Below are 117,654 nucleotides of genomic sequence, written 5' to 3'. Positions count from 1 at the left end.
GCAAAGAAATGTGCATCAGCAATGGAGGGGTGAAGAGTAAAGAGAGAATAAGACTACAGCCATTCAAATGGACAGGAACAGAGAATTAAAGGGATGGGGATGAACAACAACACTTTTATGGATCTGTTTTTTCTTCTGCCTTCTGTAAGTGCACACAAGACACCAAAACACTTGGGAGGTATCCAAGCTCAGGCTCTTCTAAGGTTTTCCAAGCATATTTTGGATTTAATATTGTTCTGCAGTGTAATGGGCAGAGACATGGAACCACACTCTTCATGGTGTGCAGGCACTAAATTTCAGTTTGTGAGAGCACACACGTATTTGACCATCCATGAATGAAGCAATGCCCACAGCCTGTTTGCTGGCTCAGAATTTGGATATTTTTCTCCAAACAATCCTTAGGAGAAAAGAAGAAGGTATTGCAAATTATGTTGCAGGATGTGCTGGGTAGTGGCAAGAAGGGATTGATACAGATCTTTCAATCCTACCTTTAAAATTATAGCAGGAGGATGAGTGAGAGATTGTCCTGAGTGTGTCCACAGGATGTGAGAGGCTGATGATAGAAATAAGAAGCTCTATCAGTTGTTACATGCAGTCAGATGAAGAAACCTTTCAGAGCCTTTCACGTGCCCTGGAGAAAAGAAAGAGGAATGGCATGGTGTTCAAGAACAGTTTGGAAAGAATGGGAGATTGCTGAAACAAGGGCATGATCAGCTGCACGGTTTTGATTGTTTGGATGGTGGGTTCAGCAGCTGCCTTAACCAGGGAGAAGGGACAGCTAGAAAATGAGGAAGGTGGTGAGGAACCAACAGATGAAGGGGGTTGGGGAGCTGGGAATTTTTGAAGGGTTACAGTAGTTAGGAAAAATTAGGTAGAAAGGCTCATACAAGATCTCAGGAGAGTCAGTCAGTCAGGAAATAATCAGTGGCACCCAGGAAAGTAGCTGTGGCTCTCAGATGGTGATGGGAGAGCTGCTGCAGCTCTTCTAGCAGGGGGCTGAGAGCACTCACCTGCAGCACTGCGAGGGTTAAAAGCAGAGACAAGTCCATGTGGTTTCTGTCCATGTGCACCAGCCCAAGGACAAGCACATTTGAAACTTGCCACTTGGAATGAGCACTCCCAGTTTAGATTTCAACCAGTGGCAAAGCCCAGCCAGAGCAGTGAGATGCCCAACGCAAATTTCGGCAAAGCTGCGCTGCCATACGCTCCTGAAAGCTGCAGGACCAGGAGTCAATAGAGCATAACTGACCTCATTTCTTATTTTGATTTCATAACTAAAAACAACTCCAGGGAACCCTGAGCACAGAGTCTTGCTCAACCCACACCATAATTGGACTGGCTGATTGAACTAGCTGTTTTGCTAAAATTGTGTTCTGATTAAATTGTAAGACCTTTTCTCCAAATGGCAAAGCTCTCCTCCCTGTAATTCCTGAGAGATCCATCTGAGAATTACAATCTAAAGAAGAGAGTGCACGGTGTCAGGCAGCCTCTGTTGTTCCCCTCAGCAAGTTATAAATAAATATAGAATACTTACAGTGCTCTGTACTAGAGAAAGCCAAGATCAAGGCCAAGTGTTACAGTCCTCCCTGAAAATAATTGCAGCATGCAATATAATCCCACATGCTCTAGCAATATGTAGTCTAAATAGAAGTGAACAGCATAGAACTGGATTGTGGGCGGTGGAGTTGTACCAGACCTTGGGAATTTTATGTTAATTAAAAAATGCTGATTAATACAGAATGGTGAGTTTTAATAAGCCAGTAATAAAAGAGAAATTGTGTTTAAATAACAGGTGTGTCTTGATTCCTTGAAACAAATCTTCTGATTTTTAATTGGGGGAATTCACCTAGTAGAAAATTTTGGCTTAAGAGAGCAGTTTTCTGTTGGTGTTTCATTCCCCATGCCAGAGGTCTGCCTGGGTAACTGAGCCATTGGGAAAGAAGGCTTAGAAGCAGAAGAAGTTAATGGTCTTGACACCAAAATTATGGGGTGAAGTTGTGTCACACTAGAGGAGAGAACAGAGGATCACAAGACTTCTGGGGTTAAAGTGTTGAAGACCCAGCAGCACAAAATAGCTCAGCTTAAATTCCTGTAAGTGCTCAGAAGGCAAATTACAGGTTTGCTGAGAAATATTCTAATGAAGGTGCTGGGATTGTTGTGCCCAGCAAGATCCATCCTCTTTGTCACTTCAGGGTACAAATGATTCTTCCCCCTTCTAGTGGCACAAGTAAACATTCCTTGAGTACAAAGTGAAGGAGGGCCCTGGATCTTTTCCATTTCTGAGCACACACGGTAACAGGAACATCCCAAGGTTTGATGCAGATTTCCTTGTACAAATATCCCCAAAGGAGGGAGAGGTGACTCTGAGAAATTTGTCCATTACTATCAAATCATCACATCATTCTCTGCACCCTGGTGCAGATCTATAATGCTTTATAGATTATATGAAGGAGCTTTGTCCAATAGAGGGACATTACTGTAAGCACGAAAAGGGAATCTAGACAGGTTTGGTATATCCAACCTCAACCAATGATGGCATAAGAAATCCACTGCAGCAAAAGAAAAATGAAAAGCAAGGTCTAGTTATAAGCAATGGAATTTCAGAAGTTAATGCTCAAAACTTCCAGCTGAGGAATACACACATCCCTGACATGCAGCATAACTGTTTACAATATCAATAGATAAATCTGTGCCCTAACTCTGCCTCCTACCACCTGGGTAACTTTCTGCAGTGATTGGGAAGTGCAGAATGCAACAATTCACTGCCACACCACCTTGCCTGGCACAGGAGGACAGTGCTCCCTCCAAGACAGAAAAATCTCTGGGTCTGGACATGGAGCTCTGGCTAAATGAAGCTGAGTCTGCCATGTGCCTTTAATTTCCTTGCCTTGATGAAAGCCTTAATGTCCCCACTTAGGCAAGGAGAATGTGAGTTAGGGCTTTATCAGGACTAACTGGCAGCAGGCAGAGCTGAGGGCAGATCTCCATTAAGTGCTCTAAGCCACTGGAATTAAACTGTGGCACTGCAGTCTGGGATGTAGTGGTCCACATGCAAGTTTTCATTTCAGAGCACCTCAAACTCAGCCTCTTCTAAAACCTAACCTTTTCCCTCCAGCTCTCCTCTTCATGCCCAGGAAACCTGGGCCCTGCCAAAGCACAAACCCAACTTGTATTCACCAGACAGCTGGTGGCACACAGAACCCAATCCTGATTAATTGATCACTGTGGGTTAGCTTGTGTCCAGCTGGCCCACCCTCCTGTGTTACATGAGCATGCTGCAAACTATGAAGTGATCACAGGAAGACACATTCCTCTCTCTTCTCCCTTCAGCCTCTCTGCTTTTATTCTGTGCCTGTTTCTTTAGATACCCGGTGCAGCCATCCCACCCCACCACAATCTCTGAGTGCTTGCTTCCCATCTGCAGTCAGAATCCCTAAAGTGCCATGAGGAAAGTTTAGTGATAAATAAGATTCAAGCTTTGATTTCTGTCAGGATTAGAGAGAAGTGGTTTTGTTTCCTTGGTTTTATTTTGATTCTTTTGAACTTGTGTAAATATAATTAGTATCACTTCTGTTTTGACAGCACTCTAAGTAGTAGCTCAGATGACCCACCCTGCAATTTAAATTTGAGGAGTTTATTTGATTTTAATATTGATTTATAAAGACAAGGCACAATGACCAAATTAGAAATACTGATAAGTATACTGACCAAATCTTTACATTTTGTCTTAAAAAAGAAAGAAAGGAAAAAATCTCAGGCAGCAAAATTAGGAAAATCACATTGAGAAGTGCCACCTTAAGACTGTACTTCTATTGAAACTCTAACCACTACAAATTTGTTTTCCATTTATCTGAATCAAGACTGGAAATATTTTCCCAATGCACTAGAATTCTGAGTATTTTTTTTTTTCCGTTCTTACAGTTTGCAAAGCAAACAATCCAACTAGATTAATTCTGATACTTTAACAGTCTGTCAAATACAGCAGTTCTGTCACTTACCTTTCAGGCTACTGCATCCATAGGAATCTTTTTTTTTTTTTTTTTTTTTGGGTAGCATTATCTCGCAAAAATACACACGTAAGTTTAGCACAAACCATAAAAATGTGTTGTACACTTCAGCTAATCTAGTATCTTTCATTTCTAAGGAGGATTTGGGTGGAGGCCAAGTTAATTAAAACCAGAATAGAAATGGGTTCTATTCACATGAGTCATATACCTCTGACTCACAATAGAGCCTGTGCAGCTAATGGGTTAATTTGAACTGATAACAGAAAAAAATAAGCTGGAGGTTATGACTGTTGGAGTGAGTGCTGGTTTCAGACAGTAGATCTACAAGGTTTTTATGCCATTGAGAACACAGAACTGCTCTAATGATGTCCTTTCTGTCTATTCGAGTGCTGTAACAAACAGTTCAGAAAGATCTGGAGGTACAGAAGGCTCAGAAACGCAGGACTGACGCCTTCAAAGCTCTATTATTGTAACAACACGCACATGGAAGTGTTTAAGTGACTGTCACAGAGAGGGAAGTCTCAGCCACATGCAAGCAGCTTGTAATGCTGGCAAGAGGCTGATGGCCCTGCAGCACTTCAAGGGGAAGGATTCCTCCCCCAGTCACCTTGGAAATCCACACACTTACTCACCTCTCCACCACTGAAATGTGGAAATCTTCTAAGCTAACAGCCTTCCTATCTCCTCTGGTCCCTGTGCCCCCAGGGACTGGCACCCACCCCAGCCTCACTGGTCCCTTTTTAGCTCTTTGTTTTACACCACAATTTAAAGGCAGAAAGGTCACTGGGTCCCTAATCCACACCGATTGTTCCTATCATGAGATGGAGAAGTTCACAGCTCTTCTCCTCCTGCATTCCTGCAGGATTGTGAGCCTTTCAAGACGAGTACTTCATCACCATTCCTGTATTCAGGGTATCATTACATATCTACCACGTAGTGTCCTGGCAGGGAGGACTGAAAGCAGAAGCACAGCAGGAACTTTGCACTGACACAGAGGCAAGACAGAGGTCAGTCTGTTTTCTCGTCGAAATTATGTTTGGGAATTTTAACACCTTTTGATTGACTGAAATACAGAAGCAGGCCTTACAGGAGGCCCAGAAGACAGGTTCATCCCCCAAATCCTTTTCCACGTTTTCAACAGCTTAATCACCAGCTACACTCCCTCTTCTGCTCTCCTACTGTCCCAGGTAATGTGGAGTTACTCTACACACTGACTACAGCTCAGGCATCAACAGTGCCCCTCCAACAATGGTAAAAACACTGTTTCACCTTCATTTCATACTGCAGGATTCTAAAAAGGAGGAGAAGTAACTCCCATGGCTGCAGAAGGGAATTAAAGCCAGATCTTTTGCTTTCTGTGCGAACAGCAATGAGAAGATTGAGGCAGCCAGACCGTGACCTTTGTGTCCTACTGCAATGTTTGAAGAAGAGCAAGCCTACTTGTTCTTCAGGACAAAACCCACAAATTCAGGACAAAAGATCCAAGTGCCCATGGTGGGGGTTGAGAATGTGGATCCTAAGCAAGCAGAATTGCTTCTATCCAGCCCTGAGTAACAGACTAGGATTGAAGACTGGCATTAAAACTCACCCTGTCTTTAGTGCTCCCTGTTGATTAGGCAGCTCTGCTTGGTGGTTTCAGCTTTACAAACGGACCTAAAGATCAAACACCTGCTTCTGGACTCCAGCCAGTAATTCAGTGGCTATAAATGTCGATCTGGAGCACTTTAGATGCCTATATTTTGGACTGGTTCCAAACTCCTGCATTAAAGGGTCGCAACAAAAACAAGTTTATAAAAAAAATAGATCTCAAAATCTTCCTAAATGCAATTATTTTCTGACACAGACAATATAATTTCAATGTTCTGCTAACATTTTGTTAGATTCAAAATTAACAAAATCGCTCTGCAGAGAATTGCATTTTATCCAGCTGGGATATCCCCACTGAAGTGCTCAGCACCACAAAGTTAAAAGTAAAGGTGTTCTTTGCTACTTTGAGTCAGAGACAGCATTTTCCTGACCTGCTGCTGTTAATCATTTCAAACATATGTTTACATGATTGCTTTTGCCAACCCACGTTCAGCTGTCACCAGCCCCCACAGAATATAATAATAAACACCTTGCACACCCACAAAGGGGTTACTGGAAAAGGGCTGGGTGCATGGAGAGGTCTGGAAGTTTTGAGAACACAAAACACACAGCTCTCCTCATTTTTTGTCAGACAACTCATCCTTCGACCCAACAACAACATGCAGTGTTGATTTTCAGGTGCAGATTTTATTGTGGATCATAACAAAAGGTTTCAGGAAAAGCACAGAAAAAAAAATTCAGCAAGAGTGTGTCTTTGTAATTACAGAGTACATATATTCTGTGAAAGCTACTAACTCTGCAGTTGAAGGCAATGCAGCTTAACTTTAACTAATAATTATTAATTTTGGATACATGTTCATCAAATTTTGAAAATATTCTTTTTTCTCAGTTAGTTTGATACTGAAATTGAGGATCAAATGTTCCAATGACTCTATTATTGTTACAGCAGGCATGGTATTAAATTGTTAGACAGAAAAGAAAATCTCATTCTTGCAGAAACAATGTCAGACAAAATATTTTTAGAATACATTAAATTAGCCCTTGTAAATGTTGAATGACTCAAAACCTCTTTGGAAAAATCCATGGATACTGAGGTATGCCTAATTTTAAAATTTTGGTGGTGCTATGTCAATTTTTCATGTGACAAATCAAAATAAAATATCTTCAGGCAAGCTAATTGTAACTTTTTACAAAGGATTTCTTCAGTCTGTAATTGTACTTTGACTGTGAAGAGAAAGCCCACACTAATTCTTACAATAAAATGACAGAAGCCTACTACAGGTAACAGTGTAAAAATCTTGTAATTGGTCTTCAAGGCACTGTTTTCTCTTTGGATGCTTGGTCATTAATGAAGGTTGTTTTGAGAGGAAAACAAGAATAACAAAAACTAGACCTAAGGCTGGCATCTAGTATATTAAATATCACATACATCTTTATCTAATGAAATAAACTTCTAAAAGCCATTCTGCGTTGCAACACTGTGGCTTGCAGTAAGGTGTTTGCTAAAATAATCTGAAACATGAATTTAAAACCATACTTCCAGAATAAAAAGTACAAAAGAACAAGAATAAAATAAAAAGAACAAAAGCCAACCAAGTACCCCAACCATCATGGTCTGCTTGAATGCAACCATTCCCCAGCACTGCAATGCCCTGTAGGAGAGGCTCTGGTGATTTCCTGCCACTTGTACAATTCACTGCAGTAGATTAGAACCTTATCTAGCCTTATCCTGCTGGTCCACTTGAATTCCTGAGCCATGGAGCTGCAAGGGCTGCTACCCTCTGTAACATGGAGCTACTCCTGACTAGGAAATGTAAAGAACTGCATATTCTGCAGTTTTCAGCACATTTAATAGGGAACTTGGTTCGTCTGGACTCCATCAGAAATACAGAGCGATTCAATTCGTGGCTTTATGAGTGTGTCTTGGGTAAAATTATGCAAAGGTTCCTTTTTACAGGACTTGTTCTTTATGACAAATAACAGCCAGTCAGCTGAGAAAGAAATCTGAAAGGAGCTGACCTCAAGGTATTAGGATTTTAGGTAATTATTTTCACAACACCTTATTGACACACTACGAAAAATCTGTAGTTCCTCTTTAAAAAAAACCCAAACAGAAATTTCTGTGTGGTTGAAAGAGCACACCAGGATCCATCAAGAGGGAAAAGATGCCCATCTCCAGCCACAGAAGAAACCTAAATACCATATTGCTGGATGCACACGAATCAGAAGCCACAGAAAATGATTCTTTTGGGGGTCTCACAATGCCCCAGCAGCAGCAAAGTTCACTGCTTGATTGCTACTCAAGGCAGGCCAAGAATTGGCCACTTTTTGGTGGGCTCAGCTGCCTGTGGGCCTTTGTGTGCCCACACAAAGCACAAGACAGGCACATTGGTCTGGTGGGTGAGATCCCAAAACCACCACGAGATCCTCAGGCAGGGCCTTGGATTTTCCCTACCTGGCTTTAGGATCCAAAGTGCTGAGACAGCAGCCTTGAGACCGCAGGCTCCCTCTGGGACCAGGAGAGGAACTGGCCTCTCCAGGCGGCTGCTCATGTCTCACGTGAGCTAAATCAATCGATTTGGGTCCATTTAATCATTTTAGGTAATTATAAATAAACCTGGGTTTGGCTAAAATTTAAACAACTTCTATCTCTTTATATAGAGTGGGGAGAGTTCTACTCTCAGCACTGTGTCAGGGGCACTGCTGTGTATCAAGAATAAAAGAAACGTAGGTGTGGCAGAATTTGGCCTAGATAACTTTTCTTTTCCCTGGAGGAAAGGGCTGGCCTACACCAACTGCTGAAAAGCAAGCTGTCTACAGTAGTATCCTATATTTCTCTTATATTCTGAATCAAAGCAATAAATATTAGATATAATCTCTATATTAGATTTTGTATTTATCTGATAGCTATTTAAATCTACACTGTCAAAAATATAAGCAGTGACCCACTCCTACATGGCAGCATATACTATTTGTGTGTAAGTGTTAAAACTATCACATGGATCTATATTTACATAGGACACTGTTTTTTATATAGCAGATTTTAATTTACATAAATTCTTACCAGAGGATAGATAATTGTGGAAAGGTTGGCTATTGTTTAAATGCTTCTATGGTTCTGCATAATTGCATTTCAGCATGAGGATTTAATAATTCTGTCTCAGTTTTATAAGGATGGAAATGGAGCCTGACAGATAAATCTCCAATAATGTTATACCAATATAGCACAAGCAATACTTATTTGCAAGCCCAGGCAAAGAAAACTCCTTCAGTGTTCACTTTACCCATATAAATCTCCTCTTTAAAGAATGCACTCCTGAAAACAAAGGCTGTCAAAATCTTTCATCACTGTTGAAATGTAAAAGTGTTGCAGCTGAGCATGGTCTGCATAAAAAACCTCATTTGTTTTTTAGTTAGCTATTACAATTACTACTAGGTGTGCAAAGGAAGAACTTGCATGTTAAACATTAAAATAAGCTGAAATTGCTCCTGATATATACGTGAGAAGTTCTGCCTCAGTTTGCTCAAAAAAATGTTTGGTTAATTTCATTGAGGTCAAAATGTCCAGCTATTTCTCCCTGTAAAGGGGAAATAACTGCTGTTTTCTGTACCTCTAATTTCACAACCTCCATTAAAAACACACAGGTAAGAAAATATTTTAATAAAGATATTTAGTGTGCTTCTCACAATCAGATAATTTCTGAGATGGAAAACACCTAGGTATTGTCCTTTGAATTGAATAGTGACTTTCCCTTTGAAAAGTTCATATTATTTCTCAGGAAAATAATTTTGTAGCCCCCCAACAGAAGTCAGTATCACCTCATCACTAAACATCAGCTGGCGTTTAGCAAAGACAGAAAATAATTGCTGGAGTTCCCTCTATGCTGATGTTGTACTGGAAAGCTCTACATAAAAGAAAAATTAAAACCCCTGGAAAATGGAAAGATGTAGTGCTTTACATCATGAGTAACACCCAGCTGTTTCTGAGTGACCTTGCCAGCTCTGCCTTTCTCCTGGTGACGAGTCAAGCACTGACAGATCACTTTTCCTTTGACCTAAGCCAGCTCTGTGTAATTGGATGGCTGTTAACAAGTCTCCTTCCTGCACTAAGCACTCCCAAGATTTCTGAAGAGTTATCAAGGAATTTCAGCCTGAGGAATTTTTTTCCTGACTGTGTAAACCAGGATCCCAAGAATTTGTGGTTGCAATGGAACACTTTGTTTCAGAAGTGATCCAGGCAGCTTCCACCAGCCTCCTCTGGAAGCATAACTGGTGCTTGGTACAGTCTAAGGGAAGAATCAACTCCCATTTCCCTTTTGTGTCTTTGTTAAAGCTAAAATCAAACAGATAATGGCTCAATTGGTGGAAATTAAATTTTAGAAAAAATCTTTGTAGCCATGTAAAATCACCAAAGAACTTTACACTCTAATAGAATCTTTGCAGATGGAAGTAGTTTTGACCATTTCTAGAAAATGAATCTTAATTTTTGTGTTGAACATTATGCAGCAACATACATTCATCACAAAGTCAACCAAAGGGACAATTCTAAATTCTATTTAGCAATCAATCTAAACTTGCAATCTGATAATCCTGTGGTTAAACTGCCAAAATAAAAACAAGCCATTCTTCTACTTTCTAAAATGAAGTAATAATACAAATATTATAGAAAATATGTATTATACAGGTGTGTCTTCCTGAAAAGTGTTCTTTGCAAAAAAGATGCCTTCCTTCAACAAAAACAAGTGACAAGCTGCAAAGTGTGGTTCTGTGGAATGCTCAATAGCACATATTGAAGCAGAGTATCACATCACAGTAAGTCTGAAGGAATGAGTAGCCACTTCAATTTGTACCCATAAAATTAAAGCCTAATAATAGCACTGGAACTATATATTCAGCAGGTTGTTTCTTCTTCTTAGCTGTCATGTGAACAAGTGTATTTAACTCTTTCTCCCCATGCACATTCCTCACAATTGGAATGGAACTGTCTTATCACGGATAGAAAATACTCTTCCCCTTCCCAGATTAAAAAAAGTTATATGTAAAAAATAATTAAGTACTCAGTAGAGAATATTCCTATGATTGGCCCCAAAGGCTGATTTGAATCAAACTTACTACTTTTTTTTTTCATTGTTGCTTCACCTATTAAAAACAATGTGAAGACAACCAATACATGAATTCTCCCAGAAAATACCCAGATACTTTCCCCCAAACCTTTTTTCTTTATAAGTGACATTAGTTTTAAATCTACTGTGAAAATAGCAGTGCCAGAATAATCAACTAATAACCAAAAATTCTTCAGGTAAATGGTTTTGTTCCTTTTAGGATAGAGATGCAGAGGAATACAAACGGAAGATATGCAAGGTATGATGTTTTCTTTGTTAACACTCCTTTGTAACTCAAATAAATTCTTCACTCCACATTCCTGTATTTGGAAAACAGATTGTACAGTACTCTCAGCGTGGACTTCAAGTCACAATTTACAATATCTAGAAAAAAGACAAGGGAAGACAAATTAGTAACTTCATTAGCTCCGACTGTTTTCCAGAGGAAAAGTCCCATTCTCTACTCCTTTCCCTTGCTCACATAATAACCATGAACATTAGATCACAAGGATAGCAAAAAAAGAGTAGAAATATCAGTAAAACACAATTTTCAAACTGGCAACTCAAAACTTGGTGTTTTAACCACTTCTAGTAAGGCATATAAATAGCTATTGCTGCTGCTGATGAAATGTAGCCAAGCTCAGATGCTCCTGAGTCGAAGTGTGGCCAGGATTACACATACTTATATGACTTCATCTTCAGACAGTTGTGACTGGAAAGTAATGACTTTGAAAAGAAGGCATCAGGCAGTAACCAATGGAACCTTCCTCTTATGTAAAAATTGTAGGACTTGGCACATTCTGGGCTGCAACAACCTTCACTAGGCCTAATTTCAGCAAGATAGCTAGAGGCAAGTTTAATTTTCCAGAGGATCTAAAGAAGCTAGGTATACAAGCGCTCCTTGAACCAACATCTGAAAATTCCTTGAGTTAGCTGACATTCATGGCTGAATCAGTCCTCAGAAACTCAACATCTAAAGTAAAGGATTTATATGAAACAAAAAGCTAATGAATACCTTCTGTTTCAAAGAGCAGTTCTTGAGAAAGTCAATATTATTTCACAAGAAATCTATAAAACAAACTGACAAGTACTACTGCAGCAGTCTACACTAGTGCTTTAGTCAATCTCAAACAGGGATTCAGAACTGCCCTCAGAAAGAGCAGAGTGGAATCAGAATTGTCCTATCTCTTTCTGCTGAATGCGTAGGAACTCAAATTCCTAACTGTGGTTCTTGGAATTGGCCAAAACCTCCAAGTAAGCCCAGTCATCAGAGTTTAGCCATTACATTTATCTACATTAAAGTTTCTCACAGATTGTGTGAAGGGGTCACATTTAAATAATTAATCCAATAAAACCTGTGCATGGTGTCCTAAAGTGGACCAACTAAAGATATTGAATTTACATCCATGGACAAAGGGTGGAAACACTCAAGGCTAGATTTTATTGTGGGTGTGTGCATGGTCATATAACCAGAGGCAGCATTGATTTGTGGCTCTTTATAAATCCGATGAAATGCTTGGTATAAAATGAAGAGGAAATGCCAAAAGCTGCAGGAAGGGTGCATTGCCACCACAACATCCCACTGCAATATGTAATACTGTTTGCATGCAACATTAGAAGTTTCCTCTTTCAGGCCAGCAGCAAGGTGCAGAATTACTTTTTTTCCAAATACAGAACTTCTATTATTAAAGAAGTAACTTTGTTAGGTCTTTGCAAAGACACGACCAAAAAAAAAAAAAAAAAGATACCACCACCACAACAAGATCCCACAGAAGGCCTCAAAGTAAAATAAGCACACTCCCAGAGAAAGATGGGTTATTTCCATTGCTACATGGGTTTGACCAACACATGTAACATTCCACTGGTTTTCTAAAAGAGAAACTTGAGTTTGGCTTTGATGCACCCATTGCAAGGAGTTCTGAAAAAGCTCGAACTGCGAACGAATTCGTTATAGATTCAGCAGATTAATGTTCCAGCCATTTTTAAAGTAAAAGGTCACAGAGAGCTTTTTAAGACCTTTTAGATTATATTGCAAATAACCCAAATAAACTGTTGACCCCATAAAAATCATTGGTTTTCATACTCATTTATTTAACTGCATTATTTTTTTTCCACTAAATATGTTTTTCATATTCTAAAGCACTTTTCAGCATATTTTTTCCTCAAGAACCTCAAAGAAACAGTGCAGGAATTCAAAGAGTATTTAGTGTACACATTTAGGTTAAGATCCTTTTCAATACTCTTGCTCACTGGAAATTTTAAGTATGGGCATTGTGCCCAATGTAACAACACATAAAACAGATGTGTTTTTCCATTCACTTTGGGCAGGAAGTTTCATATTAAGCATTTCAATAATTGCACAAGAAATGTCTTATATATGCTGAAATATCCTTATGGCTTGATTTATACTGGAAAAATTAGCTGTCCCCTAGAGCAATAAATACCTGAAAAATTAAATGCCATAAGAATTTTAAACCATCCATGGGGAGTAAGGGATCACAGATACTCTGTGTTTTACTTGGATCCCTCCATTTCACTGTTTCCCCATTCTCACTTTGACTATTTCAGACATAAAGGCTTGTGACACACCAGTGGTACAGTTAAGCATGACTGTGGATAAGAGTTCAAGCAGTCAAAAGAAGTAAAAAAACCAGGTTAGGTAGGTCCAGATTTAATGCTCAGGCTCAATCCTGAGATACATTATTTTGTGTGTGTGTGTGTCTCTGTGGCTGTTCTAACCTGGAAGTTGGAAGGGATGGAAAAAACCCTGAATGGAACAGAAACTGATTCAGCAACGAGTGCCTGAATCTCCCAAGAGTTCTGACTGTTAGAAGCAACACCCTGACGTGAGCTTATGTCAACTCCTCAGGGAATGACAATCCAATATTGCGGCAGGAAAAGACTGTGAGCACCACAGAATGTAAGCTTGAAATTGGTCTTGAAAAGACACAGCTAGGTTGATTATTGTGGCAGGTAACCAGCAGGAACCCAGATACCATTCCTGGTGGGAAGAGGGGAGGAGAAGCTGCACACCCAGCTCCTGCAGGGTAAGAAGTGGTAACTCCTCACAGGAGGAGCTACAAGAAATACCCATTACCCTAGTGAATAAAGGGCTCTGTCTCCAGCCTGAAAAGCTGGATTTAAACACTGTATGTGTATGAACAAAGAGGAGTGGAATCCCAATGCTCCTAAAGTCAGCAGCAAAACCTTTACCCTCCCTGAAGCACATTCTACTGTCTGTCCCCACCTCTATATCTAATTTAAATATGCATTATTAGGTCCTGCATTCAAAGGCATTCACGGGAACATTTGAAGTTCTTCTTCCACAACATCTCCTTCATTTGTAAAAATCTTATAAATTACTGGAATACTCAAGGTTTAGTGTGAAAATGTGAGATGGAGGAAAATGGAGCAATTGGAGCAATTGAAATCTGCCAGTGACACCAATCACAACTGTGTTCTCCTTCTTTCAGGGAATATTGGAGTATTACTGCATATGTTTGGCCAATGAAGAAAGAAAGCACTGCAACCTTTGAAAAAGTGCATTTAAAATACAGAGTTCCTTGAGCACTACAAAATGTACCTTGCCTTTTGCTGCTGGATTAACTGTACCTTCATTTAGCCACACTGAAACCTTGTAAGATCTGGAGCCAACACAAATTTTTAAGGAGATACAAAAAAGGTAGAATAGGTACCTTCTGGTCTTGGCTTTGGTTTTTCCAATCCACCATCCTGCATTAGCTCAAATGCAAAGGATACATTGACAACCTGGCAATACAACAAACGCAGTCACTCCTGTGAACTCTGTCCCGTGCAAATGGTCAAGACAAGATGTATTTAAAGTTGCAGATCCAGATATTCAGAAGGAAAAAATAGTCAGGGCTCTCTATATCTGGTCTTTGGAATTCAGACAATTCATTGTTTTGCTGTTTCTGGGTGATGGTGGTTGCAGAAAAATAAAGGTAATTGAAAGCTAACATGAACTAACACAACCCTCAATAAAATTACTTACAAGTAAGCACAGCCCACTTCCTACAAGTTCAAAAATTGGAACACGATGGCCCCTGAAGTGCTCTAGTCTTGAACAGACAGATGAATTGCCTGGATAGCTGCAGACACTGATGTAATGTTGGTCTTAAATTGACACATTGTACATATATGCCTTTATGCTTCCAAAACCCATGAAACCTTTCCAATGTTAAATTCTTGGATTTTGGACACACAAAAAAAATCAATTCCGTCATCAGTGCCTGTGTGTAATCCTATATATGTTAATGAACAGTAGGTCTCATACAATGACAGCACCACACTATGGCTGCCAAAATCTGTTAATACTTGCTAACCACCCCATCATTAATATAATTTTCTGGTTTATTCCAGCTAAGTATTAATACTGATTTTTTACAATACTTGGAAATGGTTAGCAGTACGGTCCTTTCTTGATTTCAGCTATTAGCATCAAACTTATGCACAAAAGTTTGTGTTATCCTTCTACAACTAGAACTATTTATATGTTTGTTTTTAACAGAAAAATGAAATCTAGTTACCTTTTGCTCAAAACTATCAGGAGTCAAGAAAAAGCTGTGCAGAGGCACAAAATAGCCTTCCAGGAGACCCATTAGCAGGACTAAGTACACTCCATCTGCAAACTGTGAAAAAAAAACGTTTCTCAGTACATTTTCTGAAAAATAGCTCACTGCTTTTCCTACTGAACAATGGAGTCCTGGAACAGGATTGGCCAGGGAAGTGGATGCCCCACCTCTGGAATTGACCAAGGTTGGATGGGGCTCTGAGCAACCTGGTCTGATGTGTCCCTGCAGGAGGGGTGGAACTGGATGATATTTAAGGTCCCCTCTAACCCAAACCATTCCATGTTTCTGTGGTTTTGTCACAGGTCTCTCACTCCTACCCCAGTGGCATCAGGTCTATAGCAACCCATCAGCTTCCTAAGGCAGGTGATTTTCTTTCAACTGATGGAAATACCACCTCTCATTTCAGGGAATGCTGTTTCAGATAAATGCTTAAGGAGTTTCTAAGTACATTTGAATGTTTCCCCGCAAGGTAAACAGTGCAATGAGCAGAAATAGGGAATGCCCTTTTGAAAGCCTTTACACACAAGTTCCATCTAAATCTTAATTTTACCTTTGAAAAATCTCTATCAGCTGGTAGGTGTGTAAATAAAGCAGAGATTCTTAATAACATGAATCAAGACATAAAATAAAGCCTGACCTGAAGACACCTGGGGTTTTTTGATAGTGCAGATCCCATCCCTCCTGCCTGACCCCCTAATTTTCTTATGATAACTGCTGCAATTGTTCACATGGGGAGGTATTAATACAGCAGGATTAAGCTTTTCTTTTAGCTTCTTTTCAGCCAATTTAGCAGCTGAGAACAAGACCGAAGAGCATGCAGCACATTATTTCTGTGGTGCAATCAAGCCTGCAGCCCAGCTGTACAGCTGCCTGTACACTTGAGCAGCTTTGCTCTCGAGAATCCCTGAATTCCCCCTGAATAGAGGCATTGTGATCCCATGTGGTTGCGTGCTTGGGCAAAGGTAGGCAGGAAACAACTGCTCAGCCTGGCACTGGAGAAAACCAAGTGCACACAATTCATTCCTGACCAAAACAAGCAGGCCCTCCTTACAGCGCTTGGCAGCACCCATTTGGTAATTAATTTTTATGCTAATGGAAGTAAAAAACTGTTTTAGATGCTTAATTGGTGAGGGTCTTCTTTGTAAATATTTAGAAATGAAGGGTTTCCTGCTGAAATAACACCTTAGAGCTCATTCAATAATAATTCAGTGAAATTTCTGTATAAAGCTGAGGGCATAGTGCATAACATGGTGCAATTACCCCTCCCCTTTAAGAATGGCTATCAAATCCTACCTGTGTGTCCAGTTCAGTCACCTCTAAATTCAATTTATTCAGATGCTTGTTCACAAAGGTGATGAGAGTCTGAAATATGAAAACAGTGCAGTGAAGGCCTACTCAGCAGGGCAGCATTTCAACACCAGCAGTATGAACTCCACTCAGAAGAGAATCTACGTGAGTGAAGAGACTCCAACACAATCTCCAAGTTTTGAAATTGAAAAGTGACATTAAAAATTGTTTTTAAATTATTTTTTACAAGAATGAAGAACAGAAATAAAATTAATGTTATTTATATATATATATATAAATACACTGTTAAAACATAGAAAACCCCTAAATTTTTAGCAGACTAGGGAGAAGTGGGTAATTGGACTCCACCCAAATCTGACAGCAGCCAAAATACTCTAGGATCAGACCTCTGGCAGCTGTAAACTGGATATCTCGTTGGCATCAGTACAGTCAATGTACCAGCTGGGTTCTACTCAACACACACTTTGTGAGAACTTTTCTGATGGAAACTTTGAAACTATATGTTGTTCCATGTCCCAAAGTTAAGTTTGTGCTGCTAAACATTAAATAAAAAGTAACATTATAATCATGATTTTGTGTATTTAAGCATAAAGCTTAATTGTATTTAATGTATGCAAAGCATGCCAGTTATACATTATATCCACACACACCACATCCACACCACATCTGATACACGCAAGCATGCACATGAACACATTATGTATTTCAAAAATAAAAAACCTTCCAACCTTTTTCACTACATTGAGCTTGTCTGGGGCATGGTCAAATAAAGTGTCGAATGCATCTCTTTCTGAAAAACATTCAGGGCCATTAATATACTGAGCAGCAGTTGTTCCAGTGCAGAATAAACACTTCCTGAGACACACATTCATTTGAGACAACACAGTCAGCAAAACAGTTCAATATAGTCTCTGTATTCCAAGTACCAAGTAGTTTGCATACTTCTCTCTTGCTGCGAGCTGCTATTGACTTATTCTCTATTGTTCACAAAAAAGCATCATCTTCAGGTGGGATGTGGATCACCTAAAGACCCTGTTTCTCAAAAATGAGTGAAGAACAGCATCTTTATGCATGAGATCTTAAACAGCCAGATAGAGAGAGCCAAGTAACCAAATCATTTTCTGCAGAAGAACACGACTTAATATTAGTCACTATATCTACAGAGGAAGAATTCCCCCAAGGGCCACTGACTGCATTATTAAGCATCTCAAGCAGGTTTATGATTACCCATCTGCAATACAATCCTTTGTACAGATGTTTTTGGCCATTCTCAGATGCAATTTAAGGGCACTACCAGCAGGACCGCCAACCTAAGGTAGCATGACTAGAGTGCTACTGCAGTCACCTTCTGAAGAAAACAGAAAAATATATAAAAAGGCACCAGAGCCTTTTCTGAGCGATTTGTGTTTCAACAGCCACCTGAATAACAGCAAATGACTCAACAAACATTCATATTCCTCAATTTAAGAAAAACTCCAAAAGCTAGAGTAGATCCAAAGGCATTTGTAGAAGGCAGACTTTACACCAAGCCAGACTCAGGGGAGTGTTTTCTACTGGCCAGCTTCAATCCTGGCAGTGACACACATGAGGCACAGGACCTTGCATGGCGTGCAGGCCTGCTGAATAATGACTCAACATCTTTAAAGTATAAGTAGGTAATGGATGTAGAATATCAACATTCACCAGCTGGTTCATGATAAGACACCATTTCACATTATGCTGGAAACTCAGGACCATTAATACCACAGCAGTAATGTTCTGGAGGTTAAACCACAAAGCATATGCAAATTAACAGGTGCTGAAAAGCAATTAAATGTATTTTAAAGATGGTCAGAGTGATTTTAATGGTTTTTTCCCCCTTTTGTTAACTGCCACAACAGCCTGTGGTGCATATTTGGCAGGGCAACTTGAAATCCTTTACTTTCTTGCCAGTTGATCAAAATGACCACTGAAGAACTCATGTACCCTCTGGCTGCCTCAAGAAAAGACACAATAATTAAATGAACTTACCATGCCTTCCTGATAATGCCCTGTGGAAAAAAAAAAAAAAAAAAAAGGAAAAGAACAAAACAGTTACATATAATTCACCTGCAGATATTGTGCTGCAACAAAACTCAGCACACATGGCAAGATCTTGAGCTTGGTGAATAATGGAGTAGAACCACAGAATTAGAAGAATTTTGTGAATAACTTCACCAAGCTAGTCCAGGGTTAGTCTGGAGTCTATCAGTATAATATCTCTTGTCTCCACCAAAGTCTCACAAGAGGCCAGATTTCATATTCCCTACTTTGAACCAAATCAGCACACCTTGCCTGAGTAAAGAAGGCTTTTTCATGTTGATTTTGTGAAAACTTTTCCCTCTGCTTTGAAGATGCATCTACCACACCAACATCAATAGAAATCCAGCCCAAACAAGGTTTGGGCTGGGCTGTTAAGGACTGCAGGATTTTGCTCCAGTTGATCTTTCATTTAACTGTCACACGTAAATCCATACAGATTAATAATAAGTCAGTAGTGCAGCCTCTCTCCATTCAATTAGAGACCTGGATATTCTACTACTGTTCCCTTTTAGTTTGGAATAGCTTTTCTGTTATGAAATGTTCAGTGAGATGGCACATACAAGGCTTACTGCCATCATTTTACACACCTAAAGTCCTGCTTTTAGTTCCCCACCTCTCTATTTCCTCCCCCTTTTGTATTTTTAGATGCTTGTTTGCAGCTCTTGAAAAGGAGAAAATACAGTCACTGGCTGATGCATCATCTTCCCTGGAACCCCAATACTGAAAGCTAAATGTCAGCAAATGTTTGAATTTCTGAGACACATCTGTGTTCAATTACTGAACTGCTGGCGAATGTGGTGTTGACATACTCAGTGTTACCAGTTATTTCCTCTTGGATTTGTCGAGACTGGAGGATTCCTTCTCGTTTCTGGAAAAAGGAAAAAAACGACATTTTTCTCACTAAAGTTTAATGCTTAGGGTACAGTAAAAATTTGTGATCCACAAACATAACTAGATAAGAAACCTGCAAAATAAGAACTTCTCTTACACCAATTTTCAGTAATATATTATTTTACCTTGCAAATATTTCAGAGAACTCTTTTATACATTAGCAAGAAACCTGAAACTCCACCTGTAGAAGGAAGTATTTATTTTCCTTTCTCCATTGTTCTTAATTCACTTTTCTTTTAAAGATCCCAATTCAGCAAGACATTTGAAACACCCAAACACATATGTAAGTATTTTAGTGGAGATAGGTCTAGGTGAGCTGAATTAAGCCCTGTATTTCAATGAACAGCTTGGCAGATGGTGCCCATGCTTCTCTTTTGCAAAAATCTTGCTCCCAGGCTATTTTTTTTTTTTTTTTATTCTCAGTATTTCCTTTCTGTGCAGACAAAGAGCTCTATTGGCTTCTGACAGAAACCAAAATGGAGCTTCCATTCATACTCCCATGCTGGTCCAGCGGTGACTCTGATGTCTGTCAGATGGCAGAAGCCCTTCGTGGCTTTGTCCAGAGGCTGTGCCCAATGTGGCAGAAGCCAACTCCAATCACTGCTGTTTGAGTCAGCTGCAAAATGCAGCACTTGAAGACTTTGACATTGTTTCAGTTTGCTGATCACACTCATCTGGGGCTGCTGTAAATACCACACATATGTTTTGCCTCTCTTTGTGCTCTCTCTGTCAATCCTGTTTGCTGGTATTACCAAAAATTTGCAGTACACAGAGAAAAGTCAGGCAAATGCTGACAACTGCATTTCAAGTCTAGACATCAGGCAATTACTCATAATTCTTCACTCCCTGTCAAACAAGGAAATGAGAAAAATAGATTTATGCTGGTCCTAGACTCATCTTCTATGTGGAAAAGAGAAAAGGAGAATAACCTTTTAGAAAAGTCCTTCATGGCATCTGAATTGGGGCTGCTGCTTTTCCCTTCCTTGGAGAAGTTAGCACATCCCTACCTGAAGCAGTCCTCAGTGTGTGATGGGCTGAGGACTGAGCCAGGCTTGTCTGTTCCTTCCACACTGCATTACTAAAATACATTTCTTGATATATTTTTTCCTTCTACACTGTATTTCTAAAAAATATAAAGAAATATATTTATTTCTGCAACAAATAAGTGGGTCACTCCAGACTGGCACTTGGAGTAATGTGAACTGTCCTTGCAGCAAGATGACAGTTTCAGGGGGTTTCTGTGATATTTTTTAAAGTCCAGTTTCTAAATATCTTGCACATGGTGAAAAATGCATTCAGGGAGGACCTTGGAGCACTCAAAAGACAGAGGGGAGGCCAGGGTGCTCCATTGTGGAAGAGGGGGCACAGACCAGCTGCAGAGGCATTGCCTCTCACACATCTTCAAAGTCTGCAGCACAATGACATAATTTAGGGCTACCTCCACTTGCAGCTTGTGCAGACAGCAGTGAGTGCTGTCTCCAGTCCTAACTGAAGCAACTCCAAGTTCTACCTAGTTCATGCTAGCACAACTTGGAATTCCACTCCGTTTGGTATTTTTGTTTATTTTTCCCTTTGCTGCAGGGTGAAAGGAAACCTTTATTTCCTTCTCATGATGACTCTGACGTGGCATTGATGCCTTATGCAGCAAGAACCCTGCTGCTCCCATCTCCCACAGGGGCTGAGCACCACAGCAATGCCATCTGTATTTTTCAGTGATCACACTGGGAATATGGGAACAGAAAAAGGTTTCTAATGCTCTACACCTTCTCTCTGCAAGCACATAAAAACTGCCTGAAATATACTCCAGCACTGATATTAAAAATATTTCCTTTTTTGTTTATAAACTGCAGCTAATACATTAAAATTAAAAAATCTGCACCTGAATCTTGTTGTTGACAATAACAAAAACAAACAAACAAAAAAAAACCCAAACCAAAATGATCTCAAGCCCTTGTTTTGTGTCTGGCACCTGACCACTAACACTGATGGGATTTCCACACTGCCCAACTACAACATGCATCCCCTGGACACTTATTTGACCAGCACATGTCAAGACAGACTTTCATATACTTTTGATTTGTAAAAAGACTGGTGAATTCCCAGTGGAATGGACCTTAAAACATTGGTCTAAGCACCTTCTCTGAAGGCTTCTTGCTCTTTACAAACTCTTCACTCAAAATTGACCCTAACACTGATGTCACCTATTCTGAGGTTTGTCTTATACTAGACAGAGAATGACACAATACTCCTGAAAACACAGAGAGGTGCTGCTGAGAACTGAAAGACTGTGCAGCATGTTCCATAAAGGCAACAGTCGCTAAAATTGAAACAACAAACCATAAAAATCAACATCAACTATTTGAAAGTCCCTGAGAAAAGAGCTATGAATTAAGAGTCCCCATTAAAAAGAAAAGCTGGACATGCATTCCAGTGATGACAGAAGACCTTAATGAACAGGCTTGGCATTTTCTTCCCTCACAGCTGAAAGACTTCACAGAAGGCCCTGAAGATATTCCTAATCACTTGCCATTTAAAATTGGCAACTCCCTAGAAGAAAAAAAAACCCTGAAACTAGGGTAGCACATCTGGAAATAGAAAAGATCTCATCTTATCTCCTCTTGTGTCAGCATTTTTATGTAACTGAGGGTCAACTACTTAATTTCCCCCCAAAGTCCCAGTCTGAAAATCTTGCCATAATTTGGATGGCTTTTTGCCTATGTCTTGTTACAACTCATTTCACCTGGAGGACCATGTTTTATAATTGCCCCACCAAAGTGAAATGCAGAATTATTCTGGAGCTTGAAAGAACAAACACATTTGTCAGAGGTCCAGAGAAGATTTCATTGGAACCTGTAGGCGGTGGTGCTGCTCCAAACCATTTCAGACCTTCCCAGGTAGTGGTACCAATGATCTCTGATTAAGGTTGTGATTTACACACTCATCTCATCTCAGTAATTTCCCAGCTCTGCCTAAGAGGAGTTTAGGCACCCCAGAACTGCTGTCCCAGAACATGCTGAAGCCATTCTGGCTGCTCTGCCAGTGCATTGTTACACTCTCTGATTTCCATCTCTTGGACACAAACAATCTGTCATCTAACCATTTGTGGATGGTAGAAATACATAATTTTTAAGAAGAGGCAAAATGATGACAAGACCCAGCTCTCCAAAAAAGCTTTCAGTCATTTCAGTAGATATGATCAAACAAAGCCTGGGCTTTGTTCAAAGTTATTTATTCTACTGTTATGGCAGGAAAAGAAAATAATAGAGTAGCTACAAAAGGTCCAACTATCATATTTTTTCCTAAATCAGCTTAAACCCAGATTTCATATCACTCTCATTGCTAACAGCTTTTCTACAAAACAGCCAAAGGAAACAAGCTTTCATAGGAACTAGGGTGATTACCTGTTGGACATGAGCACATTTTTTGTTTCACAAATATGTTTTTTTTCTATTTCAATAAACTACATCCAGCCAACACAACAACCCTCACGTTTTAGGTGTTTCTATGCCTAACAAAATCATGAAATGAATTAAGGGAGTCTTTCTTAAAAGACTTCATAAAAGTACTTTGTTCTTTTACTTCTGTCTCTCCTGTTCTCTTTATCAAACCATGCACAGCAGAATTTTAAAACCACTACTGCATAGTCTGTTAAGCTTCCCTAGGCTTGATCTTTCTTTACAGGATGCAAAGCATCCTGTAAAGAAAGTGTTTAGAATTATTAGAAATGAGGTGTGCAAGTCTGACCACTAAATTAGGCATTATGATCTGCTGATGGTTGATTAAAACTTTTGTGAGTTCAAAGGATACACAATGCATGATACAGAATCACTCCCACAGGATATGAAAGACAGATTAAAAAAAAACAAAAACAAAAACAAAACAAAAAAACTCTCACCCACCATAAAATAAAAATGAGAAATGTCTCAAACAATTACAGTAATTACAATTACAGTAAATATACTGGCCCCCACCCTATGTTAACAGGAATCAGCAGAGCTCTGGAGTTCCACTGACTGGCCTTCACCAAGGTCAGGGTCTGCAGGACAAAATCTCCTTCAACATTACTTGGAATATTATTCTGGTGCAACTGCTTCCACTGCAAACCACTGGCGCCTGAGCTGCAGCTGTGTAACTACGAGTGAGCCAGATTCTCCCACTCCTTATTGTTTTAAATTGGTTTATCTGTACTGACTTCAGTGGATTTGCTGTTGAACTACATTAGCCTGTTTAACAAGACAACAATTATGCCCACTGATTTCAACTGGAATTTGTCTGGAGGTATGGAGTGACAGCCAAGGTTCCAGTTCTTTCTTTAAGGACTGTGTTATTTTTCTCATTTAGTTTTTCATCATAAAGACGCCCTGCTCACTGTACTCCAGATTTCTTAAGCTGCTTGTGGTGGAACTTTTGAGATAAACCAGTATAAATAATACATTTATAATAGCCAAAGGAACTATGTTTCTTTGAAGCCTTAGTCATGTAAGTGCAGACTCCCAGAGATTCTCCTTCATCATCTGTAGAGAAACCCATGAAGCAGAATCTGAGTCAACAAGTCAGTACCAGACATCAGTGACACATTTACCAGAGACTCTCCTTCAGACTTCTCCCTAAGTAACAAAACTTGTCCTATTTGAATTCTAGAAGAGAGAATATTTACTTTCTCAGATCTGCCTTGCAGATTTTCAGTCACACAAAATTTGAGCAATAGCTCTTTCACCCAGTTACTTCAGGGTAACATCAGTTAAAAGACATAAATAAAGACAGTTGCAGTGTGAAAAATAAAGGCAAAGTTAATTGAGAGAAAGAAACGCAGATTAAATGGGAAGAGGACAAATAAGAGAGAGAAAGCACAAGTTCAGCTGAACAAAAAATGATGAACAGAAAAACATGAATTTGAATGGACGAGGCTCTAATAAGGAGACTGACAAAAGATTTAGTTGGGGATTTTTTTGCATGCTTTTGAGAAAACCAACACTGTAATCAGACTAAATTAGCATGCACAGAGCTGAAAAAGAAGTTAGTCACCTAACATAAATGTGAATGTAATAAACAGTGACAATTCATCATTCAGTGCCAAGAATAATTTGAATCTCTACACAAGTAAGAAGAGCATCAAAAAATGGGGAAAATAATAATTCCAGCGATCGTTCTGGGTGATAAACACATTCCAACAATAATAGTTCATATATTTTTACTGTCACAGTCTGGCCACTTCACAGTAAAAGTAAGACATTGTGAGCCACAGCTCAGTCTGGGAAAGTACTGGTGCCTTTTTCTGGTGGAAGCATGGACAGCAGGGAAGATGCACGTGTGCTCCTTGTCAGCTAAAGAGACACGTGCGTGCCTGCCCAGCCAGAAACTCCAGATGCATTTCTCAAGAAACCCCTCAGTCAACTTCCCAGCACTACCAAGAGCTGTTTAAGGCCCCTCTTACCTGCACAACAACCACCTGAATGGACACATGGTCAGGGAGTCGGATTGGTGCTCGAAAATACTGAGACAATGCAACCAGAAGGTGAAGTATCGCTACGAGACTTTTAGCATGAACAGCTGAAATAGACATTAAAAGCACAAGTTACAAACTGCAAAGTAACTAGGGCACAGATTTTTACTTCTGCTTAGGATGTAGGGATTATGGGACTCTTTTCCTCTTGCCACCTGGAGCCAGGGGGCACCTTTAAAGCACCCCATCTGTAAGTGGTCTCCTGCAAGATGTGTCAGCACCAATGCACTACTCTTTGCAATGTCTGAGTGCCACAGGCTCATGGAGATGGAAATCTAAAACTAATCCAAAAGCCAGATTTTATGTACAACAGTTTAAGTGCTGTCTCTGCATTCTCCTTGCCTCTCTTTTATTCCCTTTATTTCAATAAGGATTTATGGACTATCAGAAAGATATTTTTGTACTCATAACATGCACTTATTCATTTTTAAGTGTCACAATGTCTGCAGGATGATAAATGAGCCTGTTTTGGCACAAGCCTTAAGCAATAACTTATTAAACTCAATGACTCAAACATTCCTCATGAAGTTGTTCTAGTTCTGTTATTGAAGTTTTTTTGCAGCAAGTTTCATATATGAGTAGTTAACACTAACACAACTTAAAAGACATCAAAAGCCAAACTGTAGGAAATCCTTGATCAAGTATCAAACCATTGCCATGCATGTGGATAATTTCCAATCCTTATTATTCTCTTTCTTCTTCTTCTATTTTGTTTTTGCATCCCCAAAGTAGTATTCCTAAACGATCTTTGACACTGCTGTGCACTTAGGTTTTTTGTACTTGAACTAATCATGAAGTACTACCTTACTGCACTGCTGAAACATGATCACATTCACTGCAATACCCTTCTTCATAATCTTACAGTGCAAGTCTCAGCTATGCCATGCAGATACACATTCACAGAAAATGTGGAATTGCTGGCAAATGCTGCTGGAGTGCCCGTGGTCAGGGATGAGGTGCTTTAGCAGAACACTACAAAGACGTGTGTCTGCCTACCACCAGTGTGTGCTAAGCCGGACACAGCTGCTGCTCTCTATCTCTACTCCAGCTCTAAAACACATGTAAAACATTAGATTAAAAGTGGGAGTTAAATTGTCAGGCCACTCCAAACACCCCACCTCCAGCTGCATAACAGAGAATGGAAAGAAAACTTGGGGCAGGTTGAAAAAAGAAGGGGACAAAACATTCAGCAATACCACAAAAAGGGGAAAGTCAAATGGCCAAATGTTCACTCTTCCTCCCTTGAGAGATTTCTCTCCTTCTAACTAATTTGTTGTGAATGGAACAGGATACAACACTGCTCAGCACAAGACAGGTACAGGAAACAGGGAAAATGTGATGTACTGGTCAAGGTATTCACCAGCATGAAATGATTCTGAAAACCAAACTGAGAATAAGGGGCCTAATTTTCTAAAACTGATAACCTGCTTTCTGCAATACATATCCACTGAAGTGTCTCGTGTTGGGCCACTGAAGACATTTCTATTAGATACTGCTATGTTCATTCTTAATATGATAGAACAGGAAGGGCGCAGAATTAGTCTTGATTAGAGTTTTGTAACCAAAACTAGTGGTTCAGACTTTGCCCAAAATGATCAGAAATATTATTCATATCTATGTTGTAAATTTCACAGAGAGTTCTAGGACCTAACTGTCCTTATGTCCATCTAGAGCATTTCTGCAGGTTCTTGCCTGTTTCAACAAACCCATTTAGCAATACAAAACTTAAGCTGGCATGAGCCAGCCAAGCCAACCACTTGGACAGACTCTGAGAAGACACCTAACTGAAACTGAAGGCTGAGCACCAGTAAAGAGGACAGAGTGGCACATCTGGAAGTGCCTCTCAGAGCCGTTCCTACCATAAATCCCAGGTTTCAGCCCTCCCTTACCACTGGATATTTCAGAACCCCAGATGGCACCTATGACCACCCAGCTGTCAACAAATGAGAACAGTATAGCAAACACAAAACTTACAGTCAACATTCCACTTAATGCTTCTTGGAGGGAGTTTAAGGGTTTCATTGATCTTTTCAAGCACTGTCTGTAGCTTCTGTTTCTGAGCAATTTCAGACTGAGTAACTTCTGCAACATTGAGCTTCTCACTTTCAAGCTTCTCTGAAGTGATAGAAGAAAGAATGGAGGAAAAAAAATTGTCAGCTCCATGAAGAACACAAAGACATTCCATACACCCAGAGGTACATTCAGAAGACATCAGACTTCCTAATTTTGTATCTAAGTTTCTTTCAGAGCCACTTTCCCTCCACACTTCTGAGCTCCTAAAGATAAATTCACATTTTGCCTTTAGTTACACACTGACAAGGAGAAGGCCAAGTATAGCTCTACGCCACACCACTGGCTAACAAACATTTGCTGCAACTCCCTTTAGGGAGCACCAGACTTGGAGATGAGGCCCATTACTTCTGTTGCTTCTTTTTGAAGGTTATTCTGCCTGCAAGTGGCTTGTACAGCAGACCATGAAACTTAGGAAACAGACACCAACTTTATTTCATCAGTCTCAGCTTCTACCTCAGATACAGGAGATAAAAATTTAACTTGGCCTGGTAGTGATAAAATGAAGTGATTCCCTATTCATAGAGCAGAGGATGCATCAAAGAAATGCAAACAAGTTTTCATGAAAACAACTAAAACCTCAGGCAATTTCTCTCCATGAAACCAAGCCATTTTCTGCACTAAAAATCTGCAGTAGATTTTAAAATACTTAATGAATTGGTTTGTTACAATTAGTACAGTTGCTATGTATATACATATATGGTTTATTGTTTACCCTTAAAGAGTAAGCAAAGAAAATACAGCAGCTCCCTGCTGACAACACCAGAAACAAAATGCTTGGTCACTTATCAATCTACTTTGACAAAAGAGTGTCTTGTTAAGATTTATCTTATTTGGTAAGAGCTGATCTTGTTCCCATCAAAGCCAGCTGAGTATCTTCCCAAAGCGAGTGAGCCTAAACCACCAGCCTAAGAGACTGCTAACCCTTAATCCTGCCTAAGAGACTGCTATTTCCAAATCCTGCCTAAGAGACTGTTATCTCCCAAACCTGCCTAAGAGCTGCTATCTCCATAGATTTCTTGCACCTCCTCAGAAATCAGTTTGTGCATAGCCTCACCACAAGACTGAAGATGTAGTAAGCAGAGACCTGATCCACAAGGAATTAAGAATAATGGAAAAGATTCTTCTGAAATCAGTAAGTGCTAGATCAGTGTATGCATATTTAGAGTCAGGCTGCACCTGATACACATTTTTGAATTTTGGGTGAAATCACTGGAGGTCTGCCCATGACAATCCAATTGCTCAGTCTGGGCATATCCAGTCCATCACAATATATTCAACAGCTTAACCATTCATAGAAGGGAATAGTCTGTGAAGTCTTTATTAGAAGTGCTCACATGATGTTTCAAGATTCATTTAGGATACTGGAAAAAAATTTACTGGAGATTTTATGAGCTGTAATAACTACAAAAATGGCTTTCAAGCCAACAGTGTAAAAAGCACGTGCCAACTCTGCATTAGCAGTTTCTTTTCTCTATCTGTTTCTCAGCTGAAGCTCAGATTACAGTCCACTGGGCACCATTACCTCAGTCATGTTAAAAGCCAGACATCAAACCAGAAAGAAATTCTAACTTTCCAGAGGAACCTTGTGATGAAGAAACTATAGCATGGAACGAGCAGAGATTAAAAACATCCACCATGGTACTGAGACTGCCCTTGCCTTCAAACTTACTTTCCACTTGTAACATGGTGAAGTTTGTGCAGCCCATATACAGGTAATAAATTTAATTGGAGCGAACAGTGTTGCCAAGACAAGAGTCCTCCCTCTGCAGCACCCCAGGTAGGCTTTGTGCTGTTCTCATCAGCTGCAGAGCACCACACGTTGCACTGCAGCCAGGAGGGCTGTGCATACAGCCCGTTGCTCAGGGGTCTCATAACACAATGCTATTTTTGTATCACTTAGTGGCATAAATGTAAGATGATACCAAGGCTCCTGGGCAGGAACAAGAGATCCACTTCTTGACAAAGTGCCTCAACACTGTGCACGTGTATTTTTTCTTACCAAATAATTTCTGCAACACTTGTCCATCATACAGGTCTTCAGCCAAGTCTTTCACAATAATCCTCTCTCCTACCAACACATCATTAATCCAGTCAATTAATACCTATGTGGGAAACACAAATTTGGCAGTATTATACACTATTCATTTGCAATTTAAACCACATGTCATTTTTCTTAGCAGAAAGAATACCAAAGCTGCAGTGGCTCAAAATACAGTCTGACATACCTTCAGGAGCAAACAGGAAATACTCAGGAAGGACTCACTTGAGGTGGCTGTGCCAATGCACCACAAGGTCTACATAAACACTAATTGATGCAGTATTTTCTGGAGTGAAATCTTTCCCTTGCTTTCAGTAGCATTTCAACATCTTATTGTGAAGCAAAAGGTGCTGAAGTTGATTTTAATGAAGCATCCTGCTAAAGTTCTAACTCCAAGAATCACAAAGACAAGGCAAGATCAGCGTGATCTTCGACTGGGGGTGGGACGGGACTGAGAGTCTGGACTCAGGATTTTAATAGAAGTTTCTAAGTCTCCCTGTGTCACATCTAGAGAAAGATACTGCCACAAATGACCTCCCCATTTCACTGGGATGTACGCACCACGTGGTTCCAACTAATTAATATCTAACTAGCGCTTCTAAGTATTCAAGTGAAAGAGGCAGGCATGGCATTAAAAAATAGTTCCACTTTCCTGACAGGGTTTACATGCTTTCATTACCTTCATTAGTTCTTGCAATTTTGGATCATTTCTTGAATTTGGATCCACCATTGTTCGGACTTCATTTTCCTCTGGAAGGTTTAAAAGAAAAACATTAGAAACTTTTCCAGGCACAACACTTCATTTTACATCAAGATTTCATGTTGAGATGTAAAATTTTTGTGAATTACCTAGCATAGTGTCCTCGGGGTCTAGTTCAAATGGAATGGGACTGAGAGGTAAGTTAATGGCATTTATTCCTTCTTCCTGTAATTCAGACACTAGGAAATAAAAAAAGAAAAGCTTGGTCAAAATTCAATTTAATTTTACTTACCATTTCACTCTCACTAAAAGTAGCATTAATTGTCTTAATTTCTTTATAAGAACATGACCCTATTAGATAAGCCACTGCACGTAATTACAGCAATAAAGTAAAGCTAACAAAAATGGGAGGCCCAGCCAACAAACCTTTACTTGTATGAATACATTTTTCGTGGATAATGGTGCTGGAACCAACACAATTACCTCAAATCTTTTCCAGGACATGGCCCATTGTCCTCAAATTTTTAAAAGGCTCACTTGCATGTTAATGGTCCTGACATTTTAACACTAATGAATCATTTCAGCCGAGGGAGATGGTTATTGCTCTCAGTACACCACTGTGGCTCTGGAGATGCTTCAAGTTTAGCTCCTTGGGAAGAGCAGGTGTGGCTGTGACCCACCCAGGAGTCACCAGGCGGAGGAACTGCTCTGGACTGAAGGTGCAGCTGCAGCACTTTCTGCTGTCCAGGATGCTGATGGGTCTGCCACTGCCCAGCTGGAGCAGGCTGCAGGATGCTTCTGGCCTGTGTTCCTGGCCTTTCCTCAGCAGAAATCACAGCAGCAAGACACAGTGGAGGATGATGAACCCTCAGAAGGCTTCCCTTAGTGGGGAGTCAAGGTTGAAAAAGAACTTCGCATAGGAATGGGGAATTGATCCGACACCCCACAGTTTGGAGATGTTCTCAGGAAATATGGACAAGGTCTTACTCAGCCATAGTCCCCAGATTCTGCAAAAATCAATGTTCTTGAGAAGAAAAGACCAGAAAGATTCAGAGAAGTGGTGTAAAGGGAAGCCTGTCACTTGTTCTGTACCCAGTACAGGCCAGAGCAACTGTGTTCATTCCTCTGGGTGACCAATAGGTTGCAAAGACAAAACCCCCCCTTCACTGCCCAAACATGCCTCCCTAACAGAGGGCAAGAAATACCAACAGGCCAACACACCATCCAGTGCTGTGCAAGGACTCCCTCCTGAGCAGGGAGGGAACCGGAGCAGGATCACACGAGTTTGGACCTTGCTTTGTGAACAAGAAGTCAGTGCAAAGCTGATTTACCAAACCAGGAAAGGGGCTCACTGTCTTATCCATGACCAGGACGCAATGTTGCTTTGACCACTCAACTTCCAGTGCACACACCTTTAACAGAACTGGTTGTGAGCTCATGTGTTCCAGTCAGAGTTTAAACCTAAATAACTTAATCCAACAATCCTACATACGGCCTAAAGATTCAGGCAGTCGTCCACAGCTTCTGACATGTACTGAAATATCTGACTTATGTGCAGATACAAGATTCACCATCCAACAATTCAGATTTACCAGCTGATGCTTTCCTCAGTTTATTCTAAAAATCACAGAGACAATTTGGTTTCTAAGAAAACAGAGAACTACTCTAAAGATCAGTTTTGTCTCTGCCCTCATGGCTGCCTCATAAGTTAGCTTTACTTCATTGGTGCAATAAGTATAGCTAAATTCACATGACCACTGTGATCCTCAGTCAGTTGGTGCAATAACAGGACTTAGAAATTTACAAATATTTTCTATGCTTAATGAAATGTTTTGTGGTCTGCCAGATGAAATGTTTCTATGCATGCTTCAAGATCTGTGTAGCTGTATTCAAGCATCTATGTAAGACTCACAGCAATAATGGCTGCTAGAATGTTTATTACTTTTAATGGTACAAAAATAACGCTGAAAAATCCACTACCTTCAACAGTGAACCCATAACTTCACTCCATACACTCACCCTGCTTATGTATCTGTAACAGACAAATACTGAGCAGCTCTAAAGAGTCATAAACTGATGCTGACAATAACAGTTCCCTCGATTGTTGTATATTCTCTAAAACTGATGGCTGAAAACTACGGACCAAATTAATCCCTCATGTAACTCCACTGAGTTCTGAGGAGTTATAGCAAGGATGAAGCTGGTCTAGCATGTACAATCTCGGGAACTGCTTGCACATTAAGTAATGGCAATTGTTGAAACTGCTAGCACTCCTTAGAGAAAATCACTGTTGGTTTCTTGGTTTCATTAACCTCTTTGATTTTTTTTTTTCTTGGGGGGTTCAAAATGGTTATGGGCAAATGTCAGCGAGTGAAAACTTCCCTGTGGAGGTCTTTCTGCTCTGAAATGTTTAGCTCATGGAGGACTACACACAAAGCTTCCTAGGCAGAAAACATGGGATTTTTTCACATCAGTCCCAAGGGGGAGCATAGTAAATAAAATCTATTCAAGCCAACTGCCTCCACTCTGCCTCCACTGCTCTCCTGTCCCAAAGGGCTGGATGCTCTGCTTGGGTGAGACACACTGGAGAAAGTAGCCAGCTCATTTTCCAAGTGAAGGACAGTATTGAAAGCTTTTGGTTCCTCTCTCCAGGGAGCAGCCTGCAGGCAGAGCTTGCTGACAGTTCTCCGAGGAGACTGAGTGAACCTTTCAAGGTGAAAGGTTATGTAAGGAATTCTTTACAAGGCCCACTGAACCTTGCCATACCTGTCCTCTAACATGCACAACATTCTACCTTTAATAACATGACCTCCATCACATTCTCAGAGAAAATAAGAGACAGCGAACAAACTCCTGCCACATCTTTGCGTGAAAAGTGAACATCAAATACAAACAAGACAATAAAAAATATACAGGGGGAACTAAAACATTGACATGTTCTAGAATGCAAGTGTTATATTTACTGCCCAGCAGGGGCTAAGCTCTGCTTTCTGTACACAGCTGTAAGCACAGCCATTTTGCACACCTGCCAAAGCCAGTTTTTAGATAGGACAGCTCCTCATCACCTTTGCTTTCTGCAGTGCACAACCCATGCCCCAGGCTGGTATTAGTCCCATAATAAAGGCTCCTCCTGCCCTCCTGTCCCCCAAAAGCAGAAAACATGATGGAGAAACCCTGAGACTAACATCATCTTTTCCATTTCTTTCCCAATACTGAAGAGCAGAGATTTAACTGCAGATTAGTAATACTACTAAATGGAGCAGGTAAGCACATGCATTATATCAAGCTGTATGTAAACTGAGAGAAAACGTATTATGTAGTATAGCCTCACTTTCTAAGACTTTCCATCAAAAAAATACCATGACAAATTACTGCTATACACTTAGGTGTTTATAGAGCAACCACAAATATGTGACTGAGGTTAAGAGTTTGCATACCACAGTTTCAGTAGAGGAGTCCATTTTTCAGCTGCTTTTCATTAATTTATTTTAATTAATTTTCATGGAAATCCCTTCAGCAACTTAGTATTTTAATAAAAAGAAAGAACGCAGTATTGGGGCAATTTTTGCAGCAGCAGAAATTAACATAACATAATCCAATTTCTTGAACTACTTTGAGGAGTGGCTTTGTAGCATCATTACGAGCTGCACTCCAAGCCTTACAATGTAAGGCACCAGGAAGGGAGGAGGGGATGGGATGTACCTGCAGCAGCTCACCTCTACCACACAGGCTGCCAGGAGCCAGAGCAGTGCACTGGGAGCTGTGGCAATTCCTGTGAAGGACAGCATCCAGAGTTGTGTGCTGGACACAGGGTGTGCTTGGCCACTGGACAAGGCCAGCAATTAGAGCTAAGACCCCTCTGTGTTCTCAGCCTCTGCTGTGACCCAGATCCAGCCCAGTTCACCAGCTACCAAGGGGCTTATGCTCATTGTGCTGGCATTGGGAAGATTAGGAAGCTCATCCCTTTGGTCATGACAGCAAAATCCAGTCCTTCGGGGCTTTTTTTCAGTCACCATGCTGAGTGGAACTGGGGGAATTCCCTTTTAAAGCAAGACCCTGAAACGCAAGAGCTACATCTGGGCCAGACAAATCTCTGTGGATTGGCAATGTGGAAGTCCCAGTTTTAACTCTGGATGAGGAATGGACATTTCTGCTCAGACTTCTGATTCAGCTGCATGTGCCAAATTTCTTATGATGTAATCAAGTGCAACTCCACTGCTATCAGCTGTCAACAGACTTCCTCCCATCATGCCAGCACCAAAATTGGCCCCAGAGCCAGGGAGCCCTCCAGCCTGTATCAACAGCAACTACAGCAGCTATTTTAAGCTGGATGGAATTCTTACTGTTTTAGATGCTCTAGGATTACGAGGTCATAAACCTATGCTATCAAATCCAGGCGTGTGCTCAGAGCCAGAGCCTGCCCTGTGATGTGTGCATCCAATTGCCATTGGAGCTGCACATCTGAGAGTGCAGCACTGCCCATACGGTTCAAATTGCCTTAATTCCTCCAGTACATGCAGCCTGTTGCTCCACATTGTATTTATTAGACAGTTTCATTTGGGTTTTTTACTCATTTATTTTGTGTGCTTGAAGGCTTTTTGCTGCCCTATTTAGTATTCAGGGCTTAGAGTTATTCTGATTTGAATAAAACACATCTCATTATTTAACAGAGCTCAGCAATGCCACATCACCCAGTGCACTCTCTGTGGTTTAGATGTATTTTATATCCATCAGAAGAATCATGAAACAAATACAGCAACATGCAGAGTAAAACAGCCTCTCCTCTGAGTGCTGCAGCCATGTCTTCCCCACGTAACTGATTCTGTACTTACAAAATTAAAATTACTGAAGTGCTATGACAGGAATGGATGAATCCTGAAATCGTGCAATTAACTAGAATCAAACCATCATTTCGGAGGAGCACAGTGCCACACTGCTTCTAACCTCAGTCTTTCAAATCCAGGAGGTTTAGGTAGATGCACATACACCTAGATACATATATACATGCATAACACTTCTGCAGGTCTTCAACTGCCTCTCTTTCTCTAGCATAAGGGTTTTCCTTTCAAATTCCTCAGCATTTTTAAGGTTTCACGTACATTGGTTTGGGGGTTTTTCTGGTTTGGTTTGGTTTTTTTTGGTTTTTTTTTTTGGTGGAAGCTGAGATTTGTTGACACTCACATGACTCCAAGAGTTTAAGCTTTCTATAAGAAAGTCAAAATCTCCCTGATATTTTAAACTGCTAAGGCAGGCAGCAGCTTTACATGTCATGTCTCTATCTTAAGCTATTTTTTCCTGGAACAAGCACCAATTGGAAGGCTAGCTGCAGACATCATATTGCCAGAATAACGCCAGATATTTGTATGTATGCCCACGTTCAAACATGCGTGCCTATGCTACACACATTTAGATATGTAGCCAGAAATTACAGCCAGTTTAGAGAAATGCTGATTTTCAGCAAGAAATATCTTTACTGCTCTTGTATAAGACAAACAATTATAGCTGAGCTAAATTTAGATGAATCAGGTTTTGCTTTCACATTGCCTTCATTGGGCGCAAATTTCTGGTAAATACCCACGACCTCGATGGTTTGCTTTTGTAACCACTCGTGCACAACAGCAGCTTTAGTTCTACAGCCTTGATAGCCTGTAATGCAAACTGGAGTGTAAATGACTGTATCCACACAGATCTCAGTGGATTTGTGCTGATTTATACCAGCTCACTGGCTCAGCATGACTCCTGTTCCCTCTCACATACTCCAGTTCTATAAACTGATACAATTCCAGTGGGGCAATTCTGGATTTGTACTGGTAAATGAGAAAACTGACCAAAATTACTTAAGACAGCTAGAGAATGAGAGGGGGAAAAAAAAAATCAAAAAGTCATAGTTCATGCTTCTATAGAATTATATTATTTAGTCAAGCAAACTTACATAATTGCTTTCTGGGCCATCAATCCAAAATGTTAATTTCTAATACCTGTGCATGTGCATCCAATATGTACACAAAGGGAAAAGAAAATATTAATCTAAAATAGGACTGACTAATTTTCTGCAATACATAATTCATTAAACATAGATTCTGGCAGCTCAACTTTAACTCTGAAACAAAAGAAATCCACACAAAAGACAATAAATCTGCATTACACATGGTACTAAAATGATCCAATGGATTTATAGATGTTTACAAGTTTGCAGAGTGTGACACAGCGTCCACCAGAAATTTGATATTCACAGCACAAAACATCATAAACATATGTCTGCAACTACAAAAGGGCCTTTTTATGTGGGGATCATTGTTAAAATTGTCTTCAGAACATAAACCTTAAGTTGTAAATGCTACTCCCCATTTATTCTCCAAGACATAACAAATGAGGGAAGAAAAGCAGAGATATGTTTGTAATTGAAAATGTTTCTCAGGAAATGATCTGTACAGGAACATCATTCTCATTCCATTAACTGCTGACTCCAAGCCAACCATTTGTAAAAGTAAATAAATATGCAAACTGGCTGACAACAATGTGCCTGCCTTTAATGTTTCTGCATTAGTACTCAGTCTCCAAAAAAGAATCTATTTTCTTTTCTCATTTCTCCATTAAACCAAACATGGCATGCACACAAAAGGAACAGGAGTAATGCTGTTCACAGTAAAAGATGGGAGAAATGCTATGATTTGATTTTCATGTATGCAAAACAAATTAAATGCCTTTTGCCTTGAACTTTCTCTGAAGTCCAAAGCCACGCTCAAGTACCTCAGTGACTAGTTTGCTATTCCTTTTTTTTTTTTTTTGCAATTGGCAGGGAAAAAAAATCTCCACAGACAGACAGATGTCTGGTTTGGGTAGGTAAAAAACAACGAATCAGGAAGCAAACTGAGTCCTTTTTCAAAAGAGTACATGTGATTCTCTTTTGCCAGCTTCATTAAGCCTTCCATGCTTTCTCATTTCATTTGGGATGAAGGTTCTTTCTCAGAATTTCCCTCCAGTTTCTAAGAGGTAATAAGCAGTGAAGTGCCAAGCTAACACAGATGCCAATCATTCCATTCATTCCTTCTACATATCCTCTCAACACATCTTTTAAAATACCTAAGCAGTATCTGCAGACATTTTGAAAATCCTGTTACCCTACAGGAGTGTTTAAGACCCTACTGAAAAATCCCAAAAGGCAATTTTGGGAACAAATACAGACAAGAGTTCAATTGATGTTGGTTCTTATTCCCACTGAAGAACAAACCGTGCATATGAGAAAGGCTGATACCATTCCAAGTTCTTATCAAAATGTGCTGTGTGGAATCTGATCCCAAAACAAACTCCAAAGAGCATCAGCTACTTTGGTAGGGTGTTTGTGCAACAGAAATATGCAGGCTGTTAGCTGCTCTGCACGTGCTATCCCAACATGCAAAATACTTCATTGAAACAAATCCTTTGACAGCAAAGTACTTGATGGAAACAAATCCTCTGATAGCTAAGATTTCCAATTTACTGAGGTATGTACTGAGAGATCTCTGAACTGATTTACTGAGGGATCTCAGAATAACACAGAGTACTTGGGGCCATACAGAGAAGAAGGGGAAGCATCTGTATCCTACTCACTGACATCTTGATATTTCTCAAGTTACAACAAATCTGTAGGTAGTAATACCCAGAAGACAAGCAGACAGACCTCTTGGTGCAAGTGGAGGCAATGGCTCTTCTTACATGCTCATCAGCTTGCTGCAACAATTTTTTCCAAACATTGTGGAGTGGTGAAGCAGATTTTACAGGGCTGACTTGCCTCATTTTGTGAATCACCAAACAGCTAAGAGCAGCTATTCCAACATCAACAAGAAGCGTTCATGCAGAGAAGACAAAACCAAGGATCTGTTCCAAGAAGTCTTTCCCAGCTCAACAAGTTCTAGCTATTCCTAAGGGAAAACCCAAAAATAGTTCTCAGGAATGTGAGGGCACACTAGTAGCAAGCTGAGGATTTCCTGAATTTCTTGCTCTTGTGTATATAAGCCTGGTTTCTGAAGGAGAAAAGTTAAGAGAGACCCACTGCATCCCAGTAATCTAAATTTCTTGAAAGAAACAGAAAAAAGACTACATTCACTGGAAAGTTAAAACTCCTTCTCAGAGACTAGAAACTGGTTTATGGGTCACACATTGTCCCCATTTTCAAACTGCAGTTACTAGAACTACTTGTGTTTTGAGATAAGCATCTCATCATCTTCAAGGAAAGACTCTGTGACAAAGGATTAAAAGATTTTTAATAAGTGGCCAAGCATTTCTACATCCCAGAAGGAAAAAAACCCAAAAACCCAAAACCACGTTAGTTTCTTATGAGAGCTTCTCACGCTTCAAGACCTTTGTTTACTATCAAAATCAACCACAATGAAGTTTGGGGTTGACACCAAGGCAAAGCAGCAAACACAAGAAAGATGGGACAAGTGTCACCTGAAGAAATTAAAATAATAGTGAATTCAAATATGTAGATATATTACTTATTTGCATAACTGGTAGTTTGCAATCCATTTTTTGCTACCTTCTGTGTCAGTCCTGAGTATGTAACTGTGGTTCTCAGATTCAGCAGCAGAATTGACTTGCAACATCTAATTCTGTTTTTTCCCTTGACTTTAAAGATTTTCAATTGCTTGCTATGTTTAATATTTGTGCCTAACACACAGATGGTTTCTTAAAGTCTCTGCAATATGTCCTAGGGAATTGGGAGTTTATAGTCAAGGACAGAATCAGGATGTAATTTGGGAATTGGGATCTGCAGACAGGCCTTCAACATGGCAAAAATAGGCTGTGGCTTTGGCTGGATCAACAGAAACCCAGCTACATTTTGAAAGAAAAAGGGGTGGATTTGGTAAAAGATTGCAAAATGAAACCTTAAAATGGAAGAAATGTATCTTCTAGCATCCTGAAGGCTAAACTGCCCTTCAGGGCTCTCTGGGCCAACATAGAGGTTAATGTGCCTTTGACAGCAGAAAAGCTTCAGGCTTTGACTGCTACAGCAAGGACCTGAGAAAAGGGAACCTTCCTTACCTCACATGAGTGTGCATTGTCAAGCTGCATACTCATGTGTGCAGCCCCTCTGCTTTTCCCAGCCATACAGCACTAAGAGCTAGTTCAGGGATGAGAAGGATATATTAGGGCTATCTGTGGAAATCCCTGGCCAGAGGAGGACTTTGGTCAGCTGGCATAAATCACAGTGTGGTGTGATCAATAGTGTGGCTGTGCTATCCTCCTAAAACACATTTACATGAAAGTGTAAGATGGTGATGCAAGACAGGACTTTGGTAGCACAAACTAGAAATTGGGTTGGGCTTAGGAAAGCAGAATTTGTTCTCAATTTGCACAGGAAATAAATCAACACTTTCCAGCCTAGGTTTTCAAATCCCTTAATCAGAATTAATTCATTTAACAGAAGAAAACAGCAGTATCCTCATTCTGCTGCATAGGAAAAAAACACAATTCTAGTTTAAGGAATACATCTACATGTTTCCTTTCTAGAGACAAATTGCACTTGTAAAATGGTAACCTAGCACTTAAAATACAGCCTTAAAAGCTCATTTGTAATGTTACACTAGCCTGACAGAGCAGACAGGAATACCTGTACCTTTTGCTTTCCAAACCCCTGTCATTGCAAAGAAAACACCCTTTTTTCCCTATAAACCTGTAGTAATGATTTTCATCCAGCCCTGTGGCTTGCCCTTCATGGCCCTGCCTGGTACCCTCTGTGCATTCCTAATTTTGCTTATTTCCTTATAAAATCAAACAGCTGCTCCAACTTCCAAATGCCCTGTCTAAAACAAACCACCTGCCTGAACTGTCCATCTGATTGAGGTGTTTCTGTGAAGATCAGCACCCTAAGGGTAAAGCCCCAGCTCTGAACTGCACATGCACTGCCACTGTCTGTTCCAAGAGATCTCAAACACACTGGAATTTCAGAGCAGCACCTGCTAGCACCTGTCAAACAAGGCAAACATCCCTGTGTGAACTCCTACCTGCCACATGCATTTCCTGGGTTGCTGTCATTGTCAACATATCCATTTCAATTTCCTGTCCCACTTTGCAGGTGGGCATACCTAAACCTGCAGCTCAATCATCAACATAAATTACCTCAAATGGGTTTTACTCTATGGCACTAACACATTTGGAGTTTCCCCGAAATAATCTGCAGCCTTCAGCTTTGATGTTGTGAGTTTGTGCTCCTGTTCCTCTTACAAAGTGCATAGTACCATGAACTTTTAATTTTAATAAGCATGAATATTAAAACTTACTGACTGCATAACACACATTTGAAAATTGCTATCCCAAGCATGCTTTTGACTACAAATGACAACTTGCCCTGAGTGGAAATTCAGCTGATAAATATCACTATCTTCAGCTGATAAAAACCACTATTTTCACACTGGAGCCAGTGTTACCCAAGGAGAGTATTTGTACCAAACCGAAGCTAATAGAAACACATAATCTTATGAAACATCACAGGATGAAACAGCTAATTCTATTTCATATTGCAGAAATACTTTCATGGAATAACATTAAATATTAACAGACTGCTGTATTTTCTTCTTCTTTTACCCAGGACAAACAAAGTCTGATGCGAGTAAGAAGAAAATAAACTCTCATTCTTATCTTCAAAATACCGCAAACCAAAAATAACTACCATTGTAAAAATACAGGGTCAGAAAGCAATAACCAGAAAAGCAAAACAACCAGAGGAGTCGGTCTGGGCTCCTACCTTTAGGGCAAAATGCTCCACAGCCCATCATAGGGTCGCTGGGCCACCCTCATAGTGCATCCCAGGGGGAAGAGCAGTCCTTGAGGTGTTGGAAGCCCCTGGCAGGGCCCTGGGCTGCTGCTCTTCAGAGGAGCTGGTTTACTTTCGAGCCTGTTTTCCACCAGAATGGTCCAAGCACATCACAACTCCTGGCTCAGAGCATCGCTCCAGAACAAGCGACTGACTGCCTATATAATTTAATATGATGCCACATGAGACTCATAGACCATCTGCAAAAGAAACTAAATCTGCTTTTTGCAGCTTGGTGAGTTGCGTTCTGAAGGCTGGGATGCAGTTTTGATTGTGTGCTTTTGTTATCAGTCATATAACTAAACAAAGTGCTCAAAGGGCAAGTGCAAAACACACGTTTTTAGCAATCCCAGTCTGTTTCTGTTCTGGGTAACTTGTACCTTTTCCCCTTGTAACTGAATAAAGTCACAGGTCCCCTCAAAGCACAGGAAAAATCTATGCATAGACACTGCAACATTGGATGGGAAATTTCTTTCTCTTTCTTTTTTTTTTATTTTTTTTGTTTAGTTTTTGTTGTGAAACAAAGTCTGATCAACAAGAGTTACTTGAATCTTGTTGTCTGAATTGAAATGCAAGTTATGATATTACCAAATATTACCAAATTCAGATCCTGATCACAGTATTCTTTTCTCTACAAATACTTCCCTACTGAAATAATTAGCAACACTCACACGGAACAAGGACTAAGCCCTGAAGCAAACGAAAGCATATTAAAAAAGCTAAAAAGCAGAGGAAAGGAGAGGTATGAGCCATCAAAAAAATAATAAACTATTGGTAAGAAATAAAGTAGTTTTATGGTCTATGGACTCTTCCAAAGGGGGACAGTAATGAAAATATAATCTAAAGCAATTACTTACTTGGGCTAAAAATCAAATTCCTATGAAATTCTCTACAGACTAAAACTTTTCAGAAGCTATAAAATGTCTAAGTGCTTGTTTCACCTTGGAGCAGGAGGAGGGAAGTGACACATCCCTGGCTCATTTCTAAGTCATGGAAAGTAGTTACCTTTCTAATTTCCAATGGAACTCCATTTAAAATACCCATGCCAAAAAACAAGTATGGAGCACGGAGCGGTGTTTACTGTTTAGGGTTATTCAGCTGTGCTACACAACATTCCTCCCCCAGGTTTCCTATCAGATGTGACTCCTTGCAGAAAAACTCTCAGAGCTCTCATCAGTGTTCTGACACCACATTCTTTGCAGTTTGAAAGAGTCTCTGATACACACTAGTCTGCAGCTTTTGGGTCACTCCTAAAAGCAGCTTTCCCTTCCAACATTTCTATTTCATGCTGCACTCACAAGTAGTAATGGGGCTCCCCATTCTCACTCCTGGAGTCCCACTGCCTTCTGGCACTGAAAACCTGCATTGTTGGATTGCTGAATAACAGCATTCAGTTACAGACAACACTGAGCTGGCAGTTCTTTACCAAGCTTTCCTTTTCTTAATTTCTGAATAGAATCATAAGTGTCTCACATACTTTATTATGGCAATCCTGCTTGGGACACAAGTACAGCTAAAGGGAAAACAGTGCTTCACTTGAAATGTCAAGAAGGATGCTGAAAATTATTATATATTAAGAAAACTCAAGAAGTCTGAAGTCACAGCTACCTGCATCATCAATTAAATCACTTATTTTATAAGTGATTATTTACATCTGTTCATAAAATATTATTTTTTGCATGCACAAAAGTAGTTATTTTACAAAAAATAGTAAATGAAATTTGTTTCTTTTATGCTGAGTTTTTATACCTACAGAAGCAGACAAAAGATCATGCCCAGGAAGTAGGTGAGGTTACAGCAGGGTAAGAAGGCTGCAAATTAGCTAAAGCAGAGCTCTTTCCTCAGAGGGTATAACATGGCAAGAAGTTGAAAACGTCAGCAGGTCTGAAGTGCAAAGCTCGGGGACCCAGTAGAGGAATTTCTACTCCTTCTCTCTGTCATTCATTTTTACTTGCCACAAACGTAAACTCAAGCAGGGCTGGATTTCTAATTCCTGTAATATAACAACAACATCACCTTTCAAAAAGCCTGTGCACTTCTCCCTTCCCTTAGCAGAGATCACTGCAGGGAGAAAACCCAGCACACTGGTAAGATGCTTTGGGCCTAGAGCTTCCCAAACCGTTCCTAAGGGCTCATTTTCAACCCTGCAATTTTCAGCTTTGTAAAAACAGAAATACAGCCAGGGAGGACTAAAGTCTTATTCAAGCCGTTTTGGCCATCAATACAGGAAACAATTCAAAGGCAACATGACACTGATAGCTTAATTTGTGAAAATGGATAAATACTGGATCTGCCACATAGCACATTAACCCATGTAACAAATAAATACAGAAATAGCACTGCAATACTTGGTTAAAAGGTTTTGGTTCACAGAGGAGGAAATTCAATTAAAGCATGTAATGTCAATTACTGTCATTTGTAATTTTATTTTGCTTCCCTAGAAACAATACAGATGCAGGATTCTAAAGTTACCTGCATGTTTGATGCAAATGGGATAAAATTATCTAGGTTCTGAGAAAATCCAGATAGTAGTAGGGAAAAAACCCACAGTTTTACCTAACCTCACTTGTGGATCTTCTTCAGAGGGCTGGCCACATGAGAACTGACAAGGCTTCCATTTAAACACATAAGCCAATAACCCAGACCTGAAACAGGACTTTTATGTTTCAAAAATGATGTTAAGTCATCAGAAAGGCTGGGAGGAGAGCAACTGCTTAATTCTCAGCTACTGCATATGGGCACAGCCTTACTAAAGGCAGCAGAAGAGCACTGACTGGTATCAGAGAGAATTCACCTCACTGTTTACACTGATTGATTCCAATTGGAAAATTACAGGCTCAGGTCCTTAATGCTTCTGTCTCCTTCACTCTGCTCTGTGTAAAAGTGACTAAGAGACTAAAAGCCACGTGGAAGACTCCACGCATCCCACCAGCACAGAAACAAACATTGCCAAATCTCATCAGTCCCTTTTCCCCTTTGCCACGGGAAATGCGCTGCAGCATCAGCACCCAATTCTATTTCACACCAACAGCTGTGCAGCAGCAGAGCTCAGTGCTGCACAGGAGCATCCTACCCATGGCATATTCTGCTGAGGTCAGGAAAGAATATTAAAAAAATGAATTAATTAAAGTAATGTTGGTGAAATTAATGCCAGGCATCTTTCTACCTTGCAAATGATGATATGAGCTACACCAGAACTAACAGAAAATCTGCTGTAAAGACCTCCAAGCCATTTTCCTTCAAGCATCGCTGCTTCTAAATATGGAAGCATTCTGCCTTTGAAAACCCATACCTTCCTCAATAGTGTAATGCTACAGTAAAATGATGATTTGAATGATAGGAGAGAGCTAACAAAAGAAAGACTAAATCAATCAGTTGCTTTCTTATGCCTCTAAATGATACACATAAATCGTGTCTATCAGGTTCTCCCAGGCTATTTCAGGAGCAAGCAGAACACAAAATGATGCAGATTCATTACAAAAAGTCTAAATCTAATCTACCTGAATTTAAAATGCCAGGAATCATGTAAATGGAAGAAAAGATGACAGACCTTGCATGTTATACATAAGCAGAAACAAGAGTCATATGAAATGGGAGTCACACAAGGTGCTCATTTACCAAGAAATTACAGGTGAGATCCCTGGCAGTGTTAACATCTAGTGGTGCAACTGCAGTGAGGACAGAGGTGTCTCCAAACTGCCCTTGTGCCTTCCCCTGCCCTCCAGAGGATGCCATGATCCTGGCACTTGGGACTTCAGGGTGGCACTGAGGGTATGGGTGACATTTAACCTCCCCTCTCCACTCACCAGGGCTAAAATCCAGAAGAGAAGAATTCCAGCACAGGCTGTGTGATGCAAATGCAGAAGGTAGATACCAGCGTTATGTTTTTAGACATAAATTAAAACTGTGTTCTTCCCAAATAACACATGCATGCTGACAAAAGTAATTTAAAAGGGTCAATCCCAACTAGATCTAGATGGCAAATGCAAGAAAATGAGACTTTTGAAAAATAAAATACTACTGATGTGACACAGTTCACCTATAATATAACTGACATATGGCAAAAAATGCATTGATAAGAACCTGAGGAACTCCAACTTTCCCAGAATGTTACTATTATTTGCAATGCACCTTGCAAGGTCCAAGTGTTACTCAACACAGGCAGGCCCATTGCCTTTTTCCCTAAACACACAGGAGAATGATGTTATACCTATAAATACACACACTATTCTATGCCTCTTATCATAAACAAAATCTTTACAACAACCATACATGCACACAAAATTGGATCATTTGGAACACTCAGTGGTACAGCCTCTCTCTCCTAAAAGGCCAGCCTCATTCTCTGCCATTAAATCAAGACACATTCAGGTCTAAAACCTTCACCTGGAGCCAACTTCTTGACTTGCCATGTGCTGACATTTTAAACTGAATGCAGGAATAATTCTCCTCTCATTTTCTAAGCTATGCTGGATCAAAATCTAAACATCAGCAACGCTCCTGAAAATACAATAAGAACCTCAAAGTCAACAGAATCTCAGCAGCATAAACCCAGTATGCAGATCAGACCTAAATCATAACTCCTGCAGATTTCTCTTGTGGCACAAAAATATTACTCAGCAACAGGCAACACAATTGATTACCAAATAGTTTACTCAGTTTTATGTCATTATTTCTCAAGTGGAAAAAGTACTGACTTTCAGGGATGCACTAAATTGGCTCAAAGTCTGTGCTAGAGCAAGAGGAAAAAACCCTTGATTTATAGACCTGCACATTAACAAGCACCTCTTTCTTGTTACTCTCTCTCTGCCTTCCATTTAGAGTTCAAGTTACTGGAGTTGGATTTCCTCTAGGTCTGGGCCCTATTCAGTGCCGGCATTACTACCCCAATTCCAGTGGAGATTCCATTTCCAGAGTCCTGCCAAGCTGGCAATATGGTTCCTGAGAGACTACTTTGCCTGACATGCAGTAAGCTATTTATTGACACACCACTGTTCCCATTCAGTTCTGCACCTAAGCACTGAACTGGATAGCAGTTCCATATGTTGGATCTGTTACACTTCTCTGGAAAATTATATTACTTTGGGTAAATAAAAAGCTAAGAGCAGCAGGAAAAATATCATAAAAATGCAGCCGAATTTGTTTCATCCTGCCTCCATCAGCAAATTTGGTCTATGACCTCTGCATATGAGTCATGCAAGTGCTTTAAAACTTGCAGTGATTTATATTTTCAGGATAGGAAGTTCAAGGCTTATATTTCTGCTCCCCTACCATACATTATTATTCTTTATACCCAATTTCTTGATAATTATCTATCTCAAATATATAGGCATCTTTTTTTCCTACTTTGTGGTGCACATTAACCAAAACCATTCATCTCAATAACCAGTCTCTGGGTTCTTGGCAGAGTACAGCTGAATGTGTAGGTTATTCCTGGAACCATCCTAGGCTGATGCTCTCATCACAGTTTTAGTCATGGAAACAGGCATCCACCGAGACAGGCATTGTTTGTTAAAAAGGAAATTCCTGGCATATCTGTGAGAAACGAGGAGTAATACCAGTTAAAAATATAATATTTGCATAGGGGTGTTCATTAGAAGGAAGGCTTCAGTCTGCTCTACAAATCAGGTGATGCTTTTTGGAGATTTGGGCTCGTGTCCTGCTGAGAGGCCACCCTCTGTATTCACAGTCCCTCTGCAGCACAGCTTCACTCCATGAGACTTCCCTTCACACAACAGCAACAAGTTCTCTTCAAGCTTTGAGGAGATCTAGTAAAAGAGTTGACTTTCCTTTTCTCTAAGCATTATTAGTGGGGCTTTTGGATCCACAGATCTGCACTTTCTACCGCCCATTTGACCTTCACCACAACATTCACAAGGTCATGAGGAGCGTCTCACTGCTTTGAAAGGGATAACTTGCTTCCCTCGTGGTTCAGCCCTGTGAGAAGCACAGTGCAGCTCTAGCCATGGATATGTGCCTTTATCATGAGGGACCAACTCTGAATTGCTGTAGTGGTGAGCTGCCACTGATTAAACACTCTTTGCCTGACTTCCTGTAAAATTCAGCAAAGAGTCCCTTCACTCAATAACAGTGTAAAAATCAATCTCCACAGATAAATTTTTTGCAGCTCTGTGTCTTCAGCACTTGCCTCTGTAGGATATTTCATGACAGCAAAAGCAAAGTGTCTCACTCTTCAGAGTCTGGGGAGTTTGTGTGACAATGGTGTTTATCCTCTTTGCTCTCTTGGATTGGTCCTGCCCAGACAATGAAAACCTTTTCATCTCATCTCTCTAGAGTACGAACAGAGATCAATAATTCTGCTTTATCAAATGGAAAATCTCTGGGGTCTTGTGAATCATGTGCTGGCAGCTTTATTTAGATGGAAATCTATGTTCATCCCCGGGAAGCCTTGCTTTATAAAACGATTTTCTGTAACATTCAGACTTCAGTGGATCTTTCAAATAATGTCTAGGCTGAATGAGTTAAAACGCAGGTGAAGTTTCCCTGCTGAATGATCAGCTCAAGCACAAAACCTGACCTGACAGATCTGGATCAGTTTTAGAAGTCGGCTGCAAAATGTTACATCAGTGAGCAAGTTAATCCTAACGGAGGCCCTGAAAGCTTCTGTTTTTCTTCAAATGTTTCCATTTTCATTAGTACTACAGGGCATGTCAGGCGAATCCTGCCCTTTGTTACTTGTGCAGCCCGATTGCAATTAAGCTAACAAGTCTGCTGTAGTACAGGATGGTGTCCAAACCCTTTTCATAGCTGTGGTAGCTCAGGAAGAAGAAAGCAAACCCTTAATTTGTCACTGAGGTAAGCGTTTATCGACTGTGGGACCAAAGGAAGGTCAACACATCTCTGCTGTTTCAGAACTACAATGGCACTTTAAGCCTCCTGATACCACTTTGATGCACACAATGGCCATTATCACTATTTCATGAATATGAGAACAGACACAAAGAAAAAAAAAATGGAAGAGAATTTGCATGCAGCCTCAGAGCAGAACGGGATTAGTGCTCAGAGGCTGCTGCTCCCAGGCACAGGCTCAGTCCCCACATCCATCACTCCCACCCACATCCCTCTCCCCTCACCCACTGTCCTGATTCAAGCTGATCACCTCCTCAACGCTGCTCTCCCCTTCCAAGGCCCGTGTTTGTTATCTCCTTTCCAATCTCCCACTCTGGTGCTGTTCCTGCCACTTCCTCCCCACGGCTTCTCCCTTCTGCGCCCTACAGGGGCAGGCATAGAGCCAGAGCTGTTATGGCCAAGTGATCTTGTTTTCCAGATCCCACAGGGAGCAGAACCAGATAGGTAAATGATGAAAAACAGTGCCCCATGTTGCCAATCTAATTTATCATATTTTGAATGCAGGTATTAAAAATATGAAAATTATTATTGACTCCCTCTTGTCCCACTTAGTGGCACCTTAGACTGATCATTTGAACTTTGCCTTAGAAATCTGTTTCCAGAGTTAACTGCTGATTTTACATTACATCCTAGAGTATTTCTCACCATTATCTCCAGCCCTCTCTGTTCCCTGTAAAACATTTCTTCCTGTCAGTTTCTGAAAAGTCTTTAAACAATATTATGAAGAGAATCTGATAGTCTATGCTTCTAGAAACCAGTGTAGGCAGAACCAAATTCAAAAGCACTCCACAGGGAAAAAAACAAATAAAATTTCCTGGATCAATCAAAGCTTAGTTCAAGAAAGGGAAGATGCTGCCTTCAGTAGTCAGAGGAATCTACCACCTTGTGAAAGAGGCAGCCAAGGCGTGCTGCAGAGCAAAGAGCAGATTCCCAGCGCCTGGCCAGGTTTATACAATCGCAGCTCAGGGCAGAGCTGTGCCCCACCACAGAGCACCTGCATGCAAATGCCGCAGACCCAGCTCAGGGGCTCCGAAGGGAACCACTTGCCATAAGTAAATGCACTTTGACAGCAGCTCCTAATAAGAGGAAGGAAATGAGGGAGAGAAAGAAAAGTGATAGGAGACAAAAGGACTTTATAAAACAGGGCTTTATTGCTTTCATTTGCAGCATTTTCCCTTTGTTCTGTTGAGCCTTCCAATTCCAGATACTGCACAAAAGAGATACCTGTCTAAAAAAGTTTATTTCAATCTGAAACTGACTTGTAAGATGCTTCACTAATTCAACAGCCCATTATCAGAAGTAACAATGAGCTACCTCTAATTAATTTGGTACATCCTTTGCTTCTGATACCAATCAAATCAATATTAATGGGGAGTTTGTGCTCTCTCATTACAGCACAAAAAGGGTACTAATCTTCTCATGAAGATTTTTTGGACCATACACTGTGTTTGAGGTCAGCATAGCTGGCTTCTTCCCACACCCTTTTTTTCAACCAGGATGGAAAAAATATATAATGATGTGCTATTTAGTACCTGGATAAAAATCTACACTCAGGCTGCCTACACCAAAAGAGTGAAACCAGTTCAATATGAAGAAATCTCAGTCTAAGAAAATAAAGACTTTAGTAGCTCGCAGAGCTCAAATTAAACACTTAAATAGGTAACACTAGATATTTCTCATGCTGCCTCACATTTCTCTATTTATTTTTATCTGCAGGATCAGGCGTGTTAGAGAGGGAGCCTGGTAAGAATTGCCTCAGCCATCATTCTTGGTTACTTACATCTGTGGTCAATTTTCCACACTTTCTTCCATAAAAGGTAAACGAGGCACTGTACTTGCAACAGGATAATCTAAACAATATGAACAATGTTACTGTTGAAGACCATCTGGCTCATCAAGCACAGCTCCAGACTTTTAACTCCTTGAATAAAGTGTGGAACCCCGCAGTGGTTTGATTTTTTTTAATCCAAAATTCATTTTTAAAATGGTAAAAGTACAGGTCCTGGAGACATGAGGGATTCAGACAGGGAGAAAATTCAGTTTCTGGTTTTATCCTTTTTGTATCTTATGTATGTTGCAATCCAGGGTACATACAAACACTCAGACGTCACATTTTTCTATAAAAAAAGCCCTCCACGAGTAACTGGTATGTGTGGGGTTGGTGTTTCAGAGGGGAGACAAGAGGGTTAAGTATTTCATAATTCACTTCAACTTAATGGCCCGATTCTGCCACTTCTTAAAAGGTAATAAAAGTCAAAGAAGGGTCACCAGGAATTAGGGAAAACAGGGGGGAGGGATAAGGGTGAACGCGACCAAAGAAGGCTTTTGCTAATTGTACACACAATTTCTTATCTGTAGATAAATTAACAAGGGCTGCTCTCTGGGAGAAGAACGAGAAGGCAGAGTAGGAACAAAACAACCTGGAAGAGGGCGAGCCAGCAGGGAGAACACAGCGATCCCCGAAGTCCAAAGAGCAGAAGAAGCACTGCAGCTGGCTGTGCCCCATCCTCCAGAGGCCAGCCCGTGGCTCTGTGCCTCAGTTTCCCCAGCCAGGCACTCCCAGGGGAGCAGTGCCAGGGCTCACCTCAGCTCCGGGAAGCTCTGCAATACAGAAGGGCAGCCAGCTCGTGGCTTACAGCACAACAGACACACAGGAGTTAAATATTCTTACACTCCCAAAAGGCCACAAACTTCAAAACACGCTTGGTTTTCAACTGAGCAACACAAAGAATTAGATTTTGTCATGGGCCTCTGTTCAGTTTTCGCTCAGCTCCCTCATTTCTCAGTTCTGTGATTTCTCTGTGCACAGAGTGGGTTAAAAAGCCCTGTAAGCATTGGCTGTAACAGGGCAGGGCTTTGGTCCTCAAGAGGGTTGTTATCCTCCAAAGAAGTTTTAACGGCATTATAAAAACCAAAACAAAACAAAACAATAAAAACATCCAAAACAAAACCAAAAACCCACAACCAACTGGTTGTTGAAATACTTCAATGCTTTTTATTTAATTTCTAAACATATTTTTGGAAAGGAAAGCAAAGAAAATGAATTAGACCATAGTTGGATTTTTTTCCTTTTGTGTAAACACAAAAATTAATTTTCATATTCAGCGGTTCCTTGCTTTAAATTCTGCATCTTGCTTTAACTAGAAACATCAGCCTATCTGGTTTCTAGGTAGAGCACACACAGGGCTGAACCTTCCCCTACAGTAAGTTCTTCCAGCCACTCCCAAAAACATGTGCCCACAACCCTTTTTCAAAGTCTACTCTAATTTAGATCTAATTTTTATTGAAGCTAATATATCATAAGCCCACTGCAATATGTACTGACATATATATGCTGAATTCTTGGCTTACAAAATAATTTTAAGATGCAAGAAGGAATTTTAAAAATTATTTTTAAAGAAATTGTATTTAATATATGCTCATGATTCATCAATTGAAAAGAAAAGGCAATGTTACAGTAAGCAAGATCAGGCAGTTTTATGATTAATGGGGTCAAAAAGTTAGAATTCATGTTTAAAACTTTGGTTACTCACACTGAAACAATTAACCCTATCCATAGAGCATCAGGCCCCAAAAAACAATGCAAAATTTCAGAAAGAAGCAATACTATGTTACAAAACACTTATTTTGGTGTGTGCTCCTTCCCTTCAAAAACAGAGCCACAGATTTCACCCATTTATCAAGAGATTCTCTGTGTGTAACTCTTCCAAAACAAATGTGGCATTGAAGCCTGAGTGTTCGAGCACAATGTGTAAACCAGGCTTGCCCCAATGGCTGTTTTGCTGCAAAAGCATCCTGTTTTCTGCTGTCCCAACTGGAAGTCCCTTTCCTCCTACCTGAGCTAATATTGGGATTTGAAAAATGAAAACAGGAGTCATTTGATCAACAAGGAATCTGCTGCGTTCGTGACAGCACTGGCTACAAAAGCGCCTGCCAACTGCATCGAAGCTCAGAGAAAAATCATTCCTTTCACTTTATTTTGCTGCTTACTCGACTGAGTGCTCATGATAGCGAGCATCAAATGCACTGTAAGCAGCTCCTGGATTTTAATTAAGAGCATTCCACAGGAATAATGCTAACACGTGCTGAGTGATAAACATATAAGCACTAATACTGCTCTGTAAAGCCTTAAATTGCACGCTCCGCTGCGCTGCATTTAAATCCTAGAAGACACTGGCACCAATTGCTGGGATTACAACTTTCAATTAAACCTAGAACTAAATTACTGGATTTCAAACCATTTCTTTAATCCACACCTGTCTGCTAAGCCTTTCACCACATTCACACTTAATAACCCTTAACATTTTTCATCAAGAATGCTCAAAGGTCCTTCCAAATTTAATCCCTGTCACCGCTCCACTTCACACATCTGGAAACTGAGGCACACAATAATTAAATATCCCAAACTAATGCAGGAACCTGTGCCACGACCACTGCTTTTGAAAGGGGCAGCTGCACCTTGTCCCAAACTTGTTGATCAATTTCACTCTCCCATGATCATCATCTCTTGTGCAAGTATTCACGTGGCCTTATGGCAAATTATGTCAGGAAAGAGCTTCAGATTAAAACTGAGGGGTAAAAGGAGTTACGTGCATGTAAATGAACACAGCTAAGTCTGTAGCCATTATTTATGAGGCACCTCTAGGTGGGCGCCTTTCTAGACCTTTCTATATTGACTGAGCACAATGAAAGTCTACAGCTTCCTTTGAAAACCACAGTCACATTCCCATCTAATTGAAAAGAGATAAAAGAAGAAAATAAAACAAAAATATTTTTCCTCCTGATTCAGGACTGTTCTCTATTTGAAAAAGTAATTAATTGCTTTTCTAAATAATGTTAAGGTTACTCAGAGTAAATCTCATCAAGCAGCATTTAGCCAACATAGGAATTTCATATAGCAAAATACTTAGATTTTCTTAAAACCTCATGCCCGTACTCTTGTCCACACCACAGCTGAAGAGCTGCACGGATGCTGTGCATGGTGGAAAACGATGACACTGGGGAGAACTTTGCACCTGCATTTCCATACCTAGAGTGCTGTGCCCAGTTCTGGGCCACAAAGGTGCTTAGTGACCTGGAACATCTCTCATGAGGATGAGACCCCAAGTCCCAAAGCTCTGGTGCACTCAGAGATTCTCCAACTCAGACATGTTGAGATTATTGAGAGAACTGGAGAACAGAAGCACAGACAACTGGACAAAGAATCTGCTCAGCCACACATACCCTCAGCTACTCTCTACATGCACAGACATCGAATAACTAATTCAAATTAAAGAAATCTAAGCCACATGCATATACACAAACACCTCATTCCTTTCCTGCACTCCTACTACATTCATTAGTAGCCTGGTAAAAAGTAGTCAATTGAACAAATATGCTCTGGGCATAAGACCTGTCACAAATCAAAACTATTGAGAATGATTCTGTCTTTCACCTGATGTTTGATATATTTAATTAGTTGTACACACCAGGAAGTAAATGACCTGAATATTTTGAGAAGCATGAAGCTAACATGTATCACTTCTGAGGAAAAAAAAATTATCCTCTCCTTTTTTGGTTGTCATTACCAAGTAGGTAGTAGTTTCCTGCAGATGAAATCCCTGAAACTGCATACTCTAGAGTGTACTCTGTAGTAACTGCTTTGAAGCAAAAATAAAAATTCTTGGGTTGCAGCTTCTTGTGCAAAGATTTCCATGTCAGTAACAACGTATGTAACACTTTTAAAGCCTGATGAACTAGAAGACAAGGAGGACTCTGCTAAACACAAAATCCCTTACAGCGCCTGGATAAAACAACTGAAGAAAACCACTGCAGCTGCTTGTACTGTCTCTAGGTTTTGGCATTCATTATTTAAGTTCAGTGGAAACTGTTCAGCCTTGAAGTAGACTGACTCATGCACTTTAACTTCCAATTTCCTGCAAACAATCCATTAGTTTTTGGCAAGTTTCATACTGCACAGTACTTCCCTGAAAAGGGCAGCTCCCAAACTCTTCTGATTTCAGCAGCGTTTTTTCAGCTTAATGAAAGTAAAATTTGTACTTGTGCCCTTACAATACTGAGTGTGATCCCCACCTGAGGATGTCTGGCACACTTATCAAAGGCAGATGAATGACTTTGCTCAGAAAGATTCTTTTCAAATGTACTTGTTGGGACAAATCCTACTGGGCTGTGCTGATGGGCATTTCTCAGAGCTTAAATGTGCACTGTTAAGTTTCACTTGACAAGGAAAGCAAAAGAAATATTTCCACACTACCTACACCTCTCCCAGAAGTGCACTACCTACTCTTACACTTCTCTGCTTTTATAACAGCTGAAATGAGCTACTTGATTTGTAAATGCTAATTCCATCATTTGTAGCTACAATGGTTTTAAAATGTACCATTCCCTTCAAATATTTTGTCCCCAAGTAATATCTGAAATATGTCAGTAACTCAGAATGGAAAATAACTGTGGTATCTCCATCACCACCAGTTGGTAACTGTATATAAATGTGGTCTAGTAAGCAGGGACTAGTAAAATAATTCTTCCATCCCCAGGATGCAATTATTTAAAAATGAGAAAAGAGATGAAAGAATCAACATAAATACATGTGCATACAGCTTTCAAAGTACTCAGTGGGACTCCAAATCTCCAGTTTAGCTGACACAGTAGAAGAGCTTTCCATGTTTTTGTTTTTTTTTTTCTTACTCTGTGCACCTTGCAGAGTGTGGTGCTGGAATCTTATATTTATCCACAGCAGCACAGATTTTCTCACCTCAGCATATCAAATCTCCATCTACACAAGGCAATCATAAATAGGTTGCACAGTTCCATAGGTTTCATGTTCATTCAGGTCCTCAGCCCTCTCTCCTGGGACGGTCAGCAAGCATAATTTAATAACTGAGATGTGCAAACTGCTCCACTCTTTGTAAGAACTGACCCCACCTCATCCAAGGGATTTCACTTCAGTGATAAAACCATCAAACGGGCAGTGGCCATCGTGGGAAAGTCCATATGCAACAATCTAGGCAAGGCAGCCTAGTAGCAAAAAAGTTTACCAAATGTAGAAGTGAGCTCTAGAATGTTTTGAAAGGTTTGTTTGTAAGCGTTTAAAAACACATTGTGACTACCAGATTTTACATATTGTGGGAACTTAAGTGGCTATGGCTGTGGAATTTAAGCTCCTAGATCTGCTTTGTTATTTGGGTGTCAAAAAACACCTACCAGTTAAAAATGAACAAGATAATAAAGCTCTACAGGTGCCTGCATTCCAGCTGAGAAAGTCCAACAGGTATTTCATTCCCTACTGCTGTACATGAGCACAGGCACACCTGACTCAAACAGCAGGTGCTTATTTCCCAGCTTCCTTTCCCAAGCTAGACTGTGCACAGGTATTGCCACTGTAAATAAGATACACAAAGATGGCAGACCAAAGTTGTAATAATTATTACTTATTGCTGAGGATACCTTCTTTTCTGCACAATTTTGTGATGTTTCATAGGAACTCTAAGTTTGTATTATTTCTTGGTATGTGTGTTGCTATCCTCCACCTCAGAAAGAACTCTCTCCTACCTTGCTGAAGCCTCTGGGAAGTATCCCCAAAGACTGGTTAAAAGCTCAGACAATTAGCATAAACCTAATCTCTCTCCTCTTCTTGTCCCTCCCTCCCTCCCTCCCTCCCTTCCTTCCTTTTTTTGTTTTTCTTAATAGACTCTCATTTCCCCTCTTTTACACATGTGCAATTTCTTGCAGCTTTCCTTAAGGCTGTCTGATAGATCCATTCCCTCTTTGCACTACATTTCCAAGCCTTAGCAGAGAATGTGCCTGATTTAGTCCTTAAGCTCTGCCTACTCTGACATGATCCATGTATGCACCTCTTTGAGCCATGAATGGATCCTTGACTTGCATCCTTGACTGTCTCCTTGCACACTCATCGTCAGGGAGGAAATTAAAGTGGTTTGTCAGACTGATCCCAAGTGCTCAGCATCTGAACAGCGTGAAGTTTTACTCCACTGGGTAAGAAAACATTTCCCAGAACTTCATCCCTCTAGCCATGATAAGTGCCTACATACAACTCTACTTCCCTGACAAAAGAATAAAATTTACAGACATTCTTATCTCCCTGGGATTTATTACTGGAACTGGAGACTGATGGTTTGAACTGGGGAAGCCAATGAAGCAGAACTGGTACGCCAGTCATGCAGGGGTTAAGCTAATTTGTTAGTGCCCTTGCTGTTTCTTGCTGTCAGCCACAGTGCATCCACTCTTTACATTTTGAAAAGAACACCGACCTTTAATCTGTGGTATTAGTTCCTTTGACAAAATGGAAGATTATGTCTTTCTCCCACAAGCCTTCATGCGAAGCTTAGCCAGCTTCCATCTGGTCTGGCTAATTAAATGTAAGTTAACATTAAGTTAAGAGCCAGCTCCAGCCCACAGACCCGCTATTCTGCAATGGCAGATTTATTAATTGCCCAAACTATTTGAGCATTTAATACCAATTTTTGATTACTTCTATTTTCTTTGCTCTCTCATGAAAACAGGGAAATGTTTTTGAAGACATATTTGCATAATTTCAGTACAGAAACAGAAAACACTGAGACGAGCTAATAAGATTCTGAGCAGCCATAGCACTGTCAGGTTTTTTCTTCTGTATTTGACATGTTAATAAAGTACTATCATAACAGTGTGAAGGATCTGCCTATTATGCACAAGAAGTGGAATCACTGGAGCTGTACACTTAAAGCTGGCCCTGACCCACAATCTGGCCCTACATGTACTAAAACTACAGCCAGTTGTTGTATTCCTTATTCAGTCAAAACTTTCTTTGACCCTAATGGGCGTTCTGTCTGAATGAAGAACAAAGGGATTACATCTAATATGGGGAGCTAGTAATTAGAATCATGCCCACAGCTAACTTTTGATAAAATTAATGTGTAAAGATGAAAATACAAAGAATGTACAAATTCAAAATCGTGCTTTGCACTGTTTTAACATTAACTCTATGTAGGTCTGGTAATCTATTTCACTCTAACATTAGCTGTTAGAGAAAAAAACTATACACTTCAAGACTTTTAAAATAAATAATACAATGAAGATAGATTTATAAATTTTTTTAACATCTGATATTACTTTGAGAAAGACTGTTATTAAGTAAAACATCTTAAACCTCTTAACCAAGCTTTCCTTCTTTGGGACAGAGTCAAAGATCACATTAAGAAATGTTATTTCTTCATATATCTATTTAATATAATTCCTGCTGTATGTAAAGCATATTTAAAAATTCAAACCCCAGGAAACTTCTATGTAGTTCACATATAAAAACCAACCCACCAACCAAAGAACCCCAACCAGTTAAAAGTTCAGTTTCATATCAAAATCTAAACTGTATCAGGACCCACATCAGAGAGTTAAAAAACCAACAAAAACTGTGAATGGCACAAAGCTGCCTAATGGAGCAACACTAAACACAGAAATGAGGAGACCACTGCTTCCTTCCACTTCTTTGCCTGCAGAAGATCACATGAGAAAATCAATTCACCTTTTCTGCCTCAGTTGCCCAAGCAGATGTTGCAGGGAGAACAAACATTTCTCCTTTTCTGATCTCACCTTAAAATTCTCAGGTGTTTCAGTCAGATGAAGATGTTCCGTGTAAGGGCAGACTGTTAGCAGCTAATATTATGTTGGAAATAGCAACAGACAAGCAATTGCTTCTAAGAGACTCTGAAAACAAAACTGCTGTTTTACAGGGTACAAGGCCAACAACAGACACAAAGCACTTTCTGACGGTATCTGTCTATAATAAGGGGTTGATAAACTTATTCTGTTCTCTTATCTATCCATTAAATTATAATGACCTGTTGCCAAAAACCCCAAACAACCCAAACCAAAAAGCCTCAATCCCTTCTCATTAAGCTTTCATTCTCTATTTTCTTACTTTACATCTGTGTTCTCACTGGGTACAGCAATCCTGTTTATTTCAACAGCTTACCCTGGGAATGCTGCTCTGCACAGAATTGTTACCTTTTACACGGGCAAAAGGAGAATGTTTGATAAAATCCACTGGGGGAACGCCTTCAAAAACAAAATACAAGACCCCGAATGCAATGTGAATGTACTGGTCTGACTCTAAGGCCAGACACGGCTTCGTGCTAGAGGCCATTAAGACTGAGCTCATTTTCAGCGCACGCAGGGTCTGCTGAGCTCCATTCTGACACAGCAGCAGCCGATTCCTCCGCACTCATTGCTGGCACTCGGGCGCTCACGCCAGCTTTCCTCGTCAGCTGGAGCCACCTTGTGCCCTACAGAGCACCTGCACCCAGCTGAGGAAAAACTGTGTTTGCATGCTGCCTTCCTCTGCATGAGACAACAACTCCTAAAAAACATTTATTCGGATTCTACATAAACCGTTTCGTTCGGGAGTAACCTTATCAAATCGGTTAAAGATTATTTATTTGCGGGTAACTATTTCAAGTCGGTTAAAAATTAACAGGACAATAAAGCTGCAGATTAACTGGATACTGATTATTTTTTTTCCAATTCAACACACCACTGCACTAAGGATTTAAGAGTTATGCAAGACACTAAGTCACTTGGAACACTTGTGGTATAGTGAGGAATACCACCACTATTTTCCAGTTTATTACGTGTCCTTAGGTACAATTGAGAATTATAACAAAGCAGTGACAAGAATGCGAGACCACGAGCTGCTCTGCTGCCAGTTCTACTTTGCAGTCAAACAGCAAAGTCTCTTCCTCTGCAGTAATGAATTTGAGTGCACAGCATAAGAATGTTTAAAAGTGCTGCAATTCAGATTTGGCCTCTAGCCATGAAATTCTAATGCAGCTTTCAAACACGCCTAAAGTCAGAGTTGAATTTTTTTGGTCTCATTATAAAATAGGGATCACATGAATCAAATAGGTCTGGACAAACTTCCAGAGGCTACAGGGGCAAATTCTGACTTAGGGCCAAATCTACCATATTCCTGTTCTTTTATTCTGACAGGATCAATATCAAATGTGTTGAGGATCTGAGGGCACTGACCCAATAGGTAACTCCTTTCCTTCTCAAAGCAAGAGTGATATTCTTTATTCCAAGTGGGTAGGACAGATGTGATCACACCTTCTAACAAAATTAATACTTATCATTTAAATACATGAGACCTGACATTTCCTCTTAAACCTGAAAGCACAGGCTACAAAAACCCCCAAATAAACCACAAACTCCAAACCCCTGAACTACACAGTTACAACGAAAAGTGTTCTGACCTTTTACCATTCTTCTTCTTCATGCACTCTGACGACAAGTTAGGCATATCATCTTTTGAATTCAGCTCTGCAATACATTATACTGCATTTACTCTGAGCACTCTGACATTATCATTATCTTCTTTTGTGCCCAACAGCAACTGCAGCTCCTATAATGCCATTATTGTAATTAAGAACAATCTGAACCATTGACAGCATTGCCTCGTTTGCTCTAGAATCCCCTGTGCATTAGTGTTCTTCTAAACCAATATTTCACTATTAATAGTTTGCTACTTTAGTACTGCCTACGGTTAAAAAAAAAAAAAAAAAAAAATTGGGCCTCATCCTAACTCAGTGGCCAAAGAAAAAAACTCCTAAGAAAAAATAAATGAAAGGCACTGGCCAACTGTTACACTTTTCTTTACATGTGCTGAAAATGGATTCACACCCTGCCAACCTATTCAGGCCGTTACCCAGGTGAGGAAGCTTATTTTGGCTTGCTTCAAAAGGACCACCTGTACAGATACAAAAGAAAACATCTCTTCTCCCACTAAATGTACCCGAAGTCTAAACTCTAAATGTACTCTGTCTAAACTCTCCCTTTCATTAATCCAGCTCACAATTGGATAAGTAGGGCATGGCAATTTAGGCATTCTTGTCTGGGAAATTCTGACCTTAACTCCTGGCCCTGCAGCACCGTGCTGTGCAGGCTGCCTGCACCCTGTCCATGTGTTTGCTGAGGGTGATACCTGCCTGTCCCTGGGCCAGGAGAGTGCTCAGCCATAGCCCTGTGATCACCTAACACCCACCCTTCCACTACTGCAGTTCCAGGGAAACCATCAAGCGTGGGATAAAGAGCTGCAGGTGCGGTGGCAGGACAGCACTGACACATTAACATGCACCTCCCACAACACAGAAATGGCCCCGTCATCAGAAGCAACTTCAATTTTCCCTCTGCAGTTAAAGAGAAGCTGGAGTGCTAAATTCTACCAGAAGAGAACCCAGCAATCATCACCTGCATGCTGTCTGAAAAGGGACCATTGCTGGTAACGTGGAGTTTTAGGCATTTTTAGTAGATGTGAACACAGGAAAGCACTGTATGAAAATGACCAAAGAAACATGGCTAGTGGAAAAGAGCTGGTAACTCCCAAGGAGATTTAGACAGATGTGGTGGCAGACTTTTTCTTCTTGTGAACACATATTTCATTAAAAAAATTATCAGCCTTATGTTAAAGGAATATTCAGGAAATTATAATGTTTAGGATACATTTGCAATTTTTTATTCTTTCAAAGCTTTTGCAGTATGAGATTGTATTTTTATGTCCGGGAAATCACTACTAGGCTGGAGCTGCTTCTCTCTCCACCACACCCTTCAATTTCTGTCCAGAGCTTCTGATGGGGAACAGTGCTCACTGACAATTGTTGCACCCCCTCTCCTCCTAAAGTCCCTTTTACCAAGTGGGATTTCATAGGTTTCACTATGAATAAAGGCTAATATCACCCATCACTAGATCAGTGCCACAGACTGCTCTACCACTCCACTGGAAGGGCAAAGAACAGCAGCAGCTCTATGCTAATCAGGAATCAGAGAAGCCAGAGGGGCTTAACCATAACTGCAGCTACCACAAATGACTCACAGAAATTCATATTCCAGGTGTTTTCTTTCACAAAAATAATTATCTAAGGAAAAGCAACATATTGTCAACTACAGTACACTGTGTGCTGCTTGCCACAAAGATCAATAAGAAGTCAGGAAGAGAAGTGCAAAGATTAAAAGGAAAGCAGTATTGCTAAGTCAGGACCTTTTGTATTAAATCCACATATATGATCAGAACATTTCATAGCACCACATGCAATTATTTCCCATGGACTACTACAAAACTGAAAGGAAACCAGAGCATTTGGAAGACTGTAGAGCCTTGTTATTTCAGCCTGCAATTCTTTAATATTTTGAGAAAGTTCACTGCTTGATGAACAGTGGCACAGTCTAGAGCCAGGTGCAGGATTTGGGTGAACAGATGGTGGCTAATCTTCCTAATGCAGCTCTGCCAGCACAACTCACTCTTGACCAGTCACATCCCTAGGTTTTTTCTGGCCCTTGGTTTTCTCTCGCCTGAGCACAGCTTTCCAAGTTGCAGAGTAGACTAAGGATTCACAAAAGGCTATTGATCTGATTTTGCTTTTGGTCCAAGACATCTTTTGTTTGTATTTCAGTTTGGTCACTAAAGTGAATTAACTCACTGGTGCACTCAACACACACGTACACACCCAATTCCAACAGGGACAAGGGTATTCAAGCCAAATAACATTATCTATTAGTAAGTATTAGCACACCAAGCAGAAAATGCATGATGGTAAATGTAGAGAGCAAAGCTTTGCTACTCAGCGCTCCAACACACAAGAGCAGCACAGGAACTCCTACGAGCTGGACAAGGCACACAGAACACACAGCGAGCAAACTACACCTTCAGCCCCAGCCCAGCCCCACGTCTGGAAGAGCTGCAAGTGAAAATGTGAAGCACTGCAAAATATCCTGTCTTGCAGCTCATCCTCTCAAGCAAAATGGAATAACACTGCTTCCATCACAGCACTGACTGCACCACCTGCAGTGTCAACTGGCCTCTAAGGATGTCTTCTTCTGGGCTTGCCTGCAGTTTAGCTGGTAAAACAGCTTATTGTTAGGGATACAACAAATGTATTTGAATAGGAACTGGTGTGGGGAGGAAAAGGAACAGGACAGAAGAGCAGATGGAAAAGCAACACAATTTTCTAAAATTATTTTCTGAAGTTTCACTTCACAAAGAACTATGTCCCTGCAACTGCTGATTTCACCCTCAACAACAGCATCATTTTGCTGAAAAAGACTGCAGAACTCTGGATTAAGTTATTTGGAAGCACTTGATCTCAGATGTAGTGACATAACAAACAAACTGGACTGTCCTTATCTTAATCTCTGTGAAAAAGGCAGAGAGGCCAGTACTAAACTATTTGTTCTGCAGGGAGAGCATCATTTAATGGTCGTGAAAGGCATTAAAGAAAGAAAATAAAAATTAGGATACATCCCAGAGATTCTGTCCAAGGGAGACTTCCAGAAGCACAGACCTGTATGTACTTACAGTAAAGCTGCCTTTAAGGTGAGGAGTTTCAGAAGATGTAAATCCAGTGAGAAATTTTCTCTTGGCTGGTCTTGGCCTCTAGGCCTTCTCTTACCTTCAGGGCAGATTCCTTTAAATGCTAAGGGAAACATCAGAGTTCTAAAACTCCAGATGCTCTTGACAGCTCACTCCCTTCACTGAGGATGTAAACTTTATCCTCAGTTGAGTACCTCACACTTATTCTACAGCATTACTCCATTATATCCACCTTCACTCTTTACTCAAACTGGATATATGTTTTTATGAGGATGATCTAAGGGAATGCAATCTGGAGACGTAAAGGAAAAAGCACTGAAACAAAAGTGCATCAACCTGAGCTGGTCCCTAGCTGGTTTTGGGGTTTTTTTTTTTTTTTTTTTTTTTTTTTTTTTTTTTTTTTTTTTTTTTTTTTTGTTTTGTTTTGTTTTGTTTGTTGCTGTTGTTGTTGTGTGGGGTTTTGTTGGTTTGTTGGGTTTTTTTTTGGTTTTTTTTTGTTTGGTTTTTTTTTTGGTTTTTTTTTTTTTTTTTTTTTTTTTTTTTTTTTTTTTTTTTTTTTTTTTTTTTTTTTTTTGTTTTGGTTTGGTTTTTTTTTTCTTTCTCTTCCATGGCTCCATCCTGTAATCTGAAAGCACTGACTGGAGGCTCTTCAACCAATTGTTCAATGCATGTTTATTTTTAGCTGAAACCTCAGCTCAGATGATTAAGGAGTTATTTAAATGGGAAAAAGTCAGGAAATAAAAGGCATACTTCTGTAGCAGCTGACTTGCCCACATAATTTAGGCTTTTGCAAGTCAAAGGCAAAGACAGAGTTCAATGGCTCTGCTGCCCTCATGCAGGTAGTCAGAGAACAGTAGAATTCATGGCTGCTCTGGGTCATCAAAGCCCAGGGCCCTGGTACCTGGCAGAAATGCCTTCTTTACAATACTAACAGGAAAGGGCAAACCAGCAGAATTTGGTATAAGCTTCATAACAGCTTCATAATGCTAACAGATGTCACAACAGGTATTTTATGATTTCTGAACACAAGATGTCTCTGATGGCCTACATGATTCACACATGGGCCACGGGAGACCGGTGTAAGTAAGATCCACCCAGACTCACTTTTAGCCCCCACTCCCTATTCCTTTTAAAAAACATTTCTGGCATCCAAAACACCCCACAGCACTAAGTTTCAGAAAATAATCATTCACAGTGTGGCTCTGCATTCCATTCACTCACATCCCCTCCCTGCATGCACGGCTCCTCCTGCTCCAGTGAGCCACCACCACGGGCTCCTTTGCCTCCTCCCTGGCACTGCTGTGCTTTGTTCATCTCAGCACTGCAGCACACTGCTCACCTGCGTGATCCAGCCCCTCTGCACCTGCTGGGAGGCACTCACATAAAGCAGGCACGCACACACTCAGCTCTACCATGATAGCCTAACTCTGGATATACACTCCATAACCTGTCTGGCAAAAAAGCTGGCACCTGCAGATTTGAGCTGTACATGAAACACACGGACCAAGCATAACTGGACTGGGCCCTGCGCGGATATTTGGCTGAAACAATGAACTTTTAAGAATAATTTTAGGATTATCTTTTACTTTTGAGATTCAGAAACGCATTCACAATATTTTCATGTCTTTCTCTGAACCAACTGGAGACAAAGGCTATTAAAAAGGGGGGAACAAAGAAAGCTCCACTCAGGCAGAGCCTGGCTGGACAGATGCTGAACAGCCTGAAGCAGGGCAGAGCTGTCATCCACATTTATCCCTGGGAGCTGCATCTGCAGGGCCACTGCCATCCAGCCAAAGCAACAGGAGGGTGTTCAGCTTTCAGAGGTAATTCTCTTCCTTTCCACTGAAGCAGTGAAGTGACAACAAACAAAGCAAGTGCACCTCCCCTCTGTTTTTCTGTTTGTTGCACTTCTGCTCCTTCCAGAGAACAGAAGTATTTTATCTACTTAAGAGACCCTGCTCCAAGGCAGTAATTCCTTTAATGGTGATGCTACCAGGTTTTGCCCTGCATCACCAGGGACATAGAAATGTGTGGCACAGAGTACAGGGCAAAGATTCTGATCACATTCCAGTTGCAGCCAGTGAGGTTGATGGAGAAACATGCTCATGTCAGACAGCAAAACCAGCTGCTCAGCCACTCTGACGGCACTGGAAGGCCTAGGGGTGATGTACTGTGAAAGGCACAATGGGAGAAGCATTAACAAGAGTGACAATAAAGCCTTTCCCTTTTGACAGGAGACACCACATGCCATCCTCTAAACACCAGTATGAAACTAGCACGCAGTGGTTCATTTTCATCATTCATGCCATACATCAGCAAATACGATGGTAGGACACAGATCAGTTCTTCCAGCTCGTGCTTTTAACTACAGCATCAGGGAAGAGCAGAGGAAAAGAAAAGCCTGCAGAGTTTTTCAGCCAGCCTAGAATCTCTCACACAAGAAACAGACGAGCACAAACATCTACTGACACAAAAACAAGTCATTTGCAATTGCTGTGCAGTAAGTTGCAGAAACAGGTCCGAAGAAAATGAGTAAATTAAAATCCAGCAGAACACTTCTTCTACATCAAGAAACAAATTTATTTCATTGGAAAAGGCCCAGAACAAGACCAAGGCATGATCTTTCCCTCAGTGAGCCACACAGTAAAGCATTTTACTCATGGATTGCAGAAAGGCAAACATTTTACATTAAGCACCTGAAAAGCTTTCATCAGCCTACATTTACTGTTACTTTGTATTCTTAGATTTTTCTGGTTTCATATTATTACATAAAATACATGAAGTAAAGATGAAGAAAGTTAAGGTTATTATCAAAACCCACCAGAATTTACAATATTTTACACTGTTAACACACTCTTCCCTGAGGCACACAGAGAGACACACTGCCTACCCCACATACCAAAATGACATCAAAATCAAAACAAGACAAACACAAAAAGAAGAAATATCGTAAGTGGAGGACAGCAGAAAATTCATTCTTTCTCCTGTCCATCAACCCCAAATAAAGTAGGCAGAAGAGCAGTCAAATCACTGAAATTGATGTCACATCAATTGGAAAACTGACTGAGCCCATACAATTGCTCTCCACCAAATTCATGGGTTCAAGCTGTCTGTTTCCCATCTGCTCCTCTGCAATTTAAGCAATTCTGAACTTCACTCTCTGTACCCAAATGTGTCACAGATTTATCTGCATGTCAGGGGCCAATTCTCTACATTCTCCACTAAGGCAAGCTATTAGGGGGAGCAAATTTTCTGTGTTTATAATTGCCAGGCCAGGAAAATTCACGGAGGACAATCACACACGACCTTAGTAAATCCACCATGAAAAATTAATTAGATAACACAATCCCCCACCCCGCCATCTTTTTTAAAAAGGCCATTTTGTTCTCTTCTTACATGTGTTTAAAGACATGTTTAGTACACATTAAAGAATACTGTAACAAGCTTACAAAAAAATCTAATTTGTGGGCTTTTTTTTGCTTATATGATGAGCTCCCTCATCCGTCTGAACTCCTGATAGATAAGGACCGGGATCCTTCACTAGCATATATGGGGTGGCCAGTCTTTAAATGCTTTTCAGCAATGAAGGGGAAGAAATCTTATTAAAAACCACAAACACCTGCACACCGCAGTTCAGTTTGCAGACAGGCTGTCAAGTATTCTAGTCTTTGTTCACAGTTCTCTCACCGCCTAAAAAGCTAATTTAATTAATTCCAAACATACTTAATAATTTGTAATTTTGCTACCTTAACAGAATGTATGCTCCATTTAAAAATGCAGCTGCAGATGCTCTCACAGGGAAGACCAAAGTACGATGTTCTCATCCTGAAATTACACCACTGGTGATGAGATGTTGTAAATGAAAACCAGACTATGGCTCTACATGACAGACAACAACATAAACAAATCTGAGCTCTAAATTCCAGATTTTATCAAATACTCTCTAATATTTAATGGCAATGTATTTTCCATATTAACATATGTCTTATGGTATGACTAATCCCTGCTTACATCATGTGTGATATCTCAAGTATCTCAGGTTATTCTCTTTGTTTTGGTCAATAACTTTGAACTCTGATATTCGAGAATTCATTTCACTTGTCTAGACTACCCTCCTCTCTTCCACTGGTGGACCTCTTACCATTATCAAGAACTTTGAAATGCATAAGCAAAGGTTTGCTATATTTTATATATATATTTATGCATATAAATTAATGTCAATACTCATATTGCATTTTATGTTGTATTAGAAACTATTTTTGCTACACCTAAAACTACATAAACTTTACTCTCTTCATAAATAATCTGCATTACTCTTCATCATAAAGTCACTTCAGATCCTAAAGGATTTTAATTTGGTGAAGCATTTTGGCACTGGCTGTGTTGTTGGAATATACAAAAATGCAGTTTTGACAACAATCAAAACACCTGTTGATGACAAAAATACAAAACTCACAGATGTGTAATTGTGTATCACCTACAAGAGTTAACTACATATATAGCAGAGATGGTACTAAAGGGAAACCAGCATAGTCCCTAGAAGAGATAAAACATTTTTTACATTATTAAAAACCACAAGTTCTTAGCCCTTGTGGTAAAACACTGGAGTAAATCAGTATGCCTCTGTCCTCTGTGTAACAGCAGAATTTACACCAACTGAAAGACATGGACATTTTCAGTTGTCCCTCTTTTATCCTGACTTATACTGAACATTTTCCTATACACCTTGGTGTAAGCAGTTGAATAACCACGTGCACTTCTAGGACTAAGAGCCACCTGCATAGGAAACCTGCCATAGGTTGGTTAAAGCAGGAAAAAAACACACCAAAGCTCAGATCCTAGATGAACAAGCAATCTGACCTCTGAAATTCCTAGCCAGACTTCAAAAACACCTGGAGCCCTACAAAAATGATCAGCACAACTTAAGATGGAACCTATGTGGGCCACGGCCAGCAAGGAACAATGCTCATTAGTAGTTTGCAAGCTTGTATTTATTTTTAGCAGAGAAAAAATTAGGAAGTAAGAAGGAGGACAGGCTTCACAGTAAGCCTGAAGCCACCTGAATGTGTTAAAACCCATAAATCAATAAAGAGAAAGATAAGATAGCATACTATCAGTTTCACCTCTATATATGCTTCCACCAGAGAAATGTCACAAATACACACCCAAGTAAAAAGGATACTAAGGTGAATTTAACACAATACATTTTTGTCCACCAGCAAGTCCTTACAAAGTTAATAAAAAAACCCCAACTCTCTAAACCAGCTACTTTTAGATAGACCTTAGAAAATTGGGAAACATGAAAGACATGGACAACGCAGTTTCAAAATTTCAAAAGGAGAGACTATATGAAATGGCAGGCACAGGTTTTTATCAATAAATGTAATACATTAATGAGAAGTATACAGAATACACAGAATACACATTTTTGTAAGATTGCAAGATAGTGGATAAAAGTAACAGTTTGCTGGAGATCTGTGACTTCAGACATCTGTCACTAAGGAAAAAAGCATTTAACAGCAAAACCAGCACTAACGACAATATAATGGACATACCCAAACTGCCTACTTTAAGTAAGTAGGCTTACTTAAAGATCTCTAAACATACCTACAATAAGGACTCATCAAGGAAGATTCTTGCTAGTTCAGTGTTGCTAATAGTCACAAATACAGAATAATTTTAAAAAGCAGGTAATTAATGGAGCTGTCATTCTTTACTATTTCATCTGGTCCATCTGCAATGACCAGAAAAAGCCAAATAATGTGAGCACAATCGTGCAACATGGATTTAATTGAAAAGCAAGGCTGTACATCACAGAAAGATGACGTGATAGTTACAGAATGAGGAGCTGTACTCTCCCAAGTGGTGTCATCCGTGTCCACAGCACTGGAGCTGCTCTGAAACACTGCTCCAGCGCCAGTGCACGAGGAGCAAGGGACTGCTGAGCCTCATACCCTTCTTCACACTCACAAGCAATGAATCTTGCTTGAAAAACTCTTTTGAAGTGACTGTTACGTTGGCTCTATTTGCATCATATTTAAATTAAGTTCAGCTGTGAAAATGATGGGTGAGCGAGGTTAAATTCCAATTCTCTCTCAACTCACGGGATTTCACACAGGAAAATTCAGCGGGGGGTGCGTATTAATTCACACGTACGGACAAAGAACCAGACTGTCGCACATACTCGGCGTTCTGTAAAGGCTCGCTGTCGGGAAGCAAAACTCTTTTGCCCAGCACAAGGACAAGCTGCGTTCCGAGCCGCTGAGGAGCGATCGCTGCTATGAAACTCGTGTCAGGGGAGTGCATTACAGAGCGCTGCGTGCCGACCACGCCGCACACCAGCACACCGCGCTGTGACTCACACAGGGCCGCGGCACCGCGTTTTGGGTGTCCGCACCCCAACTGCGGGGCCAAGACCCGCTAAGAGAAAAAAAAAAATTCCCTGGGCGCTCCCAGGCCTGCGGGGCCCGCCAGCCGCCCGGCCCGCTAAGGGCAGCGCTCCTTCCTTCCGTCCTTCCCCAGCCGGGCCCGCAGACCGACCGCGGGAGCAGCCCCGCACACAGATCCCGCATCCTGACCACGGGAGCGGCCCCGCACACGGACACTGCCCGCACAGACCCCGGGAGCGGCCCCGCACACAGACACTGCGCACAGACCCCGGGAGCGGCCCCGCACACGGACACTGCCCGCACACCCCGGGAGCGGCCCCGCTCACAGACACTGCCCGCACACCCCGGGAGCGGCCCCGCTCACAGACACTGCGCACAGACCCCGGGAGCGGCCCCGCACACGGACACTGCCCGCACACCCCGGGAGCGGCCCCGCTCACAGACACTGCCCGCACACCCCGGGAGCGGCCCCGCTCACAGACACTGTCCGCACACCCCGGGAGCGGCCCTGCACACAAGGCCCCGGAGCGGCCCCGGCGCGGCCCCCGCGCGGTGCCGGCGGAGCGGCGGGGCCGGGGCGGCTCCTCCCTCGCCGCTCGCCTGCCCCCCCCACCCCGCACGTCCTTCCCCGCCAGCCCCTTCCTCCCGCTCCCCAGAGCCTTTTCCTCTCCCCCTGTCTCCTCCCTCCCTCCCCCCACAGCAAGGTAACTCCCAGGAAATATGCAAACCTGTTAATTTTTACCTTCTTTGGCTTTTTTCCTCCTGGCCAGCGTGCCGCCGAGCTTGCCCAGGAAGGAGTCATCCTTCTTTCTGGAAGGGGGAGATTTCGGGGTGGGGGACTTGGGGGAAGAAGGGGACTTCTGCGGGGAGGTTGCCATGCTGGGCCAGCCGCTGCCGGCTGTGGGACGGAGCAGACGGCTCCGAGGCCGCGGAGCCGTGGGAGGCTGTTCCCGGCTCTGAACGGAAGCGGAATTATTTCAAGCATTTGAGGCAGCTCCTGCTCCGCTCTCCCGGCTCTCCCGCTCCTTCCCTCCCTCCTCCCGCCCTCCCTCCCGCCGGGGAGGGCCCGCTCGCCTCGCACGGCTCCCGGTGGCCCCGGGCGGTGCGGGAGCCACTCCGCTCCCGGCTGCGGCACGCTCGGCCTTGGGGGCCCCGAGGGAGCCGGGGGCACGGGGCAGCGGCTCGCCCCCTCGCAGGGGATTCAGGCACATCGGGGGCTGGGTGGGTAAGTGACCCAGGGTAGGGTGGTGCAGGAGGGTGCCGGTAACGTGGGTGCTGAACGGTGAAGGTAGGTGTGGACACAGTGCCGCGGCTCACACCGTTCAGCTCATCCTCAGCTGCCCCAGGGTGAAGGGCCTGAAGGATGGCAGGGTCACACTGCCAGCAGATGTTTCTCTATCCTGTGCGCAGCACCGCTAGAAAAACAGAATCACGGTCAGAGTTGGAAGGGGTATTAAAGACATTCTAGTTTCCAACACGCTGCCATGGGCAGGGACACCTTCAGTTAGACTTGACTGTTCAAAGCCCCATTTAACCTGGCCTTGAACACTTCCATGGATGGAGTGTCCAGAGCTGCTCTGGAGAGCTTGTTCAGAGCCTGACCACCCTCCCAATAAAGTGTTTTTTCCTAATACCTTGTCTAAACCTACATTTCTTCAGCTTAAGGCTATTTACCCTTCTTCTGTCACTACCTGCCCTTGAAAGACGTCCCTCTCCAGCTGTCCTGTGATGCCCCTTTAGGAACTGTAAGGCTGCTAGGTCTCCCTGAAGCATTCTCCAGGCTGAACAACCCCAACTTTCTCAACCTGTATTCATGGGAGAGGTGCTCCAGCCCTCTGAGCACCTTGGTGATCTCCTGTGAACATGCTCCATCAACTTCATCTCTCTTGTGTTGGAGGCCCCAGATCTGGACACACAAAAGAACTTAGGAAGTAATAAAGTGTCCCTAAATAGTTTCCTGCAAGTTAAAGTTCAAGCTTACTACAGACATTTCAGTGTGGATAACATTTTGCAAAGCTCTTGGCCTGCAGTTTTCAGCTGTGTCTGTGGTGAGAAGCAGTGAGCATCGTCATATCCACTTCTACAAAGCAAAACAACTGTTGTAGTCAGACCAGTATAAAAAGCCTGTGGAAGGAAAGGTGACTTAACATGATAGATTGCCTACACCAACCCTGCTTTGATTTGCAGATGAGCAGCTTAAGGGAAGTTTAAAACAGATAATTTGCTGTGACTGGTTCAGGAGGCATCCAGGAGTGGAACAGCATTAATGTCATCTGGATGCACTACTTTCACTTACCACTTAATCACTTGATTAACAATTCAGGCAAAAAGCCACACACACTTCATGCAAATATCTAGCTATCCATTAGGCATAATAAGTGAAATGAAATTACCATGAGGATATTTCTAAATCAGCTAATAATTGTTGTGTTTTTACAAGCTGGTAACATTGGTTAGCTGATGAGGGATAGACATCAATGTCTATTTGTTGCATGCAGTTAGTATGTGCCCTGGAAAAAAAGCTCTATTCATCCATCCTGCCATCAGTTATAAGCAAGAATGAGCCCAAGGCTTAGCACAATCCTTTCCTTACATTTGCTCTCTGGTTCTAGCACCAGTTATTGTCTGGGGCCTCTGGTCTACGAATTTCAGCCCAAATTTCACACATAGTTCTCTTTTTGCAGAAGTGCTGCTTATACAGTATATGTATCATTTTAAATAACATAATCAAAGACAGTTTCAAAAGGAGAAATACATCAAGCACTTTTTAAAATATGCTTGTAAATCTGTGGTATTTACAAACAGAGCAGTGACCCAGCTGAATTTCCATTTGGAGCCAAATGACTATACAAGGATGTCAATATAAGATTTTGTGGGCACAGCAGAAGAGAGAACATTTTGGTAAGCACAAGTGCACTTGCCTTTGTACCCCTGTGTTTGTGGTAAATACAGAAGGAAGAAGCCAGATACCTCACAAAGAGCAGCGGGTACTGGGCTGTGCAGTACAGGCTAGTCAGAATTCAACATGCATTTGCCAAGTCCCTCACAAAACTCTATTTCTCAACACTCAATATATGTAAATGAATTATAAATATAGTATTACTTATTTGATAGCCTCGTGAACTGTGGGAGTTGGACATCACAAGGGGAAAAAATTAAATGAAACAATGTGTTTAAGATGAACTTTATCAGATCTGGAAACTCAAATACTGTGTGCTTTAAGTAATGATGCTAAAGCAACAGCCAGATCCTAAGTTTATAGTTTTGATTTTGGGATTTCTTTCAGGATTTAGTAAATAAGTTAAAAAAAAAAAAAAAGATTTGTGTGTAACATTAGTGCAGTATTTTTCCAGTTGTGTTGTTTCTCTTTGAGGATAGTTAAAACATATTCCCCCTGTATCTGAAATTTAGAATTACATATGCTACCTTTTTTTTTTCTTTTTATGGAGGAATATATATGAACATATAGCCTTAAAGTAATACTGTATTCATCACAAAAGGCTTTATAGATATACACAAGGTCTAAGTTATGGCCTTAAATTAATATTGCATTAATCACAAAAGGCTTTGTAGGTATTCACAAGGTCTGAGTTCTGGCAGCTATGGGCATGGAGTTTGCTCTGCTCTATATTTGACTACAGAATACTTCCAGGATCATGCTCCACGAGCCCAGCACAGGACACAGCAGTCAGCAGGCTGCTGTTCAGGCTGGCCCTGCGGCACCTGGCATAGAGAAATGCAGAGCAGACCATGGGAGCTCGCACCACGCTCCCTGTCAGTGCCTTGTTCGGCCTGATGAGCCAAACATTACATCAAATTAATTGTATCCTGCTCACATGTGTACTTTTGCCAGGCAATAAAAGGTGACTAAGTCCCCTCCCCTCCACCCTTCAAATAATTCTCATTCACCTGCATATCTGTCCATGCACAGCTGTTTTTTATTTCTTTTAATATGAGACTCAAAATGCTCAGGAGCAGAGTTTTACTTTCCCAATGAAACAGAAGAAGCAAGGTATATAATATCCCACCCACGGGCTAGGCTAGCAAGAAAGAGCAGCGAGCATGGTTAAGGCTGTGCAATAAATCATCCCCTTGCCTTTGAGTATTCCCCTATCATTTTTCTCCTAGGTGGTAGCTCTGCTCCAGCCTTTTGACCATTAGGTCATTTAAAGAATGGAAGTGGAATTTTTAAAAGTGATTTATCATCTTGCTGCTACTGCTGTGCTTGCCTACAGGAACACCCTTTGCTGGCTTCAGGAGGAGGAGAACTAGACCAAAGTCTACAAATTCTACAAAGTTTTATTTTCCTAAGCACTTGCAGTCAGCCCTGTGCTGGCCTGCCAGCTCTGTGTGGTGAATTGCTGAACGTGCCCACCCCTCCCTGAGTTAATAGCACAGTGAAGGGGCCTGCTGGGCAGAGAAGGTGTTTCCACACCATCTCAATGTGGCTGCCTCAGAACAGCAGAAAGCATCGTATCAAGGATAAAAGGGCTCCAAATTTTCATTGCCAGCATCACCTGAAACTCACACTTGAGGATAAATTTCTTTCCAGCTCACAAGATGAGATTAAGATTGGACATATTTTCGTATGCTGGAATTTAAAGCACAGCTGTGATTTCTACTCTAACTTCTTTGGTAAAAGAATATTCTGTTTAAATAATATAACAAAAAAAGATTGTTTCATAAAAGTAAGAGAGTATTTCCAAACAGATTCTTAAAACATGCAATGAAATTTTGTTGTACATCAAGGAGCAAAACAGATGCAATGAGGAGAAATGTACATGAAAGATAAAAGAGAACATGTTGTATACAGCCACAGAAGTGAATAATGTGAAAGCTTCAGAGGAAAGAAAGTGGGTTTAAAACTTTTTGGTAAAATGGGAACATCATCTTGGTATTCCCTACTTTTGGTAACATGTTGTTATCTCAATTAGTTGTTTACAAAAACTGGGCCAAGTTTACTTGCATTTGCAACTGTTCTTCTTGAGAATCAGTATTATGATTTTTTTTTTCTTAAGAAGTTTCAGTTGTACCCTTTGTTTGGGTCTGTAGTTATGTAACACAGGTGTGTTACACGAATATTCCAGCAAGCACAATACTGGCATGCAGCGCTATCAGGTCTCTTCATAGTTCATTAGAAGCAACAGAAGAAGCCACAATTTTTCTCATAAATATCAGGCAAAGAGATCTGGGTGAAATCCAACAAATACCTTGCCCATCGTGAAGTGTTTGCCAGGGCCCAGGCTCCTGAGATGTGGCTGCCATGAAGACTGAAGGAACTGCATTTGCATGCTACCATGGCAAACCCATTGTGCTAAACAATGCCAAAATGTGCAGTCCATGCAAAGCCCAGCAGGGACAGCTCTGGATCTTAACAGCAGCAAAGTTGTAAAAGATACACAGAGTCTCCCATGCCACATCCTGTTACTTGCTCAAGTGTGTCTTTCTGGAAATGACTACTAATGTGAGAATCTCAGTTGAAATCAGACATGCATTGGGCTACAAAGCAGAAGTTTCAAGGCACAAGACCTCTAAATTTGTTTCCTATGGTCAAACACACTGCAAATCCAGTCAGGTGTCCCTTTGCCTTGGAGACAGATTGATTGGTCTTGATTCAAACAATAATTTACAAAATTGTTTTCCCAAGATTTTTATAGAATCACAGAATTGTTTAAGTTTGAAAAGACCTTTAAGATCAAGTCCAGCCATTTAGCCAGTACTGCCAAATCCACACTAAACCATGTCCTTAAACACCAACTGAGTTTCTTTGGACCTGTGATCTTTTGAAGAGGGGACAAGGAGGGAGTGTGCATGTACTGAGATTAGAAGAGCCTCAGTAAATTCCTGTGGTGACATTTGTATTCTGCTCCTGGGACAGAAAAGTCCACAAGATGGAAGGGAAAGGACATGACAGTGAAAGGAAAATCTCAGTTCAAAGATGCCAGAAATTACATTGACCTGTGAAGAGAAGCAGCTGTCCTGTGAGAAGGAGAGACCTATCAATCAGTCCAGAGTCATTGAGGAGGGGACAATCATGCTGGCTCCAGGCTTGCTTATCCTCTTCTCTCCTCTGGGCAGCACATTGTCTTGGTCAGTAAGACTCTCCCACTGCTAGAAAACAACAAAATAAGATGACCTGATAGAGGGAAAGTTAGTGACATTTGAAAATTGACACTTAACAATTATGTTAACATAATTGACAGTTAACAATTGCCAACAATAAGTTGGCAATTATGATTTTGATCACCATTTTATCAACACTTCCCCTTTGATCTTCAAGGAGCTGTTATAATTTGTGTGTCAAGCCCAAGGAAACCAGCTGGTGAATTCCTGTGTAAGCATGTGTGGAAGTTGTTGGTCTCCTGGGGTTTGTAATCTCTTCTGTTAGAGATGCCTCCTAACCTCAGAGTATCATTATTTCTGAACTGCAAAAGGAATCTGTGCACTGCAAGATGCTGTGATTTACTTACCAGTACATGAGTTCAGAAGATGATTTAATTTCTTAGCTAAAGATCTGTCCTCGTCACACATTATTGCGCTGTAGGTGTCAGTGGAAAGAAATTTCTATGGAAATTATCCAGGGACTTCAAGAGTGAGCCCAAATTTTATTCTTTCAAAGAGATAATTTCTCACAACCAGCCCATTTAGACACACTCAGTACATTCCAGCACATCACATTATACCCCAAAATAACAGTGCCATGAACTTAAAAATTAACAAATCTGTTATAAATTAGTGAGCCAAGGTACAGAAAAGACTGAGCAGCAAGAAAACTGATAACCAAACTGGTGTTTAAATACATATCTAGTAGAAGCCAACCATATGAAATTGACCTGAGAACAGTGCACATAGCTTCTCTCTTTTTTTAACCCCCTTCTCTACTCTCACACTACACAAAGACCTGCTTTAAATGACTTAGAAGTTTACAATTTTCTAAACCACTTGCACAGTTTATTTTTGGATCTAATCTTGTGAGGTACTTAATATCAGGCAGGGCAGCAGTAGCCTGACAGGTTTTTCCACCCAAGAGCAGACAGTTTTACGTGGAACGTGTATAACAACCACAGGGCATCCAGAAAAGTGCTTCTTTAGCAAAGAATATTTTTTGATGTCCATAAAGTTCTGATGGTCCTCAGCTTCTGTAGACTCTGATACTCTCAAGAATGAAAATCTTCGAAGCTCAAGGGAAAGCATCCTTTGGAGTTTGGTTTTGTAGCTGAACAGGTATCCATCTGCTGTAAACTGAAATCTCAGGGCTTATTTGCAACAGCAACACTAATGTGAATGGACTTCTTAATTGTAAAAGTGAGGTGAGAAAACCAGTCTTTGATATAACTGGAGATTTCTGCAGAATTCTCCTCCTGTGCCAAGCTCTAAGAATTTTGCTTTCAAACTTTTTAAAAATACCTTGAAATCATTATGACTTTCACAGAAAACTATGACATTTCCTAGACTGTCTTTTTCTACAGGACCGCATGAGGGAGGATTTGGGATGGTGATAAAACCCAGAAATTTTCTCTGCCAAACTGGAAATACCAGCAGATCTCAACAGGGAAAATTAAAATATTTCTGCTCTGCCTCTCCTACTTTGTGTCAGCCTTAAGTAACAGAGTTAGTTTAAAAAATCCATCACTGCAATCCATCTCAGTAAAAATGTCATCTGAAGATGAGGTATGCTTAGCCTATGAATGAGAAGGGGAAAAAAAAGTCTCATGCTTATTTTGTAACACATTTAAGGATTTCTTCCATGTCTTTGCACTGTGATGGAAGACAAATTATAAGTTAAAGCCCTGAATGCTGTGTTTTAAAGGCATCCCTTCAAGTTGCAGTCACTGAGAATATTGTTTAAAATCTTAATTCATATTTTATTGCTTATTAAGTACCAAATCTATAAAGCTGTCTACTCTACAATGCACAGTCTTGCTGTACACAGCTGTTAGAAATACACATTTTTCAATCAAAATCAGAGACAACATCCAAACTGTAAAATGTAACCAGACACTCTTACCCTCTCTAAACAGTCTAATAAATAGATATAAATAAATATTGCAGAGCAATAGTATAAAGCTTGCACCAACAGAGGTATATTATTTATCTGTGACCAATAGCAAAAATTTGCTTTTACCTTTAGAAAGGGTATTTCAAATTTCTTGCAATACAGAAGGAAAAAAACCCCACCAAAACAAAACAACAACAAGCCAACCCTGAAGATAACTCAAAAATTATTGTGACAGGACCCAGTGTGCCTGTTACTTTACCAGTACTCACCAAGAGGTTTTTCAGTTTAAAGCTTTTTTGACAGGAATGCTTCTATGTTTGGCTGTACCACAGGCAGATGCTGCAAATTAGCACCATTCACAAAATAATGAGAACATCAAATCTTCTCAGAGCATGAGGTAAAATTATACACAAAAAAACCCAAAAAACCCAGTTTTTCAGTTTCCCCTTGTTTTTTCCAGTTTGAAAATCTAGTGCATCACACATACAGTTGGGAATATTACCAATCTTAAACTGCAGAATTATCTCAGATTTAAAAAGTTACTTAATTTAGGAGAATATCTGCATGCTTTTTTGCCAGTATCTACAAATGAATGTACAAAAAAGAGAGGAGATGGTCCCTTTAAGCAAAAAAAAAAAAACCAAAACATATATTCTCAAGCAGCAGGATAAATGTCATTTAAATACACTCACAATATTTTCCATCGAATGTTGATATTAAAAATTCAGCATTTTTTGCAGTCCTTTTATGGGATGATTGTTGGGGAGGTCTTTAACTGCTATACCATTTATCACAACCAACAATACAATTTGTGATGTACTTTATGAAGAAATTGTAAAGTATGCCCCAGTAAAGTTTGCCTTTTAGTCCAATTGGGTCTGAATTACTATTTTTAAATGATCATTTATCTTATTTTAAAGATCTTAATCTCTGATCTACAGAAACTTTTTTGAGCATGTAACAGCTGCAAGGATAGTTACCCTTTGATAATCCCGTACCATTTTACAAAATGCAGGGATTTAATATTGCTTTAAATTCTTGTTCAAAAATACACAGTGCAATAAAACTCATAAATACCTGAAAAATTAATTTCTGACATTGCATTTACAGTAGTTTTAGTAAGTGCTCATATGTAGTTATTAGTAAAACGACTCTTCCTCCACCAGAAATAACAACTAACCCTATTTTTATGAGAGGCTCATTTTCTGACTTTTCTATAGTTGACCATGGCTTGGCTGTGCCAAAATATTAACAAAGCCACACAGAGATTCAGACAAACAGATGGAAAGTAAGGCTGTCTCAGAAATACTAAATGATGTCATCATGTTCCTCAGAAACTCTACTCTCACCATTAAAATAAAATTCCAAGAGAATAATGGAGCTCTGATTTCCCTTTCACAGACCCTGGTGCCTGTCAGACAGGCACATTCAGTCCAAATCTGTAGCCCAGTGATCCTTGGAGCTGACAGTGAAATAACTGTCTCTGGTCTAAGCAAAAGACCTGCTTTAAAGCTTTTGATAACAAAATGACCTGCTTCCCAAATAAGTTGATTTTAAATTTGAATTCCTTCATTTTCCAGAAGAGTGTATCTCCGTGACAGAGAATACTGCTGAAAGGATGTTTATATGCATGTGGCTGTTTAAATCCTGCTCAGCTGATAACCTGTAGATAAAATAAGGCTTTCAAAGTGCTGGTCTTCTGCTCTTTCTTTAACTCTCTGCTCTTCTAAGGCACATACGAGTCTGTCCCTTTCTTCAACCACTTTCATCATCTCTGTAAAAATTTCATCCTCCTCGTTCAGATCCATCGCATCTTTAAGGCTGTCTAAAAGGTCACAAAAAAAAAGCTTAAGAACCAGATCACTGTTTGCATTTTAACTGTTAGTGCACAGCTTGAATTAACATTATCATCAATGACAAATGTAGTCAATAGCAGTTAGTATTGTTAAAGTTACAGTTCAGGGAAATTTTCTCCTGGATTTGGGCCATTTGAAGTTGACCATTAGGCATCCTAGGGTCTTGAGTAGATCTTGTACAAAATTTAGACTGGAAGAGATAGGAAAAGCACTACTTAATTATAGAAGCAATTAAGCTGTAGTTTAAATTTAGCTTATAAGGTAAAAATCCCAACATGAAATGTGGTGCCTGTAAGGAAATGGAAAGCATTTATCAGAAAATGTACTGAAAACTTCTGTCACTTGCAATCCACATGCCTAGAACACAACAGGATATTTTGGGCTGCTCAGTGCCATGGAACCACTCTTCTCCCTGCACTGCTCCTCCCCATGCTCCTTTTCAAATCCCAAATGAAACGACAAGCCCAAGCTGTAATCCCAAGTAGCTCAAAGCAGTTCCAAAATACTGTGGTAACCAGCAATGCTGCACAAGAGCAGACAACATCTTCAGTTTAGGTGACTGAAGAAGTTACTTTCCATTGCTGTCCATCATCAGCTGGACACTGCTGCCTGGAGAGCACAATTAGTGTAATTACACCTGCAGTGCTTCCCATCCAGTTCAGTGTAGAACTGGCCAGGTCAGTTCAGCTGTCTTCACCAGCAGTCAGATGAGGAGATCTCACATTTTGCTGGCTGAGCTGTGCTCAGAGGGAGCGCACAGGAGCCTCAGCCACCCTGGTTCTTTTTGGAGCAAACAGGGCTGGCACAGTCTGTCCCTGTGGGCTGGAGCACACTGTCCCCTTTGACTTACCATCAATGGCCATTTTCTCCCTCAGCTTTTGCTCCAGCCTGCTTTGGTGGTCCTCCAGTTCTAGTTCTTGGGCTCTGGGTGCAGCAAAAACTATGTTAAAGAAGCAGTTTTTTTCAATGAAGACATATATGTTAACATGATATCAGTGATGAGATTCTGTGTTCTGTTTATCCGGTATTTTCTCCTCATGGGCTGCCAAAGCTAAAAGGTTTGCCCGTGCCAACATCTCCAGAGCAGCTCCAGGAGTACCACTGTCACCTTTTGCATTATGTATGGGGTTAAACTCCCCCATACACAGCAATGCTTAAGGCTTTGAACCATCTGTGCTTTGCTGGTGGCACCCACATTGTAATTCTGCACAGGGTTGAGCGCACACATGAAGGGCCTCACCAGGCCTTCTGCACAGGAGCAAAGGAATTAACACCTGAGGCAAAGGAATTAACATGTGAACACATCCAGACAACAACATTTTGTGTCCTGCAGTGCTAGAAGCAGCCCACTGTTGCCTTTTGAACTCTCAGACAGTGTGAGAAAAGCATTGCTGCCACAGCACCCAGTGACAAGGAGAGGGGCAAGAAAGGGTCAGCCCTGGCAGCACCAGCACAGCTGGGCAGAAACTGGGGAGCAGGGCTGGGCTGAGTGATATGGAAATGATAAATCCCATCGCCTTCGCACACTGCTCACGAGTAGTGGAGAAAACAGCTGAGAGTCACCTCTGCCTGTCTCGAGTGTGTCTGCAGGTGAGGAGACACAGCAAACATTGCTTCCATCAGCCACAACAGAGGCGTCTGAGGTGGGTTTTATTTGCTTCTTGTGTTGGTGTATCTGTTTGTTTCATGACTGTAGTGAATTTCTAGGTCTTTGTTTCCTATGTCCAATAAAACCAGATGGATTTGTCAGACTGTTTTTCTTCCCAGGAGAAGGTGTTCATTAGACCCACATTATGTGAAGGCAGAGCATCTCTGTGCCACATTGGCTCAGATCATACAGAATTGAAATGTTTGAGCCACTGCAAGAGGGAAGGATGAGGAGGCTTCAGCTGCAAATCTGTGTTCAAAACAGGCTGTAGCTACTCTGGATTTTGTTCCTCAGCTGTCTCAAATGCAGCACACAGGAAGGTGTTCAGGTGTATTCTGGGTTGTGAGTACATTTTTTCCCTCTCCCCTCCCCACCTTTAATACTTACGCTTGTTCTTACTTACATAATCAGGAGCTCAGACTCATAACGCATTAATTTATTCTTCTCCATGACCAGCTCAAACCATTCATGTAGCATCCGATTTTCATCCTTTGTGCCTGAATCTGTGTGAAATAGGAGACTTCAGTGTGCTTCACCAGCTTTCTTTCCAATGCTTTTGCCAACTAAGTTGTCCTTCAATAGTCTCCTGTGTAAGCCTACATGGCTTCAAATGGAGATGATTTTGCTGTACGTCACTTACCCCAGTAATGGCTGAGTACAACAAGTATGACATTTTTGTCTATTTTTGGTTGAAAGTTGTGGCTTATTGCAGCTAAAGATGCACTGGATTTTAAAACGCTTTTGTCCTAAAGTTTTTCCTTTCAAATAATCACGTAGACTTTATTGGGCACTATTCCTGTCTCATAGCTTTGTCTTATCACCTCTGATAAGATTGTGGCTCTGTTGAAACCGGGCTTCAGAGCTGAACTGTGTCTAAGTGGATATTCCATTAACACCATCAGCCTTCAGGATGCACACACTGGCAAGGGGCAGCTTAATCCCTGCTTCCAGTGGACATCAGACACACCACCAAATCCTCTGCAAATTTCCCTTCACTTGTCAACTGGCCTCTAAATCTGCATCTGCTTTGAATGACAAATCTATGATAACTGGGTGGTTATCACTTTGGGCCAGGGCATCACTGATAGACAGCCTTTCTCCCAAAGAGCTCACAGCTTGACTCTGCCTTACTGAAGAAAAGCTGGATCTCTTTCATCGGGTAAGGACCTTTACTCTCCCAAAATACCATCTGTACAAGCCTCTTTGGCAATGAAGAACCCCTGGGTGTTTTCAAATAGCAAGTCAGAGCACATATGTATTTCTTTTCCTTGCTGTCCTTTTTAACATCCTCATGACTTCACATTTTCCATTCATTTTTTCACAAAACAAAGCCACCCCACCTCCCTTCGATGCAGAATTACAGCAACACTGATGGCTCTGCCAACACACCTCCCACATCTGTTCTGCCCATTCCTGCCTGCTGCCACAAAATGGTCATCACTTGCAGGAAGCAAATATCTTACACTACTGCAGGCTGAGGCTACAATCCAAGTGGCACTCTGGCACCAACAGCCCGGCCGTGCTCCTGCCCTGGCCCATGCTATTTCACACCCCACCACACATGGAAGCAGAGATAGCCAGATTTAGGATGAAGAAAAAGGAGTACTGCCAGCAGGCAGGGAAACAAGCTCTCTCCTCTTCAGTCCTTACATCACAATGCTAGATAACCAAGAATAAAATCCCCACAAACCAGCCTGGCTGTTTTCTGTGGATGGAATCTTGTATGATTTCTTCTACTTTGAGACTGCACCTTTATTTCATGTGACTGAGAGCACTGAAACTTAACCCAAAAGATCTCTGGTTAAAGCTGCAGAGACACCAATTATTAAACTGGATTACCTAGGGGAGAGACAGCCAGAGTCCTGGGCAGTTCAGCAGTGTTCCTGATGCCTTTCTGTTGTCATTTTGAAATGTGCTTCAACGAATTACCCTCTTGTCTCTACAGCTCCCGCTGCCCCTCCCTCTAAGGTCAGAGCCAGGGTTTGACTCCACTCAGTTTAAAGCCCAACTCCTTGGGGCAGCAATGATGTCGCCCAATGAGGCCCTTTAGCCATCTGCCTAAGCCAAGGGGAATTGCTGGGTGTTTGGGATCACCAGCCCCTTGCATGCCTTCACCAGACACCAGGTCACCTCCTGCCAGCAGCAGAGCAGTTACCCGGGCCCCCAGCCAAGGACAGCAGTCATGCTGGCATGGGTGCAGGTCTACAGTTTGTCATCAGGACTTGACCCCAACTGGAAGTTACCATGAAACAGAAGGATAAACAGTAGGAGAAGGCAGAGAAAGCACTCTTCAATTCCTGCCTGATTCCATTAAAACTTGGCAGTAATGGATGTGTTCCTGTGGGATCTTCCAGGTCAGCAAGTGGTGATAAAAAGTGTCTTCCCAGAGTGACTACAGGAGTGCTCTTTGCTGGAACATGCCAGTTTCTCACCAGCCCAATTCAGGGATGCAGCATTGGTATTCAGAGCTTTTGATCTTTGAACACCACCATAAGAAATGGTGGCTTCATCAAAGTTTGATCTATTTTGCTGTCAGTAAAAGCACTGCAATTGCTGTTATGCATATGTGCTGCAGAGACACAAAAGGTTCCTGTTCCATTTTCGTTGTTTCCTTGTTTAGGCAAAAATATTCCTTCTTTTAACCTTTCCCCTTTACACTTTAAAAACTCTGTATCTCTAATAAAAGACTGTGTATTGTAGGTTGATTGAGGCAAGCAAAGATAATGCATTTTGCAAAGAAACATTCATTTTCATAAAATCCACAAAAAGATGAAATAAAAGTAGCCCTTGTTTTGCCTCCTCCTCCATCCCACAGAATGCCCCCCTAAGTGTTGTTCCCAGTGGCATTTTTTCCTTGAGCTTTTCAAATGTTTATTACTAGCAATGTAATCAGACTTACTTAAGTCTGATGGAGTGCTTGATGCCTTCCAAGGGCAGAACAAACCAAAGAAGCATTTTGGACTACGCAGTTTGGCAGATTTTTTTAATAGGTTAGAGGGAAAACAGTTTGTGAGTTTGTTTTGTGAGCCATGTTGGCTTTCCCCTACAGCATTGCTAAAGCAAACCTGTCCTGCTGGTTTACCCGAGTCTCCTCTGACTGAGATCCATTTGAAAGTCAGACATTCTTCTAATTACATCATAGGTATTTCTATTTTCATCACTTTTGAGGGAATTGTACAGGCTGTGAAGGAGTATTTACTGAACACTCTTCTCAAAACCTGAACCTTCTCAGATTGATGCTTCACTGTTCCTTCTTACAGTCATCACACAGTAAAGTTTGCACCTTTTTAGGTACAGCTAAACCTTATATTCCTTATTTCTACAGGCTTGCAACTGATTTCTTTTGACTCTGTTGAAAATTCCAAGACACCTCAGATTTTTTTTTTTTTGTGAAATTAAAAACTATCTACAACATGTGCAGATATTTATTCACCTTTCAAAGCATGGAGACATTTCCTAACGTTCTCTCAATGTAGGTTTTCTTCTTTACCATCATTGTTCATGACTTGTTTAGTCAACTGAGCCCTTATGCTAATTTCAGTGGAAAACGTGTTTTGAGATTTTTATTTCTGTATTTTCTTGTAGGCAGAAACTCTCCGTAAGCCTTTACAAATGTCAGTGGAAAACAAAGCAACGGTACATCAGTGATTTATTATTTGGTATTTTGAAGCAGAATAAAGGAAATAATGAGCATGAGAAATTATTCATAGGACTGATATTATTTCTTCTCATTTTTTGGGGTGTTTTTTGGGGGGTTTGTGGTTTTTTTCCCTAATGCATGAATTATCGTCACTACAATTACAAGACCATCAAAACCTCATTTTGCTCATCAGTCTTCATGGCAGTTGTTTTGCACCCACGCATGTTCTCTTGTAATTCAGTTGAGGAGCTAATGAATAACTCCCCCTAACAAAGAGGCCATTCATCCCAGGCTTACAGAATTATTAGAGGAGAGTTGCGTAAATGTCACTGAAAACTGGTGTTTGCAGGCCTGCCTCTAAATTTGGTTATTCACAACCTTTGCAGCTCAATATTATTGCTGAACTGTGATCGTTTTCTAATTACCTTAATAATACCTATTAAATCACTTGAATTGCATAAGCGCAGACCTGCTTAAATACAACTTAACCTAATAAACACTGGTCATTCATTAAAAAGTAATGCTCATTATTTTTAGGAAGCTTGAACAGAATATTAAACTCACTAATTCCTGCATCATTACACATATGTTATTGCGAGCAGCAAAGCACTCACATTTTGTCTGGGAAGCTCATGGCTTCGTGCTTTTGCCCCAGAAGAGGTACTGAGAGACAGGAACATCCTACATTTCAGTATCTGTCCTATTTGTAACTGGCCACCTACACACAAACAATCAACAGGGAGAAAAAAACAGTACTTTCACCTTAATGAGGGCAATCCAATTACCAGGGATGGTAAGAGAATGAGAAGCATCGATCTCTTGGCAGGCAGCCTTCTTTAGGAAATGCGATTGTCAAAACAGCAACAACAAGAAGTGGCTCTAGGCCATTTATCCTGGTATTCAGTGTCTATCCCAAGAGCTAGAAGCTTCTCTATATTTTTGAGGTTTACAAAAAACAACCACCTTTATACAAATCAGAAGAAAAAAGCTAACTCTCTAAATTCTCACAGCTTTTTTAGCAGGCTTTCTCACTGTGCTGTTTGTTAAAGGATTATGATTTCCTTTAAGAAAAATGGATTATAAAATTTAAAATAAAATCTGGAATAGGCTGACACGATCAATTCTAGGAAATTAGTTAATAAATATAAAAGGTTGGGCGAATGCTCTCTTGCTGAACTGATTAGTGCAGTGTCAGAATAGGGGTGAGAGCTGCTATGAAATACGGCATTAAAAAGGCCAGCATGGAGGGGTTGGGCTGGATTGCCTGGTTAAGACAACAACAAGATCAGGTGCCAAAACATATCTGGGTTTTCCATGTTGTGCAACTGCCTGTCAGGAAAACACAAGGCTCCGTTTTCTAAAGTGGAGGTAAATAAAGACACATTTGCATTCAGGCTGTCAGTCCCTCCAGCACAGACCCACAGCCCCCTCTGAAGTCCCTTACGGGCATGGTTCACACTCCCACCCCATTCTGAGCCTGGCAGGAGCCCCCGGGGTCCTGTCCCTCTGCTTCACCCCTTGTGTGCTGGGGAGCAGTGCCAAGGCTGGGCCAGGGGCGGGATCCCACAGCCCTGGGTGCTTGGGAGTGTTGGCTCAGGTGAGGGGAAACCTTGCCTCTGGCTGGGGCCAGGGGGACACCTCTGTCAGCATCTGCCCACTGGGGAAAAAGCTGTGCTCTTGGGGTCCGTGTGTGTGCCTGCAGGCTGCTGTTGCTATAGCATGGCCCACTGGCTCTAATCATATTAATGGCATTTCACACTCCAGGAAAGTCATTAAAGACTCTGTTACTAGGCACAGGCTGCTGCTGGCTTGGTAACTGAGATACAGCTCCTGGAAACCTCACTGGTTCCCTCCACAAGATGAAATTAAGCTCAGGATGGGACTTAAATAAAAAAAAAAGCGGGGGAGGGGTGTGGTGTTGGGGGAAATGTAAATTCACATTCAATAGCATTGTCAATAATTCCAAATCTGTGATAATCAACAGAAAATTTAAAGCATTCAATGTAAAGGTGATTGAGCTAACAGAGAGTTTGAGATGTTTTATCAATCATTTTTGTCCTGCCAGTTGTTGTTCCTTTTCAGATTTTGCACCAAACTATTTCCATGACAACCATTAAAACCCTCTGCTTTGGAACAGGTTAAAAATCCCACCACTAAACAAGCAAACTGCTTTGTGTACCTGCTTCTCCTCTTAGTTCTTTCTCCAGTTTGACACCAAAAATCTCCAAAGTTCTTTGTCTTTCCTCCAGTTCTTCTAGCTGGCGCTGGATTGCCTGCAAAAATGTAATGATAGGAAAGCTACAGGCAAAAAATTCAGAAGCAAAAACGGTCTCAGTGCTTAGAGAAACAGCTTGAAAGGTCTCGAAGGAGTCGTGGCTCTTGCCAACTCATTGAGTGTACCAGGCACATAAGCAATTTTAAAATGCCACTAGGTGTCTATGACAATTTTATGTATCACAGGCACCAAAAGAACCTCAGTTTTTTCTGAGTTTTAGTGCTACCATTGTAAAAAAAGAAATCATAACGTTTTTGTCTCACAAGGTGTAAAAAGTCAATACTTTCATATTCAGAGACATATATTCTGAGATATTACATTAGTAAACCTCATATAAATAGGGAAGGTTTATGGCTAGAAAGCTCTGCTAGCTATTTTATTTTCCATGGGATTTTGTTTGGTTTGCTTTCATATTTCACCACCTTTTGACCCAGAAAGAAAAGGGTCTAATAGCTGTGACAATTCAGTGGCACTTCAGGAGGGATTTCTACATCCATTGTCCATTCCCTTTGAAATAGAGGTGTGGTGGGGATAAAAAGCATGAAACACCTTAAAAGGTTGAAATGTCAAAGACAGATGCTCAGCAGTTCCCATTTCAGGCTGTGTTAGGGCATTCCAAGCCAAGCCCTCAGCAACAGCCTAACAAATACGAAAGATCATTCAAAAAGTTTGGGCTTCATTGTCTCCACAAAGCATTAAAACAAGAGTAGTCACATATGCATCTAATGTTATCTGGAGATAATTTACAATTCTCAGATAAAAACCTAAAAATAGCTTCTCTTCCTGAGCATTAAGTAGGATACATCTGAGATCAAATTGTGCAGAAGTGCATTTACAAATCTTAAACTGTAATTGGAAATAATAACACACCAGTAGAGTCCAGAGTTTCCTAGCATTTTCTGAATAGCAGGGCCTGTATAAAATGAAGTGTCTTTCCGTCATTAAGGGGAAAAAATGATTCACTTTCATTGTTGTAGCAGGGAGAGAACAAAAGCCATCAGTGTATTTTTGTATCCTCCTGTAATGCACAGAGGTAATGGCTGAGTTTCTTACATTCTACGGGGTTGATGTTATTTCCCCTTTCTGTCTCTTTCCCTCTTCAGCTCCCTTCTCTTACTGCCAGTCACTATTCCCTCTTGTTCTTCGTGCACATTTACAAAATTATGATGGCAATTATGATGATCTCCAGGGACTGACATGGGTTTGCTCCCCAGAGAGATGCAGGGCCCTGGCACACGCACCTTCCTGCTGCTGATGGCTGGGGGATTTCAGCACAGAGGGCACTGAGCCACACTGAGGAGTGAGGGGAGGTGCACAGCCCATTTTTTTTGGGGGGGGTGTTTTGGGTACCCCCATCCTCACGAGTCACTCTTGGGAGACAAAGGGGACATCTGGGAGCTACATTTTCACCTGTGCTTTGTGAAGCCTCTTCAGCTCCTCTTGTTTAATCAGCTGCTTTGTCTCCTTCTCCAGCTTCCTTCTCCTTCTGAGATCCCTTTTTGCCTATAAAAGACACAGAGGGAAAGAAAAAGGCAATCAAAGCACAAGTATGCCATTGCAGCTTTCCTCAAAGCTCCCCCAGAATCACGGAGCCGTTGAGGTTGGGACTGACCCCTGGGGACACTCTGACCCCATCCCCTGCCCAGAGCAGGGTGAGCTACTGCAGGCTGCTCAGGGCAGAAGGAAAACTGCCATGCAGGAACATTTGCATGCATTTGTTATGCTGGCTTTAAAGCATTACAAGCTCCTAAGGCAGGCCTAAGTGGGTGTCAATAAAACATTTCCAAATCACAAAGCTGACTGTGTACAACATGCCACTATACACAGCCATGCAGAGGCTGGGGAAAACACCAGTTTAAGGAAATTCAACCCATTTCCACTGCTATAGCTATAAAGTGGTAAATTCACATCCTGGGACACTATTTGAAGCCCTGTGAAACCTTCCCTAATGCCATTTCTGTGCTGCATTACAGAGATTTTTGCTTTTCCCCAGGGCACTTGTTGCTGCTGTCGAGAGACCAGGACAGCACATGCTGCAGGGCTGGGCAGGGAATCACCTCCCATTTCTCCATCTTGCCTTTGACCCAAGCTGTCCTGAATTGCTTCAAGGCTGTGGTGTTCCCATTTTTGAGGAGGCAGGATACCTGAGCACCATAGACCAGACAAAATTAAAAAATTAACCAGACAGGAAGTCACTAAAATTTTTCCCACCAAGTTTTGCCAGATACAAATGGTGGCACTGGCAAAATAGCAGCCAAAACTGGCATGAAAAGGGATGGTAGGAGGCAGCTGAAAGAAGCACACCGAGTGGGGAATGTGCATCAAAACTGAATCACTGCTGATGCCCATGTGCAACAGCTGATCCTTCTTGCAATTTCTGGCAGCCTTCCTGGAGCTCTGCCTTCTCCCTGCCTGGTCCTGCCCTCCTGCCTGAACTGCTGGGGGTCACTTCTATCCAGTGTGCTCCCATGTCTCCCTTCTTTTCTCTGTTTTATTTAAACCTTTTTTTAATTCACCATAACATTATTGTACTACAGATTGTCTTTCCTGTGACAGGAAAGATGAATGAAGAATCCTGCCATCTCAGCACATCCTGACACAGAGCCACTGGGGACAAGTGCTGCCACACACCGCTGTGCTTTGGCTCCTCTTTTTCCATTCAAATCCCACTTGGCTTTCACATTTTTCAGTCTTTTTCAGTACTTTGCTTTCCTTCCTCTTCCCCCCACCCCCAAAGGCAGCAAATCAAAAGGCCCCCTCATACTATAAATCACATTTACTGATATTCTGCACAGGAAAGAGATAAACACATTTCTGATGAGCTATTCAGACACCAAAAGCTGTGTTTGCTCATGTCAGAGCTGGGTGTGGAGGGTTCAGGGTGCTGTAGCCCCCCAGCTCCTGCTGTCAGCCCTTTTGGGGTACAGGGCCTGGGTGTGACTTTATCCCAATTAGCACAAGTGTGTGAGCCACAAACAGAGTGTTCTCCAGGCAACCTGCCTGCAGCACTTCTCCAATGAATCTGTATTCCCCCAAAGGAAATCTGCATCTGTTTGGTTTATTTTTTTCAAGTTTGCTTGTTGGGCTACATATTAAGGCCATTTAAGAATCATCTTCAAAGTGGTTTCAGTGAAACATTTCTGTTTGTCAGATTAAGACCTCCTCTGTCAGCACTGGTATAACCAGGGGAAATTAAAGGTCCAGAGAGGTAAAAGAATTGTTGATGTTCATCTGTCCTAATGTATTTTCTCTCCATGACATGTAACCTCCTATGTTCCAATCCCCACTTGGAGGAATTGCTGCGTGTTTTAGATCAAAATCATATGATGAATTTTAAATACAGCCCAACTAAGGAAATACCTTTCTGTTTCCAACTCAAATTACCTTGTGTGTTACTGAAGGCTTGGATTCAAATTCCTCATCAGAGGATGAAGTAGAATACTCAGTAGCTTGTTTTCTGACAGGTAGGTGTTCATATCCTAAAACACAATAACAAAATGGTCAGTGAAGCAAAAAATACTGGTTTTTATCTTAAACAGACACTTTGCACCTGCCCTGAGTTCTAATCAGCAGCACCTAGAGCAATTTGGAAATTCAGCTGACAACACTAATTAACTTTTTTATCCCTGTCAAAAACTGTCTGGCTATATATTTTATTTTATTTTTTTCCAGGTACTACGAACAAATAAATTAATTCCTTGAGCTCCCTGCATGTAGCACCGCTGTTCTGAATGCACTCAACATTCATTAAAATGTATATCTGAAGTTAGCCATATTACCCAAATGATTGTATAAGGCTCAATATACAGTGTAATTGAATGCACAAAGTCTGAGCCAGCTCTTAAACAAATTACCCTTATGTGGCTTGTAGCATCTGGCACCCATTTTTACTACATGACATCTGCTCAGTGTAAAATAGTTGGCGTCAGAATGTCTGGTCATATAAAAAAATCACAAATGTAATCAGAAGCAAATGGACTAAGAGAACAGGGCTTTATCACACAGCCTCATGCAACATAAATATTTCATTAATTATGTCTAAACAAATGTCACTTATTTTTCTGCTTTAGGAATATTATCACATCATTGGGCTGTTGATTAAAATGCCATAAGAAGTCAGGAAAATCTGTACATCACAACAATACACTCCATAAGGAAAACTCAAAGTCTGCCTTTGGAAGAAACATGCTTTCAGAATTATAAATTAAATTACATTTAATTGCAGCAATTTTATCATGCCTGTTTTTCCAGCATCTTGTTTCAACTGGGTGTAAATATTTGAATTTCTTCTTAATTTGTCTAATGCGTAGCTTCATTCTCTTTAATTCAGAAAATAAAACCTCTTTTGGAACATCTGTCTCTATGCTTCAACCTGCTACAGGGTTAATGATTAACAGCTGGGCATCTTGGAAATGTACATAATTTAAAGCTAACAGGGTTAGTTTTTCTTTGTATCTACAAGGCAACAGTTGGCTTTCTAGGTGTATTCAGATTAAAGTCTCCTCCCCTTCTCCCAGTGTAGAAGTTTCTTCTTAGCCTTGCTCTGGGTCCCAGGGCTGAAGTAGGACTTTTGCCTCCAGCCCTAATTTAAACTCAGGATCCATGAAACGTGTTCATCCCAGACAGGAAAGCAATAAAAGCAAATCCAAGTAATTTGAGGCAGAAATTCTGATATTTTTTTTTCCCAGTGATCTCAATTTTAGAAGCACCCAGCCCTTGTGCTCAGTGAAGCTGCAAGCTCAGAGGGCTCAGTGGGGCAGACTTGGGTCCTGCCATCCTTTTTGGGTGCATGTCCTTGGGCAGGGAGGGGCAGCAGCCCTCCAGGTGGGTCTCACAGGTCCTGCCCAATATTTATATTTATATTTATATTTATATTTATATTTATATTTATATTTATATTTATATATTATCTTGTAGATATTTATATTTATTGATTTATTGATTTATATGTTTTTACACTACACATTTCTTCCTTCAAAAAGATACATTAATCTCCCATTATCTAAACAAATATAAAGGCTGAAAGTCTATATATTCATTATTTATATACATAATATATATAATTATATCTATTTTTATATTATATTGTAGATTTTTTTATATATTTATAAATATTTACACTACACATTTCTTCCTTCAAAAAGACACATCTATCTCCAGTTATCTAAGCAAATACATGGGCTCCCTTCCTAGGTGTGGGGAGCATCAGCCACTGCTTCTTTCACTGAGGAAACTCCCCCACCTTGCTTTTCCCTGTGCAGCCAGAAGTTGGAGTAAGTACCCTGTGGTACCAGTAACTACCCCGTGGTCAGGCCAGCAGAGAAATCAAATTCCACAAGAGGCAGAGGGCAAACCTTGCAGCCTGGCAGGGCTGGAAACATGAGCAATTACACACTCCCTTTCTTCTCTCAGCTGTGCTGGGAATAAGTGAGTGCTCCCTCTGTCCTTCCCTTTGGGTGATCCCAATAATTTAGGAAGTGTTACAAGGTCTGGAGGAGAAGCAGCCTGCTCCATACAATAAGACAAACAAACAACAAAAAACCCCAAACCAAAACCCAAAAAACCCCTCAAACCAAACAGGGGGGGATAGGCAGAACTGAGCCAACAGCTGTGAGAATTTGGACAAAACAAACATAACAATGTTCAAACTTAGGGACTTTACTGAGTCATTAAATCTGAAATTTAGAACTGCAGTACTAAAGTCAGATGATAATCATTTGCCTCCAAATATGACAAGCCTTAAAGCTTTAGCTGCTGCAGAAGTGATCTCAAAAACATAGGTTCTTTTCCAAATATTAACTCAAGTCTTCTAGACTTGGGCTTTCGCTTTCCAGGCATCTCATTCCTTCAGACTGGGAGTTATTTATTACATATTTCTTATTTCCTGAGTACTCTAGCATCTCCCTCATTTCTAAATTAGCATATGTTAGACTAGAGCTTTCCCTCCCCATGGGACAAGACCTCAGATGAAAGTGCCATGCTCTTGAGAACCTCTCCCTTAACATGAACATCCAAGGTACTCATTTTCCCAGGAAACCTGAGGTGCTCTGAAAAACAAGGGAGGTGTGATGTGAAAAGGGTAAGGTGATCCCTTGTGTTAGATGTGGGAGCACTACTGATTGTCCTGGAGATTCCTAGGGAAAGCCCACCACTGGTGCCAATCTGCCTGTCACAGCTCACTTCCCTTCCTTTCCTGGGGTGTTTTTGTGTCGTGCAGTTACTGCAGCCTAAATACACAGAATGTCTTGGAGCAGGAGCTGTTCTGATAACATCATGCTGTGTTAATCTGTTGCCTTCCTCCATAACTCTCCAAGATTGCATATTTTTGTAAAGTCATGGGATTAATCCTGACCACTGTAAGAACTTCAGTGTTTTACAAAAGGGAGAGATAAAGTTACACATATCCCCTGGGGCACTGGTGTCCAAAATGAGATGGAAGCTGGTAGGAAGTGGAAAGAATGGCCAGTAGAAATCCAGAAGAATGACCAGCAAGAAGAGAGGACTTGGCTGTTTGGTTTCACATCTCTGCTTCTCCACAGATTTCTCATGTGGTCTTATGCAAGTAATTAATTTTCTGATGCCTCAACTCCCCTTCTAAAATACAAAATCGGTGCAAAAGCAGTGTCCTCACTGAGTCTGCTGCAAACACACAGACTTTCTGGGGCACAACAGTGCAGAAATGGCAACCCCTGAAACATTTGCAAGCAATCCCTTCCCAGTTTGAGGGTGCACAGAATCAGCAAAGTGAGTTCACAGCACGTTACATTTTCTCATCAGCTGAATTGGTTATCCTGCTTAAAGTATCAGTAATTAACATGGCACTTTGGCATTTTTTTTTAAATTCAAAAGGTCAAGTAGGCTTAGGAGAGAACAGTTAGTCATCTGATTGAACAATTTTATTGATCAGTTTTTTGGGGGGATTTGCAGGTTGGAACACAAAGGAAGCATCAGAGGAAAAAGGACTTAAAGATATTTGTGCAGTAAACCAAAAATCTGGAATAGCACTTAGGAAGTCCAGTGTGGTTATTTGTGGACAGTTGTATATTCTATAGGCAAACTTTGGATTTATTTTTTTTTAAACTAGTCTGTGACTGAAAAGTTTGCATGAACCTCCATTAATTCAGTGAGCTTTCTCTAGGTCTCACACAAGTAGTCTGTGCAGCTGGATTTCTGCACAGCCCCAGATTTCCAAGTGTCTCTGAGGACCAGCTCTTATGAAACACAGGGGAAGTGTTAGGCAGAAAGCCTTGAAATCAGGCTGGACATGGGAAACTAGAATGAGCCATATGGAAGGTGCCACTGCAGGTGTAGGTTTGAACCACAGGCAATCTGCTGCTAAGATTCTGCATTTTTGTGGAGATTGCTTCTTCATGCTGAGCTTCAGCTGGGGGCAGAGCACGTGGCAGGAAGGGATGGGAGGACAGAACATATTAAATATCAGAAGTGGTTTCTAAGTATTTGGTTACTCCCCAAGGGGTTTTCTCTGTGATGAGCTGGCCCAGGCTCATCTCAAGCCCATGGACTTTTATCACCCAGCTCATTCTCTGCATCCACACTGAGGGAGAAAACACCAGTGCAATGCAATACCTATCATCCCTGCACAGAGCAAGTCTGACCCCAAACAGGGTAGGAAAACCCTACTGCAAAGAACAAAAAGGACTATTAGAAGGAGTCTCATTAAATTGGCTTCTGCAAGGTGCTGGGAGTATTATTTCCCCTTAAAGAAATTTTCTGAAATTTGTAGTAAATTTCAAGAGAGGAAAATAATAACAAGAAGCGTGGGCTAAAGCTCGTCATCACTTCATGACTAAAGTTTGCCAAGCCTGGGCCTCTGACAAGTGCCTGTATGAGACAGAAATGCCATTTCTGAGAGTCAAACAGGACTCAGCTCTTTACTAGGTTTACTATATATAGATTTACTCAAATATGAATATTTTTAAAACTTCAGAGAGCTACAGTGTTGAAACATTGAAGATAGATTACGGGGCAAATGACTAGATTAGAGCTTTTCTTTTTTTTTTTTTTTTTTTGTTCTAAACAGACTTTGCATTGCCTATATTCAATAATTGTAATAATTTAATAATTTCTCTTCTGGCTTGCACAGCAGAGGAATGCAACACGTTACACCAGCATGTTATTTCAAAATAATTTTCAGCATAAATAAAGTAGAGCATTATTCAATCTTGCAAGAACTTTTCCCATTTCAGTATGAGCACAACATACCAATTACTGCAATGCATTTAGTTAAGAGCAAGTCAGGTTGGCTTAGTTGATGGGCAGTGATGAGGTACAGACTCTGAAAAGGCCTCCCATTCAAGAACACGGTGAGATGTGTGAACTCTCTGTGGCTTCAACAGTCCTCAACATCTTCTGGCTCAATGGGAGTGCCTGGTTTTGTGAGTTGTTGAATAAAGGATGCTCTAAAGATCCAATCCCAAAGTTCAGGAATGAGAGCAGGAGTTATTCTATCAGTTTGAATGAGCTCCAGATCCAGTGGCTTACCTACTGTATCTTTCCCACTGTGTGGCAGCTCTGAAGCAGCAGGGATGCAAAAGGATCTGGCAGCTCACTGGGAACATTTCAGTGACTCCACATTCTACATACAGGTTTTATTGCTGAGGCACAGCAGCAATTTTGGGGTTACAGTTTGGGTTGCAATTTCATAAAGCAAGAGACAAACAGGTGCATTGACAAAATTCAATAGGTTATTTAGTTAAATAACTGAGACTTTCTGCAGTGGAAAGATGGATCACACAGAAAGACAGGTGGGTGCAGCTCTCATGACTCATATTTCACACCTAAATCTGTGCTACACTTAATTCCTTCTGAGCCTGTGCTCAGATCACTCAGATTTCTCTTGGTCTGGCATCAATATTTCTTTGACTTGTCTGCAGTTTTAATACTAACCTTGCTCTTGCAAGCAAACAAGAAAATTGATGCCTTTTAATCACTGCCCAGATAGACTCACAAATAGGTCAGAGGAGGTCAATAAGGTGCTCTCTCCTCTCAAATTGAACAACAAGGGGATATTAATGACACTGCAAAGCTCCCAAAAGTATGTCCACAGCGTGGTCAGTCTGACAGCAGAGCTGAGGAGACACGTGCTGAGGAAGCACAAACACAGAGCAAAGCTTCTTGCTGCTGCAACCATATTGCTTCAGTCTCTGGTTCCTCATGGAGGAAAAACAAATGTACTCTGCACTGCAAAAACTGGAGGTTTTGGTGCTTGTCCTTGTGCTTGCCTGCTCTAGTCCCCCTTCCACAACTCAGTGTCACTGCAGAAGCTGCTCTGCCCAGCATGCCACTCTGCCTTGCCACCCCTTCCACCTCTTGAGGGCAATTCCCTGACCCAAACATGTCCCAACAACAGCTAGCAGCAAACCAAACTTCAGTCCAGCAAGCTGGTTCTGCTTGCAAATCCACTCCACTCCTTTAAATCTGTAGCAACTCCTAGGCTTTAGCCACAAAATGTATTTATTAAATCTCCTTTTGTAGAAAATAACTAGAAATTCAACACAGCACACCATAAATGTGTGCCTGCACAGTCACTCACAGGTCTTTTAAAGGTTAAGTGCTATTACACAATAATAATAGTAATAGTAATAATAATAATGATGATTAAAACAGTAATAATAATAACAAAGTAATTCCACTGGGGTCCTCACCTGTGAAAGGATAACACAACCTCTCTGGATAATGGTCCTTAATGACAGGCAGAGATGACACCAAGGAATTCCGTTCCCTTTCATGAGCTTTGCTGCTCAGTCTATTGAAGAGTGACCCTTTTTGTGCAGAGTCATCCAGACTGTCCTTGGGCTCTGGAGATGAAAGAAGAGTGGACTTTTTCTTATGGATACATATTTCATCCATGGGAGTCCCTAGAGGACTGTCTTCAAAGGTAAACTTTTCTAGGAGTCCTGGGACTTCCTCCATCCTAGTGCAAGCTGGTTTCTGAGGCATATGGGCTGTCTTGGAAGGCCTGTGGGGTGTGAAGGATACCTCCTCTCTGTAATCCCTTAGAGATGTCCCTTCTGAACCCACAGAAGAATGAGATTGATTTGAGTAAGGGTTCCCATCTCCTACATATTTTCCTGCCCACTCCGTTATTTTAGGATCCTGTGACTGAGTGTTATTGTTGTTCCTGTTCCTTTGGCTTAGGGAATACCCAGGAGTGCTGGGGAAGCTGAAGAAGGCTTGTTCTGAAGAGGCTTTGACTTTGCTGTCCAAATCCTGCTTTAATCCTTCTGGAGCTGAGGTCAGAGGCTCCCAAATGGACCTTCTGATAGCATTGGCTATGAGCCTCAGTGGGGATTTTGGCTGGGCATGCTCCCTGGAAACCACATCTGGAATCCTCAGAGCACCCTTTGTGTCCGCTGGTGAAGCTGGTGGAGCACCATCTGCAAATGAGAGAGGCCCAGGACGACCAGAGTGTTTGAAGACTTCTCTCCAGCCAGCATCCTTTTTCTCCAGAGCCCACGGGGCTCTGTTGTTTCCACACCCTGCGCTGCTCCCACCTGGCTCTGTCCTGTTTGAGCCATGCAAGGGCTGCTGCTGAGTACGAAGCCTCTGCTTTGCCTCCTTTAATTCTTGCTCAAGCTTTTCTTCTGGCTGCCTGGTATTTTTGCCATCTTTCTCTTTCAAATCCAGAGATGACAGTGCTTTTGCCTTCCTGTTAAAGTGCTCTGGTTCAAAGGCATATTTCCATGTTTTTTCCTTCCAGTCCCAGGCTGAGCATGTCCCAGTGTCACTGTCTGTGTCTTCAGGCTCATAAAAATCAGCAGCCAGTGCCTCATTCCCAAGAGGGGTCTGTGGAGAACCCGTGGTGCTGCTCTGAAAAGGACAGTGGGGAACATAGCAATGTGTGTCTTCAGGCATCTCCCTGGCTTTTTCTTTCCTTTGAAATACTGGGCTGCAGGGTTTGAAATGTCCTCTTGGAATTTCTGGTGGCTTCTTGTAAGAGGCCAACTGTGAAGTGCATTAAAAAAATATATATTTTAGGGGTATAAAAACACTGTTTTGTGTAGCTTCTATTTAATAAAATATTTTATTCCATTTTAATCTTAACATAATAGTAATGAACATATTTAATTTATACAAATACACATGTAGATGATAATGTGAGAAAAGCTTTTCTCCTAAAGGGCTAATATTTCTCTAGGAGTAGAGATCTAATACTACTGGAAATTTTAATAGTCTAAAAATAATGTTATCCATGCTAGGAATCTGTCATATATTTATGAATTACCTTTAATATTTTCTTTAGAAAGAAACAGTCCTATCTCCAGGAAAACAGACAAGAGCAGATCTGCTCTATTCTCCTGTATGTTCCAGTTGCATCACCTTAGAGTTTTGAGCAAGCAAAAGAGACCATTATCCATCCTCTTCAAATGTTTTTCTAATATTGCATGTTTATGTAGCACAGGTAGGAATGGAAGAAGTGACCCAGGAAAGATTATAAAATGTAAAATGGTAGTTTTAAACAATTAAATTCATTCCCTCTCATGATTATTTTTCCTTTGGTAAAGGTTTAAATTCATTACTCCAACCACCAAAATCTTCTGCTGAAGATAGTAACAGGGATAAATACCCACTTTATGTAGCCAGCAGAAGAAAACTAGAGTTCTTCCTTCCTTCTTGAAAGGGAGGCATTTTATCATCAGTGCTATCTGATAATGGATGGTGTGAAGATTGAATTCCTGCTTCCACTTATGTGCCAGATACCCAAATTCACATGGGTGAAGCCATTAATCTGTCTGATTTTTCATTTCCCAGAAGCATCAGAAGTAAGGCAATAATGATTGCACTTTGTTTCACGCTTCTGTTTGATGACTAAAGTTGTTACTGGCCAGGATCTTGGATTAAAAAAAAAAAAAAAGTAAGAAACACAATAAACAAATAAACACCCTCTTAATCCTTGCTTTTCAGAGTGAGAAAAAGGCCTCTAAGCAGTGCTGGGAGGGCAGGAGCTGAATGGAGTCACCTCTCCTCGTGGCCAGGCAGCGTTGCACAGCTCTGCTCCCCTGGGACGTTCCCTTCCTGCCCCATTGTCCCGCACAATGGGGCAGGAAGGGAACGTCCTGTGGATTTCATCCACACCGTGGATGTGCAAGAGTGGATTTTTTTCCTAGCACAGGCCCAGAGGTCAAGTAATTTTAGTCAAGTTTAACCCAATGGTGAGGACAACTGTCCAGGGCATGGAGGATGTGGGCTGGTCCTTGCTCCACCTGGCTCCAGGGACGTGCTGCTCTTTGCTCAGGATGGTCAGCCACGACTCCTGCACTGCTGCACCCATGGCAGGCCCACCCTTCCTCATTCTTAAAAAACCTTCAGAAAATACCATGGAAATCCGAGGTCCTGAAGGACACAGAAGATGCTCCTGAGCAGTGGGAGATGTGAAGTCCTTTTCCAGCCTAAACTATTCTGTGATTTTATGACTGATGCAACAGATTAGTGGCTAACTTCTCTTGTGATTGAGGCCCGAGTCTTGCAGACACTGGATTTGGGAATGATTACATCAAGTCAAGTCTCTTCCCTACATACAGCACAAGTCTAACTCTATCCTCAGTGGTTACTGTGAGGAGCAAAACTATTTAAAGGAGCAGGGACGGCCTGCTGAGAGCAGACATGGCCCAGCAGTAGTCACAGTCACTCTGCTCTGCTCAATTCTCCTTCGTACCTGTGTTTGGGAGTGCTCCTCTGCAGCACCACTCTGGCAGCTGCCTGAGCTGTCCTTCCCCTGTAGCCCGGGTTTCTTGCTTGACAGCAGAGGAAAGCCTGCAAAAGACACAACTTTTACCTTCCCATTGGTATTGGCTTTGTCTAAAATGAAGTCTGCAATTGAAGAAGAAGAGTAGAAGATTAAACAGCCTCCTGGGTAGATTAAAGCTGAAGAACTGACCTGCAGCACTGAAGTTTATGGCCTCGCTCACATATGTGTGTGTGTGCTGTGCCAAACACAGGCTGATACCATCAGCAGCGGACCTGAACTGCTTCCACTTCTGGGCTGGACGTAGTGAAGCAGCTTTTGAGTTCCAGGACACTTTCTGGAAAGCCAATCCTCTTTAGAGGGCCTTCAGGCCTCAGAAGCAGAGGCAGTCATACAATCTGTGACTTTTGAACTTTGGGTAATTTCAAGAAATTAAGAAAAAGGATGACTTCTGAGAGGGCTGTCCATCAGAATGGGGACAAAGTGGGAAATGATCCACCTGCAGGCAGTAAGGACAGACAAAAGTCTCCCAAGCCAGGACAACAGGCAGCATAAGGGGGCCTGTCCTAGGATGAGACAAGGTAATTAATTACTAAAGGAGGCAACGTGCACCTGATGGGAGGCAGGAGACCTTTCCACTACTTTTGCCTATGGGAATTTTGCATAACAAGTAATCTTTGGACAAACAAAAGTATCCCTGCTGCAAGATATTATCATGTCCAGCTATAACACAACAAGTATATTTACAGCTCAGTTATTAACTGCCAAACCCAACCATTAGTTCTGATATCCATGCAAACTTTGGTTCTTCTACATGGGGATTAAAAGTGCATGAGGACAAAAGCAATACACCAGAAACAGAGAGGACAGTTCCTGCATGTGGACTTCAGCAAAGCCAGGGAGGGAGGCTGAGTTTCCTCTCATTGTCTCACCTATTTGTATCCAATCTTGATGCAACTTGTTATGTTTGATCAAGACTGGAGAGACACACTGTGCTGGAGCATGTTAAGGAGCTCTTGCAGGGACGGCAGCCAGGGGCTGACCTTTATATTCTGTAATTGAGCTACGGGAAAACATGAGAATGCACAATTAGGACAAAAAAGCCACTACCACCAGCACCTGCATGAGTGAGCCAGGGGGCTTCAGCCTGATCCACTAAAGCCTTGAACCTCCTGGCAGGAGCAAATGTCATGGTTCAGGACACTGAGGGGAAATGCAAGTGCTGCAGCAGCGACAGCCAGAACACTGATGGGGGCACAAAACCCCCAGCCCAGGGGTCTGCTCATGCCCATGGGGAGAATTTCTGCCCATCCCAGCTCTCATGGGTAGGCTTACAAGGACAGGCCTGCACACGTGAGAACATTGCTCCACACAAAGCCACAGCTCCCCATCTGTCACAGGGAAAACAGTTTAATTCCCACCAAGATGCTGAACCTGTATTTTCAGCTTTGCTTTCAAAACAGGATTTAAAAAAAAAAAAAAAAAAAAAAAAAAGTTCCCTAGGGCACTATCATGATCTTCTTGGCCCCAAATCCCAAGATAAATTAAGAGCACAGCGTTCCCTGTCGCCGTGCAATGGGGATTAAAGGTTTTGAAAGGTAATATCCTGCTCTGAGCCTTTCAGCCAATATAGCCATGACACTGATTTCCTCTCCTTGGCTGCCTACCTTGTGCTGTTTATGAAACATATGTGTTTGGGGAAATATGTCTGAAAAGGAGACGGAGTTTTTTTTCATGTGACTGATGATCATATGAATTCCTTTAATCAAATTGGATTAAATATAGAAACTATGACTTACAGTCTTCCTCCAGAGAGTAAAAAAAGCTTTTATTCTGCTCCCAGTGTGTGCTGACTGTGCTTTACACCTCATTTTAGCAGCATACTTGAGGTTCAGGCAGACTCATGCAGCACATTGATTCCCTCTCAAAGGCTTTTAGCTCCCTCTAGAGCCCTTGAGGCACACGGAAGATTTTAACAAAATGATAGAAAAATTACTTGGCAAACCACTAAGTAATGCCCTTGCTGAGAACAAGCTGAAAATCAGTCAGAATTAAGAGGGACCCCCTCCAGTCTTCTCTGCTTTCCTCTCTAACAATCTTTCTTAGCCCACAGGCAAACCTGGATCAAGAATCATTATTGGCTGATCTTTTAAAAACTGAGATCAATTAAGGCAAGACTTTAAATCCAAGCCTTTGATGGAGCCAAACTCTGATGTCTGTGCCAATTCCCATGTATTTTACAGTACTCGAGAGGCAGAGCCAGGGCTGACAGGGATGCCAGGAGACTTTGAGGACACCCTGTTCCACCTTCTCATCCCAGGCATGGGGGAGCCATGGTGGCTGCCCTGGGACACCCCAGGCAGCCTCTCAGAGCATGGCAAAGCCTCATGGCTCCGGGTGCAGGGAATCCCAGGGAATGCAGCCCTGTCCTGCCTGTCTGTCTGCCACAGCTGCCCCTCCAGGGACAGACCTTCACAGAGCTTGGTGGAGGCCTCCTCTCAGGAGCATGGAATAGCCCTGTGCGTGCTCTACTGAGATTTGCTGAGTTATCCCACGTGTGAGGCACCCGGGGCCTCCAGGGGACTGTGGGTGGGCAGTGACAGTGCTCGTGTGCACCTGACTTGAAGGCAAGGCTGATGCACGGAAGGAAGAGAAAATGCATCTTATCTCATCATCTGAGATATAAAAATTCATCCCACAGTGGGTACTCACAAAAAATCTCAAAGCTTTCTTGTGCGTTCAAAGCAAGGAAGCTGAAATGCCTCTGCTTGAGCACTGGTCCCATCATGGGCACAGGGATCGTACTTGTTTCAGAAGCAGAGCCATAACTCCTCTGAAGGCAGCTGGGACGCTGAGCAGCAGCAGAAATGCCCCTTGTTGCAGAGGGCAGCTTAGGGCAGGGTTAAAGAGCAGCTGTCCTCACCGTTCCCAAATCCTGCTGTCTCTGTGCCCAGAAACTGTGGCACTCAATCCCCTGCTGCTGCTGTACATCCACGTTTCACACTCCAGTCTGCCAACACCCCCGGCTCCAGACACAACTGCACTTCTGGCAGAGCTCTGAGGGGCTCTGGGGGCTGGTGAGCTCCCCCAGCCCCACTCTGGTGAGGCCAGTCCCAGCAGGAACCTGCCAGTCCTTAGGGCACCGGCAGGAAAATGTGTGCCCTTGCTGAGACTGTGCAGGCAGGAGGGAGATCCAGTCCCAAGCAGCAGGGGTGAACCTGTCTGGGTGTCCTGTCTGGGGACCCCAGCCCAGGAGGAAGGTTACCTGTGCAGCCTCAGGTGAGAGGGGTGACCACACTGTGCTTCAGAAGTGAATAGAACACAATCTCTATCAAAATCAGTCCTGTGGGACTTCCACAGGGAAAGACAGGTCAGCCCAAACCAAGGGAAACTACTAGAGGACAAGAACTACTAACACTTATTTTCACCATCTCACCTCTTGTGATTGGCTTTCTCCCATTTCACCAACCCAGAAGTATCACCTGGGGGTTTGTTCCCAACAGAAAAGAGGTGACAGCACCAGTGGGAGTGTGTCAACAGGCACCTCCAGGAGCACCAGGTCAGACCCAGAGTCCCACCTGACCAAAAGCACTCAGTGCAGGCGGGCTAGAGACAAAATGTGCAGCTCTGGGACAGGAGTGTGTGTTCCCATCTGGAGAGCTGAAGTGGACACCACCTGCTGATGGGTATAGCTACGCAGAGAACAGTCACACAGAAAGGGAGTTGGATCTTTTGAGGTAAGAAAACGGAAAGAAACATTTGGTGTGTTTTCAATCTCTGTTTTCTCAGCTAGTGACTCGAAATATGAAACTGGTAGTGACTAGTGACTCAAAAATACCAAAATTCTAAAGGAAAGGAGAGAAAACAGACAACTAAAAGACAGGAAAACAGCACGAATAGAAGATACAATCACTTCTCAGGCTCTACTCACTCGTTTGGATTTTTCTCCTCCAATTCTGATACTTATTTAACGCCGTGGACTGAAAACTGTTGGCTCTCTGGAGTGCTGGGCAGAAACAGAAGGGACGCAGGGTCAGCTAATGCAGCAAAAGCCAGAGAGCACAGGTGGAGCTGGGGAAAACAGAAGAGTGGAGGAACAGAACCCCAGTTTCCCGAGCAGCCCGCAGCCGGGAGAGGGCAGCGCGCGCCCGGGATGCGGGAGCAGCTCAGGACCCTGTCACTGATCCCGAACCGGCACAGGGGATGGTGCAGGAAAACACCTCAGCAGCCAGGGATGGGGCAGCGTGAAACTGCGGAAGAAAAGGGATAAAATCCTTTCGTGGCTACATGGAGCCACACGCTGCTGGGCACGTTTTGGGGTCTGCTGCTGTCCTGTTGCCTTAAACAAGGGCTCCGTTATTCTAGAGTTGATTTAAATTGCTGTAAAAAATCCCCGCTTTTCTGCTTAGATTAAAAATGCATATGTGGGTGTGGGGGTGGTGGGAGATGGGAAGAAACGACAGCTGGTGGCCTTTTATTTTCTGCAGAACCATGTCTTCGGATGTTTTTAGCACATCTTTTAGTTCTGCCCAGCTGCAGAAAAAGAGTTTCTTTCCATTTGAAGGCAGATTGTTCCCAAACCTCTCCCCACCTCCCTGCTAGCTATATCCTTTCCTCCCTGTGCTTTCACTGGCTACAGAACCATGCAGCAGCTACCTGTAGAAACCCAAATTTTTTCAAGCAGGGCTCTCTAGTGATTCCCAGCCTCACCCTTGCCCAGGCAGCGCTGCAGATATTGCATCGCCTAACACCATCCTAACACTTTACTGGAGGGAAAACATTCATCCCACCCCTGCAAGCCAAGCACGAGGCACAACTCCTCCAGGTTACCCTTACCCTGCACTATGGAAATGGTGCTTGAGTCACAGCACTAAAAAGGCAGAAAACCCCCCAAAAAGACAACCTGGCCACACTGCAGGGAACACCCTCCACTTTGAAAAGTCTCCCCCAGTCCTACCTGCACCCTGAGAGAAGCTGCTGGAGCACCCCCAGGTCAGGATAGTGCTTACCATCAGCAACTTTGGATGTTTTGGAGCTTTCCTCGGGCACCACGGGGCTCCTGATGAGCGATGCCCACCTCTGGATAGGGCTGGAGCAGGCGGGTGGTGCTGGCAGCCAGCTCTGGCCTTCGCTCACCTCCGAGTTCGAGGAGTCCCCATTGAAATCAGACTCCAGCTCAGAGCTACACGGAAAAGGGCAAGATGGAATTGGGACATTTCAGGGGGTGCAACAAGCACCAGCATGAGCCCTGAAGCAGCGTGGGTGTTTCAGAGGAAGAGGTGCCTGGCAGCCAAAGCTGATGTAGTCATTTTCCTTCTTTCAGCACCACTATGGCAGGACTGTGATTTGCTGTAGGTGCTACCCAGCTGAGCTATCCCCATTCCCATCAGAGTCTGGATTTGCACCCACAACCACAACGTTCAGCACCGGGAATCGAAGTGCTGCTGAGAGGGACTCGGGGTGAAACCCCTCACTGCTCACGCAGCAAGGCCAGCCACTTCTGCCTGCAAGGCTGTGCAGCAGCATGAACCAAGGGAAACAGCATTTGCAGTGCTGGGATTGGCCTGGAAACAACGCACAAGGGTCAGAACTCTACACTTTTCACATTTTTCCTGCAGATTTGTGAAAAGAAGAGGAGAAGAGAGCCTGGAGGAGAGGCATGAGGACAGCCACAGGCCCAGCAAGCAAGGTTGAGTCAAGAAGCTGGAGAAAATTGAAAGCATAAGTCTAGAGAGAGAGGATTGAGTGAAGCTACCTAAGCAGCCTTCAAATGTGCAAAAGGTGTCTGTAGAAAGGAAGGGAACAAATTCTCCTCATTCCTAGGAGCCATTGGGCCAGCCCATGTAACACTGAACAGTGCAGGGAGGCACCTGAGCTGATCACACAGGCAGATTATGGCATCCCCTTGTGTAAATGTAATTAAAAATACACCACACAAACACTAGTGTAGATGACATGCACAATCTGGCCTTGCCTCAGGGCACAACGACTGTTTGAGGTGATTATTAGCCCTTTTTCTAGTAATCAGGCTATTTCTTTCATCTCTGAAGGCCAGGCTGTAGGAAATAGACACCATCAGCCCTTCTGCCACACATGAGTGCAGTAGGATCCCACTCAGCCTCTTTTGCATGCAAACAATACTGCCAACCTAATTCTCAGATTTACTGTGATGATTAATAGCTGTGCCTCAAAAGAAGAGGAGCTCACACTCTCAGCAGTCCTGTTGGCATGGCAGGAGAACGCTGCTCCGTGTTTATACAGAAGAAAGCAGGGTTTTGTTGTCACAGCCCAAGGCACAACCCAGGAGGAAGAAGAGGAAAAGGAGAGGCTGCAGGCCTGTATAAAGCCACACTTTTGGGTAGCACCCACCAGTCCTGGCCCCCAGCTTCACCCAGATCCAACCAGCAGTACTGGGAGGCCAGGGCAGGCAGGACAGCAGGGAAGAGAGCACCTCTCCAGGTGCACTGCTCTCTCAGCAGGCTGAATCAGACTGGCCTTGAATTTCATGATAAAACATACTTTTTAAGCTGACTTTCAAGCAATGTCAACCATACAGATAGATGTAGACATATATATGTAAAAGTATAAGTACATGAAGGCTTTGATAGCTGAGACCCTGTGTGAACGGAGAGACACCACACTGAGATCAGGCAGAACGCCACACCAGAGGAAAAGAAAAAGCCCTGCCATGAACATTGATTGATATATTTCTGTTTTGAAGAGCAAAACGTGTATTTTCCTTGGCCAGCAAGGAGGTAAGTGCTCTAGTATGAGGTTTCTCCTCTTGTCTCTGCTGGAAAGGGGGTCATTATTCACAGTACCTAAAGCCTGAACTGCAAAGCTGTGTCACCGAGCTGGTCATTTTCCCAATCCCACAGAGCTCCCTGCAGCCAGCTCAGCAGTGCCATTTGTCACTTGCTGTTTCTCTTGTCCCCTTTTTCAGGCAGGGACTGTCCTGCCAGAGCAGTGCAAGGCAGAGGGGGCCGTGGGATGTTCACATGGGAGCCACTGGCACCCGCTGTGCTGTCACCCCCTGTGTCACTGGCACCCGTTGTGCTGTCACCCCCTGTGCCACATCCTGCTGGCAGGGAGCCAGGGGCACTGCTGTCCAGCCCCAGGGGAAGGAGCTGATCCCTCAGATCAGGGGGATTAGCTGGCTCTCATCACTGCCTGGACACCAGGAGCTGCAGGGTTTTAGCAGAGCACATGCTCTGCAGGGGAGCTGTCAAACAGGCAGGAAACCCTTCCCTGTGCTCTCCATTTCTCGTGGACAGGTTCATCCTTCCCTGTAAGAGCACACAGCACTCACAGAGCACAAACCCCATTTACAACCACCTCAGGGAATAGCAGAAAGTTGCATTTCTCAGAGCCAGGTTGCTTTCCAAAAGCTGCACACAGCACCACAAGTGGGTGTTTAGAGGATGTAGAGGATGTTAGGGATCTGAATGAGCTTCCCTGCAGAGCAGCAGTATTTGCAACAGCTGGTCTCTTGGGTTTGCCTGTTTTCCTTTTTGTTTTTCACTTCCCCTCTTGCTGTTTGGTTCTCAGTAAGGCAAAGTGCTTTAATCAGAGGATACCAATCTAATCTTTAGACGGAACAAACTGCCACAGAACCCTGCCCAAAAGCAAATATATTCTCGTGAGTATGTAGAAATTGGGCTTCCTCTGACAGCTCCCCAAGGTTCATCAAATTTCAGATTTCTTAGGGATGGGCAGGCTCTCAAAACCCAGGAGAGGCCCAGGGTGTGGAGCTGCAGGATGAGGCCCAGGGTGGGAGGTGGCCACATCACAGGATGCACCTTTTGCCATAACACACCCATTGCCCAAATCCCCGTGTAACAAAAACTGTCCATTCCAAGAGCTGACCCCAAGCTGATCACAGCAATGTTTATCCCTCTGATTCAGGCCCCTGTGTGGGATGGGAATGTTTGAGCATTTCCTGCAAAGTGATTCATGTGCCTTGTGGGGATTTATGGCTGCGGTTAAGAACAACCGTTGTTCTGAGCATTTGTGGGGGGTTTTTGTTTGTACATACGCACCCTCCCCCCCCAGTAGTACACACATCCAGCACTATATTTTGTGATGATTTTCTTTACCATTCCAGAGAAAAGCAAACTGCTCTTGTGGGTTGAGCTGTATTTTAAGTACCTGCTGGCATCACTGGTGACCATGACTCGAACGGCGAGGAGGTTGTGCTCAGCCATCTCCTCCTCGGGGATCACCCTCACGATGGCCCACTCGGGGGAAGGGGGTGGCAACCAGCGCTCCAGCTCCTGCTGCTCAGGGATGCTCCTCGCCTTCTTGGGGGAGCTGGGCTCATCAGGCACGGGCAGGCAGCAGCCTGGGGAGGCACAAAGGTGACAGCAGGCTGTTAGGGGAGGAGGGAGTCCGTGGGGCACCTCGCCCCTGCGCTTGAGTGGTCCTTGGCTGCTGGTTTCTGCCTGGGGTCCTGTGCTGTCCCCAAAGGCAAAGTGTGTGCACTGGCAGCCTGGCATGGCAGAAACACTCCTCCAGCTAAGTACAGCCCTGTCAGGGCTCCTCAGCTTGGATCCAGAGAGAAGGAACCTCCAGGAGCAGCCTCAGCTTCTGCAGCTGCGGGTCCTGGCGCTGCTCAGTGGGATGGACATCAGCATGGTGCAGTGCCACACGTGCCAGCCACACAAGTAGGGATTTATGGGCTCTTTTCCATCCCCTTATGGAGCTGTGTGTGTGGCAGGAGGCAGATGAACCAACCCTGCTTGGATGGCTGAACTTTCAGCCTCGCACTGCAAGTTTAGGTCAGTTTAGGACAGCGGGAGTGAGCAAAACAAAAACAGACCCTTCAGGTTATTTTTGATTGGGTACAGCAAATACAGATTCTGATTTGTGAAAAGAAACAGCATTCCAGCAGTTGAACAGCACTATACCTGAACTCACATTCAGGCAGGGGAATAAAGAATAAAGCCATGTTTCCCTGGCTCACCCCAAGTGATTAAGACAGGAGATCATTTCTCCCTGTGAAATCCTTCATTTCTGAGCAACCTTATCTACTCACAATCTCCCACCCAAGCAGATACAAACATATCAGCTGCAAAGTTCCCTGGGGCTGGGTGCAGAAGGGACAAATGACAATATCCAGGAGGGTGGCTGTGCTTGGATCACTGCCCATGTGTGGTGCTTTACCTGCGTCCAATTCAACAATGGTGCTTCTAATTTACACCTGTATAACTGGGGGGAAATATCAAGCTTGGGACATGGCTTATTTTCTGATCTGCTGGTGCAAACCATCTAGTTAACATCAATTAAACTCTTATTTAACTTGCAGTGGCTCCATTTATTGCAGGAGTGCACTCACCCCACTCCCTCTGAGGAGTGCACTCCCTTTGCAGGAGTTTTTAGCTTGAACGTGCTCAGGCCCTATATCCAGCTCAATAGCACCAGAGCAGCCACGTGCTTCTTGACTGCAGGGGTTTCATTTCCTCCGGGAGACAGGAAGAAATTCATACCTCTCTGATTTTTATGTCTGACTTCTAGTTTGGCCCAACCAGGCCACTCACCCAAGGATGCTGTGGGTTCCAGCAGCTAAGTAAAAGTCAGTGTTTTGAGCATTTTTGTAAACCCCAAATCCTTCAGATCAACTTTCTCCTTAAAAGATGGTGCATATTACATGAAAATCAGAGCAAGCAAATGCAAATAATATTTGCCAGCTCTTTCTATAAATTCTGTACCCATGTTGGCAATAAACACTGCCCAAGGTCACTTCAGGTGACTGCTACAGTCAGTTTTGCCACTGGCTGGCATGCCCAGTGTGTTCCTTCCCACCTCACTCACTATGCTTTCCCTGCCACGCTATCAGGAGAGAGGAGAAAACATGTTTATGACTAACAGACACACAGCTGGAGACCATCAAAACCCACAGACAGACAGACAGACAACCTACAGCGATTCCTAGCATGGTTCCTGAATGTGAACACATTTCCAGTCAACATATCCCTCTGCAATAACTTGCTGCACATCCAGTTTCCAACCATTAGGGACATGTAACAGTCAGTGCTGGTGAAGGACCTCAGGGTGCCATCCAGGACACCAGATGACAGTGATGGATGGCACCATTACCTCTCTAGAGAGGTAAATTTCTGTGCTTGCTTTTTTTCCATTGCAGTCTTCTTTTATTTTGTAAATTTCTTTCTGGCATCACAATCTCTCCCCTTCTTGAACTCTGCACCCAGGAGCTGACCCTCTCAGAAGGCTGTTAAAACAGCAAAGTCCTTTCTGAGCAAGTTTAGTTTACATCCACAGTGATACCAACCGGGTTCAAGACCAGCACTCCTGCCCATGGCAGGGGGTTGGACTAGTCCTCTGTAGGTCCCTTCCCACCCAAACCACTCTAGGATTTGAAGGCAAACCCTTCAAAGTTCATGGGCACATGAACTCCACATGGGCACGTGAACTCCAACAGTGGCTTACACATTCTGCAGGGCATTTGGAAAGTTTAATGTTAGGACCTCTGTCCCTCATCACAGGGCTGCACCTTGGCTAACAGGCTCAAACAGAAAGCAAAGATGCCCCACATGTCCCACATCATGGGCATTTTTTGTAGGCTTTGAGGATGTTTCACCAGCTCCTAAGAAGCAGCAGAGTTTTCAATCCCTGAGGACAACAGGGGTCCAGAGCGAGTTCAGGCAGCAGGGATGTGCTGCTGCCACCCCTGTGTAAGCACCGTGGGGGGAGAGTGGGGCCAATCCAAACAAAACCCAGAGCTCCACTGGCCTGGATCCCACCTGGCAGTCATCACCTGCTCCCCCACAGCTGTGCAGGCACATCCAGCCAGCCACCCTGTGCCTGTGCCACGGGCCAGCGCTGCCGCGTTTGGGGAGGATCCAGGAGCAGAAGTTCTGTTCTGATACAAACAATGCATCCAAAAGAAATCTGGGACTTCTTTACAGCTCTTATTTTGCATGGTTACAGAAGGGCCATGTGAACTAATTTCTGTTGAATGAGCCCAAAGGCTGCGTACTTACACAAAGGTGAGGCACACATTTATGCTCCTGGACAGATGTTAGGCTAAATTAGAAGCAGGTCATTCAGAAAGTTTCAGCCTCACAGCACTCCCTGAATCCTGAACAGCCACCCATCCTTGCAGCACCAGCAAGGTCCTTAGTGAGATGTCAGCACAGCAATGCTGAGCAGGAGGACCCTGATTTTCTGGAATTCTGACTTCAGGGTGGAAACCAGGCTGTAAACCTCAGTGCCCTGGTTCCCATCATAGTGCAGGTTGAGACTGCCAGGACCTCAGAATGCTAGTGAAGGACTTCAGGCTGCTGCTGCTTGAGTCCTTTCCTAAGTCTGTGCCTGACTCTTGAGTATCTCCAGTGAGGGACACTCCACACCCTCCCTGGGTGACCTGCCCCTCTGCACAGCCACTGCACAGTAAAGTTCTTCCTCATGTTCAGGTGGAACCTCCTGTGCACCCAGTTTCTGTCCATTGCCTCTTGTCCTAGTGCTCAGCACCACTGAGCAGAGCCTCTTTTCACCCTCCCTTCAGATACTGATAGACTGTGATGAGGTTCCCTGTCAGTCATCTCTTCTCAAGGCCCAAATCTCTCAGCCTGTCCTCATCAGAGAGATGCTCCAGCACCCTAATTATTTCCTCCCCAGGACAGGAGATTTTCGACTAGAAGCTAAGAGACTGAGTCAGAGGAACTGAGCTTTATAACAAGTAAAAGCTGCAGAGGTATCCTGTGTGCAGGATGGAAAAGGCACAGCCCCATTTCCTGCCTGTACAGAGTGGTGCCATGCCGCTGACCTCTGTGTGGGGCCTTATCAGAGGAAAGCCCAGGCCTCAGGAAACAGTCCCTAAAATAGCATTTGCGTAAGGTCTTACTTCATTTCCATCGTGCTCACTCCGCGCTTCCTACTCCCTGTGCCTCAGCACGCTAAAGACTTCCAGCAGGGAATCGGCCTGCTCCACAGCACACTTTGGACTGGAGGCCCTGCTAATCCTCGGCCAAAAGACCGAGGAGCAGGGACAAGGCACGCGTGGGAAGGTGCCAGCACTGTGTCACGGTCAGAGCAGCTCTGTCACACCAGCACGCGCCACCAGAGTCCCTCAGCAGTGGTTCAAGTGGAAACCTCCTGACAACAAGTGCTGTGCCCTTTCTTGATGCTGGAGCTCCCCCAGCCAGCCAGGGAGAGCAGAGTGTGCTAATTCCCAAATCCTGCCTGTGCTTTGGGGCTGTGGGGCGCAGGGCTGAGGGCAGGTCAGCTCAGGGTGTTCGTGGTGCTTGAGGGGCTGTGTGTAAACAGCTCCAGCTTGCTGATAGCATTAAAGGAATTTATGTTTTCCATTCCTTCAGCTGTTGTTAACTCCCTCCTTACTCTCCTGTCACCCATATATGATGATCCTTCTCATCCATAACATAATCCATAATTGCCCCAGTCTTTGAATGACTGGCATTTAGAGCAAAGAACATGGCTTTAGAGTTTGTGGGAATTTTTTGTTTGTTTGCTTGTTTGTTTGGTTGTTGGGGTTTTAATTTTTTTTAATGCAAGCAGTGAAGCTTAGCTGCCTTCAGCTACTTAAGAGCAGCAACACAGCCAGTGATTTGAACAGAACAATCACATATTCATCTGGCCTTCCCACTCAAACGCGATGAAAAATTGGGATAAAAACAATTTCTCCTTTGTCTGCATTTCAAAACTCACCTCACCCTCCTCACATGGGCAGAGAAATGACTGTTTTCCTTACAGGGCAAGGATTAGCTAAGCCCTGTGGTAACTGAGAAGTATTCCTAAGGCTTCAGCTTGCAAGGCTTCTACCTGGGTTGGCTCTCACCCAGAGGTCAAGGCCGCTCAAAACTCACTCCAATCCATGGGCTTGGCCAAAGAGCCCCTGCAAACCCCAAGGACAGATACAGATACAAACCCCTTTCCTTTAAAACATAGTTCTTCTCTCCATTAAGTGTCATGCCAAGTGTTTTAATTCAACGTTGTGCCAGCTCACCTTTGCATTTGAGACAGAAATGTCTGCACCAGGCCTCAAATTAGTCAGAGATGCAGCAGTGAGGGACAAAGACATTATAAAAGACCTTTCCCTCCATCTCTCTGGAGATGCTTTCCCCGGCTGAGCCCTTCAGGAAGCTCATGGGCACAAGGCATTGTCTTGCTAACCAAAAGCAGGCAAATTCAGAATGGCTCTTCTGCTCACTCAAAGTTCAGTGCAACCCTGATTCTCTCAATGACAGGCTTGTAAAATTCATATTGCTTACAGAGCGATAATCCACCATAACCTAAAAAGTATTTTTACCTTTTTTCTTTTTTAAATAACTTTTTGTAACGGCAACCTCAGTCTGGATGCATTTCAGCATCTAACAGGGCCTTCATGCAGCAGCACTGTCCTGCAAAGGCTCAGTGCCCAAGGCAGGAATATGGCAGTGAAACCTGATGTCCCCACAGCTGTTGCCTTTTCTAATGGAAATTCTTCTGAAACCGTGCCTTGGATCAACCCATTTGCAGAGCCAAAGTCATCCCAAGGTCCAGAAACAAGAATGGAGAAATCTCCTGGGATGTGGGATCAGGGACTCAGATCTCAAGAGGTTTTGCTAATACTTTGGGTTGCCTTTCTTCCTCAGCTACCAGGGCAAAGCTGACAGTGCAACACAGCAGTGGAGAGATCTTTCTTGACTGTATCGTGCTGCCTGTTACAGACATGAGCTACATGGATATTCTTACAGCCCTGGAAGCTTGCAGTGACACTGTGCTCGGAGGTGAGATTACAATGGGTTTTGCTGAGCTGATGCAAACACCCTGGGAGTCCCTGGCATGGGTCCCCTTCCGAAACGTGCCCAGCAGCAGCAGCATGCCACTGTAGCCATGCCAGAGAAGCAGCCCTTTCCAAAGGGTCTTAGCTCTACCCACGGGGACACCTTCTCTGATTGCCATGTGTAAGGCGTTGATCGCTGCAGCATCCTGGTGCCCCAGCCTGAGTGCCAGGGCTGGCACCAGGCACGAGCAGGAGATGCTGTTTGTGTGTGGATGCGACAGTCTGGTCAGAGAGTGAGAAAACCAGGTAAGTTTTCCCAGAATCATCGTCTGAGACTTTAGGGAGTTGAAGATAACCATTGATAGCTTATTATCATAAACAACCTGCAAGTGTTGTTTTCCTACTCTCTGTTTTCTTGTTTTTCTCAAAGATTGTTTATAAGAAAGGTGTCTTGTTAATTAGCCAGTCAGGTGAAATGTACTGATTAATTGACCAACCAGGTCTCTCTGTATCAGAACAATGTATAAAAGAGGATCTGAAGTAAAGACATGCTCGATGCAAGCCAGCCTTCTGGTGAGTCTGTGTCATCTCTCACTCAACAACGACATTCGTGCTGCGAGTCCTGCCCCACGAGGCAGCCTGACTCCAGCCGGGCTGCTGCTGCTCCTGACTCATCTGCCAAGGCAGATCACACTGCTGTGACCTGGCACGGAGGTGACACGGCCTTGGGAACCCGCCAGCTTTGGGCAGAGCCAAGCTCCTGCTGGGGCAGCTGGACCGGGTCAGCCGCTTCCTCCCCACCTCAGGCAGAGCACGTGCTGCCCACAATGGCACAAAGCCTGGGCTCTGCCAAAAAACATTCCCCTCCCCACCAGCAGCACCGTGCCAAGCGGCTCGGACACCAGCTGGCCCAGGGCAGCTGGCTTTGATCAGCTCCTCTCAGGAGTGGCTGCTCCCCACGTGCCTCTCTCTAGCATGGACAAAAATGGTCAAAGATGCTCCACTGAAAATCCCCAACCAAGGCAGCTGCAGCCAGCTCCCCATCATATCGATGCTGCTGGGCCACAAACAGCAGGAAGTGTTCACAATTCTCGTCCCTCCTCCTCTTTAGCTGGTTTTAAGTCATGTGATGGGAATTAATTTTTAAGCAAATCCTGTGGGATTTCTTGGTTAAAGTGAGTCAGACCAAATGGGAGCCCCACATAACAAGAAAGGGGGAGTGAACCTTGCCAAGTCAACCAAAGTATGAAAACTCACACAAACCCAAAGAACATCCCTGAAGGCAGATGAAAAGCATGAACAGAGCCAGAAAACAACAAATTTTAAAATTATGTCTTTCTTCTTTGGCCTACAACACATTCAAGGTAGTGGTGGTCAGGAACAAAGTATTTGTGGGGAGGGTGGTCCAGAAAACAACTCCAAGAACTCCTGACCTGCCCAGGCTGGGGGTCCCCACACACCAAACACAAGGTCTGGTGGCTGACCAGGTGGAGACACCCCAGCAGGGCCCTCAGAGGGGACAAGAAATTATCCCTCCCTGCTGCTGGTGTGAAAGGGGACCCTGCCACAGCTGTCTTGCTGTGAGGGCAGACAGCTCCACCCCTGCTCCACAGCTATGGAAGAGCAGACAAGGAACAATTCCTTGTGGGCCCTGTTTGGGGGATAGGGAGGAAGAATGAAACCTCCTGCAATTAGCTGTCCCAACCTGCAGCGAGCATGTGATGTTTTGCCGCCTGTTGCACACCCTGGGGGCTGTGAAGCAGGAACAGCACAGCAGTACTTACCCAAAACAGCCCCAGCCACTCAGGACTGGCACAGGGCTTTCTGGTCCTCAGGTGAAAGGTGTCACCAAAATCCTGAGTGCTGCTCTGGTCAGCGGGGTGTGGGTGCCCGGCACCCAGGGCTGGCAGGGGGCTCGCCCTCCCTGCTGTGCAGCTGCCCCACGCAGCACAGGGCCCGCATTCAAGGCTCCGGCCCAACTGGCACCCTGCATTCCCGGCTGGCAATCCTGAGGCTCTTGGCCTGCCATGACACTGTGTCACCTCATCACTCATTCACAGGGCAAGTGCACCCTGCCTGGCCTTGTATGGAGCTGCTGACTCAGGCTCTGACAGCAGTGGGCAATTCTAAAGTGGAGTTACTCACAAACGTGGGCAGCTCTGATGCTGAAAGCAAACACCAGCTGGCATCAAAAAACAGCATTAGGAAACTCAGCAGACCACAAATTGATCTGTAGCACACCCAGCCCGCTTTACTGCCTGACTTCTTACTGTGCAATAAAAGAAAAACCAACCCGAGTCCAGCTTACAAAACAGCAGTGCTTCAGGAAAGCCGTGGGGACAGAAGGAAGGTGTGGTAACACCAGAGCTGTGCAAGCACAGCTGAAATGAACCCGCTGAGCTCGGGGGCAAGACCCCGAGCAGAAAGCACTGTCCAGGAAAGCACAGCCCTGTGAGACTGGCAGAGGGGATGGGAAAACTCCTCCAGCTTGGTTAGACCTTGGTGCTGCTGAAATACAGGGCTCAGCAGCCCACAGGAGTGAAACCCAAGCTCAGACCTGTCAGAGCCTCAGTTGCATCCTGCAGCCTGAGCTCAAAGCACACAAGGCTGCATGGGAGGACTGCCTGTGCCAGAGCTGGAAACTGAATGAAGACATCCCACTGAGGTATCCCACAGATCTGCCTTAGGAGCCTGTCAGGCTTCCAGCAGCATTCCCAAACCGATGCCCTGTCCCAGCTTCGACTTTTCATCTCACCTGAGATACCACCAGGTAGGTTTTTGCCCTTGGAAAAGGATTCCTACAAAAGGAATGATGGCTGACATTTCACAGATTTCAGTTCTTGCCACATCTCCCCTTCTTCCTCCTCACACTTCCAACAGAAGCAATTTCCACTTTGTTGTGGCTAACACGTGGCAGAGAGTGAAGGGAACTGCTGCTCCCGTTATCCATGGGGTGGCACTGAGCTTCCTGGGGCAGCAGGACCAGGTCACCTTCCTGCCTTCCAACACCACTGCCTACAGAGGCTTTCCTGCCATCGCTTCTCCATCCCTGATGCAGGGATGAGCCCCCTCCTCTTGTCCCTGTGCCAGGAGATCATCTTCTCCCACTCTCATGTGAGCCCATGCCAGCACCTACACAAGTTCTTCAGCAGCAAAACACTTTCTCCAAGTCTCCATCACCTACTGTGTAAACAAACACTTCTGAATTCTGGCACAAAATAAAGCCATGGAATTTGAAGCTCTCAAAGCCAGCCAGAGACTTCCATGATTTTTTAATGGATCTGAGGGGACAGTGCACATTTATGTGCTAATACAAACTGAACAAAAATTAACAAAGGAGAAAAAAAATAAACTTAGAGGAAACCTATTAGATATACTGAATATGTGCCTTTAGGAAAAATTGATTCTCAAACAAAAGCTGCTATGATAGCACACTATTTCTATCATTTGAGAGTAAATATATATTTAATTAGAGCAATCTGTGTTAGTCTGGTATATTAAGGCATGTATTAATTATGATTTTGGAGTGCAGCAACAACACTTTCAGTTTCCAGTGTCTGTCAAAATAGTATTTTTGGACACAGATTCAAAGCACCAAAAACCTTAAAACAAAGACATGAATGAATGAATACCTGCAGAACAAATGCTGAAAGGGCAAATTCAATACTGCAGCTACATGGAAATTTCATCATTTCACATTTCAAAAAAACATTTCAGAAATTCCATCCATTTCAAACAAGTTTGGAGCCCACCACCTGAAGAGATTAAAGCCTCCCTTCTTTTTGTGTGAGCACAGTTCATGAAGGAAAGGAAAGAGACTTGGGGAAGTATTTACATGACTGATACATATACTTGCATCAGGCATTAATACATAATGTCTTCTTATCTTCAGTGACATGATCTTTCAGGCAAAAAAAATCAAGTCATCTGCAAACACATCATGTCTTTGAAAACATAAATATTAATGCAGAACTCAGTGCATTTCAAAACTCAATGTTTTGATTGGAATGTGAGAAATGAGTGAGCCAGAACTGAATTAAAGCCAATTATAGTAACTAATTGCCATAATGCTGTGGAAAAATGCAGATCGTAGTCTTTGCTTGAGGTTGGAATACACACAGAAGCAACTTTCACTGGCATTTTACAGCTGTAGCAATTTAGAAGAAACTCAAGAGGAACAGAAATTACTCTTCTTGGTAGAGTTAATGAAAGGCTGGTGTTTGAGCAATTTTAAGAAGTTTTGTCTGTATTCTTGTATTCAAATCAAGTATGCTTAAAACCTGCGAGATCTTTTTAATTTTAAAGGCTTAGCATAATTATAATAAAGGTGGGTTACCTTTAGTGGATGCTGACATGTTTGATTTTCATTAACAGACACCTAGGCAGTTAACGCTGCTTGGCTTTGAGGATGAAAGGTTAGCCTGGCTTTTCAAAAAAAAGAAATTTAATAAAGAAAATAGGCACATCCCTGTACTTATTTTCAATCCAAATGGCGCTTGTGGCAACAGACAAGCTCAGAACCCATTTGAAGCAGCTTACAGAGGAGGAAAGAGAGCAGTTCCTGAGCCTGCCAGCACCACCTCTGCCCTTTTCGTGCTGGAAAGGCATCTGTGACATAGGTCTCAGAGGGCATTAACTGGGCCAAGAGGCATTGGTGTTCCCTGCTCTGGTTTTAGGGAGGGACCCAGTCCCAGGGCAGGGCAGCCCAGAGGAGCAGCCTGCCTGCCTCTCATTTCAACAACTGCAGCTCTGCAAAGGGACACAGCATCCCAGCTCTGGGGAGCACTGCTGACAGAACCCCGGCTCTGCAGAGAACTCCAGAGCACAGCAAGAGGAAGATCCAGGTCTCCTGCTCACAGGGAGCTCTGCTCACACAGCAAGATAAGGAGTCCCAAACCAGCTCATTACATTCACACAGACCTCAACCCACCAGGCTCTTCCTTCAGCAGCACTACCAGCAGCAACACAGGGAATGTGTGGTTTTATTGTGTAATAATTTTGACCAAGAGTGAGGGAACCAACACAAACTTCCTCCTCTCATGCTGATCATTCTGTCTGTTTTATTTCTTACCCAGACACTGTGTCCTGCCTTGTCCACGAGTGCATGGGCTGTCTCCTGCAAGGCATATCCCTCTGCTGACAGGACTGGCTAGTGATGGGACTGCTTGGGCCTTCTGCATCTCTGGGAGAAATAAATCCAGGCTCAAATGTTACCCCAATTCCAAGTTATTGTACTGATATTTTAGCAGGAATGAGTAAAAACCCTGTGAGAACAGCATGAACATGTGATGCCTCTCAACACTTCAGTGCCAAACAAATCATCATCTTCTGCAGGCAAAAATACTTTTCTGATGTTTCCCAGTCACTGCCTCGGCCTAAAACTGTAAACTGTGCAAAGAGCAAATTCAGTTTCACCCCAGTTGCTTTGTCTGTTACAATTAAGTGCCAAGTATTGTTGTCAGTATTTGTTGCCCATGTTTTCATAATGGATATCATCTCCCCCTCAGACAGCAAACT

General features: G+C 42.4%; 1 protein-coding gene across 1 annotated transcript; it reads right to left on the bottom strand.

The window, feature by feature from the left end:
- Positions 1 to 6,261: 6,261 nt before the first annotated feature.
- On the bottom strand, positions 6,262 to 69,307 carry PARVA (parvin alpha). Its single transcript, XM_041423219.1, has 13 exons — positions 69,015 to 69,307; positions 30,012 to 30,101; positions 29,842 to 29,912; positions 29,124 to 29,226; positions 27,026 to 27,166; positions 24,983 to 25,098; positions 19,467 to 19,525; positions 18,607 to 18,626; positions 17,325 to 17,386; positions 16,582 to 16,650; positions 15,244 to 15,345; positions 14,392 to 14,464; positions 6,262 to 11,080 (listed from the first exon to the last, which is right to left on the bottom strand). Exons 1-13 carry the CDS (start codon positions 69,148 to 69,150, stop codon positions 11,004 to 11,006), a joined length of 1,119 nt encoding a protein of 372 aa, XP_041279153.1. The 5' UTR covers positions 69,151 to 69,307; the 3' UTR covers positions 6,262 to 11,003.
- Between the last annotated feature and the right edge of the window lie 48,347 nt (positions 69,308 to 117,654).

Source organism: Onychostruthus taczanowskii, unplaced genomic scaffold (genome assembly GCF_017590055.1).
Source record: "Onychostruthus taczanowskii isolate IOZ18803 unplaced genomic scaffold, ASM1759005v1 scaffold76, whole genome shotgun sequence".
Classification (NCBI taxonomy): Eukaryota; Metazoa; Chordata; class Aves; order Passeriformes; family Passeridae; genus Onychostruthus; species Onychostruthus taczanowskii.
Note: the sequence above shows the minus strand (reverse complement) of the source record. Positions and strands in the feature narration are given on the sequence as shown.

Excerpts from the sequence above, each read along its gene's own strand:
- PARVA (XM_041423219.1), bottom strand. The coding sequence starts at position 69,150 with ATGGCAACCTCCCCGCAGAAGTCCCCTTCTTCCCCCAAGTCCCCCACC. Across the intron at positions 30,102-69,014 it reads GAGGAAAAAAGCCAAAGAAG|TGTCTGAATTACAGGAAGAA; the intron begins GTAAAAATTAAC and ends TTTATTTCCTAG. Across the intron at positions 25,099-27,025 it reads CATTAAGTGGAATGTTGACT|CTGTTCATGCTAAAAGTCTC; the intron begins GTAAGTTTTGTG and ends TGTCTATTTCAG.